Source organism: Capra hircus, chromosome 29, assembly GCF_001704415.2.
Source record: "Capra hircus breed San Clemente chromosome 29, ASM170441v1, whole genome shotgun sequence".
In the NCBI taxonomy this organism is placed as follows: Eukaryota; Metazoa; Chordata; class Mammalia; order Artiodactyla; family Bovidae; genus Capra; species Capra hircus.
In genome coordinates this window covers 32372512-32514912 of record NC_030836.1, presented here as the reverse complement: position 1 = coordinate 32514912, position 142401 = coordinate 32372512, and the positions used below count along the sequence as shown (strand labels likewise).

The window sequence follows — 142401 nt, the reverse complement described above, 5'->3', positions numbered from 1 at the left end:
GGATCTAAAAACTAAATGCAAATCTTTAAAAACTTTTGGAAGAAAATGAGAGAATATCTTTATGACCTCAGGGTAGGAAAAGACTTCTTAAGACACAAAAGCAACAGCCATAAAGAAGGCTCATATATTTCACACTAAAACTGAAAACTTACGGACATGAAAAGTTACCATATATGAACTGGAAAGACAAGCCACAAATAAGAAATAGACTTATGTAAGACATAAATCCAACAAGGGTTTATATTCAGAATATATAGAAACCAAATAAGCAAATCAATCCTATGGGGGAAAACTGGCAACTGGAATAAACAGGCAATTCATGGGGGGATAAAAGCAGAAATGTCCAACATATGAAAATATAGCCAAGTCCCTAGTATTCGTAGAAATGTAAATTACAACAGTGATATATCATTTCACATCCATCCATTGGCACCGATTAAAAAGTCTAATGATACCAAATGCTGGTGAGAAAGACCATCAATACAAGAATGAATAAACTAGAATACAATCATATGACTTAATATTTTACAGCAGTGCAAAAGAAAACATCAGACCTACAGTGAGTAACATGGATAAACCTAAAATACATAACACAAAGTGAAAAGAACGTTATAGCTTTTTTACAGAATAAAGCCAATTATTATAAAGTTTAATACCAAGTCCCCAAACCCAATACTTTATAATGTCAGCGTATAAACTGAATATGGTAAAATTATCTGATAAACAATAAATTTAGAGTAGGGGGTACCTCTGAGGGAGGTGGATAGAACTGGAGAGAAGTACAGGGAAGTCATGAAATGGAGCAAAAGAGAAAATGGTAAGATTTGGTCCATCCAGTCGGTGAGTACACAAACTTTTGCCATCACTCTTCGACTATACCTCTGAAATACTTCAGGTAAACAAGCAGAAGCAAGCAGTAGTGACTTCATCCCCAGCTTGCTCCTACGAGGAGAAGAGGTCAAGTTCCCAGTGTCTCTGAGCTCCCTTTGACGTTTGAGGAGAAAAGACATGAGGTCCCTTCACTTCCACTGAAATAAGAACTGGAGATGGGTCTCTCACTCCCTGCCTCCAGCTGGCTTTTCATCGCCACTTGTGTATCGATGTCCTCCTCTGTCTCTTCCCTATGGGCCATCTATTCTTTACATTCCTCTGGCCCCTTGGAACACCCCAGCCCAAGCCTGTAGGGTTTTCAGCTCAAATGCCTCCACTGACCAAATCCCTAAGGGAATCTGGCTGACCGCTCTGGTCAGCTGTCCTGGGATCAAGTGTCCACCTCTAATTCAACCACCCTGAACTGAGAAGAGAAGTAATACAATCAACAGGGATGTCTTTTAGGGGCTGTGGGCTGGACCGGGGCTCAAGGATGGTCTGGTGAAGCTCACAAACTCCCCTGTGCAGCCTGTCAATCCTGTTTAAGTTGGGAGGGAAGTCCAGGGAGTCAGAACAGAGCTTTCCAGAGGCAAAGTACACGGGCCTGAAGCCCTCATCCTGTCTTTCCCCACATTTCTCAAGTGACCACATCTGAAGAGCTGACAACAGAGAATTACTCACTTCATATCATTTGTGTGGACAACAGACTCATGCATGAGAGCCAGATGGAAAAGTGTCCACATGCCAAAAACGGGAGACAGAAGCTGCCCATCTACATGCAACGAGTGAGAAGTTAGACGTGACACTGAGCTGACCTCAGGGCAACCAGCCCAGACTGGATCAGTTATCTCCACCCAGGCCACTCATGAAGCTCCTCTCTGAGAACTTACTTCAGCAAAAAGCACGCTATCCATGCAGTTGTTCCAGCAAGAAACCTGGGCAGCCCTTCCCCCTTTCCTCGCAGCTAACCCCCCACAACCTCCTGGGTGCTTCTCATGCCTGCCCGCTTCTTTCCATTTGTCCACACCACCTTCAACCTGCCCTTATCTCACCTGGTCTTCTGGAAGAGTTGCCCACATGCAGGCAAACGAGCCCCTACACACTGTCACCAGGACACATGTTCATGCAGTCATCATCTACGACATTTCCACCGTGTGTCAGCCGCTGTGATGAGCGCTGGACACAGGCTGGTTGGGAAAGTCCTGACGATCCTTGCATTTTTAGTGCAAGGATTGTGCACTGAAGAATCACGTTTAGTGTTGTCATGCTGGAGCATGATAGCCGTTAAAAAGCAAATGTGAAGACTTCCCCGGCAGTCCAGTGATTGAGAATCTGCCTGTAGTGTAGGGGACAGAAGTTTGATCCTGGTCCGGGAGGATTCCACATGCTGCAGGGCAGCTAAGCCCATGAGCCACAACTGCTGAAACCCATGCACCCCAGAGCCTGTGCTCCACAACAAGAGAAGCCACTGCAACGAGAAGCCAGTGTACCACAACTAGAGTAGCCTCTGCTCTCTGCAACCAGAGAAAGCCCACACACAGCAACGAAGACTCAGCACAGGCATGATATAACATGGTAACATGAAAATCATTTTAATTATAAGCTGGGCAAGACCTCTGAAGGAAAATATCTGTTCTTTGAGACTGTTTAGCTAGGGAAGCCTCATGTACCTTTCAGGAACTCAGGGAAGGCTTCTCTTGTGATCTGAGGATGACAGGGTCACAGTCCCCTTCTTTAGGATAAAGATAACCCACAGCAAAGTCAGACATCACTCAATTTCTGCTTCTCTTCCTGCCCAACTTCATCTCCAGCCCGTCCCAGCAGCCCAACACCCCTCACATGGCTGAGGGTGTCCCCTTCTCCTGGGGTCAGGAATGGCATACACGCTACACCAGCATCTGGCTACAGATGGGCTGCCCAGCTCCACGTGCTCCACCGAGAGTCACTCTATCCAACTATGTGGTACAGAGAAGCAAGTGATTGCATGATGGAATTCCACCAGATCTGGCTGCATGTGGGCTGCCAGGCTCCTCCTGCTTCACCGAGGGTCACCCTACACTTGTCACCAACCCTGCCCTGCACAATCCTCCAGAGCATCCAAGCTCACACTGGCACACTCCATTTCCTTCCAAGAACCCGCCTCCGAGTGTCTAGCCAGCCCTTGGGTGTCTCCTCAACACTGTGATCTCTGTGACAGGGAGTCAGCAGTGAGCCGAGGGCCATCATGCTCACATGCATGTGCACACATGTATGCACACACACACGCAGAGCACAAGCTCCAGAAATGGAGTCTGTCTCATTTCCCATCTTTAGGGCAGCCTTCAGCTTTAAGTCCTCCACTCTTGGCAGCAGCCTTAGCCTTGGGAGAAAGACAAGCAACTTTAGAGTGATATGGAAATCACCCCTCAAACATTAGCAAGCCTGCGGGACTTGGAGCTGGTCCCAAACCAAATTCAATCAGCCCTTTTTTCCCCCTACGCCACTGCCTCCAGCTGAGCCCCGTCTCATACAGTGGAACCCAGTGAATGAGGTGCACCTGATAAGCCCCACGAGGGCCCAGCCCCACCGAAAGGCCCACGAGAAAGGAGGCGGGGGAGGGAAGGAAATGCGGCCAGGCCTGGGACAGCTGCCACACTCAGCCTGCTTTTGACAGAGGCCTTTCCCTGTACCGAGAAGGACTTCGGGCCAAAACACAAATTTACACGGCAAGGAAGTAATCCTGCTGGACCGCTGGGCCCAGATCCTGAGCTTTTAGGGACTGAACATGTTCAGTCTCTCCGTCAGTGTCTGGCTCAGAAAGCCTCAAATCCCCCTGGCTTGTCAGATTAATAATTGGTGTTTGCAAATGGCTGCTGAAATACCAGTGCCTCTCACCATCTCTTACCCATAGAAACCTAATTGTAAAGGGTTCGATCCTCTGATGATTCGATCCTCAGAGACAATGAAATTTCACAAGATCCACAAGGGGAGGCGAAGGAGCGCCTTCAGCACACAGCCCTGGGCCCCGAAGACAGAACAGTGCTTGTGCATAACTGTCTGCCCAGCAACAGAAGAGTCTGGGGGACGTGTGAGCTCAGGGAGGGTCAGAAGGACAGAAAACTGCCCAAATGAGTGTAAAGTAAAAGTTGAACTAAAGTTTCACAGAACAAGATTCAGTGTTTGCTCTAATCCTTCTCAAGATTGATAGCATTTCCTCCACCTGACATGTTATGAATGACAGCCTCCACCAAATCCCATTACCAAATAAGTATCAAATATTTGGAAGATCTGGATACCCTGAGTGATGTTTCTCTCCATAAAATGTCACAATCTATCAGCCCCTGACAAGAGTGAATCCAAGGGGAACTGGGAAACTGAAGGACATAAATGTCTCCCACATGCAGTGGGGAGAGCTCTCTCCTGTCCTCTAAGCAACTCAGTCATGTGTTGGATTGTATTGGGTTCTGTTGGGTTGGGTTGGGTTGACTTCTGTTGGGTTAGGGTGGATTGGCTTGACTTGGATTGGGTTGGTCTGACTTGGGCTGGCTTAGGTTGAGTTGGCTTGACTTGGGTTGGGTTAGATCAGGTTGGGTTGTATTGGGCTGGCTTGACTTGGGCTGAGTTGGGTTGGGTTGGGTTGGGTTTCTGTGGGTTTCAGTTCCATTGTTCCCGTGTTTAGAGAAATAAGGCATCAATATGGGAGCAAGGTGGTCTCGAATTTTTTTACTGCACCCCCACGATGCTATGACCTCAGAGAGAACACAACTTCTTAGAGCCTTGGTTCATGTTGCAGGAATAGGAGTGGAAATGGGAATAATATTAACTTCCTTGGTTTAGTTTTTTAGCCCAATAATTGCTGTTATCAATGACAAATGCATACTGTGAGCACTGTCACACTCATCACAAAGTCCCTGCAATGGTACAAATGTGTCTGTCAGGGAAGGCCATGCATCCCAAGGAGTAGCAAAGTTACAAGAAGGTGAAAGTTATAGTTGCTGATCCTTCCTGGTAAATGATGCAAAATCCTCATGAATCCTACAAGATGCCTCATATGTACACACAGATATCATTTAAAGCAACAAAGGTATTTCTGAACTGTACTTCAGCACTTTCAACTATGGATCCCTACTAGCTTTGACTTCTAATTTCCTAGTAAATGAAGGTCCCATCTCCCAAAAAGAGGACTGAAAACATCTCTACCACCCCCCTCCCAGCTCTGAGAGTGGCTATTGCTGCCTCAGAGCACTAGTCAGCTATGACAGCCTCCAGGGTGCATGGCCCCTCTTGGGGACCCTTCCCAAACCCAGGGCAGGTTTGAGACTCTTGCACATAGACTTCAGGCCAAACTCATTTCCTGCCTGCAGTCTGCTTGACTCCTTCCAGGCCTCTGCTCCCACAGAACCCAAGGAGGCAGCTGTGTTTGGACTAACATTCCTGCAGGGGAAGAGAACATTACTGCAAGGCAATAAGAGGGTGATAATTAAAACAAACAATAAAGTGAAACTGTCATCAAGCATTTTCAAAATATGAGTTTCAACCAACAGCACTGTACATGGAGCTGGGGCAATTCCACGCATGCAAGCATCCCCAGTGCTCAGAAGCAAGGAGACCAGCACACCCTCCCAGAAGAGAGTTGGGCAGGGGCCCGGGAGCTCCAGGAGAGGGCCTGTGTGAGTTTGCTGCATCTTCAGTGTGACTGCTGGAGCTCTGTAACGCCAAGCCTCTGAGGCGCAAGCAGGAAGGACAGGGGCCACGGGTTGGGCTGGACAGAGATGATCATCTCTGCTCTGGAAATGAGACCAACTCAAGCCAGCTGGCTCCTGGGAAGGAGGTGTGGCCAGGCTAGGTGGACAAGGCAGTAACAGAAGTGAAAGAATTCAACAGGCACCAAAGAGTAAAAGCCAGCCTCCCAATCTGGCCAGCAATCCTTCAGAAGAGCCAGTCAGGGACCAAGAGGAGAACAACCAGGATCCAGAACTGATGGTACAAAAATGAAATGCCAAAAGCACAGGAGAGTTTCAAAATTACCTATATTGCCTTTAGTCCTAGAAACAACCTGTTGGTGTCCATTATTTATTCCTTATATATTTATATACAATGACCAGACAAGTTCAAGGTCATAATGTACAATCTTCTGTATACCGAGCTTTCTCCTTCCAGAACCCCACCAACACTCTTCCACGTGACTTCTGTCTTAGTCAACTCTGGTTTACAACAAATGAAAGCCACTAAAAGTAGACACACAGAGAGCTGATCACATAAACCAGAAATCTCTGCATTCCTCAGAGAATGCAGGAAAGCACAGCTGGGACAGGAGGGACCAGCCCAGCTCCTCACTCTCCAAGGTGCAAGGCATCCTCTCCCACCACCCAGCCCTGTTCCTGTGCCCAGCAGCAACCAACAGCTGCCCCACTGGGCCTCTCTCATCCACAACACCCAACACCAGCCCACCCAACTCCCAGTCCAAGGGCCCCAGCCAGGGGAGGTAGCCAACTCAGTTTAGGTCATCTGCACACCCTTGAAGCAATCAGCTGTGGCTGGCGGGCTGGGAGGGGCAGGGCATTGATGTGCCAGTACATTAAAGAAAGGGACTTACCTACAAATGTTATTTACTGTTTCTTCAAAGGATATGTCAGGAAAACAGCCTGCACTAGTCAGGGCAAACTAAAACCCTGGAGGCTTATTCCTTGCTCACATCCCAGTTGACTGTGGCCAGCACGGATAGTGGGGGTGGGGCCAGGAGGGGCACTGCTGCTCTGAGTCCTCCCCTGGCCCTTCTGGGCCCAGTTGGCAGGACGAGGGGAAGGTCAGAGGGAACCTAGAAGGAGGGCACATCTCACCTGGCCACACCCAGCCACAGGCCAGCAAGGACGGCACCGAGTCTCAGGCCACGAGGGAGGGGGCGGCCCCTGCGGAGCCACAGGAACCATGTGGCCCAGCCGCCCTCCCGCTCCACTCTCCCGCTCCACTCTCCCGCAGCACAGCTCATAGCCAGCCCTCTCCAGAGACCCCGCAGCGGGGGAGGGGCCCCACCAGCCAGCCGGCTTCCAGGGAACACGCCAGCCGCTTCACTGAATGGAGCGGCTCCCACTCCATCCCAGCAGCCTCCCAGGGTCCTCTGGGGAAGTCCCTGACAGGAGCCACCTGGGAGTCCCAGTGATGAGCCGTAGAAATCCATTAGCATGATTAGACCCAACACGCTGTGATGTCATTACAGTCCTGCACTATCTGCTCTTCATTAATAAGCGAGCGCACAGTCAGTCAGGGTGCAACTGTCCAGCCCTGCCCTCGCTGGGCCTGAATTAGCTCCCATGCACAGAAGGGATGGGGTGGGGGTCGGTGACTTGTCGCCGTTGACCCCTTCACCCCTCCCTTGTCTCCCTGCACCTACACATCCCAGCCTGCTGGGCTCCGGCGCTCCAGAACTCCCACGTGCAGAGCCCAGGTGAATCCCAGTGGTCCAGGACAATTCATGGAAAGAGGACAAAGGGGAATCTACTCGGGCAGCACCAGGAGAAGCACTGGAGTCCGGCAAGCTCGACAGCCCACAGAATCTAGAGGCTGGAGTGACTGGGGAGGAGCAGCTCTGGCTAAACCACAGAGGGCGGCATCAGGAACAGCTGGAACCAAATGAACGTGACCCACTTCGTTTAATGAAAACTATTACGGGCTGTTATTACTCAAAACCCCTTCCAGCTTCATTTCTGTTATAGTCTTGTGATGCCCCCAAATTACCTACCAAAAGAGAAATCCCTTTATTTCATAAATAAAGAAACGAGGCAGGGGCATAATGAGGCTCAAGGACCCAGGCGTCCAGCTGGGTGGGGGTGGGATGGGACAGCACCCGGGGACTAGACCAGCTGTCAGCCAGCCCAGGGGTCTCACAGCCGTGCACAGGACTGAGTAACTGTCCATGGGGCCAGGGAGAAACAAAGGGGACTAGAATCAGTAAGACCCACCTTCCGCCTCCTCACCTACAGGGGCACCATTTCATGTTCTCTGAGATAAGGGGTCAAGCAAAGTGACAGCAGAAAAGGCAGAGAGACCCTCTTTTGTGAGCACCAGTGTCGCCAACATGGGACGCGTAAGACAAACATTTGTCAGCCCACCCACGAGTTGGGCTCCTAGGAGCGTTTCCTGTGTGTTCTGTGAGTTAATCCTCCCACAGTCCCATCACAGGTAGACTGAGATTGTCCCCATTTTCCAACAAGGAAACTAAAGAACAGAACAATGAAGTGGCTTACCTCACCTCACGTCCACCCCTGGGAAATCGCTGTGGGAACTCACCCATCTGCTTGCCCGCGACACTGGCTCTGCCACCAGGAACTTGCTCTTGACCCGTCTCCCCAGTTCCACCCGACGCCTTCAATTCATGTGTTCAACAAGCATCTAGTGATGGCAGGCGAAGTGCCCAGCGCTGCTCCAGCACTGAAAGAGTACCTTGCTGACAAAGCAGCAAAACTCTCTGCTGTCTCCACAGGGCACACACCTAGAGAGACGGACAACAAACAAGAATATTAGAAAATGGCACACTTCACCAGAAGGGGGTCAGGACAAGAGCTACAGGAAAAAGAGCAAGAAAGTGTCTGAGACCGCAAGCACGGGAGCAGCAGAATTGTAAGCTAGGAGTTCAAGGAACACTCCCCCAGGGACTGACATCTAGACAGAGAAGTGAGCAGGTTAGAGAGGGTGTGTGCAGTGCAGAGCTTGCTTGTGGATGGTGACAACGTGCATGGACCTTGAGGGCATTATGCTGAGTGAAATAAGTCAGACAGAGAAAGACAAGTGCTGTATGATCTCACTTTTGTGTGGAATCTAAAATAAAAAACAAAGAACAAAAGCCAAACTGGGTGAAATAGGTGAATGGGGTCAAAATCTACAAACTTCCAATTGTAAAAAAAGAAACCTAAGTCCCGGGGATGAGATGTGCACTGTGATAACTCTAGTTAAAATATTGCATTGTGTATTTGAAAGTTGCTAAGGGAGTACATGATTAAAAGTCCTATTACCGGGCTTCCCTGGTGGCCCAGGTTCCAAGCTCCCAGTGCAGAAGGCCTGGCCTCCATCCCTGGTCAGGGAGCCAAATATCACATGCTGCAACTAAAGATCCCAAATGCCACAACTGAGACCCACACAGCCAAGTAAATCAATAAATTTTTTATAAAGTCCTTATCATAAGAAAAAAATTTAATTAAGCATAGTGATGGATGTCGACTAGACTTCCCGTGGCGATCACTTCACAATATATACAAATATCCAATATGATACTGTACCCCCCAAACTAACATAATGTTATGTGTCAAATATACTTCAATGAAAAGCAGTAATTACGAAAACAATGCTTTGCTTGGGGAAAAGTTCTCTCCAGCAGGAATGGAAGGTTCTAATTTCACAGAATCCCCAGATTTTGTAGCTGGAAGGATATAGGGTATGCAGTGGTGCCTGGCACTCGGCAGGTATTCGGTGTGTGTTTATCTCCTTTCCTCTTGTCTTTCTAGGGAGGATGTTTGAGAAGAGTTCAGAAATTTAGGGCATCGAAGGGCTGGAATCGAAGTGAAACTGAAGGGGGCTTTTAGTAGCAGAGGCGCAATAAGAATCCTCAGTGAAGCAGAGACCAGGTTTAAGAGGCTGTGCGCTTTCTGCTGGGGGTTAAATTGTGCCCCCGAACAATTCAAAGGCTGAAGCCCTAGCCCCAGGACCTCTTATCTGGATGAGGCTAGTGAAGATGAGGTCCTAGTGAAGATGAGCAGGGAGCCCTTTCCGGTACAAGGACATCCTATGGAAAGGGGGAGTGTGGACACGGAGACAGCCTCACAGGAAGATTGCCATGTGAAGATGGAAGAAGAGGTCAGGGCGATGGAGCAGAAGCCGGGGGACATCAAAGACTGGCAACAGACCACCAGAAGCAGGGCTGGGGCAGGGACAGGCTCTCACAGCCCTAGGAGAGCCCCACACAACCCCGTACCCGCCTCTCGGACCTCCAGCCTCCAAAACCGTGAGACGAGGGCCCTTTTAAAATCATTCAGCCTGCAGTACTTTGTGATGACAGCCAAGCCTATAGCGCTGACGGCTCAGGGTGGCTTCTATGAAACTGGGGGCAGGGTAGGCATGAGGTAGGGGCAGAGAAGAAAGAATTAAGCACACTGAGAACCCAACCTCGGAAAGAACTTTGGGTGCAGTTACTAGCACTTGGAACTGACTGGAAGCACATAGTTCAGAAACCTACCATAGATTTAAGGGAATTGAATACCAGAGTGAGTGGAAAGCTTGCCCCCGAGGGGAGCAGACTGGGAGAGTGGTGCCACTCCCAGGAGGACAGTCTCCCCAGCGCCCTCCTCAGTTGTGACCAGAGGACAAAGGGCAGGGCGCGAGCTCTGAGAGCCGCAGACAGGACTTCTCTCCTGGGCAGGGTCAGACCCAGAGTGGGGCCTCTGCCCGCTGCCCACCCACTGAGATGTCACTACCTGTGTGGAGTCCTAGCGCTTGCCATTGGGTGCCATCTGAATGGGCAGGGGACCCTGGTGAGTGTCGGGGGCAAGCGTGGAGGGTGAAGAGCTCAGCTTTCAGTTCGCAGACCTTGAGAGCCAGGGAATCCTGGCATGGAAGACTGTGCGTCCTCAGAGGTCAGAGTGTGCAAGGAGTTCTGTATGGGGAGCAGGACCCCAAAAGGGGGTCACCAGAGGGTCACCTGTGGAGAGCTGGCCGGGTGTCCACCGACACTCAGACTTCGGCTCTGCCCTCCTCTTTGGGCCCACGGCCAGACTCTATTTCCCAGTCTCACACATGTGGCCACATGTGGAGTTCTCCCAAATGGAAAACGAGTGAACATGTGGTGCCTTTTCCTGGCATATAAGCCTATCTGTGCCTGCACCGTGCTTCTCCCCTCCGCCTCTAGATAAACAGGCAGCATGGCCTTCTGAAATGAAAGAACCATGGACGAAGGATCTTGAGGCCTCCACCGTCACAGGATGGACCACCATCTGCTGATGAGAAATCCCATGTTAGACCATCATGAGAGCAAGAAGCAAACTTGTGCTGCGCTGAGCTGCTGACATCTGGGAGCAGCCAGTGTCATCTGACTTAAGATATGCAGCAATACAGGCAGGGTGGGAATAGCCAGAACCCCTCTACCAAGGGACACGGTGGTGTCTGGAGATAACCTCTGGATTAAGAGAGTATCTAGAAGTGGCGCTGCATTAACCAGCCCTGTGCCCCCCAAATCCTGGGACTCCCCCTGGGTAGGGATGGCAGGTCCTCTCTGGGAAGGGGGCTCTATCCTAGGGACTAAGCGGCCAGGACTCCATCACAGACCTGTCTCACCTTTATCTGGTTGGGCCTGAGAGCTTCCAGGTTAAGAATCTGGTCTGAAGAGGCAAGATTTCAATGGTTGCGCTGACAAAAAGAGTTTGACACCCTGCTCCACCAGAACCTCTGAGCATCTTTATTTCTGCCCCGGGTACTCAAATGCTTGACCCCCTCTCCTAACCCCCTCCCGTCACACATCCCACCTGTCAGATGTCAGGATCAGAAGGCAGAGGTGGCTTCTCTGAAGATCTGCACCACCCTAGAATCCCGAGCCCCGCAGTAGGGCCCAGGGTCCTCAGGCAGGGAAAGCAGAGGTCAACCAGGGGAGGGGCCAGGAGCGCATGGACCAGAAGCCACACAGGGCCCCCCTCGCAGGACCCCCTCCACCCTCACAGTCACCCCACGAAGCAGGTGCTAGTTCCCTCTGATGCCTCGGCACACCTGAGGCTCAGAGAGATTTACAACCGGCCAGAAGTCACGCTGCTAATAAGCGACACAGCCGGAGTCCAGCCCAGGCCCACCGGGCTCCAGACGCTTCTCTTGCAGCCAGCACCACGCCCACTGTGCCCCGACTCGGTCAGCCGGAAAGGCCAGGCTGCGGCTTCCCCCTGCCTTTCATGTGTCCTTCAACTGCCCTCTCCAGGACCAAGGCACAGAGGAGCTCCCCTTCCCCTAACTACCCAGGAGCTCCTCCCGGCTTGTGGGCTGGGTGGGAACCAGGATGACCAGCCGAGTGCGGGCAGGTCACCCCTCCAGAGTTGCTTTCTCCCTCTGCAGCCTTCGGAAGGCAGGCAGACCCGCCCATCCCCAGCCCTTCCTGCCCTCTGGGGTGTGCTCTGTAGCTCTCACACTTCAGTTTCCTAAATATTCACCAGATATAAAATCAATGCGCATGCGTTCACATCGTGGTATGAAGCCATTTCAAATTACCCAAGGAATTCAGATATACCACTTTGCAGTCTGCCTGCTTGCTTTCTTCCTTTTCTTTCTTTTTCATTCTTCCTTCCTTTCTTCTTTCCCTCCTCCTCCTTTTTTTTCCCCTTTTGACAGCTTAAATTTCTCCTGATACCAGTCTAAGTGCTCAAGCAAGGAAGGCTAATTATCAAATTTCCCTGATAAAATAAAAATCATTTCAAAGCTAAGTAAAAAGCATTCCATGATCTATGATTCTAGGATGAAAGAGAACATCACCCATGCCCTGTTCTCTTCCAACGGCAATTACAAATCAAGACTTAACTGAGAAGGGGCTTGCCTGCTCTCATGGAGGGCGTCACAGCCTATAAGAGACACTCAGGCATGTGATTCTGCCTGAGCAGGACACCTATGAGATGCACGCAGGGCGCTGACATTATCCCCATTTAACTGATGAGGAAGCTGAGTCTCAAATATATTAATTTCTCAAGACATTGAGAGGGGTGGGGCAGAGAGGTGAGCTCTGCTGGGTCCCAGGCTCCCCTGGGTCCCTTCCCTAGGGCAGGGTCAGGAGTATGGGCTGCTGGAGACCCTGGCTGTCCAGCTCCTGCCCAAAGGACTATCCTTGGCACAGGAAGCTGGCCCAGGACAAATTCCTTGCTATGTTCTCTGTAGCTCTTTTTTTTTTTTTTTTTAATTCAGGTATAGGTGGTTTAATAATATTATATTAGTTTCAGGTATACAACATAGTGATTTGAAATTCTTATATATTATCCTCTATAGTTATTATAAAATATTGGCTATATTCTCTGTGCTATACAGTACACCCTTGTAGCTTATTTTATACATAACAGTTTATACATCTTAATCCTCCTTCCCTATATTGCCCCTCACACTGGCTACCGCTAGTTTGTTCTCTAAATCTGTGCGTCTGTTTCTTTTCTGCTATATTCACTCGTTTAATTTTAAGGCTTCACATATAAGAGCTAACAGGCGGTATCTGTCTTTATCCGACTCACCACCAATTTATACTCCCACCAACAGTGTGCTAGGATTCCCTTTCCTCCACATCTTTGCCAGTGTTATTTGTGTTCTTTCTGATGATAGCCATTCTGATACATGGGACGTGATATCTCATTGTGGTTTTGATTTGCATTTTCCTGACGATTAATGATGCTGAGCATCTTTTCATGTGCCTCTTGGCATATGTATGACTTCTTTGGGAAAAAAAAAATCGCAATGTAGATATTCTGCCCACTTTTTAATCAGGTTATTTGTTTTTTTTGATAGTGCATTGTATTAGCTCTCTATATATTTTGGATATTAAGCACTTTGTAATCTTTAGTTGTAGACAGTCTTTGCTGGCAGATTCCAGTCTTTATCATCTAAGGCTGTTCCGTCAATAGCTATAACTTTGGCAAGTCTGTGCAGGGAGGTGAGCTCACGTCCTCCCGCTCAACTATCTTGGGAACGCTCCTTCCTGCATCTCTTCTCAACTCCTCTCATTTTGTTGACAGAAAATGAGATCAGACATCTTCATTCTCGATAACTTCAATAAAGCCCAATTCTTGTTTGCTATCCATTTTTCAGACAGAAAAGCTGTAACACAGTACAGTGACTTTTCCCGAAAACTCTTCCAAGGGTGGAGTCATCATCTTGAGAGGATATCTGATTTGTCTCCTCGTTCCCAGGCAGAACCACCCAGCAACGTGGCGTCCAGAGCAGGACAACCCTCCGCCCCTCATCTCCTCCACGCTCTGCCCACCCATCAGCTCTCAGGTTTGCCCAAGGTCTGGGGGAAGATCAAACCGAGCACTGAAACCTCAGCACATGAATCGTGTGAATGGCAGCGGGTGACCTGAGGATGGGTTTCAGAGTTTGGAGCCAAAGAATGAACCTAGAAATGGACCAGTGTTGGAATATTAATGTCAGAGGTAGGGTTGGAGGGCACGAGGTGGAGGAAGCCAGGGAGGGAAAGAGAGCTGTCTGTTTCTGTCAGACCCGGGCTCCAGAGCAATAGAGATATACCAGGAGTTCAATTTCTGTTTGCCTGAGCCAGGGAGAAAATCTAATTAAATATGGTGTCTGAGTTTGGAGAAACCGGGATGGGGCTGGAATATAAAGCATGGCAGCTACCCATAGATCAGAGGGCAATATTAATAAACCCACAGAAAGGGACAGCAGGATCCGCTGGAGGTACTGATAAAATGCAAAGCAAAGACAAAGCCGGAGGGAATATTGCATGGTAATGCTGATAAAGGCACGAGGGGGACGCCGCCCACCTCTATGGCCTGAGCTGCCTGCTGGAGAGCAGCCTTGCCCTTGCGCGCGTCCCCGCTCTCTTCCCACCTCCTGCTCTTCACCCAACTCCGGTCTCACTCTGCTGCCCACGGGCCTGCAAGTTCAGTGTCCGTGAGCTTTCCTGGGAAGGACCAGCGCCAGAATAGGAGATGAAGAATGAGCAAGAGGAATGAATGAGTCTCCTGCCAGTAGAGACCACCAAGGCTACAGCATCCCCTCTCTGCAGTCTGAGAACCGGCCACATGCATGTTACCTCCACTGGAGGAAGGTCTTGATTGGAGGTGAGGGCTGCCTTAAAGTGACCTCTGCGGAATGTTCTTTGCCAAACTGCCCATCACGAGCTGGACACTTGTAGAATTTCCCAGCCTGCTGACACTTCCAAAGGCAAAGCAAAAGCCCCAGGGACTCCAGTTTCTTAATAAACTAAGTCACCAGGAAGGCCCCAGAGAAGAACGGGAACTCCTTAAGAGGGTTAGAGTGCAGACCAGAGAGGCTCGGGGTAGATTCCCGGATACCACTTGTGCCTCCTTCCCAACTCACCCAGTCCAGAGGGAAGCAACCCTGCCCCACATCCCTCCCCACCAGGCACCCTGATCTTCCTCAGTGGCCACTATCACGGCTAGAGTTAGGCTTTCAGATCTTAGTTGAACAACGCTGTTCTATTTTCTGCAAGTAACTGTCATCAGCTGATATGCTAGGACTTCACCTTATTTTGCTAAGCTTTCCGTGCTATAGCTAGCATCTGCTTGGAGCATTTTCAGCGGTTTTTATTGTGCATTAATCTGTGCTGTCTACAACGCTGCATTCTTTTCCAGGAACTGGGTGTGTGATCATAACAGCAGCTGTCACTCCAAGTAGCTCCACGTCTGCCCACATGCAAACGAATTTTAAATCTATACCTTGACCTCCCACCCACCTCTCCACACCCCACCTCCACAACACCTAGCCACCTCTTCTTGGGAACCAAATCTAGAACCAGACGGTGCTGGTTGAAAACCCACCCAGCACTCAGCAGCTGTGTGATAACCTCTCGGACTTCTCTGAGCTCAGTCTCCTTTCCTGTTAAAGGGGAGTACCAATCATTTCAGCCACTCTGGACAAGATACAACAAGTAAGTGAGAGAACCTGCGGGAAACATGTTCCTCAGGTTTTGAAATGGAGATGCCGCCTCTGGCTGTGGGCCTGGAGGGAGGGGACAAAACTGCAATCTGGGGGTGAGGGGGGGCTGACTTCTGGAATAGCCGCTCACATCTGTGCTGCACATCACAGCTCCAAGCATGACATTTGATCTTGACAAAAATCTTATAAGGTTCTGCAGCAGAGCAGTCACTGTCATTTAATAGATGAGAAAACTGGATCACAGAGACACTGAGAGGGCTTTAAGAGGCCAAGCTGATTGTGTCATTCTGCTGCCTTAAGCGTCTATCTGAGGAGGAGGCAGCAGAGGGGCAGTCAGAGCTAAGGCCCATTTCACTGGACCCTCCCGGGCCATCCATTCCCATTGCTCTGCACACCACTATGGGGCCTTGTCCACCCCCAGGGGAGGCTGCAGCCTCCTGTGCCCTCTACCCTTCTGCTTACACTGCTCCATCCACACAGCTGTCAATGGACAGGCCAAGCCCTCATGCGCCTCAGGGCCCCTGCCCGGACCTTCTTCCCCAGGTGTCCCAGGCTCCCTCACTTACTCATGCAGTCCGTCCTCAGCGCTCCGTCAGCAGCAAGGCTGCCAGGGGCCACGTCACTTAAAAGAACAATCTCTACTCACTCCCTCCCTCCTCTCTCTCTTTTCTTCCTGAAAAGGCGCAGAGCGCCACCAGACCAGATGTCAGCAGATGTCAGCTCCCCCCAGCCTACCTACTTACCTGTCATGCATCTATCAACTTGCTTACTGTCCAGCTCCTGCCTACTTCCTTTCACCCACCACTCTAAGTCAGATCCTGGAAGAGGGCCTGGCAGATAAAGCGTGCCCAACAGACAGGAGGAGTCAGCACTGCTCCTCTTAGCCTTCATCCTCATCACAACCTCACCCACTCAGAGGCGGGACGCTTGATGGTTACACGAGCAGGCGGGGAGCCACACGATATAAGCGAAAATCCTCATCCCTCCATGTAGAATCTTTATAACCCAGAGCCAGTGTCTCAACCTTGCCTTCCGTGAGGCGTGGGGACTGAGAGCACAACAGCACGAGGTTGTCTAGAGAAGTAAATGATACCCCCCAGCTTAAAGCAAAGGTGGAGCAGATGCTACCTGTTCCTGTTGCCAGGGTGCCTCCCGCGAACATCAGCATATGCTAACATCAGTGAGCACAACAAATACAATGATCCTTTAAAACATGGATTAAAAAAAAATGTAAAGACTCCGAGAGGTTAACAGGACAAAGTCACAAACAAGCCTGCAGCGGGACGGGACCAGAGCCCCTGAAGCTCCCCAACACCCGGCTCCTATAGCCACCCCCTCAGCCTCCCTTGGCTTCAGCGGGACACGGAGACCCGAAGGTGAGGCAGGCAGACTCGTCTCCTGGCACCACCTGATCCCACACAGAGCGGCCGCAGCCACAGCTACGCACACTGTCTTCTCGCACTCGCGAGACACTAGCTGCTGCCTACACAGCAGCCACGTCCTCTCTCCCTTCCCTGCAGCAGAACCTCATGTGGAGGCACAGCCCAGGCCCAGCGGTGACTCATCCCTGCCCTGAGCCAGTCACTGGGCAGTGAGACGTCCGGATGCTGCAGAAGCCTCAGGGGAACCAAGTCCTCCCAGAGGAAAGGGCAGAGCCGCCCCAGAGAAGGCCCTGCTGCCCCCTCTGCCCTCCACCTGGGCTGCTGTTGTGTACTGACCCACTGCCTGGGGCCTCAGCTGGCATCTTGAACCGAGGGCGTCTGCGGGCACTTGGAAGACAGGGATGACAGGGTGTACAGCCCCGATGTCGGGACTAGACAGCTAGCCTGACCCCAGAGGCCACAACCTGAGGTGAGCTAGGCGTGGCTGTCCAGCCATGTTAGTCTTGTGTCCTGCGACTCGCTCCCCGAAGCATCCCCACCCCCTGACCTGGCCCCTTGTCTCCTGGCAGCACCCCTCTGAGGCTGACCTGGTTCTCTTGTCTCTCCCTTGCAAGTCCAGCCTGCACTGGCACAGTTTAAGCAGGGACTGAGCCTGTCTTACCAATTTATGTGGCTTCCAACCACTGCTGTCTACACCAACGAGGCCCCTCAGCCAGCTGTCCTCAGCAGCTCCCAAAAAAATGGCTCCAAGCTTCCGTCCCCTCTGTCCTCACCCATCACATTCACAGCCTTGTGTCCAGCTCACACCCTCCCAGCAGCCTCCGTTCATTCATTCATGAGCACCAACCGTGCCCGGCGGGCACCACTCTGGGTGCTGGAGAGGCGGCTGTGAGCAGGGAGGCCCCCCTTCCCCTTGGGAAGGCTCTCACGTTGGGCTCCGCAGCTCAGAGCCGCAGTCTGTCACCCCACCTCGCAACTACCCTCCAAGACACAGAGGGCAGAAATCAACATTTGTGTGTGTGTGTGTGTGTGTGTGTGTGTGTGTGTGTGTGTATTTTTTTAAAGTTTTAAATGAGTCTCAGAGAAATTAAGCCACTAACCCTTGATTAGACATCTAGGAAGCAGCAGAGCTGGGGTTTCACGTTTGATGTGTTTTCTACCACAGGAAAACTTAACTTCTGAGAAATACAATTCCCTGAGGGCCTCCCAGGGTCAGAGGCCCTGCAGTGACCAAGGAGGCCGTTCCTACAAGCCACCCACTCACGTCCAGCAGCACCTGGGGTGACCGAGGGTGTGGGGACGGGAGGGAGCTGGGCTCATACTCAGAGGATCGTGACCAAGTGATCAAAGCGCACAAGACCCCTCACCGAGGCTCCTTCTTTGGGGAATTCTTCTGCCTTTTTGTCCCTAGCCCAGAAGAGCAGGGGAGGCCTTACTGCCAGCAACAGAGCAAGTATCCTAACGGGTCCCATGATGCTGACGGTAACAGGAAGGAAGGGGAGAGAAGCCCGTGAAGGGGAAGCCTACAAGAGCTGCCACATGCCCATCTGTTCTAGGCTTTACAGGTTCAGTGACAAACGTCGACGGCAACCCCAAAGGATGCTCCTGGGGGGCTGTTGGTGGCTACAAGAACCCTCCCCCGTGACCTTGGGAAGACACATCCTCCATAGGGCTCACTCAGGCCACTAGAGCTCATCATGAACTCAGCACAAAATAAAGAATGGGCATCAGAGCCAAGACCCAAGACCAGCTGGACCCCAAGGTCCTGGCCAGGCGCAGAGAGCAGGAAGGAGAGGGAGCACTGATCAGAGCGGAGCAGCCCCCCGGCTCAAGAGTGCGGCCACGGCCAGTTCTGGGGGGCCTTCAGCAGTCCCACCCCCAGAGCAGTGAGGGGAAGGGGAGTCTGTACACAGGCTGACCTGCCCGAGGACTCATGCACTTTGGAGAAGCAGAGGGTAGGGCTCTGCCTCCTCCGATGCCACCACACAAGACATAGGGGACAGCCACGACTGGAGAAGTGACGTGATGCAGTCACGGCTACACAGCCAGAGAGGGCAGAGCAGGGATGTCTCGTGTAGATGCCCCCCACCCACCTCCTCGCTGAGAGCTGGCAGCAGCAGTCCCATAAAAGGGAGCCGACACGATGCAAACTCCAAGGAAGGCAATCAGTGTTTCCTTTGTTTCATGAGGCCTCAACAGTCCCAGTGGCAGGAAACTGGGCAGAGAAATGCACACCCCAGAGAAATGCACACCCCAGGCTGGCACTGAGCACCTCCCCTTCAGGAAACAGTGCCAACCCCCTCCAGGAGGAACTCAAAAGCAGCCAGAAACCTAAGGAGCCTGAGTTAGATGGGAGTCAGAGGTGGGGAGCCAGGAAAGGCGGATGTGGAAAGGGCTAGAGCTGAAGAGGGCCCCGGAGGAGCTGCACTGGGCTTGTCTCTCACTGCCTGTCTCCCTTTCGTTAATCCTGGGACCAAAGCAGAGCAGGACACTCACAGGTGGTCACAAGGTACTAGGCCAAAGATGCACCCCAAACCCTGGGCAGAGGAGGCAGCTGACCGGGAGCTCCCAGGTCCCCTTCCGCTGAGGAAGAGCCTGAGCACAGCTGTGTCAGAGCCACCCAGGCAGGGACCCAGGCGGGGCTGGGCCGCGGGGACCAGGACGGTGGCTGCCCTCCTCCAGCCTCTGGCTGCAACCAGACAGAGCAAGCGGCCCCACCCCACAAAACTCAGGCCTGGTATTCTCTGTGCTTGTACTTAATGGCTCAGCCTCATGTCCGACTCTTTGCAACCCCATAGCTGTAGCCCACCAGGCTCCTCTATCCACAGGGATTCTCCAGGCAAGAATACTGGAGTGGGTAGCCATGCCTCCTCCAGGGGATCTTCCCAACCCAGGGACAGAACCCAGCTCTCCTGCATTGCAGGTGGATTCTTTACTGTTCGAGCCACCAAGGTGCCTGCTCCCAAAACAAGGGCCCCAAGCTGGCGAAGGAGGAACAGAGCAGGTGTGACGGAAGTGCTGCGTGTGGGATCAGAGTCACCATCTAGGGCCAACGCGGGGCAACAGCATCCTCTGCTGGTCACAGGATGCCACTACACACACACAGACACAGATACACAGACACAGACACACAGACACACACACACAGAGACACACAGACACACACACACACAGACACACACACACACAGATACACACACACAGACACACACAGACACACACACACAGACACACACACACACACAGACACACCTGGGACAGGCCATGCTGGGTGCCTCTCTCCCAGACCCCACGGGAGCTTGCAGCAAGAAGAGGTACCTTTCCTCAGCTGGCACACGGGCCCAGAGAAGCCCCCTGCCCAGGGTTTGAGGGACATCCCGGAGCCCAGCTGGTCTCCAGGCAGAGCCCGTGGAGTTGGGACTGGTTGCTCCAGGCAAACTCCAGCCACTTGAGGTGCCAACCCGAAGTGACCACCACCCATAGGTCCTGACAACATCCCCTCACACACTGGCTCCCAAACCACTGCCAACACTTTCCTTTTCACCAGATGCTTGCTTATTTTCACGGCCCCTCCCAAGACCACCTGCAAAGAGCTGCCTGAGGAGGACACCCAAAATGACAGCCCTGCAAGGGTGGAGACACCGAGGCGGGCTCTGGAAACAGAGCCACACGTGGAGGCCCAGCAGCAACCCGTCTCCTGCAGATGCGTGGAACTCCCTGGGGAGGCAGAGGAGGGGCAGTCAGCCACACGGACAGCCTCTCCCGTATCCACACCACCGCCCCGCAACTCCCCGCCCGGCTTGCCCACCCCAACCAAGCCGCTAACTAGGCCCCCTGCGTGTGGGCCCCTTGTTAGCTCCTTGCTGGGTCCCCTTCCTTGACAGAACCCAGTGCACCCCTCCGGCTGTGCTGCAGGGCCCGAGGAGGGCGAGGAGGAGGGCGAGGAGGAGGGCGAGGGAGGGGAGTGACTTGGGGGGCGGGCAGGGAGCAGGGGTGTGGGAGGGAGAGGGAGGCTCAGCCCCACCCCTGCACATGGGCACCTGCCCAGCAACTGGGCTTCCCAATCCAGGGGGCGCCGAGGGCTCCTGGTCTGCAGCTGCTCCCCGCCACCCCCGACCCCCTGCCTAGGGACTGTTCTAAAGGACCCAGGCCTGTGTCAGCGTCCGCAGGAAGGAATGTGGACACAGCGTGGCCAGCACCGCCGGGGATCCCCTGTGCCTGGTCTGGGCGCGGTCAGGCTTCCCCCTCCGCTGCAGTGCCTCTGCGCCACTCCCTGGGGTGGTCTCGGAGCTTTGCAGAACTTCCCTTCCTGCCGTCTCTGCATCTCTGCTACCCTCCTACCTGGGGCCCCGCATTCATGTTCTGGCTTGGCCAGTGTCGAACAGCCTCCTCTGAGTGTGGTCCATGCTCAGAGCCACCCCAGCTCTTGGGAGACACCCAGGGCACCGGCTGGGCCTTTGCCCTCGGGGTGCCCATGACACCGGGCCACTCACAACAGTCGGGTCCCCTCACTCTGGGAGACAGACTCACGAGGTGCCGCTCCCACATCCCTTGTGTCCCAAGCCTCCACTTTGCCGAGACCCAGTCTGTTTTCAGAGACGCCAGGGGCCAAGACTGGGTCTCCATCTTGCCTCTCCCCATTAGGATTCTGACACACACCCCACTGCCAGCACCACCTCCGGTAAGACTGCTGGGAACAGCATAAGGAGCAGCTCCTTGCCCACCTACCCACCCCTCATCCCACCTTCCCCTCCCCTCCCGGAAGGATCCATGACCCACAACGCCTTTATTAGCTCTTTCAGCTCCATTTAACTACACAAATGGCTTGGTCACAGCTGACTGGTCCCAAATTTGCCAGTGATTTTTCTTTTAATTTACCGTGGCTCAGTCCCCTGTAATACAGGTAGAGGAGGCATATTTGTTCCCAAACTCCCCTCCTGGGGTTAATCACGCACAGAACAAAACTCCATCTGAGCCACTTAATGACTTCATTTCCACCCAAAGTCTAGAGGAGCCACGGCTAAAATGCTAATGCAGGTCCTCACTCCCCACACTCCAGGTGTTTGTGAAAGCGGTCAGCTCCTTACCATTACCTCCAGGTCAGCCCAGCACATGGTCTCCCTTCCCTCCTGAGGGCACCCTGCTCCTCCAGGTGCATGAAGCTGGAGCCCATGCAAGCCACCCCTCTCCCCGTGTCCTGTGGCTAGCACACCTGGCTCCTTTCCTTGGGGTCCTCTGGCAGGCTCCACAGGGTTATATTGCACCCACCGCCTCCTCTGTCATGATCCTCACCACACCCTGCCTCCCAAACATTCAGGGCCAGGCCCAATTCCCTAAGCGTCCTCCACGTCTTCCTGTATGTGCACCCCCTCCTCCACTGCACATGTCCTCCACGTCCTTCCACGTCACCTAGAAGACCCCTCCTCATTGCCGGAGTCTGGTGAAGCCTCTGCTGAATGCCCCCTGTGCCAGGAAGCCCACTTTCTCTAAAGCAGAGAAGACCACTCCGCGTCCTCTGCTGTCCTGTCTGGTCTCCCACAAGCCTGCACTACTGAGTGCCTGCCAGCCCTCCACCACCCTGAGCTCCCAGGGACGGGACAGAACGCTTGCCTGGGCAGCCCCTCACTCCAGCTTGCACCTGCGTGGAGCACTCAGGATGTTTTATTCGAGTGAGTCGCCCCCACACAGCGCATGGAAGTGGATGTGAACTAGTCATCATTAAACCAAGATGCTCAAAGGCCTCGCATCTGCTCACGCCTCCCAAGTGGCTGTAAAATCTAAACCCTGCATCGCAGGTAGGCTCTGACTCAAAGTCGCCTTCAGGAAACATTTTCTTGCATGGAAGTGGCGCCATCTGGTGGTTTCTGGCAAAACTGGCATGCAGTTTAGACTGTGGAGCAGGTGCTGTCCCTTGGCTGAACTGTGAGCCAGCAGCCTGTGGCTAGGAGGTCTGGCCAGCCGAGTACCACCTCGCACCTTCCTCGGAGTGCGAGGAGGGTTGGGAGGGGCTGCAGAGAGCAGTCCACGTACCTCATCCCTCCCTCCATCCCCTGTTGAGGTTTGGGCTGTGGCCCTGCCTGCAAATGCCCTCTCACAGGCCACCCCTCCAGCCTGGCTCTGTCTGTCCCTCCACCTGCTGGACATCACCTGCAAGACCACATCAAGACCCAAACAACCTACCCCCCAAGACCCTGCCTGGGCAGAGCTGCCCTGTCACCAGCTGTCCCCACATGCCCTCATCTCTGCTCTGCAGGTGACACTGTCACCAGGTCGCCTCTGTCCTGTCTCAAACCCGTCCCCCCTCACCTCCCTGGAGCCCCCTCCTGGGCTCCCCGCCCCCAACCTGCCCCACGCCTGGCCGCACGTAACACTCCCACACTTCCCACCTCTGCTGGGGTGAGGCCTGGCCTCTCAGCTGCCCCCTTGTGCCCTCTCCCTCCCCTCCCGTCCAGCTGGAGCAGCCTTGCTGCACTGCCTCTATGGCCCCACACTCCTCTCGGGTCTTGGAGCCCCCCAGCCTGGCCACTCCTGCTGCAGCTCTTCTCACCCCCTCCTCCACTGCACATGCAGGTGGAGGGAGGCTGGGGGGGGACGGTGACGGGGAGATGAGGGCAGGCGTTCCTGACCGCTAGGGACAGCGGGGCAGATGGAAAGGACAGTCCTACCTCTACCCCTGCCCACTCAGCATCTGCTAGTCAAGGTCACCACCACCGTCCACTCCTCACCCCAGCGCACTGCACAGTGGTGTGGCCTGAGACGGCCTGGATCCCAATCCTAGCCTTGTATCTCATGGCTGGGTGGCACCAGGAAAGCCACTTAACCTCTTTGACCTTCCAGGTCTTCATCTGAAAAATGAAGTGATGATTTTTAAATAACTGAAAGTAAATCTCAGATCAGGGCAAGTTCTCATTGAAGGCAATACTTCTCCTTTATGGTGGCTGTGAATGTTGTGACTGATACAGTCTCAAACTCGTCTCCCCTGTCAGAATGACCGTTCCACCAGGACAGGGACAGGTGTCCTGTTTTCTTTATGTTCCCCATCATGATGATGTGATCACTAATCTAGAGCCAGACATCTTGGAATGTGAAGTCAAGTGGGCCTTAGAAAGCATCACTACGAACAAAGCTAGTGGAGGTGATGGAATTCCAGTTGAGCTGTTTCAAATCCTGAAAGATGATGCTGTGAAAGTGCTGCACTCAATATGCCAGCAAATTTGGAAAACTCAGCAGCGGCCACAGGACTGGAAAAGGTCGGTTTTCATTCCAATTCCAAAGAAAGGCAATGCCAAAGCATGCTCAAACTACTGCACAATTGCACTCATCTCACATGCTAGTACTGCTCAAAATTCTCCAGGCCAGGCTTTAGCAATACGTGAACTGTGAACTCCCTGGTGTTCAAGCTGGTTTTAGAAAAGGCAGAGGAACCAAAGATCAAATTGCCAACATCCGCTGGATCATGGAAAAAGCAAGAGAGTTCCAGAAAAAACATCTATTTCTGCTTTATTGACTATGCCAAAGCCTTTGACTATGTGGATCACAATAAACTGTGGAAAATTCTGAAAGAGATGAGAATACCAGGCCACCTAACCCGCCTCTTGAGAAATCTGTATGCAGGTCAAGAAGCAACAGTTAGAACTGGACATGGAACAACAGACTGGTTCCAAATCGGGAAAGGAGTACAGCAAGGCTGTATATTGTCACCCTGCTTATTTAACTTATATGCAGAGTACGTCATGAGAAACACTGGACTGGATGAAACACAAGCTGGAATCAAGATTGCCGGGAGAAATATCAATAACCTCAGATACGCAGATGACACCACCCTTATGGCAGAAAGTGAAGAGGAACTAAAAAGCCTCTTGATGAAAGTGAAAGAAGAGAGTGAAAAAGTTGGCTTAAAGCTCAACATTCAGAAAGCGAAGATCATGGCATCTGGTCCCATCACTTCATGGGAAATAGATGGGGAAACAGTGGAAACAGTGTCAAACTTTATGTTTTTGGGCTCCAAAATCACTGCAGATGGTGACTGCAGCCATGAAATTAAAAGACACTTACTCCTTGGAAGGAAAGTTATGACCAACCTAGATAGCATATTCAAAAGCAGAGACATTACTTTGCCGACTAAGGTCCGTCTAGTCAAGGCTATGGTTTTTGCTGTGGTCATGTATGGATGTGAGAGTTGGACTGTGAAGAAGGCTGAGCGCTGAAGAATTGATGCTTTTGAACAGTGGTGTTGGAGAAGACTCTTGAGAGTCCCTTGGACTGCAAGGAGATCCAACCAGTCCATTCTGAAGGAGATCAGCCCTGGGATTTCTTTGGAAGGAATGATGCTAAAGCTGAAACTCCAGTACTTTGGCCACCTCATGTGAAGAGTTGACTCATTGAAAAAGACTGTGATGCTGGGAGGGATTGGGGGCAGGAGGAGAAGGGGACGACTGAGGATGAGATGGCTGGATGGCATCACGGACTCGATGGACATGAGTCTGAGTGAACTCCGGGAGATGGTGATGGGCAGGGAGGCCTGGCGTGCTGCGATTCGCGGGGTTGCAAAGAGTCGGACATGCCTGAGCGACTGAACTGAACTGAACTGAACTGAAATAGAAACAAAGGACGTCTTTGATGGGCTCACCTGAAGATTACATGTGGACAAGGAAAGAGTTGGTGAGGTTTAAGAAATGTCAACAGGAGTTTTTCAAATGGAAAAACAAAGAGAAAAAAAAGAATGAAAGAGTGAAAAGAAGTGAAAGAGGATATCCAAGATCTGCAGGACAGTTACAAGAGGTGCAGCATTTGAGTAATGGGAAACCAGGAGAGAAACAAAAAGAACAGAAAAAATATTCGAAGTGATAGCTGAGATTTTTCCAAAACTAATGACAGACCCCAAACAGCAAATCCAGGAAGCTCAGAACACCAAGCAAGATAAATGGTAAAACAGCTACACCTGAGCATATCATACTCAAACTGCAGAAAATCAAACACACAAAAATCTTGACAGCCAGGTTGGAGGGACCTTACCTAGAGAGAAGTACGATAAAAATTATATCCAACTTCCCTTCAGAAACCATGCCAGCAAGAACAGAGTGGAGCAAAATATTAGAAGTGTTGATAAGAAAACCTTGACTTCTGTATCCTTCAGAATGAAGTGGAAATACTTTCTCAGACAAAGGAAACTGTTGCCAGCAGACCTGTCTGGCAAGAAATGTTAACAGTTCTTCAGAGAGAGGAAGAGGATGTAGGTCAGAAGCGTGGGTCTGTGTAAGGAAAGGACGCACTCTAGAGAAGGAGTAAAAGGACATGAAATCCTCGAGTGAAGCACACATGTCGCACCTCCCCCAGGAAGTCCTCCTGCCACAGCACAGCCTGCACCTAATACTCCAGGAGCCCCCAGCAAGCCCTGCTTCACACAGTGGTGGGGGCCTGTCACTGTCTCCCCACAAGGCAGTGAGCCTGTGTCCCCAGAGGCAAGCCCATGGCTGTTCAAGATCCGAACAGTGGACGGTAGCAAGGCACTCACACCGGAGGCTGGGGTGGTGGTTAAATAGCATGTCTCTTTATCAGCAGTTCAGCAAGATTCCAGTGCTGCCAGTATAACAAGGCAGGGCTCACCCGCTGGATCGTCACTACCCAGGTGTGGTTGCTCCTCAGGTCAAGGTAGGTGGACATCCTTCCAACACAGGCTGCTCCTTGATCCTGAAGGACACCTACCTGGAAAGAGGGAAATGACCAGGGGCACATGGAAATGTGGGAAGGGCAGTGGACAAGGCTGGCAATGCCTCCTGAGCCCACTGCGCTCCAAGTTCACAGAGCAGGATACAGGAGCGGGGAGGCCCATGGGGAGCACAGCCGTTGCGTCGGGTAGAGCTGAGACGGGAGCCTGACTCCAGAGGCCTCTGCAGGCCTTGACTCCTCGCCCCTACTGGCATTAGCAAACCACTGACCCTGCACTTGCCACGTGCAGAATGCCATGGTCCACGAGGAATGTCCTCAAGTCAGGAAACTGAGGCACTGGGCATGAAGTGCCCATACCAGAGCCAGATGAAAGCCAGTGTCTGCCCCCCAGGGCAGCTTTATCTCTGCTTCAACTATCAGTGCACCAGCACGCCCTCCCCCTACGGTCACTCGGGTCAGATGAGAAACCCAGACAGGGTGCCTTGTGCAGGAGCTGGCATAGATGAAGTGCTCAATAAATACCAACATACACCTCCATGGCCCTCCTCTAAGCATGCTGGTGGTCACCCCATCAGCCCCTGCCTGTCAGGGGTGCAACAACCTTTTCTGGACAGATGGTTCCTGGAGAGGCATCGCCAGTCAATGGCCCACCACCATCCAGAGCTGCACAAGTAACCACTGCCATGACCACTGGTACCTACCATGTGCAGGCCAAGAGCTCATGGGACCCAAAGTCATGGCCCTAATCGGTGGCTGAGCCAAAACTGGTGCACCCTTCCTCCCACTCCGGGGCTGTGTGACTTTGTGACTCAAAGTGGGGTCAGCAGACCAGCCATGGCCACGCTCAGAAGTGCCAGCAACTCAGAACTGCAGGCCCCACCTTGGCCTCGACTACAAGGCCCTGAGACCCCTGGGCCTGTGAGCAACGGAGGAGCACTGGTCTGTGACACCAGTGAAGAGTCAGAGACACAAATCTGACCTAGACTCGAAGCTCTTCCGGAAATCTGAGAGGCATGGCAGGAGCCTCAGGCAGCTGCCTTCTCCTTGACCCCACTGGCCCTGGCGCACCCCCTTGCTGGTACTCTCAAGCCCCCACCCAGCCTGGGAGCCGTCCTCTGCCCCGCCCCTCCCCGTCGGCTCTCCCACCTGGTGCTCTTAGCATTCGGAGTAGCTATTTCTGTTGTGAAGCTCCTGAGAGATCTCATCTGAAAGATGGCATATGCTGCAGGGGACAGAGGAGAGGAGAGGCAAGGGAGATGGAAGGGCAGCGGAGGCCGCCGAGCACAGACCACGGCAGCCCCCAAGCACAGACCACTGCAGCCCGAGCCTGGGCCCTGGAGCTGAGTCCTGGGAAGAGGCGCTCAGTCCAGAAGGATCCCAGGCTTAGCCAGGCCCAGGGTTGGGGCGGAGGGAGACCCACAGAGACACCATCAGGCCCCTACCCACCTGCCCCCAGTTAGGACACAAATCATCTCGTTCCTAACGCTTACCTTCGTCTCACCTGCTCTATCCGATCTCGCATGGCTTCGTTTCTTGCCTCGCTCGGCACTTGGAAGATACGGGTATGGCTGCAAAACACCGTCAAGTATTGGGGTGCCTGGGCTCCTTTTCCACTAACCAGTCACTGTGGAACTGCCAGAGGTGGAATCGCGTGGACCACAGTTCTGACTGTCCCCATGAGCTTTACAGCTGGTCCTCCACCCTCTTTGTATCAGTACCAAGAAGCATCCTTTTTACCAACCAAGTACCCCTGAGCCCCCCAGCGATCCCAGGCAGGTAGTAAATGTTCCTAAGAAGAGTCAAGGAGACAGAGAAGTTAAGCGCCTTCGCCAGAGTTACACAGTGGGTCAGAGGTCTTGAGGCTGAGGATTTGCCCCTTCTGAATTCCTCTCCCGCTCGCCTACCAGCTCTCTATGATCAGCACTGAGCATATTCACCATGGTTCAAAGATCCTGCCAGAGCATTCTTTCACAGAGAGGCTGCAGGCTCCTCTTTGCTGCTGTTTTTGTCTTATTTCACCGTCTGGATTTGCCTTCCTCTCCAGCGTCCACTTTGCGCCCTTCCCAACTCCACACTCCCACAGACCCTCACAGACCCTCCACTCCAGCAAAAGCAACTTGCCCACTGGAGCCCCATTCCTGTGCCCTTTATACTCCCCCATTCTTTTTTTTTTTTTAATTGGAGGCTAATTACTTTCGAACATTGTGGTTTTTGCCATACATTGACAGGAATCAGCCATGGGTGTACGTGTGCCCCCATCCTGAAGCCCCCTCCCTCCTCCCTCCCCATCCCATCCCTCAGGGTTGTCCCAGTGCACCGGCTTTGGTTGCCCTGCTTCATGCATCGAACTCGGACTTGTCATCTATTTCACATATGGTAATATACATGTTTCAATGCTATTCTCTCAAATCATCCCACCCTCACCCTCTCCCACAGAGTCCAAAAGTCTGTTCTTTACATCTGTGTCTCTTTTGTGGACTCCCCATTCTTGACAGTGCCTTCTGAGTCTGCTTTCTTCTAGGTTTGGGGTTTTCTGTGTGAATTCAGTGTTGATACCGCCTATGAGGAACACAACCCAAATGTGCTCTGAAATATGGCTCAGACACAATGAAGCTGGCCAGTGCCCAGGGAGAGAGAGAGAGGACAGAGGGGCTAGGGGACAGAGGGGCTAGGGGATGCCTCCAAGAAGAAGGGGCCACAGGGGCCAGACGGGGTTGGCCAAGTTGCCAGGCTCTTGCCTTTGTGGGAGGCCTCACCTGGCCCCGTGTGTCCAGTCCCTGCCCAGACACGGGTCAGCCCAGATGACCAGCCCAGCAAAGCCGAGTGGAGCAGCCCTGCACTGTACCCTCGCAGGGGATTCTGGTGGAGTCCCCAGCATGTCCTTCAGTGCTCAGAGGTTTCTCCACCCACGTCCTGTGTAGCCTTCAAATGGGGGCTTCATTTATGCTGTTTTGTCTTCCAGAAAGCCTAGCAAGCATCAGGTGGCCAATACACAACTGTCACATAAGTGCACATTCAGTGGTGCTTAATAAAGGGATATGCAACCCTGACCACGTACTTAATAAAACTGATAGGATCAGAGGGGGAACCAGGCTGTGTTTACTGGTTTAAAATCTTCACAGAATACCCAGAGTGGAAAACATCTATGTGGATAATTGACTGATTCCTGTCCCACGTCTCCAGAGCTTTAACCTACTTACGCTATGCAGCCAAGGTCTAAAAAATACCAGAGGAGGATGTTTATATTATCCAAACCAAGGAATGACAGCAGCTAGAGCTGGCAGCGCAGCCAGGCCGGGAGCAGACAAGCATCCCACGTGGAGGGCAGTGGCTGGGGGGCAGTTATCATTGGTCATGATTTGGGCCACCTTGGCAGGTTTCCCTCCCTTTCCTAGGGAGGTCTCAAATTAGACCCTTCCTCTTAATGCAGTTCTTGAGCCTCTGAATCGTCTTTTAAAATGGTAATGCCACTGGAAGGGATAAACACAGGAAAACAGCATTATGATGGATCGGACGCAAAAACCCATTTCTTGGGAACTGCATCTTTCTTGATAGGAGAGAGCAAAGCTGGCAGTGGGGGCACAGGAAGGAAGCTGAGTACAGAGATGAGAGGGGGAAGGCCAGCAGAAGGCCACAAGGATTCTCCTGGGAGAGGAGGCCCAAGCGAACGCACACCCCAGAAGGAAACAGGGAAACATGTGCCGAGGGGGTGAGCCCATTCCAGGCCCCAGGCTCCCTTGACTGGAGACTTAGCCTCTGCAGAGCAGGAAGGCGGGGACCCAGGAAGGTGGCCACTGCCTGTGCAGCTGCGTGGAGCTCAGGACTCCAGCCTCGGCCTGAGAAACCTCCTCTCACCTCTGGCCAACAGGAGGGTTTCAGCTTCTGCATTTTAAGAGCTTGTTTTCTTTTTGCTCTTTAAAGTGCAGCCACTTCTGAACAAATCAAGTGCAAAAATAACAGAAGTCTAAAATGTATTCAGAAGCAGTTAAGAGATGGTAAGCAAGCCATTTTCCAACCCCTCCAGTTATTTCAAAATTTAGGGATGAGCTGGGCTTTCAAGACAGCAAAAACAATCCCTTAAGACCCCAAAGGCAGGATGCAAAACTTCTCAGCCAAAGGTGTCAACACCTCTAGAGAAGGACAGACTTGGGTTTGTGTCAGCCAGGAATCCCGGAGAGGGGGCTCGTGCCTTCTCTGCTTCGCCCACCCTACAGTCTGGCTCCGGGAAAAGAGATGCTTTACCTCCATCTTATGAACTGGATTCTTGTTCTCTCCTCCAGGACCTCTTGACTCTGGTTTGCTAACAAACCAGACTTTGAGAGGTGGTGCTTCACCTAGGAAATTCAGTGGCATCCAGTGGTTACTGCCCAGCCAGGGTACAGCCTACCCATGGCCAGGGTACAGTCCAGCCTGGACAAGCTCCGCCCACTAGCCCAGGACCCTTGTGTTAGGCCCACCTCCCCTTCCCCACCCCCCAGTCCCCCAGGATGGGCGGCTAACAGGCTCCGTTACCACGTCTCTAGTCACATGCACATCTTGGCCTTGCATGGGAGGGAAGTTGGTGGACATCTTCTCCTTTATGTCCTGGGAAGCCTCTTCTTCAGTCTGAAAGGTGAGTGATTTCCTTCAGAGGATTATTTCCTTCACTCATCTGGTCCCCAGTGCCCCCCCTCTTCCTTTTCCTTTTTATTCTTCCCTATCATAGCATACACATGCATATCCCTACACATGCACTATTGCACAGTTCTGACACTAAGCCGTCTGCTGCTACCTTCCTGTGGAATTCCAGGGACTCGGTAAGTCATGGGCCCTAACCCAAGGTCCTCCTGAGAAATCCTGCAGTAGGGGCCACCCATCTGAGCCCCCTCCACTCCATGCTTGAGAAGCAGGGTGGGGCCGGTGGTGACACCGGAGCATCTCTGGTGAGGAGACAGACTGGGTGCTCCCAAACATGCGATGAATCAGACGCAGCTCCAGGCAGGCTGGTGGGCAATGAACTTGGGTTTCCTGGTTCTATGGAGAGAGAAGTCCAGCTCTCTACAATCTGGGCTACCCTGAGTCCCAGAGGAACCTTACCTTTTTCAACCAGTGCTGTACTACAGACACAGCCTCGCTCTCCGTAACTTCCACATCCTGCAACAAAGTTGTAAATCAATGCCCTCAGAATGTAGAGAGACCCACTCCTGCGCCACTATCCGCATCTAACATGAACTCTCCTCTCCGGAAGTTCCAGGGCTCAGAGTGGAGATGGTACCTGAGATACTCTCCACCTAGCCATCACCAGCCCCACTCACCGAGCTGACTTTGGGTGGGAAGGGGAGCCTGGCACCTTTCCGAGCGAGGATGTACACAATCCATGTTGTGATTATCATCTCTGCGCTTATGCCAGGCCTCCTACGTGGCTCCCTCCTTCCATTGAAGCAGCCTAAGAACTCCCCTCGCACAAGGAGGTCCTGGAGGGAGCTGTCACCTGATTGGCTGGCCAGTGATGATGTGACAATGACCTCCTTTAATTCCCAGGGTCAGAGTGGGGACAGAAAACAAAGGTCTGGAAGTGTCCACCTTAGAGATGGCCATGGCTCAGAGATGGAGAGGCGGGTGGGGGCACTCGGGATATGAACCTGAGGAAGGTGCAAGGGGCAGTTACCGGATCATAGACAGAAATTAGGAGGGGTGAGGAAGACTTCTGGCTGGTCACCCAGTCTTGAGCAATGCTGAAGCAGAAAGAGATTTGTGGCAAAACAACCTGGGCCCTCTAGACATTTGTTCAAACCCTGCCATAGGCATTTCTTATCCTTACTCTTACAAACTGGGGGAGAAAGGGCTTATCCACCCAGAAAATGTCAAAAGATGGAGAAGCGCACCCCTCAACAAGGACATTACCTTTATTTCTGTGTCTACTTTGTTCACACAAGTGATTCAGATCACAAAAAAATAAGCAATAAGAGAAATTGGGTATGAAAGTGCCAATTCTTGTGAAGGATATTTCCTGACTTTCCCAAGTCACCCACAGTAGACTGGCTAGGTAGAAGGTTCAGTTCAGTTCAGTTCAGTCACTCAGTCGTGTCCGACTCTTTGTGACCCCATGAATCGCAGCACGCCAGGCCTCCCTGTCCATCACCATCTTCCGGAGTTCACCCAGACTCACGTCCATCGAGTCTGTGATGCCATCCAGCCATCTCATCCTCGGTAGTCAAGTGGAAATGAAAGAGGGATCCTGTTACAACCGCAGAGCTGGGGGCAAACACTGACAGGGGCTCAGATCGCTGTGATTCCCACCAAGAACCTTTACCAGGGAAGTGAAGTTCAGAATAGTCTAAAGCAAATGTTTGCTGCTGCTGTTAAGTCACTTCAGTCATGTCCGACTCTGTGCAACCCCATAGACGGCAGCCCACCAGACTCCCCATCACTGGGATTCTCCAGGCAAGGACACTGGAGTGGGTTGCCATTTCCTTCTCCAATGCATGAAAGTGAAAAGTGAAAGTGAAGTTGCTCAGTTGTGTCCGACTCTGTTTAGCTGCTCTCAAAAGTAGTTGTAGTCTAACCCTGGGACTATTCTCAAGGCCTCAGAAATGAGGATTGTGATCCTGTCTCTACCACTAACTTGTCATGTGATCTTGACCCAATCATTAGGCCCTGTGGTCCCAGTTTCTTTGTCTTCACAATGAATACAATGTCTCTAGTTTTCTTCTAGCTCTAACAGTCTATAAGTGTTCTCATTCTTCTGAAGAATATAGAAAACCTTTATCTTACTCTCCCCAACTTCCCTAAAATAGCCACTATATCTCCTCACTCTCAAAACATCACCTTAATTTTTCATCTTCTCTATTGATCAGAATATGCTAGGCTATCCTGCAGCAACAAGTAAGTCCCCCAAATGAAAGAGGCTTATTTCGCACTCTCAAAGCACAAGTTCAGGCCAGCTGTGCTCCATGTGGCGACATAGGGATCCAGGGATAAATCTGTCCTCTGGTCCCATGCTGTAAGGATGTGACCTGTGTGACTGCAGAGAAAAGGAAGAGAGCACATGGAGGAATAAAATCACCTCTTCTGTTCTAGCCCAAAGGCTTCTTCTTAAAGCTTTTTGGCCAGTGTTAGTAATACTACCCCAAACTGAATGCCAAGGGAGATGGGAAGATGCAAAACAAAAGATGAAGTTACTCATCAACACCTCTGTTTCTGCCACTGCCTCCTAAAAACTGTTTCCATCTTTACTGATGTAATTTTACTCTTTGAATCTCTAACACATTAGTGTTACAGAAAAATTAAAACTACATGAAAGGATACACTGAGGGAAGTTCCATCTTCTTCCCTGTCTCTTCAACCTTGTTCTTCAGAAGGATTTTCATACATTTCTAGGCTGTACATCTGTGTTTATGTTTCCAAAATGAAACAGATACATAACTCTATTCTCACATTTTATTACTATGTTATGAAATGCACACAGCAAAATATATAAATACATTCACAGCTCAGAAAAAAGTTTAAGTGCGTATATATATATATGCACACACACACACATATATATATATATATATGTTTAACCACTACCCGTATCAAGATATAGAACACTTCCAGCACCCCAGCAGGCCCTCAGACCCACAAGGAGACCAGCATTTTGACATTTATCACCATAAGTGTTTTGCCTAGTATCCCACTGAATTACGACTACAACACAAATTAACAAATTTACAACTGATGGACATTGGCGTTATGTCTAGTTTGATCCTTTTTAAGCTGATGCTGCTTTGAATATTCTCATACTATGAATATTTGTTTGACATAAGCACTAGATCTTCTGCATGTATACATAACAGAGAGTGGAGCTGCTTGGCCATAGGCTTTACATTATTTAGTCCTAGTGTATAACAAAAAGTACTGCAAGGCGGTTGTACCAACTACTGCCTATAACAGTTACTTCCTGTTTCTGCCAGCACTTGTTGCTGTCACTCTTTTAAAGTTTAGACATAAGATTAGCTCAGGATGGTGGAGTAGAAGAACATGCTGCTGCTGCTGCTGCTAATTCACTTCAGTCGTGTCCGACTCTGTGCGACCCCATAGAAAGCAGCCCATCAGGCTCCCCCGTCCCTGGGATTCTCCAGGCAAGAATTCTGGAGTGGGTTGCCATTTCCTTCTCCAATGCATGAAAGTGAAAAGTGAAAGTGAAGTCGCTCAGTCATGTCCAGCTCTTAGCGACCCCATGGACTGCAGGCTGCCAGGCTCCTCCGTCATGAGCTCACCATAATCACAACTAACTGCTAAATAGCCATGGACAAAAAAATACTAGAACTTACCAAAAAAAAGATATCCTTCATCCAAAGACAAAGAAGAAGCCACAATGAGACAGTAGGAGGGGTGTCATGATAAAATCAATGTCCATACCTACCAAGTGGGCAAACCACAAACCGGAAAATGATTATACCACAGACGTTGTTCCACGGAGGGAAGATTCTGAGTTCCATGTCAAGCTTCCCAGCCTGAGGGTCCTACAAAAGGAAGAGTCCCCGGAGGGTCCGGCTTTGAACTTTCACAGGACTGAGGGAAACAGAGACTCCACTCTTGGAGGGTGCACAGCAAGTCTCATGTGTACCAGGACCCAGGGGAGAAAAACAGTGACCCCGTAAAAGACTGAGCCAGACCTGCCTGCTAGTATTGAAGGGTCTTCTGAGGAGGCAGGGGCCAGCAGTGGCTCACCCCACGGTGAGGGACACTAGCAGCAGCAGTTCTAGGAAATACCCATTGGCATGAGCCCTTGCAGAAGCCATTCAGTTCAGTTCAGTTCAGTTCAGTCGCTCAGTCGTGTCCAACTCTTTGCAATCCCATGAATCGCAGCACGCCAGGCCTCCCTGTCCATCACCAACTCCCAGAGTTCACTCAGATTCACATCCATCGAGTCAGTGATGCCATTAGCCCCACCAAATAGCCTGCAGGCCAAACAATGAACAGGGTAGGAACACAGCCCCACTCATCAGCAGACAAGCCAGTTGAAATTTTGTAGAGTGCAGCCCTGCCCACCTGAGGGACAAGACCCATCTTCAGCCACCACCAGTCCCTCCCATCAGGAAGCTTACACAAGACTCTTAGAGAGCTTCAACCACCAGAGGATGGGCAGCAGAAGCAAAGAGGAGCTACAGTTCTCCAGCTTGAGGAACAGAATCCACGATCACAGACAAGCTGGAGAAGCAATGCACAATTCAGATAAAATAGACTCTAAAATAGTGTTACAAGTGATCAGGAAGAGCACTATATAATGATCAAGGGGTCCATCCAAGAAGAAGATACAACAATTAGAGCTATGCACGTACCCAATACAGGAGCACTGAAAGCCACAGAATACACATTCTTCTCATGTGCACAGAGAACATTCTCAGAACTGACCATGTGCTGGCCACAGAGCAAGCCTCAGCAAATTTAAGAAACCTGAAATCATATCAAGCATCTTTTCCAACCACAACACTATGAGACTGGAAATAAACTACAAGAAAAAGCTAAAAAAACACAAACATGGGAAGCTAAACAATATGCTACTTAACAACCAATGGATCACCGAAGAAAACAAAGAGGAAATAAAAAATACCTAGAGACACTGCAAATGAAAATACAGTTATCTGAAACCTATGGGATGAAGTAAAATCAGTTCTAAGAGGAAAGTTTATAGCAATATAGTCTTACCTCAGAAAGTCTCAAACAATCTAACATTACACCTAAAGCGTCTGCCCTCAATGTGGAAGACCTGGGTTCAATCCCAGGGTTGGAAAGATCCCCTGGAGAAGGAAATGGCAACCCACTCCAGTATTCTTGCCTGGAAAATCCCATGGATGGAGGAGCCTGGTAGGCTACAGTCCATGGGGTTGCAGGGAATCAGACACGACTGAGCGACTTCACTTTCACACCTAAAGCCACTAGAAAAAGAAGAATAAAAAAATGCCTGAAGTTAGTAGAAGGAAAGAAATCATAAAGATCGAGCAGAAATAAATGAAATAGAGATGAAGAAAACAATAGCAAAGATCAATGAAACTAAAAGCTGACTCTGAAAAAATCAACAAAACTGACAAACTTTTAGCCAGACTCATCAAGAAAAAAAGGAAGAGGATTCAAATCAATAAAATTAGAAATGAAAAAGGAGAAGTTACAACGGACAGCACAGAAATATACAAAAGATCATAAGAGACTATTACAAGCAACTGTATGCCAATACAACAGGCAATCTGCAAGAAATGAACAAATTCTTAGAAAGATACAATCCCCCAAGACTGAACCAGGAAGAAACAGAAAATATGAACAAGCTAATCACAAGTACTAAAATTTAAATTATGATTTAAAAAATTCCCAACAAACAAAAGTCCAGGACCTGATGGTTTCACAGGCAAATTTTATCAAACATTTAGAGAAGAGCTTACACTTATCCTTCTGAAATACTTTCAAAAATTGCAGAGGAAGGAAAATTCCCAAACTCATGCTATGAAGCCACTATCTCCCTGATACCAAAACCAGACAAAGATACCACAAAAAAAGAAAATTACAGGCCAATGTCACTGACGATAGTCCATGGGGTTGCAAAAGAGTCAGATACGACTTAGCAGCAAAGTCACAATCACTGACGAACACAGACACAAAAATCCTCAACAAAATACTAGCGATTCAAACTTAACAATATATTAAAAGGATTATATACCATGATCTAATGAGATTTATCCCAAGGATGCAAGGATTTTTCAATATCTGCAAGCAATCAATGTGATATACCGCATCAACAAACTGAAGAATAAAAGCATATGATTATCTTAATAGATGCAGAAAAAGCTTTTGATGAAATTCCGCATCATTTATGATAAGAACTCTCTAGAAAGTGGCCATGCAAGGAACATACCTCAACATAATAAAGGCCATATAACAGCAAACCTGCAGCTAATATCCTACTCAATGGTGAAAAGCTGAAAGCATTTCCTCTAAGACCAGGAGCGAGACAAGGAGGTCCACTCTCACCACTTTTATTCAGTATAGTTTTAGAAGTCCTAGCTATGGCAACCAGAGAAATATAAGGAATTCAAATGGGGAAAAAGAAGGAAACTGTCACTGTTTGCAGATGATATGGTACTATAAATAGAAAATCCTAAAGATGACACCAGAAAACTCCTAGAGCTCATCAATAAATTTGGTAAAGTTGCAGGTTATAAAATCAGCACACAGAAATCTGTTTCATTTCTTTACACTAAAAACAAAAGATCAGAAAGAGAAATTCAAGAAACAATACTATTTTCCATTGCATCAAAAAGGATAAAATGCCTAGTTACAAATAAGCCTACCTAAGGAGGCAAAAGACATGTACTCTGAAAACTATAAGATGCTGATAAAAGAAATTGAAGATAACACAAACAGATAAAAAGAAATACCATGTGCTTGGATTGGGAGAATCAATATTATGGAAATGAATATACTATCCTAGGCAATCTAAAGATCCAATGCAATTCCCAGCAAATAACTAAGAGCATTTTTCAGAGAACTAGTAAAAAAAAAAAAAAAAAAAAAAAAAAAAAAAACACTTAAAATTTGTATGGAGACACAAAAGACCAGAAATAGCCAAAGGAATCTTGAAAAAGAAAAACGGAACTGGAGAAATCAGGCTCCCTGACTTCAGACTATACTACAAAACTATAGTCATTAAATAGCCTAGTACAGGCACAAAAATGGAACTATATATAGATCAATGGAATAGGATAGGAAACCCAGAAACTAACCCATGCATCTGTGATCAAGTAATCTATGTCACAGAAGGCAAGACTGTGCAACAGAGGACAGATAGTCTTCAAAAAATGGTGCTGGGAAAACTGAACAGCTACATGTAAAAAACTGAAATTAGAACATTTTTTAACACCATAGTAAGTAAATATGTTATCACTCAGTCGTGTCCAATTCTTTGTAACCCCACAGACTGTGGCTCACCAGACTCCTCTGTGCATGGGATTCTCCAGGCAAGAATACTAGAGTGGATTGCCATTCCTTTCTCCAGAAGATCTTCCTGATCCAGGGATTGAACCCCAGTCCCCTGCATTGCAGGCAGAATCTTTACCATTTGAGCTACAGGGAAGTCCTTTTAACACCACAAAAAAAAATAAAAATCAATTAAAGACCTAAATATGAGACCAGACACTGTAACACTCTTAGAGGAAAACATAGGCACAACACTCTTTGATATAAATCACAGCAAATATCTTTTTCTATCCATCTCTCAGAGTAATGGAAATAAAAACAAAAGTAAACAAATGGAATCTAATTAAACTCAAAAGTTTTTGTATAGCAAAGGAAACCAATAAACAAAATGAAAAGACAAGCCACAGAATGGGAGAAAATATTCGCAAACTGCGTGGCTCAATATCAAAAAAGACAAACAGTCCAATCAAAAAATGGGCCAGAGACCTAAATACACATTTTTTTTTCCAACGAAGACAAAGCAGTAATAAAAAGTCTGACTTACAGAGACCTATGGAGTTGGCTAGTTGCTCATAGTGTCCCTAGAAATGAAATAGATGAGCGGTTCACTAAATTCTTGCTTGATCTACTTAAGTGAGAGAACTTTAGGACAAGTAAACAGAAGTCTAACTTGAATGATAAAAACAGTCATGGCCCTTTAATCCATTCTGATTTAAGCCAGTGTATCTGGTCCAATCACTTCATGGGAAATAGATGGGGAAACAGTAGAAACAGCATCAGACTTTATTTTGGGGGGCTCCAAAATCACTGCATATGGTGATTGCAGCCATGAAATTAAAAGACGCTTACTCTTTGGAAGAAAAGTTATGACCAACCTAGATAGCATATTGAAAAGCAGAGACATTACTTTGCCAACAAAGGTCCATCTAGTCGAGGCTATGGTTTTTCCAGTGGTCATGTATGGATGTAAGAGTTGGACTGTGAAGAAAGCTGAGCACCAAAGAATTGAGGCTTTTGAACTGTGGTGTTGGAGAAGACTCTTGAGAGTCCCTTGGACTGCAAGGAGATCCAAAAAGTCCATTCTGAAGGAGACCAGCCCTGGGATTTCTTTGGAAGGAATGATGCTGAAGCTGAAACTCCAGTACTGGGGCCACCTCATGCGAAGAGTTGACTCATTGGAAGACTCTGATGCTGGGAGGGATTGGGGGCAGGAGGAGAAGGGGACAACAGAGGATGAGATGGCTGGATGGCATCACTGACTCAATGAACATGAGTCTGAGTGAATTCTGGGAGTTGGTGATGGACAGGAAGGCCTGGCGTGCTGCGATTCATGGGGTCACAAAGAGTCGAACATGACTGAGCGACTGAACTGAACTGAACTGAACCAGGAGCAGACTTTGACTCAGTTGCTGTTCCAGATGTACTTTGGGTCAACAAAGTAACACATTCCCTTGCACCCAATGTGTAGAAATGTATCTGGCAAGTACTTTCTTCTCAATGGCTGTTAGTGAAAACCACCAAAAGTAGCTTGGCCATTTGGGCCATGCAACCCAGGAGTCCAGTGGTATTCAAACTATCAGTGGTGGATAGGTATGCAATTTAGAACCTCTGGAGGTCCCTACAGGTGAATCACAGTTAGGACTATTAAGACTTGGGAGAAAAGCTCTGTGTCCCTCTATGGACAGCTACTCTTCTTTTGATATACAGCTTCTGATTTGCTAGTGGGCCCCAGGAGAGACTGAATGCTTAACCATGGACACCAGGTTACCATGTGAACCTGAGCTGGCTGTTGTCTGACCCACCAAGCCATAGAGCTGGGCATGCATAGCAGCACCCATCAGAAAACAGAAGTGATGTCATTGAGAACAGGCCCAGGCAGGCCCTGGAGGCACAAAAGAGTTACATGGCTCGTTGTCCATGGTCCCTACCCCTGGACTTTGCCTTCTCTCCCAGTCGGCTCCAACAGCCTCCCAGGGAGCTCTCTATGCTTAGCTGACAGAGGGTGAAAAGACAGACCAGATTCACAGAGTCATGGTTCTGCACGACAGGCAGGCACCGTCTGAAGGTGGGCAGCTGCAGCAATACAGCCCTCTCTGGGACGTCCCCGAAGAACCTGGTGATGGGAAATCCTCCCAGGGAGAACTGGAAGAAGCACACCAGGTCGTGCACTTTGCACGGGAGGAGGAGTGGCCAGACCTGTGGTTGTATACTCATCCATGAGCTGTGGCCAGTGGTTTGGAGGAATGCTCAGGGACTTGGAAGGAACACGATTGGAAAATTGGTGACAAGCAGGTCTGGGGGAGTGGTATAGGACAGGCCTCTCATAATGGGCAAAACACAGGAAGCCATTTGTGTACCATATGACTGATCACCAAAGGGTGACCTCCATGGAGGAAGATTTTATCAGTCTAGAGGATAAGATGATCTGCTCTGTGGCTCCCAGTCAGCCTCTTCCTCCAGCCACCCCTGTCATTGCCCAATGGACTTGTGACCAAAGAGGCATTGTCAGCAATGATGGAGGTGTCTTCACCCATCAAAGCCAACCTGGCCACAGCCACTGCTGATGCCCAGTCTATCAGACCAGAATGGGCTCACTGCCAGGGTGCCATCCCCCGGTGTGACCAGCCAGCTACCAAACAGCAGACTGACTACTTGGGCCTACTTCCGTTCCATAAGGGACAGTGTTCGTTCTTCCTGGAATAGACACTCACTCTGGATGTGGATTTGCCTTCCCTCTGCACAACACTTCTGCCACACTACCGTCAATGAGCTTACAAGATACCTTATGTACTCTCATGATGTTCTACACAGCACTGCTTCTGATCAAGGGACCTTATGGCCTATTCTCCTAGCACTCATCTCAACAACACTCCCTACCATCCTGTAGCAGCTAACTTGCTAGAAAAACAGATTGGCCTTTTGGAGACTCAACTATAGCACCAACAATGTGGAAATACCTTGCAGGGCTGGGGCAGTGTTCTTCGTCCTATACCAATACCCAATGTATTATTATTCCTCCCATAAGCAGGGTTCAGGGGTCCAGGAATCACGAATTGGACATGGCAGTGGCACCATTCACTGCTGCCCCTAGTGACTCACCAGCAAAGTCTCCTCTTCCTGGCCCCACAATAGTATGTCCTTCTGTTCTAGAGACCTTAGTTCCAAAGAGAGGGAAGCTTCTACCAGGAAACACAATGATTCCACGGGAGTAGTATCTAATACCATTGCTTGGCCACCTTGGGTTCCTCAGGTGTGTCTGAATCAACAAACCAAGAAGGGACTTAACCTACTGACTGGGGTGAGGAAGAGTATGATGGAGCAGAGCCGAGCTCAGGGTGTCTCTGAGCACCATCATGGCCTGCTGTTAAGGTCATGGAAAGCTGCAACAGCCCAGCTTGGGCAGAACTACTCAGGGCCCAGACCCTGTTAACAATTTACCAATGTCACCCTTTATATTATGTTTCTGTTTCACATTTAAGAAAATCACCCCTACCCGAAGTCATGAGGACAACCTCATGTCTTTTCCTAGAACCTTTCACATGGACACCTGTGATCCAAGTCAAATTTGTTTTCTGTGTTACGTGATGAGTTAGGATCATACAGTGTTGCTGTAGAACATGTCTACTGAAAACGAGTAGTGTGAATGGACCCACACACTTTGCAGGCTAGCTGCTCAAGATCAATTGCACCTACACACAGTGCTACGGAGCCCCCTGGAAGGTGGGGGGAGGGGGAGCACCGGGCCCGCCTGCCCAGGGCCCCACAAGGTGTTACCTTCAGCCTCCGGTACATTTGCCCTCTAGGGGCGGCTATGTCCACATGGTGGGAGCCCTCTTGCCCAGGAAGACAAGGCTCCTGCACCGTGGAGCTGGTAGCCCCTGAAGGACTCTTTCTCCTCTGATTACAGGCTTCCTGAATTGCTTAGTGGTAAAGTATCTGCCTGCAGTGTAAGAGATGCAGGAGATACAAGTTCGATCCCAGGATCGGGAAAATCCCCTGGAGGAGGAAATAAACTCCAGTTCATTCTTGCCTGAGATATCCCATGGACTGAGGAGTCTGGCGGGCTACAGTCCTTGGGGTCTCAAAGAGTCGGACATGACTCAGCACAGCACGTACATAGCCTCCTGTGGGTACGCAGGGGCAAGAGGGCGGGACCACCGGAGACAGAAGAGAGGTGACCCCTGGCGGAAACCAGGAAACCTCAGACACACTAAATATTCCAGTGCTTTTACCCCCGACATCGTGAACCTGGAGCTCCGCTGTAAACCTGGGATCCAGCTGTAAATGCCCATAGTCGTAAAGCAGGCATAGGCATGAAACTCACCCAAGCCCAGAAGCAGGCCAAGATATAAACCAGGGGTCCAGATGCAAACCATCCCCAGTCCTAACTCAGACCCAGATATAGACCAGGGGCCATCTGTAACCCCCTTGCTATTGTAAACTGGGCCCAGACGTAAACCTGAGACTCAGACAGGACCTCCCACCGCTTAACTCGGACCCCAGGCACTGGTCAAGTTCCAGTGAGCAGGTGTTGCCATCAGACACTCGAGCACCCAGCGACCCTGGATCAGGGGCGATTCCATGACCCCAGGGAGCCCCATGACCGGACACCTGACCCTCAAGTGATTGCATGACAGGACGACTGTTGCAGCCGGAGGTGAGTGTGCCTGGCCCTCAGGTGGGGTCTATGATTGGAACCCTAGCTCCTTGCGTGCGATCCCTGCCTATGAAGGTGGGAGTGGGGTGTGATCATTGTGGTTTAAATTGCATTTCTCTAATGACTAATCATATTGAGGAGAGGCTGGGAGGTGCTGATGGCAAGACTGCTGCCCCCCCTCCCACTCCCAGGCCAGTCGCTTGTCCAGGCGTGTGAGAGGCCTTGGCAGTCTGGCCTGCTCCCAGGGCTGGTCCCCAGGGCCGTAGGTTCAGGGACGGGCAGGTCCTCCCGCTCAGGGCCTCCTGCAGGTTGGCCGCACGGAAGCTCAGTGACTATTTCATGGTGTTTTGGTTTCTTTGGTCCCATAGATCTTTTATGTCTCTTGAGTTATGAAATATACATAGTAGGATGTTCTTTAATCTGAGACTACATCACATTTTATGGTTTTATTTACCTCGAACTTTGTTTCTAGACTCAAGAATATTTTGATTCAAGACATGAATCATCCAAATTTAGTATTTTTCTTGTTGGCTGTACAACAGTAGTTACCATTATCGATCGTTTCCCGCTGGTATGTCTGAGTCTCTGCTGACACTTCTTTGGGGTGTATAGTTAGCAGTGCAGCTGCTGGCTGGTTTTCTGATTCTATGTTGTACATTTTGAGGAGCTGTTTCTGCAGTTGCGGCTGTGTTATGTTCCCACCAACAGTGAATGAAGGTTCCGGTTTCTCCGCATCCTCTAGGAACACGTTATTTTACACTTATTTCCTTAGATTTGTATTTCTTCTTGTTGTTATGGATACCTTAGTGAACTGGTATATCACTGTAGCTTTGAATTGCATTTTTCTAATGACTAATTCTACCAAACATCTTTCCATGTATTATTTAGACACTTGTTTATCTTTGGATCAGTGCTTATTAAAGTCCATTTACCATATTTTAATTGGGTGGTCTCTCTTTGTTATTGAGGTGTAACATTTCCTTATGCATTCAGAATATAAATTCCTTTTACATATCTTATTTGAAAACATGTTCCCCCATTCTGTGACTGTCTTTTCAAAGCTTTTCTTGTCATGTCCTCTAAAGCACAAAGGTTTTCCATTTTAAAGTCCAACTTTCATATTTTTGCTTTTGTAACTCATGCTCTGGATGTCATATCTAAGAATTCATTGCCAAAGGTAAAAGTCTTGACAATTTACTCCTAAGTTTCTTCCAAAAGTTCTATAGTCTTAGCTCTTATATTGAGGTTATTGATCAATTTTAAGGTAATTTTTGTATGTGGTTGAGGTAAGGGGCCCACTGTCATTCTTTTGCATGTGGATATCCAGTTATGCCAACGCTGTCTATTAAAAAGACTTTATCCCCACTGACTTGTATTGCCATACTTATCAAAAACCAATTGGCCATGGATGTATGGATTTATTTTGGAAATCTCAATTTTGTATCCCTGGACTAAAATATCTATTCTTATGGCAATATCATATAATTTTTATTACTGTAGCCAGCCTTTTGTTAATTTCCAGGGTTCTGAGAGTGTTGATTATCCATTTTTTTATTGTTTTTATGGAGGTGCAAATTTTCAGAGGTCATAATACATTCATCTTTGTGGATGACCAGTTTGTGTTAGTCTACAAATATGTGCAAAATTATTCAATAGTCATTGTGTAGTTTAAGCTTCATCATTATAAAAGTATTCATTTCTCTCTCATTTCCTTTTTCTGTCCCTAAATAAAAGTTTGTCTGATACTGAAGTTGTAACTCTGGCCATTTTTTTTTTTGGTTGCAATGGTTTGTGATGTCTTTTATTATCATTTTATTTTAATTTTGAGCTTGGAAATTAACTGCAATCAGAGACACCCTATCCTATTTGTAAAAATATGTATGCATATATTTTGCAGTATAATTTACATAGAAGTACAAAGAACTTTCACAGTCTTGACACATCTGTGTAAATATTATACAGCTCAAGGAAAATAACATTACCCAAACCTCAAAAATCTGCTCACATTTCCCTTCAGCTGTTTTCACCCTGTAAGGATAAACTTTATCTTGACTTCTCATAGTGTAGGTTAGTTTTACCTGGGTTTTTTCTTTTTTTTTTTTTTTTGGTACTGCAAGTAAATTATAAACTCTGTGTGCTTTCCTTTGTGTGACTTATTTTGCTAAACTTTATGTTTGGATGTCTCCCTCATTGTTCTGTGATGCAGTGGCTCATTCATTTACATGCTGGATATTATCCTGTTACGTCAACTGTACCATGTCTTCTACTGAAGGGCATTTGAGTAGTTGACGTTTTATGTATATGAGGATACTACTGCTCAGAACATGCAGGTCTGTCTCATGGTGCATATATGTTCAGTACATATTTATTAAGTGTAATCTGAGCTTAAGATTGCTGTGTACAAGCAAGGATATGTTCAGTTTTAGTAGGCATGGACAGAGTTTTCCAGCAGTGTTTCCAGTTCATTTATATGAACTCAGTAATACTTAGCATTTTAATCATTTTATAAATCATTGCCAAGATGGTAATATTTTTCATTTGCATTCCTCTAATCAAGTTGAGCGTCTTTCATGTGCCTATCTGCCATTTGCATTTATTTTTTCAGTTGCCTTGACAAGTCTTCTGACCAGCATACAACTGAATTTTCTGTCTCCCATAGTTATTTCTAGAAAATCACTTGTGGGTGCAAATCTTTTGCTGGTTGTACGTATGTATTACAAATGTCTTCTCACACTTTGGATTTTTATTATGTCTTAATAAACAAAAGCTCCTAACTTTGAAAAAATGATTCATTTATCTTTTCCATTCAGATAATCCTTATCCACTGAATTGGAGTAGTGCCTTGTCGTAAACAGATGGCAGTGCATTGTAGAGCTACTTCTGGGTTCTCTTCTCTATTCTATTAATCTGTCTTCCTTTTTTGACATCAATAGCACTCTTCCTTAATTTTTATCATTGGTCTTGATATTTAGTTATGGAAATTCTCTAGCTTTTAAATTATTTTTCATGATCATCTTGGCAACTATAGGTCTTTCGTACTTCCATATACATATTTAGAATTGAATTGTGAATTACCAAAAAAAGAAACTTCTGGAATTCTGGTTAGTATTTTATTGATTCTGTAGCTCGACTTAGTGAGAAATGCTATTTTTAAAAAGAGATTAACATTCTTGAACATACTGTATCTTTCCATTTAAGTTTTTCATTCTACCAACAATGCTTTTGTAGTTTTCAGTGTAGAGAGTTTGCATATCTCACTGATTTATCTATTGTTGTTGTTTAGTCTCTTAAGTCATGTCTGATTCTACGACCCCAAGGACTGTAGGCCACCAGGTTCCTTGGTCCACGGGATTTCCCAGGCAAGAATACTGGATGGGTTGCTATTTCCTTCTCCAGGAGATCTCCCCAACCCAGAGATCAAACCCACATCTCCTACGTTGGCAGGAGGATTCTTCCCCTCTGAGCCACCAGGGAAGGCCAGGCTTATGTGTAGGTAGTTGTTATTTTAGTGCTACTTTCAACTGTATTTCTTTTTATTTATTTATTTGCGGCTGTGCTGGGTTTTTGTTGCTGCGCAGGCTTTCTCTTGTTGCGGCAAGCAGGGGCTACTCTAGCTGCAGTGTGTAGGCTTCTCATTGCAGTGGCTTCTCACTGCAGAACGTGGGCTCCAGAGTGTGCAGGCTTCCGTAGGAGCAGCACATGGCCTCAGTAGCTGTGGCTCCTGGGCTCTAAAACACAGGCTCAATAGTGTGGCACATGGGCTTAGTTGTCCCACAGCATGCGGGGTCTTCCCAGACCAGGGATCAAACCCAAGTCTCCTGCATTGACAGGTGGATTCTTCATCACTGAGCCACCAAGGAAGACCTCAGCTGTATTTCTTATTTCAGTTCCATTCTATTTCAACTGCTCAGTCAGTAATAAACAAATGTTTTGTATTGTCCATGTATCTAGTAACCTTTTAAATTTACTTATAATGATTATTTCTAAATTCTTTTGGATTTTCTACATATGCAATCACATCACAGGTGAATAATGATCATTTTTTCCTTTGCAATTATTAGAGTGTTTCTTATTCTTGCTCTTTTTCTTCTAGGTAGTATCTTCAGTAAAATGTTGAGTAGAAATGGTATAAACAATCTTTGCTTTGTTTCTAAACTTAGAGGAAGAGTGTTCAGTATTTCACTGTTAAATAAGTGCTAGATTTTGAGTAGCTTCCCTTAAATATAGTTTGTTCTATTTCTAGTTTGCTGGGAATTTTTGTCCAAAAAAGGTGTTGAATTTACCACTTTTCCTCTGCATCTATTGAGATGATTGAAGGGCTTTCTTTTAGTCTGTTATTATAGTGAATTATATTGACTGGTTTTCACATATTAAGTGAAAGAAGTGAAAGTTGTTCAGTTGTGTCTGACTCTAGCCAGCCAGGCTCCTCTGTCTATGGAATTCTCCAGGCAAGAATACTGGAATGGGTAGCTGTTCCCTTCTCCAGGGGGATCTTCCCAACCCAGGGATCGATCCCGGGTCTCCCACATTGCAGGCAGATTCTTCCCCATCTGAGCCACCAGGGAAGCCCAAGAATACCGAAGTAGGTAGCTGTTTCTTTCCCCAGGGGATCTTCCCAACCCAGGAATCGAACCAGGGTCTCCTGCATTGCTGGCGGATTCTTTATCAGCTGAGCTACCAGAGAAACCACTGAAATTATGTGACAAACCCACCTGTTCAGTGTTTATATAAATATATACACATTCATATAATATATATACACAAATATATATACACACACTCATATATATGTAGTCTCATTAGCTCTTTTGCATCTTTGATAATAATAAGGGATATTGGCTTATAATTTTTTTTTCCTTGTCAGATGTTAGGCTGAACACATAAAATAATTTAGAAGTGTTGACTGTTTCTATCCTCTGAAAGAATAAATTTAAGATTTATATTACTTCTTCCTTATGTGTTTTGAGAAATTCATCTGTGAATCCATTTAGTTTTCTTTATTGGATATTTTTAAAGTAGAGCTAACTTCTTAAAATACATAGAGAATTCTTCAGATTTGCTTTTCTTCTGTGTAAGTTTAAATATTATATTTATCAAGGAATGTATCCATTTTACCAAAGTAGTCAAAATTATTGGCATAGTGTTCACACCTTTTGATACCTTTCCAATGTTTGTAGAATTTTATGTGATTCTACTTATTTATTCCTGAGAATGCTAATATATGACTTCCATGTTTTTATCTTCATTAGTTTTTCTGGAAGTTTGTCAATATTATTAATCTTTTCATGTAACTATCCTTTGTTGATTGTCCCGTTATTCTTTCCTTCTATGTTCTTTGGATGTAGTTTGTTTTAATTTTTTCAGATGACATTATCACTGATTGTCAACTCTTTTCCTTTGCTCATATATACATTCAGAACTAAAAATTGTCCTCAGAACTTTGCTTTAGTTGACAGTAATGATAGTTTCAGTATCATCCAACCCAAAGCATTTTCTTACATCGCAGTTTCTTCTTTGACCTTATGTAGAACTGTATTTCTTAACTGAAAACCTTTTGGAGATATTCTAATTATTAATTTATAATTTAATTCTACTGTAGTCAGTAGAAAACTACTTGGGCTTTCTCTTTTGACATGAGCTGAGGTTGGTGTTCTTGCCCAGTGTCTAGTCTGTTTTGGCAGCATTTGAAAGAATAAGCACACAGCAGATGGTGAGTATAGAGGTCTACATATGTCAGTCAGGTCAAGTTGATTGAGCATGTTGTTCCCTGTAGGAATTTAGTAATATCTTTAGTAATTTTTCCTTATTTGTTACTGATGAAAAAATGCTAAAACCCGAAACTATGATTGTGTATTTCTCTATTTTTCTTTTAGTTCTGTCAATTTCCCCTTCATAAATTTTGGAAAGTATGCTATTAAGTACATACAAATTTAACATTGGTGTGTTGTTGTTGTTCAGTCGCTAAGCTGCCTTTGCAACCGCATGGATTGTGGCATGCCAGGCTTCCCTGTCCCTCACCAACTCCTGGAGTTTGCCCAAGTTCCTGTCCATTGAATTGGTGATGTCATCCAGCTATCTCATCTTCTGTTGCCCTCTTCTCCTTCTGCCTTCAATCTTTCCCAGCATCAAGGTCTTTTCAAATAAGTCACCTGTTCACATCAGGTGGCCAAAGTCAACTGTTATTGATCAACATTAAATAGCCCTACTGAACAAAAACAATATTTCTTACCTTAAAATTGACTCTAATTTAATATGACTATAGCAGCTCTCTTTTTTGTTAGGACTTAATGTGGTATATATTTTTAAATTTTATTATTCCCCATCTCTTTATTTGTATAATATGCTCCTCTAAAGCGTATACATCAAGGCTGTATATTGTCACCCTGCTTATTTAACTTATATGCAGAGTACATCATGAGAAACTCTGGGCTGGAAGAAGCACAAGCTGGAATCAAGATTGCCGGGAGAAATATCAATAACCTCAGATATGCAGATGACACTACCCTTATGGCAGAAAGTGAAGAGGAACTACAGAGCCCCTTGATGAAAGTGAAAGAGGAGAGTGAAAAAGTTGGCTTAAAGCTCAACATTCAGAAAACGAAGATCATGGTACATAGTCCCATCACTTCATGGGAAATAGATGGGAAACAGTGAAAACAGTGTCAGACTTTATTTTTTTGGGCTCCAAAGTCACTGCAGATGGTGATTGCAGCTATGAAATTAAAAGATGCTTACTCCTTGGAAGGAAAGTTATGACCAACCTAGATAGTATATTCAAAAGCAGAGATATTATTTTGCCAACAAAGGTCTGTCTAGTCAAGGCTATGGTTTTTCCAGTAGTCATGTATGGATGTGAGAGTTGGACTGTGAAGAAGGCTGAGTGCCGAAGAATTGATGCTTTTGAACTGTGATGTTGGAGAAGACTCTTGAGAGTCCCTTGGACTGCAAGGAAATCCAACCAGTCCATCCTAAAGGAGATCAGTCCTGGGTATGCATTGGAAGGACTGATGCTAAAGCTGAAACTCCAGTACTTTGGCCACCTCATGTGAAGAGTTGACTCATTGGAAAAGACCCTGATGCTGGGAGGGACTGAGAGCAGGAGGAGAAGGGGTCGACAGAGGATGAGATGGCTGGATGGCATCACCGACTCAATGGACATGAGTTTGAGTGAACTCTGGGAGTTGGTGATGGACAGGGAGGCCTGGCATGCTGTGATCCATAGGGTTGCAAAGAGTCGGACACAACTGAGCAACTGAACTGAACTGAAACGGTATACAGTTCTGGGTTTTAATCCAGTCTGACAATGTTTGTCTATTAACTGGATTATTTGGTCCATTTTAAATCAATGTAATTACTAATATATTTTAGATAGTTAGATCAACATTTTTTTATTTACACAATCTGTTCTTTCCTATCCTGTCCTTGTTTTATGTTAGGTCACATACTTAAATTATTTCATTGTTCACTTAGAGGCTGACTCTTCCTTTCAGCGCTTTAAAGATATCTCCACTATCTTCTGTCTTCCATCGTCATGTGGGAAAGATTGTCATAAATCTTATTGTTGCTTCTTTGAAGATAATGATTTTTTTCCCCTGAACTTTTTAAGACTTTTCTCTGTGTCTTTAGTTTTCAAGAAGCGATTGTGTGCCTGGTGTATTTTGCTTTGTATTTATCGTCCTGTGATTAACTGAGCATCTCGAATCTGTGTTCTGATGCTTTGACATCTGGAGCCTGGCTGACCCTGGAGGGACTGCCCCTCCGAGGATCAACCACTTCCCAGAGAGAGCAGATAACTTGCCCACAAGTGCACTTTTCAAACTCAGGCCAACCGATCCAGGGTCTACACCCCACCACCTCCTTTATCAGGCTGTCACACTCGAGGCCATTATTCTCCACCCTAATCACCCAAGGGCCAGGCACCAAACAGTTAGGCACCATCTGTTGGCCTTATTATTCACAAATGTCCTATACTTTAGGACACTAGGCTTCTTGAAAGTGTTGCCTATAGACTGTGTCTCTGATTGCTCACTCCCCCTGCCTCACCATACTCCAGCCTGGAGTCTGTTCCATTGTTCAGTTGATGCTGCTTATACCAAGGTTACCAATAACCTCCTCGTCTGACGATGCCAAACAGAATAGGTGTTTTCTGAGTAGTCATTCATTCTTTCATTAAGTTTTTAGTAAGTTGCACTTTTGTGACAGGCACTCGGGTTCTGACAGTGAATAGGACAGACGGGGCCCAGACCCCGAGGAGTTTACACACTAGTGAGGCAGACACAACGTGAGCAAGTGTAACAGAGTGCTAAGTGCACATAACAGGTGATACTCCTGCTGCCTTCAGGTTGGCAACTCAGGCCCCAAACTGAGGACAAACAGGAGCTGCCTGCCTCTTCTTCTCAAGAGGACTGGCTACCGCCAGCACACCCTCCCAAGGGGCACCATGTCGGCCTGAGCACCACCGCCCAGGCCTCTGCAGCTGGGGAGGGGCCTGTGCAGAAGGCCTGCCCCATGTCAGTACCCAGGCACATCCTGCTCCTCTCTGTGCTGCTGCTGCAGCTGCTAAGTTGCTTCAGTCGTGTCCAACTCTGTGCGACCCCATAGACGGAAGCCCACCAGACCCCTCCATCCCTGGGATTCTCCAGGCAAGAACACTAGAGTGGGTTGCCATTTCCTTCTCCAACGCATGAAAGTGAAAAGTGAAAGTGAAGTTGCTCAGTCATGTCCGAATCTTCGAGACCCCATGGACTGTAGCCTACCAAGCTCCTCCATCCATGGGATTTTTCCAGGCAAGAGTACCAAAGTAGGTTGCCATTGCCTTCTCCCCTCTCTATGCAGGCAGGAGGAAAGTGCTGCCCCGCAGAGCAAGGGCTCCGAGATACCTGTCTTGGCAGGAGAGAACATCATCTCTCTTCCTGGAGTGGCCAGTAGCTGAACTCCAGAGCCTGTGGCTCAACCTATACCCAAGAGGGGTCTCGGGGACCACGCAGCACCTCTGACTCCTGACGTTTGAACCTGTGTGCCTCCCCCCACCCCCAACACCCATATTTGTGAAGGAGGGAACCTGGCAGGACCAGCTCCCTCAGGAAGGTTCAACAGTTTGCTGATATTCATCAGTTACTAATGGAGAGTAAACATTGTAAACGCTGGTGGTTTATGGGCTGGGGCTGCAATGTCAAGGAGAAAAATACAGTGATAATGATCTAGGATTTCAAAGCCCTAGAGGAAGGATCCTGCCCACCGTCCCCAGCTGACAAGAGACCAAACCATCTTGAAATCCTTCTTTGACACTATGTTTGTAGACCAAGGGTCCAAGGCCCCCTGACCAGAGGGACAGATATCCTGGCACAGGGTCATGGTCCATCTGAAAGGTAGACTGAGGGAAAAGTACCAGACAAGAACTCAAGTCTGAGGCATCTTCTTTAAGGTCATTTCTTGCTGCCTTAAACCTTTGGGGAAAAAAGAGGGGTATGGAAAGAAGGGAGGGAGGGACTGAGGAATAGGAGAGGCAGTGGGCAGGGGGAGAGGGAAAGTGGGGAGGAAAGAAGGGACATTGGTTGATTCTACCAGGTCTCACAGCCCATTCCTGTCTGTAAAAAAGAGAAAACAAGCGCCTTACTTAATCCCTAAGGTCACCATGGGTACCAAATGAAATGCACATGGAAGAATGTTCTAAAGTATGGAGCACTGGGTTAGCGTGAAGTTAGGGATAATTTTAAAATAGATGAAGGGCCTTTAAATAACAGTGTAATACAGAGAGGAGGCTCCTGACTGAAACTATTTATTTCTCCTCACCAGTTAATTTTTTTTAAACTCAGCTTTGCCACAGAGCTGACAGATCTAGCCAGAAAGGTTCATTTATGTCCATATTCTCAGCCACACAAAATCCAGGGGTCCCAGTTTACAGCCTGTTGTCGGGGAGTTTGAAGGGTTGGCACTCTTATTTGTGTGAAAACAGGAGACTACAAAACACTCCAAGGACCTGCTCTTAAGAATTAAGACCAGAGTGCATGAAACATCAAAAAATATATATGTATTTTCATTAGACTCAAAAAGGATCAAGGGAACAGGAAATGGAAACTAGGAGAATGGTGAGAGTTCACTGAGGCAAAGCAAGCCAGACAGATGCTGGGAGGCATGCTGCTGGCACAACAGCCCCGCTACCTGGCTCTTAGGGCATTTTATATGGAGACTTTTATCATAAAAGATGTGTTTAAATTTATAGCTGGCCCTGTTTCTGTTTTTGTTGAGCTGGTGGTGCAGCTGCTTTCTCCACTTGGAGCCATGAGCGTACACAGAAATGCATGTTGGTATTTGCACTCCGCCTGAAGACCAAAGGAAACTAAAAGCAAGCGTAGTCTGAGCTGGTACATGAGAAGAGTATTGCTGAGGCAGACCACAAGGAGGCAAGGCTGCACAGAAGCAGGGTGCAGTGCGGCACGACCAGGGAGGAAGGCGTGCTGGTCTCAGCAGTCAGGTCCCTTGGGTCCACCCGGACAACAGCCCCTTTGGGGTTCAGCACAGAGCGGCTGCTGCACCACTGACTCGTGTGTATGAAATGTCGCCACGGGCCTGCTTTGTGAGGGCTAGGACCCACTTGGACAGATGGAGCCAAGCCCGAGAACTTGCCTTCATCACCTAACCAAAGACTCAGCGTATCTTCTCCCAGCTCTTTAAGATTTCAGGTGCTGTGAAAAGTCCACAAGTTAAAGAATTTTGTCAAGTGGCCCACTCACCTTTTGCTCAGGGGCTGACTTCTCTTCGTGAGGCCCCCAGCAGTGACTGAAATTGCAGCCAACACTGCTTCCTCACTCCACCTGCCCCCCACCCTGCCTAAGTTTCTTTCCCAAACTCCTACCATCTTACTCTATTAGGTCGGTACAAAAGTAATTGCAATTTCAGAGTGTGAATTTTACGTCATTATAACTAGGCTCAAACACATCTTCATTAATCAAAATAGGAACCATTACAATCAATACAATTGCCAACAAGAAATGTTTGTTTACTCCTATAGCATAAAAATCTGTGCTTTGGGATTCGACAAACTCTTAGAAAGCATTTTATGCATCCTGTTGGTTGTGGAAGCATTTTCCCTGCAACAAGTTTTTCAAGATGCTTGAAGAAGAGGTAGTCAGTTGGCGAGAGGTCAGTGAATACGGTAGATGAGGCAAAACCACATAGCCCAATTCAACTTTTGAAGCGTTGGTTGTACGACATGTGGTCAGGCACTGTTGTGGAGAAGGACTGGGCCTTTTCTGTTGACCAATGCTGGCTGCAGGCACTGCAGTTACCGGTGCATCTCATCAATTTGCTGAGTATACTCACCAGATATAACAGTTTTGTCGAGATTCAGAAAGCTACAGTGGATCAGACTGGCAACAGATCACCAAACAGTGACTGTGACCTTTTTTGGTAGAAGTTTGGCTTTGGGAAGTGCTTCGGAGCTTCCTTCGTACTACTGGTTGTCATATAAAACCCACTTTTTGGTGCATGTCACAATCCCATCGAGAAATGGTTGTTGCATAGAATAAGAGAAGACGACACTTCAAAATGGCTATTTTTTTAAAAATTTCAGTCAGCTCATAAGGCACCCACTAATTGAGCTTTTCCACCTTTCCAATTTGCTTCAAATGCCAAACATCTATAGAATAGTTGACGTTGAGTTCTTCAGCAACTTCTCATGTAGCTGTAAGAGGATCAGCTAAGTTGATGGCTCTCAGCTGGTTATTGTCAACTTCAGACTGCTGGCCACTACGCTCTTCATCTTTAAGGCTCTTGTCTCCTCTGAAAATGTCTTAAACCACCACTATCTTTCATTAGCAGTTCCTAGGCCAAATGGGTTGTTGATGTTGCAAGTTGTTTCCACTGCTTTAAGACCCACTGTGAACTCAAATAAGAAAATTGCTATTTGCTTTTTGTCTAACATCATTTCCATAGTATAAAACATGTATAAAATATAAACAGCAAGAAATAAGTCATTAGCAAAAAACATAAAGCGAGAAATGTGCATTAAAATGATGTATAACATAATCACATTTAAGAACGTGTTCCAATATCAAACAGCAAATTTCAATAATGCAAAACTGCAATTACTTTTGCACCAACCTAATACATCATATTTTACAGGGTGTGATTTCCTCAGCACTATCATTGCTTGCTGTCTGTCTCCTGGAAGGGCAGAGGCCTTGCCTGCTCGTTCGTGATAGATCCTGAGTGAGTGGAACGGTGATGCACATGACTGGCCCTCGGCACTTCTGCTCAGTGAATAAAGAGAACTTCCTTCATCTCTAGCCTTAAATCCTTCCACAATCTTGTTCAGCCATAAGTAAAATCTGGGGTTGATCAGGGGGACCAAAAGCCAGAGGTGAGAGTAGATACCACCAGAAATGACCTCCTAAGTATAAATAAAAGTTAGAAAAATGAACTAAAAAAGTTTATTTAGCAAATGTTTATTTCTATCAAAATACAAAACATTTCTGAAGCAGAGTAATGTTACATGAGAAGCAGTTAAACCCTAAACTTCTTGAATTTTCACTTGCAACACTCCCAGCATTCCTTCACTGGCTACACATCTCGTCTCCCTGTGTGCCCTCTCTTCTCCCATTGCTCGTTTGCCCATGTCTGTCTTTGCTTGTTTTGCTCTTTAACTCATGATATGAACATGCAGTGTTACTGGCGATGCATTGGTTAGTATCTGGCAAGCCTGGAAATGCCAGCGAGGGGAGCCCAGCATGGCAACCCAAGCCAAGGCTGGCCACATGTCCTCTCCTAACTGAGTCTGGGGTGACACTCAGCTTTCAACTGGCAGGAGCCTAAGGCCAAAAGTCACTGTCTGTGGTAGGCAGGGCAGGCTTTATTGCTTAGGCCACAGAGCAGGCATGGTCAAGCGGCACCTCCGGCTGGGTCTTTTGTGTGGATTGGGAAGAAGGGGTCAGGCAGCCTGAAGGGTGGCAGCTAGAACAGGCCAAGGCCCAGGACGGGTGGTCAGGGGACCCTGCAGGAGGAACCCCTTCTATAAGAAAGCAGCCAGAGCTGAGGGGAAGCAAGTTCCCGCCCCGTCCTGGCAGTCTGTGATTTGGTGGTTGGCGGTGCCTGCCTCTTGGACAGGCCCTTTATAAATGCTTAGACTTTGGAGATCTTGAGGAAAAAGCACCTGGTTGAGAGTGTAGCTATTTCCATAAACCTCCACTCCCTGACAGAGGGGATGGGGAAGGAGACAGGAAACGGGAGGAGGAAGTACCCTCCCCTCTCATTACAACCAGCCCACTCCAGAGCCAGCCTGGGTCTCCCCTTCAGGGCCCCAGTTGGTGCATTCACTTTGGCATTGTGCACCGGAAGCACACCCACTCACAAATGTACACACACATACCCCAGTCCCCCCGCCCCCCACATACACACACACATGCACACACACACACAAATGCCTGGTGTCTTCCCAGAGTCTACTCAGGATGCAGATGGTGTTCCATCTTCACCATTACCCTCTGCTCCAAGGGGTCTCCTTGGCCCACAGGTTCCCAAGACCCAGCCCCAGGCTTGGCACATGCTGGCATTCCCAGGCTTTTGAGAAGAGGGTGACAGAACAGGGCACTCACCAGAGACAGGTGGTACAGAGTGTAGGATTATGTTCATATAAGGCTTTGGTACAGCACCGGTTAAATGTTCTTATCATTTGACTTCTAAGTTATCTCTTAGAAGAAAAAAAAAGCTTACTGAAAAAATAGTGTTTTTATTTACTTTTGAGTTACATACCTGAAGTTCAAAAAGTAAGCCTCTAGTTGCCATTCAGATTCACACTCAAAGGTGTTCTGTGTGCAGCTGTACAATTTGTTGATTTGTCTTTAATAGTTAACCAAAGTCAGCCAACCAGTACCATGAAGTCAGCTGCCCATGATTACGGACTTTACCCAGTGCATACATACAGGAGAGAGAAAGAACACAAAAGCCACCCCTACGTCTCCCACCCCAACCCCCTAGGGGAAAAATAGAGGACAAAATACAGCAAGATTTAAGGAACCAGTGGGACGAAGGAGGTTCAGTCCAGCTGGCCTCATCAAGAACAGCACCATAAAGCACCCTAGCGCAGTTACGTGGTAGTATCGACATTCAAGAAATGGAAACGAGGTTTGAAGGGTCTTCATGAGAAGACCTGGCATGGATGGGGGAAAACCCCCAAAGAAAGTTGAAGAAGGAAGAAGTGTGCCATGAGAGCAGGCACTCCCACCAGCACGCTGAGTCATACTCAGATTCCTAGAAGAAATGAGGCGAGAGGCCCCTGGACATCCAGAGGTGCAGAGCAGTTGGGGTCTTGGGAGGTGGCCGCGGGACCCCTCCCAGCCCACCCTCTGTGTGTCTACAGCCCACTGGGTGAAAGAGGGGAAAGAAATCCACACACATTGCTTCCAGGTGTGCTATGGAAGAATCATACCCAGGGTGATAAAGTATCTCCTGGTGGAAGAGAAAAAGTCGGGGACGAGAGGAACCAGGCATCACTGACAGGAAGCTGCTATAGTCCCTTCAGGTCAGCGGCTGTGGAAAGAAGGAGCAACTGGTGGGAGCACCACCGCCGTCTTGTGCCCCTTCCTCTGGCCCCACAGATGGCAGTTCGAAAATGAAGTCTGAACGAGGTGTTAAGACCTTTGGAGATTGATGTATACAACTTGGCAAGGGGGGCTTTAAACTGCTGTTCTTCCCTAAACCAGCCATTCAGTCTGAAGTCCCAATGATCAAGACCACTGCACAGAGTGTCCCCCCAGGCCCTGGGCACAGAAGAGAACCCCACAGACCGACATCGGGGCCAGACCCTTCGGGACAGGCAATGTGCTGCGTGGGTTTCTCCTGTTCTCCCCGCTACTGCTTTGACGTTGCCCCAAGTAGCTCAGCACAAGCACCTGCATCAGACAGGAGATACAGGGCCAGAGGGCAGTGGGAACCCCACTTCCCCAAGCTACCGCTTGATGCCCATGGGGGAAGGATGCACCCACGCTGACTTTGGGTGAGGAACACCCAGTAACTCTGTCCACCCCAAACCCTGGTTCCATGATGCAGCCGGAGGTAGCAGAACTAAAACAATCCACAGACACCCTCAGCACCCACCAAAGGGGAAGAGCACCAGTGTTCGGTGAGCCTCCCACCACGCGGGCACCAAGGCGCAGGCACAGCCTACGGGGTGGCCTCAAAGACCTAGTCAGCACACTCGTCCCGCCAACCTGTCCTGTTAACAGAGGTTCAAAGGCAGATGCTGTTCCTCTACATATAATCAGATCTCCATCATCCACTGGCCTCACGTGCCTTTATGAAAGGCCGGCTCCACAGAGAAATTGCAGGTCTTGGCTGGGCTACCTACCCTTTCCCACCTTCCTGAGGCTCAGGGTAGAGATAACTTTACAACCCCTCCAAGCTCTAACGTTTCAAGGTAGGGCTATGTCACTTGTCTCCCCTTTTCTTCCTGTAACTGATTTCAGTTAGAGGTAGAGGGGTGGGATGGGAAGGCTGAGGGCAGCGACTCCTTGGTGCGAAGGACCACACCTTGGGTTTCATGTAAAAAGCAGTTTCAGAGGAACCCCAGACCTAGTGCAGTACTGTGATGCAGAATACCAGAAGTGGGACAGGGTCTGTGGAGAAAGAGAGGATCACTCCGAGAGCCAAAAGAACGGTAATGAAAGCCCTCTTGTCGTGGAGGTTTGGGCAGGCCGGACAGGAAAGAGACCGTGCTGCCTTCTTGCCTGGCCTCCCTGAAAAGTCTTACAAGGAACGCCTGGCTGCCTCCTCCCCTGGTCTCCTGAGAAGACTGCAGGAACAACTGGTCACCTGCCAAGCACGGACGTGGCCGCTGGACCCCATGCTAGAGCTCCCCCAGTGCAGACTAGACAGAGACCACAGTCCTCCAGTGTCCTTGGGAAATGGAAAGCGTCTTGAGCAGGTATGCCAGGGGCTCAAGGACAGGCCTGAGTGAATGCCAGGGCCCCTTAAAGCTACACTGAGGCATGAGATGGGTCAGGGGTCAGACTCGAGCTGCACCCTCACCACCTCTTCTCATGGTACTCCAAAAAAAGCAAAAAAGCCCCACCCATGGCTGAGGCATGCGAGCTCCTCTAATGACCAAGTTCCATAAGACAAAACCTCTTGGCCTATGTGACGCCCTGCTTGGGGAGGAGGGGTCAGTATCGGCTCTTCAGTTGACGAGCGGGATGCGAGCAGAGACTGCACCCACAGGTGTCTCCTGGCTGCCTGCACTAGCTTCAAACACATGACCCTTGGCAAGTCAGAGAAAGCGCTAGCACCCAGGGACAACTGTTGAGCCGCGAGGTGTGAGATCGTTGCAGCGTATGTGAGGTCTCGAGTTCTCAGAGAGGTATTCTTCAGGGCACACACTTTCCCACTCAAATGCTAGTGAGTACCTGTTCCCCCAGAAGCTCCAGCTCTGGGTCAGACTCTACGATACTCTGCTCTGTTCTAGAAGTCCCTGGCCAGGTGCCAGGAGGAGGCTTTGTTCAAATTAAATTTTCATATGTACACATTTCCATCAGAAAGACCCAAGCGACTCTGAACAGAGAATGTCTCAAAAAACAGATGAGGCATGGAGGAAGGATGGGGGACGCGGAGAGAGGGCACCAAGGCATGAGCTAGAACCCAGGCCACCCCAGGTGGTCGTGCTCCAAACATGTCTAAGCACGAGTACAAAAATAAAGCAAACTATGACTGCATATAGATATATAGATATATAGACAAGCTAGCTAGCTAGACTTCATATATATGTGTGTGCCGAAGGCACAACCCCGCTCCTCTCCCCGGCTGCGGTCTGCTGCCCTCCCATCTCCCACTCCCCAAAGGCCCCAGCTCCCAACCACGACTATTGCATTTTGGTCCCTGCACCCACCCACCCCCTTACATAAGCTCCCCTCTCTCCTTAAAATAGAACAAATCATATATATTTATATAATTTTATATACAATCTCCATAAAAAATACACTAAAGATGGCATATTACTAATTTCACCCTCCTACCAAATTAGGAGTTGCCTCGCAAAGAAAAGAATCAACCAAAAAGAGGGCCTGCTAGGCCTGAGGCTACTCAGGCAAATTAGTGTGTCCCTACAAAGCTTTTGTACACACACACAGCACACTCAAATGCATACCACAAACATACCACACATACACACACACACACCACACACGCACCATACATACCACCCTCACAAATACACACCACATACCACACACATAGGCACCATACATACAGAACATACCACACACACACACACACACACACACACACACACACACACACACACTCTTACTTCCTGAGCCCAGGAAAGGAACATGGACAAGATAGCCACCTGGGGCTGGAGGCCACAGAGCTAGTCCGGTGACTGCAGAGGGCCAGGTGAGACAGCCCCACCTCTCTGCTCCAGCCAGGACACTGTCTGCTCACGACAGACCCTTCAGGTTCTCAGCAGGTAATAGAGATTTCCGATGAGAGTGATAGACAGTTTCCCTTCAAAGAACTGCAAGATGGCTATAAGGACATCTGTCCCCATGCCAGAAACAAGATTTCTTAGATGCTATAAGCCAAAAGGGGCAAAAAGCCTCTCAGCCCTCATCACCAACACGAGGAGTTGGCATCAGCCCCTTCCCGCTACACGTGTGGAAACTCCACACACCATCAGAAGCACACTCACAGGGCTTCAAAGGCGGAAAATGGAAACCAACCCCCACGAGCCCAACCCTTCTCCCCTCTCAGATTCCCTTCCCTACCCAACCACCTCCCCGACGCAAACCATGCACGAGGTCATGATCCCTGGAGCCACGAAGAAGTGGGGTGGGAAGGAAACGAGGTAACTACTATGTATATGGGGCGGAAAGGAGAGCCTGGTCCTAAAATAAACCCAGAGAAGCCAGGGCCAGGGAGAGACTGGTAGGACTGGTGGGGCACATTTCTTCAAGATTCAAGAGGCCCAGCAGCTGTTTGTGTCACCATCAAGGCGGCTGGGACAGACAGACGGCAACGGACCAGGGCCAGGGGCTGAGAACTGGCAGCACTTCTCCCTACCACCCAGCCCAGCTCTCCCCACCAGCGATCTGCAGCAGACACTGTTTCCTCAGGCTGCTTCAGATCCACCAAGGAAGACTGGCCCTGTGATGTCATTAATGGCTGCTGTCTACCAAGGATTCAGCAATCCAGATGTGCCTCTCGTCTGGAAGGGACGGGCGCCAGCAGGGCTGTCTGCACATCCACCTCACTCTTCCTCGTCCTACACAGACACCCCGGGGTATGGGACTGTCTAGGGATCAGACTCAACCTATTTATTCTTCCAGCTTAGAATGGGTCATGAACACACTTCTACCCTCTCAGTAACCCAACATGCAAAATAGTACATTTGCTCATAGAAGCACTGATGAGAGCCCCAGAAGTAAATCACTGGACCAAAGTGGACTCACTGCTGGTCAGTGGGGCGGTGGTGGACACCCCAACCAAACTCCCAGTTGCTGAAAGCAACTCTTCTCAGAAGAGCAGTGCAGCCCCAGGGGGCTCCAAGCTCCAGCCTCCCTTTATTTGGAGAAGAAAGAGCTGATCAAGGATGCCCACTTCCTTGAGGGAGCCCCCAGGTGCCTACCTACCTCTGCCTCCCTGCTGCTCCCCAACAATCCCTGCCCCCCAAAGCTCCATCACATGCAAGCAAAGCAAGCCCCAGATTAGCCGCTAGCTTTTCTTTCCCTATGTTTCTCTATATGGTAATAAAATGTACTTTATGTACAATTCCTCCCCAGCCCACCCCCAATCCCCTAAAAGGCTTTTTCTAACAAAATTGGAAGTAACAGCTCCAGCTGTGCACACTTGGGCCCTGAATTCTAATCCTGGAGAGTAACAAGGTCGCCCTGTTGCTCTCTGAAGTCTGCCTCCTCCCTGAAGCTATTTTGTCAAACTTAAAAAAAAAAAAAAAAAAAAAAAGCCTAGGAAATTTCACATCTGATCCTACCAGGTTTCCTCTGCATGAAAAGGGCACAAAGAAACAGCTGAAATCAGTTTAACCCCAAATATTTTAGATATCAAATCAAAAAGAGATAGCATTGTAAAATAGTAATGGTGACTCCAGTCCACCCTTGCACTTGAGATGCCCCCATGCACAGGATCACAGGTCATGGGCCTCCTCAAAGAGGGGGCAGACCCTGCCCACCCACCATCCCCCTTTCAGACCCATATCTCTGGGAAAAGTTGAGAGAGACAGGCTGAGGGCTTGTAGACAGAGATCACCGAGTGCTGGGCTGCGTCCATACTCAACCCCACTGACGCCACCAGCAAATCGAGAAGAGGCCCCACCTTCTCCTTATTGCTTGCTTTCCCCCAAACAGCCTCAAGCTCCCTCTGGCAGCACTTCAGCCTTTCCCTGGTCTCCAAGTCACCTAACCTGAAATAGTGCAGCCTCCAGGCACGATGCAGGAGGAAGTGTAGGCTACTTCTAGGCAAGGTTACCGGATGGGCCGAGGGTCAGTCTGGAGGACACCTGATCTCCCACAGACTAGGGCCTGAAAGTCGGAGGAAGTTTCAGAGTCGTCCCTGCACTTGGTGACGGGCAGAGTGCAAAGGGCATCTGGTCCTTAGACATGGCTGCACCCCCATGCACGTAAATTCACACCTGCACACGCCCAGCACTGGAGCGTGTGCCTGTAACAGCCCTGTCTCCACCTCTTGGACAGAGTGGACTGTATTCTGCTGATTTCCATCACAGTCCTTACAGTAAGTGCTGAATCAGCTCCCCGGGGTGCAGGAAGGCCCGTGTCCACATACACTGTCACAAGAAGGAAGCCCTCTTGGGAGGAGTAATGAGTCCAAAGCTATTGAGAGACAGGTCGGCCTGGTGCCCTTCCCCAGTGCTGGGGACGCCCAGAACAGCTGACACCCAGCAGCCAGCAAAAAAGCACAACTCCAACCACTTGCTCTTCTGTGCTGAGGTACCAGGCCTGGCCGAGGGAAGGCAGGCAGGCAGGAGTCAGCACCGTTGTTACCGCTGGCGACGGTACACGGCAGGGCCCTGAATACCATCCCTTCTGTCTCCTCTCCTGTTGTAATCTCAGGGCCTACAGTCCCAGCCCAGGGCTCAGATATGGCGGCCTAGCTCACCCTGAAGATACACAGCCCTGACATTACACGCATGGTCCACCAGGACCTGCTCCACTCAAGAAACAGCCACCATGAGAGTCCAGACAAAGGCCACAACCGACCCCTGGGCCCTGCAGAGGTGCCCGCGAGCCCCCCGTCGGGCACAGCGGCAGAGGTAGTGCTGCCTCGGGGAAGAAGCAGAGTCGCTGCTTCGCTGGAGCCGCCACCTGGGTGGGGCTTGGACACGGTGCCCAGCGAAGTACACTGGCCAGAAAGGGCAGGTTCCACGGGGTCAGTGGTGGGCAGGAGACTAGGCACAGCCACAAACACTGCTCCTGACACTCCCTTCTCCATGACGGTCACGTTTGGAGAGAGTGGTTGTGTGACGTGTGAGGCAGAGCCCCAGGGGTGGACCGGGTCCCCACTCACCAGGCATGAGAAGGAAGCACTGGGCTGAGGATTCACCCCCAGGATGGACGCTCCCACACTCAGGTTAGCCTGCCAAGGTCCCCAGAATGAGAGCCAGAGAAGTGTCCAGTGCTGTGACGGGCCAATATCCAGGCAGGTAACTGGGGACAGGGGCTGTCCCCAAACCCACCAAGACAGCAGCACCAAGAAGGAGGTACTTGCAGGAGCCTGACTGCCACCGTGATTCTCAGGTGGCCAGAAGGGCAAACCCTGGCACAAGAGCAGGAGAGAGAGGCCAGATGCACCCTAGCCACACACAGGCCTTCTACCCGCCGAGGGCAGTACCACACTGCACACGCGCGAGAGAGGCCTCTCCTGTCGCTGTCAGACCACCTCGCAGAGGCTTCTGGGTGCTAAGAGTCTGAGCTAAGAAGAGAGCTCAGCAAAGAAAGGATGAAGCCCGGCTCCCACCTCCCACTCTTTCCACCTTCAACCCCAGGGCTCAGGCAGTTCTATACATACAGCCCTGGGGGAAAGGGGGGCCCAGAGCACCCCCAGAACCCAGCATCCAGGCCCCCAGCTTTATCTGATCCCATCCTGTGGGAGTTCAGGTCTGCGGGGGGGCGGCACATGGGGAGCATGGAGAGGAGTGTGGGCGGGCTCCCCACACGTGGCAATTAATCAATCTGGGGAATTAGCTCCCACAAAAGGAGAGGAGGAATCCAATCAGAGCTTTGGAACAGCGCTCTGGAGGGCATGGGATATAAATAGAGCCGCAGCGCTGGGTGCTCGGCACAGATGGCTCTGGAGCGGGAGGCCCCCGGCCACAGGGCTCCAGGCCCGGCTGGACCCAAGGGGCTAATGAGGAGCTCCAGTCTGGGCACAGGGCCACCTCCAGCCCCGCTGCTAAGCAGCTTCACTTCCGAGCCAGACCATGAAAGCAAGAGAGATGCCCGCCTGGCCGTCCACCAGCCACCCTTCTCCGCCCGGGACCAAGAAATGGAGGCGGTGTTTAGTTCCATGGTAACGGACTGTTGAGCCCCCGGAGCGGGCAGCGGGCAGCATGGCAAGCCCTCACTCTGCCCGGGAGGCGATGAGGTCAAGACAAACAGGGGACCCAGCTGAGAAGGCATGAATCCCATTTCAGGGGGACTCATTCCCGAGACAGACACCAGGGCCCCCGCCAGCTCCCACCCAGCCCACACGCCAGCTGCCCTCTCCCTCCTTCTACTGACCACAGAAGTGAGCATTTGCTCCCACGTACATATATATACATAGAGAAACCCACAAACTACACACATACACATTTGCATCTATAGCTATATATATGTGGAGTCTGGAAGACGGTGGAGTCCAGCCCTCTTTCAGGACTCGAGAAACAACAGAAGCAGGGCACAGCGCGAGCCATTGCTTCCTCTCTCACTCCACTGATATCCGAGGAGGTGGAGAAATCCACCTAGTGAAGCGGGGAAAGGGGGGGAGGAGGCAGGTCTCCCCCTGTCCCCAGTTCACTGCCCAAACTCCACCCACAGCCACGCTGGCCAGCGAGCCCTCTCTCCTCTCTCCCGGACACGAGGCCAGCAGGTCGGGAGGCGAAGGAGAGGCCCACTCAGGCCAGAGGGAGAGCAAGTGCAGCCAGGGTCTGAACAGCCCTGGAAGCCAACAGCCGGGCCACCGCTCCCCTGGCAGGGGAGGACGAAGCCCCGCACACCCATCGCCCCATGCCAGCCCTTGCCCCTCAGCCAGCAGCCTCGCTCAGGGGACACTTAAGTGGCAGCATCACAGCAGAGTGGCGTGGCCGGGGTCGTCGTGCTCCACGCTACTGAGTATTGCCTTCTGGTCTTCCGGGAGCTGGCGGTGGCACAAGTCCGACAGACGGGCGAAGGGGTCGGGCCGGGAATGTCTCTTCTTCCTCCGGAGGCAGACAGCTTCGTCGGGCCACAGGACCTGAGAGTTTGGAAGGTGCTGAGCCTGGGAGGCAGAACCATCTAGGAAGGGGAGCAGGTACACAGGACAGGAAAGGAGGAAAGTATGGTAAGAATGAGAAGCCAGTGGTGCACCCCCGCTGCCCCCTGCAGGGCATGCTGCCTGGCCCCCAGGGCCACATGCTGGAGCCACCCACCTGCCCAGAGATCAGAGCAGAAAGTGCAACAGGGAAGTCAGCGCCCCGGCCACCCCAAGTGCTGCTCTAGTGAGAGCCGGAAAGCAGGGTGGGCATGGCTGCACCTCCTGCAGACCCAGATCTAGTCAAGCAACATCTCTCATCTTATATTTAATGTTGAATATATTCAGTACCTTTTATTTAATTTTTTTCTTCTATTTTTTTAAAGAAATATTTACCCATCTTTCTCAGTGCCTCCTGGGTACCAGGCCAGCATTCTAGGCACGGGGCTGGGACTCAGCACACTTTCCCCCCACCCGGTGCCGCAAGCAGGGATGGATGTCTCAAAAGATTTTACTTGTCCACATCACAGTCAGGTCTGGCCCACCCTGGACTGCCGGGCCATCCCTCTGCTGCATGGTGCTTCTGGGGACACAGAGGTGAAGCCCTCTCGTTCTAGAAGATTATACTTCAACGTGGGGATGGGGAGGAAGAGATAATAGAGATTTAAAAACTACAACCGTAAACCTTTCAGATGCTGCAAGTACTACCGAGAAAGGTAGCACAGAACCCTGAGACAGAAAATCTGCTTCTGCCCTGAAGGAGCAACACCGAGGCGAGTCTTGCATTATGAACCTTCCACAGGCCTAGGGGAGAAGTGTTCCCACAGTGTGATGGCCCCAAGCGAGGGGCGAACGCGACACGAACTGGAGCCCAAAGGAGGGCCGCCACACTAACGCAGAGGGAGCAGAGGCGGTAAGGCAGGAGGGCAGGCAGAAGCCTGTTCTGGTTGCAGGGGGACCTTCCGGAGGTTTTAGCCAGAAGTGAGTGTGTGTACGTGTGCTGCACATGTGTGCACACGGACTCTCTAAAACGACTCTGGCCACTGTGTGTTGAATACACTGCAGGAGCCGGGACGGAGGCTGGAGGACCAGATAGGAGGCTGCTGTTCTGGTCCAGGGGAGAGACAGGAATGACTCAGAACTTAACTTTAGCATCTGAGACAGAGAAAAGTGGCCAGATATAGTGTGTGTTTTAAAAGTTGAGTCAACAGGGGACTTCCCTATTGTTAACACTTTGTCTTGCAGTGCAGGAGGGTGCAGGTTTAATCCCTGGCCGGGGAGCTAAGATCCAGTGCAGGGGGGTGCAGGTTCAATCCCTGGCCGCAGATCCGACATGGCTTGTGGGCAAAAAAACCCCAAAAACATAGAAGCAATGTCACAAATTCCATAAAGACTCGAAAAATGATCCATATCCAAAAAAAAAATCTTTAAAAAACAAAGTGGAGTCAACAGAGCTCACCAGATGGACCAGATGTGAGAAGAGGAGGGGAATCAAGGAGCCTGAGCGACCAGGCGAGGAGGAGAGCCTTTTATGAGACTGGGCAAGACGCAGACATGGAAGATTATCCACAACTATTTGAGACAGAACACCCAGAGGCATGGGCAGCAGGCACCCAGAAATATGAGACCAGCTCACAGACAAAGGCTGGGCTAAAGACAGAGCTTTGTGGAGTTGTGAACACGTGACAGCGGACAGGACCACTTACACAAAAAAAAGAGAACATAGGCAGCTCATGGGACTTTTTTTTTTTTTTTGCCAAAAAACAAAAAACAGATGATAGATATATATTATAGATAGATAGATAGATAGAATGGGCTTAAATGGGTTGAAAATTCAGCTTTGGACTCTTCTCTTCCAAAACCTAAAAAAATTTGTCTTCTTTCTCTAAACTTCAGTATCCTCAGCTATAAACTAATAGGATAATAGTACCACCCAAAGGCCGAGTGAGAACTGAGAGCTTACTGCATCCCAAGCGCGAGGGCCTCAGTGTCTCATTCTCCCATATGGAAGGCTCTCTGTGATAGATAAGACAGACCAGCAAAGAAGCCGTGCAGTGGTCTTCTCAGACAGCCTGTCACAGCACTCCAAAAACCACTGGTAGAATGAGAGCATGTGATAAATAGTAAGGAGTTTTCTAAGTCTGAAATAAGGCTGAACTATTTTTGAAGTATCTTAGAAGCTATGTACAACTGCTGGGTAAACAGCATCCATTTCAGCAGAGATGTCCTTTCTATGAAATAAGGCAGTTTCACTCTAACTCATGGAGAGAAGTCTGCCCTGCCCTCAGACACTGAGTCCATGCCACAGGGACCCCTTAACATCAACTTCAATTCAGTTGCTCAGTTGTGTCCGACTCTTTGTGACCCCACGGACTGTAACATGCCAGGCCTCCCTGTCCATCACCAACTCCCGGAGTTTACTCAAACTTATGTTCATTGAGTAGCAGGTGCTATCTAACCATCTCATCCTCTGTTGTCCCCTTCTCCCGCCTTCAATCTTTCCCAGCATCAGGGTCTTTTCAAATGAGTCAGTTCTTCGCATCAGGTGGCCACAGTATTGGAGTTTAAGCTTCACCATCAGTCCTTCCAATGAATATTCAGGACTGACTTCCTTTAAGATTAACACTGAGTAGGACCCCAGAATTCCCATGTCCATCCAGAGGCCTGATAAGGAGGAAACACATAAGGAAACAGGGATATGTCCAAGGCATATGGCAGACTGAGGGGAAAAGTACTATTTATATTGTTAAAAAAAATACACTAGGACTTCCCTGGCGGTAGAGTGGATAGGAATCCACTTGCCAGTGCAAGGAACACAGGTTCGATCTCTTGTCCAGGAAGATCCCACATGCCCTGGGGCAACTGAGCCCACATGCCACAACTACTGAGCCCGCTTGCTTCAACCACTAAAGCCCGTGAGCCCAGGGCATGTGCTCCACAACAAGAGAAGCCACCACAGCGAGAAGCCCGCACACCACAACAAAGAGCAGCCCCTGCTCACCAGAGCTAGAGAGCCCACGCAAAGCAACAAAGCCCCAGGGCAGCCAAAAATAAACATTTTTTAAAATACACTAAAACAATGCTGTGTATTTTCTAAAGGTGTACACACAAAAGGGTTCTGAACACACATGCCCCCAGGAAGGATGGTCCCTAGGTTGGATGAAACAAGATTGGGAGGACAATCAGATTTTAACCTTATTTTTCTCCTTTTTTGACATGAAAACTCTATTTGTACATCACTTGGCAATTAGCACTAGAGAGAAGCAAAGAAGAAGACACACTAGAGGAGCTGACTCTGCAGAGAACCCAGAGCTGGGATCTGTAAAGGCAGGTCGGGGTGGGGAGGGGAGGGATGGCACGCCGCTCCGCATTTACCGGATCGTTTCTTTGACTTCGAGGAGCCCTTGGATGACTTTTTGGGCTTCTTTATCCGTTGGTACTTCAGAGCCTCCAGCCTCTCAGGTGCAGCAGCATTCCCGGGTGCAGGCGGATGTGTCCTGGAAGGGACAATTGGAGAGGCACAGGTAAGCTCGCAGATGAGGGAGCTTTGGAGGAGGAGCTGGAGAAAGCCAAGCAGCTGTCCCGGAGAAGACACCTGCCTCCCTGCTGCTCCTGGAAGAAAGAGTCCCAGTGGAGAGCTCCTGCAGTGGGAGGCCATCTGCCGGGCCACCAGAGACCTGGGAGAGGGAGAGAGACAGGCTTTAATGGTGAACCCGTCAAGTGGCCCTAAGCTGGGGAAGGCAGCGTGGAGAAGAAAGCAGCTTCCGTGTCTTAAGTTCTTGGACCATCACAGTCAAGACCTTTAAGTGAAAAGTACAGGGGCAGATTAAAGGGGTTGGGGGGAGAGCAACCCCACCCCTGACTGTTCCCCCCGCCCCCCAGGAAAGATAGGCCCGGCCAGACAGGGCCCTAGTGTCCCGTGAGATCAGCCGCTCCTTTGCCGAGAGTCAGGCAGAACCCTGCAGCCAGCAGCAGCAAATGGCTGTCATCCACCCACATTTCGGCAGCAGACGGGGCTCAGACTTCATGGTCACGTGAGAGAATAGACGAGCGCAGAAGTGGATTACGACAGTCAGTGCCCAATCGGGCAGTCTGGCAAAGCCCGGGACACCTGCAGTGAGTGTCTCCACAGTTTAAGATACAGAGAAACCAAGGTTGTTGGGAGAGGAGACCTGTGTCGGAGTCTCCTCCTGCCCCAGCTGAGGAGTGGAGGTAGCAGCTCACTTAACAGAGTGCCTGTGCAATTAGGTCAAAGGCAACACCCAGAGCCCGTGCAGCCAAGATGACAGAGAGCTCAAAGAGAACCGAGAGGATGGGCTGCGACGATCTGCACGCACTGGAGAGAAGAGTTCAAGAGTCAGAAGAAAATCTAGAAGACCGTTGCCATTTCTTCTCAGAGGAAGCCAAACTTGGAGCGTGAGGAGTAAAGGGGGAAAGAGAGACATGGGTCGCTCTTTCTTTCCGGCCTGTGATGCTCTCAGCACGCCATCAGGGAATCAGGGCCACCCCAAAACCCTGCGGGCTGGCGGGGAGTCACTCTTCCCATCTCCTTCCCCACACCTCTCTCTTCCATCTCCATTCCAATCAGTGCTTGGTAAATCCTGATTGAAGGAAGAAGGATAGCCAAACCTGTGAGGGGAAAAGAAGTCCCCAGTAGTGAGCAAGTAATCTAAGGTTAAAAAAAAAAAACAGGGGTGGGAAGACCACAGCCACATCTCCCCAACCTCGGGGATCTTTGTAGGGACAAGGAAGAAAACACAGAGGCTAACTGTAGACGAGCCTCTGGTTCCTGGGGCTTCTTGATCCAGCTGACAGTAAAGCAACCTGCATCTTCTCTGATGGATGCCATCCTTCCACAGCCTGTCCACATTTACAGTGCGGGGAAGCTCCTCCCAAGTCCAGGCCAGAGAGAGCATCTCAATTTTCATCAGCCCCCTCAAAACACAGGGCTAAGAGCCCCCCTACATGCACACACGGCCTCAGAGAGAAGTAGGCCAGCTCACCATCAGAGGTCTGGTCTTCACCCCGAGACCCAGCTGCCAGCTCCCCCTTCCTTCCTCTTTCACAGACACCGCCGTCTACCCCTGGAGGCCCTATATGGCAGCAGCTGGAAGGAATTCTGGAAGCAGACCAAGAACGGAGACGGCCAGGCCACGAGGGAGCGTGACTCCCCAGAGCCAATGCAGCAGCTTCACCCCCCTCAACCTGGACTAAGGCTTCCTGGTGCTGCCTGGAAGGAAAGAGACACGAACGCATGGCTCGGGTCATCCGCTTGCTGGTGCTGGCCGGCCTTTTCCAGGGGCAGACAAGTGAGCGGCACACCATCTGAGGAGGCATATGACAAGCCAGCAGGCCAGGGGCCAGTGTGCAAACAGCACAGTGCAGGGTGACCCACTGGGCATGAGAGAAACAGGTACAGGCTGCCCCCAAAAACTGCAAGGGATTCTCCCAGGCAGCTAAGGCTTCCAGGGTCAGTATCATTATTGCTCTCATCATACAGAACTGGTTCACCACTCACCATGCCAGGCCCTGATCTATGTCCTCTGCAGTAACTCCCCTGAACCCTGACAGCATCCCTAAGGGGCAAACATGAGACGGACCCCATTTTTCAGATGGAGAAACTGAAATTAAAGCGCTTATGCCATTTGTCTCATAATCCAGTTGTCAACGCGACACAGCCAAGACTCTCAACGTGCCGTAAGCTGTGTGCGCAGCTTCTTCCTGATGGAAACAGGCACAAGCCCCACAGGAGGAGGACACTGCTCTCACCCCACAGCGCTCCCATGCCCCGAGCAGTCAGCCTGCCCTGGACGCCCACGCTGCCACCGTCTTGGACGTTCACCCCATCGGTGGCAGAGCCAGAGAAGACAGCCTGGGGAGGGAAGCTGGCTCAGGTGTGCACTCAGCAAGGATTCCCAAAAGGAAGAAATAAGCCACTGGGAGGTGGACGCAGGGGGAGCCAATTTTTCTTGTGAAGCAACCAAGCTCCAGCCCTTCCAGGACACCTGCTGTCCACCTGTTCCTGCATTTGGCTCGGTGTTCAGACTCTGATGCACACAGGAGAAGCCCCGAGGCACTGGGCTGCTTGCCAGTACAGGGGGCAGAGATAAACAGGCAGGGTCTGGAAGGACGGGGGTGTGGGGAGGGGGACATAGTGGGCCTTCATATTCCGTTAATTAGGCAGAAAAGTTACACGAAGCATCCCAGCAGGCTGGAAGCCAACTGCCCACTTCTCTGGAAAAGGGGACCCTGTCCCCTGTCCAGGCTAAGCCCCTGGGGGACTTCTGGGCAATGCACTTTGATGCCAAGGAGCTCAGACAGGGAGGTGAAGCCAGAACTCTCTTTCCATTCAGCCCCAGTCCTTCCAGAACACAAAGAGTCATCAAACTTGGACCCCTCTCTCAGAAAGTACGAGCATTACTGGAAGGTGAGGCCTCAAAGCCTGGCATCCCCAGTGAACTCCAGGTCTATGTCCCACAGTGTTTCTCTATGGTTCAGACCTACCAAAGATGGCCTGAAATATACCTTAACACTCTTTGCCTCTTCCTCATTATAAAATTCATGCAAAACCCAAATTAGTCACAGTCCCAGGGACCTCTCAGCTGCTTTCGCTGTGCCCACCTGCAGCAGTGGAGGGAAGACACAGCCCAGCTCAGAAAGGCAAGCCTCAGCGCAGGATGGCCAAAACCCTCCTGGCAACGGCAAAGCAGAAGGGAAAGAGTGTGGCCTTCCCCTCCTGAGTGCACACTCTGCCTGTCTGTCTATGGGACTGGGGAGGAGACCAAGCAAACCCACTCCCATCCACGGGGTGGCCAGGACGTGGGTGAACCCGCCTTCCATCGTAGCACAGCCACCAGGACTCTGCGGAGGGGCGCCCTCCTGCTACACCCACCGACGGCCCCTCCAGTGGGCCAAGTGTGTGGCCTCCCAACTCAGGACAGGCTTTTACCAACGGGGCCGCCTTCCCCGGGTTCACCCAGTACAAGGGTCCCCAACACACTCCGACACGCCTGCCTCATGGAGGCCACGGTCAGCATGAACAGGAAAGGGAACCTGAGAGAATGGGAGGCCCAGGCGGCTGCTGGTGTTCAGACAGGGAGCTGAGAGCCCCGGCCACTAACAGGCCGAGTCCTCCCAGAAACCACTCGACACTGCCCGCCCTAAGAAGGGAGCTGGAGGAGGAGGAAAAGGAGAGGAGGAGCGGCCCAGGACGGCTGTGGGCTGGGAGCAGGGAGGGGGGACAGAGTGAGAACGCACGTAGACGAGACGAGTCACACCTTCTCCAACAGACCCAGGGGGACACAAGCAAAGGGGGCAAGACGGCAGCGTCCATGGGGGAGCCCGGCGCCTGCGGGGGCCCCCCGGCCTCTGCCCAAGCTCCCGACAGGCAGCGCAGCGAGGGCCTGACTCTCGAGGCCGAGGAGCTGTCCGGGCCAGGCAGAAACCCAGCTCCCGCGTCACGCCCCTCGATTCTGGGTTTGTCACAACAGTGAGGGGACACTCAGCCTGCAGGTCTAGGACACCAGGGAGGGGTCACAGGGGAGAACAGGGCCCAGGCACTTTTCAAGAATGAAGGGGGAGGGTAGGACCCGGAGTCATCAACTCCTTGCGGGGGGGGGGGGGGGTTAAACTGGGGTCAGGGAGGAGAAAGGGAAGGTGGAGGGCCAGCCTGTCACTGTCACTGAGCTGGCCGCTTGCAACTGCTATCCCTGGGCTCCCAGAGCATGGCATCAGCCAGCTTCACAGGACCCTGACCTCTGGCTGCGGACACCTTCCCAGCTGCAGACCATGAGGAGCTGGCAAACAGGCTCTGGTTTACGGGAGGCCACTCTCATGACTCTAGGAGACAGGCAGCCCCCCGCCTCCCTTGCCCCCTGCTATCTCCAGGTGGGGAGGAGACGAGGCTTCCTCCTGGAAGCCAGAAGTACCCAGGGAGGCTCCGCTGCTGTCCGAGTGCCTGGTGCCCTCGCTGGCTAGTCCCCAGAAGCATCCGTGGCAAAAAGCAGCATCTTCTTAGCCACCATGAGAGTGATGGGGTTAAGCTGACCACAGAAGCCTCTTTAAGAGGCTCGGTACCCTTCTGCTGTCAAGTTGCTGAGATCCCCACCTGGAAGAGGAGGCACCCACAGGGGAGCAGAGGGAGGAAAGTGGTGTTTGGTCAGCCTCTTGCCAATCCCCTGCCCGGGGCCGGTTCTCTCCTCTAGGGGGCTCCTCCCAGAAGCTCCCAGAGCTATGGCCCAGAGAGGGCAGGAGTGGCTGCTGCAGGGGCCTTGAGAGCAGCGAGCCTCCGGGCGAGGTCTGCGCCTCAGTCCTGCGACGGCCAAGAACAGGCTGCCATGAGGGCTCAGGAGTGGTGACCTTCGCTGCCCAGGGCCCTCACAGGACGACACGGGGCCTGGACCAGAGAAAGACCCAGCTGTTGAGGAAAGGAGCAGGCCACTGCCCAGCCCCAAGCTACAGGGAGGACCGGCTATCAGTAGGATCCCCAGAGGACAGGGAGGGAACAGGGCAGGTCAAGGGGCCAGAGAGGGAGGGGGCCTCTGTGCTGGAGGCTGCAGGGAAAACCGGGCAGAAGAGAGCAAGGTGCTCACAGATACCCCGGGGCCCTGACAGGTTTCCCAAGTGCAGAGATGCAAAGCGCTCTAGGCATTCTAGGCCCTCAGGTGCATGCAGATGCCAGGGCTTCTGTGGGAAGCTCTGGACAGCAGGATGCGGGTGTCTGGATGCAGAAACCGGGGGGGGGGCTCTGGGCAGGGCTCGGAAGCTGCAGCTAGGCGGTGGCCCGGCGGGCTGTGGCAACAGCATGATGTGGGGAGCCCAGGAAGCCGCAGGGAATCGGAGCGGAGGCTGCCGCCCCACAGAGGACCAGGGGGCTATGGTTTGGATTCCCCCGTAAAGGAAGCGATGGCCCTGCCGAAGCCCGTCCGCCGGTCCGCCCCCCACCGCCCGCCCAGCCGGAGCTCCCTTACCTATTGAGCTGAAGAGAGGCTTGTCTCGACAACACTGCCCAGATAGCTGAGATCAATCAGAAACAAAGCGGTTATCAACACGGGCGCCGGGACTACCCACGCACACCCAGAGGGGAGGGGAGGAGCACGGGGATCAGAGAACCGACAAGCGAGGAGGCCAGAGAATGGGGTGAGGGGCAGGAAGGAGAGAGACAGAGACCCAGACGGCACGATGGGACGAAGCAGATGAGGGCTGCACAAAGCACAGACGACAGGGCACGGCCCCCAGCATCTCCTGCAGACAGCGCACGGCTCTCCTCCACCTCCCAAGCCTCCTCCCCAACCTGAGCCGAGGGGTGGGCGGTGAGGCTTGTGCTTCCAGGTACCAGAGTCGGGAATGAAGGGGGCAGGGCGCCGGGCACCGGGCTTCCTCCTCTCGACCACCTCCCGTCTGCCTACCATCAGGCCAGCCTCTGCTCTGGACTCTTCCCCTGCACAGGCGGCCACACCAAAGAAGAAGACCAAAGGACGGAACCAGAGGGGGCGGGGGCAGGAGATATGGGGTCTACACACGGTGCAGGCTCTTCTCAGCAAGTCGGGCCAACCCAAAGAAGATGGAGGAAGAGAGACAGACAGAGAAGGACGGACTCAGGGAGGAGGAAGGGGTAGGGAGGGAGAAGGACCCGAGAGAAAGAGCACGGGCAGGCATCCAGGCTCAGTGGTACCTGGCACACCAGCTGCTACCGTTTACAGTGGGCTCCCCCAGGCCGGCTGATCGCAGGGGCTTGTCTGTCTGTCTGTATGTCTGCAGTTTCCTGCGAGGCACACAGGTTGGGGTGGGGTGTGTGGCTTGGGCTCAGGGTTCACAGGCCTTGAGATGTTGCTTTCAGCCTCCAGGAGGACACAGCCTCTAGAGATGCTGGGGTGGGTGGTGGGGGGTTGGGGGGGGCAGTGGTGCGGCGCTCACTAGGCAGCAGGGGGCAGGAAGTTGGGGACAAGAGCCTGGAGGCCCAGGGAAGCCAGGCCCCAGGGTCCTGCTTTCAAGGAGGAGGGGTCAAGGAAGAAAAGGAGGCTGGACATGAGGTCTCCGGGCAAACCCTGGAACCACCCAAAATCAGGCTCCCCGGGAAGCACTGGCTGACCACTCAAGGGACGCACATACCCTCCCCCATCCATGTCCTCTCCCCTGGCCACCGCCCCGGGCGGGGGTCTCCTGAGAGCTCTGGGCAGGGTGGAGAAGATCCTTCATGCTCCTGGCCAGGTACCTGGGCAGGTAAGCCGCACCCCCACCCCAGTGACCACACCCTGGCGATGCCAAGACCAGCACTCCTCTCCTGAAGGATCTGCAGCATGTCCAGACAAGCCCTGTCATTCGGTGGATGGAGGGGCAGGGGCAGGGGGCGGGGGGGGAGGGGCGGAAGATGATTGGGTGCAGTGGGCACGAGAGACCAGCTCACACTCACCCTGAACTCGGTAAGGGCGGAGCGGGGGGCTCCGGCCTGAGCAGCTCCTCCCCCAACCTTCGAGGGGAAGGCGTCTGTCCAAACACATCCAAGCTGTCTGCCGGCCCCGTGGGGCCCGGCGGAGGGGAGGGGTAGGCTGTGGCCAGAGTGGTGAAGCCCACGGTGGGCCGGAAGCTGGGGCTGCCGCTGCGGCTGCTCTGGGACGGGGAGCCTGTGGACGGCGTGGACTTTCGCGAGAAGCTGACGGCGGCCGGTGGCTGCAGCGTGATCTCTGACATCTCGGCCTGCTGCAGGAGGCCGGGGCGGGGCCGGGCCCGCGCGGCCAGCTCAGGGGAGCCGGTGCGGGAACCGATGGGGCTTTGGGTCAGAGGCGAGAGCCGGGAGGGCTGTAGCACCACTTGATGTAAACTGGGCTCAGTGCGCCTGGCCTGCCGGGGGCTGGGCCGGGGCCGGGGCTGGGGCTCGTACCACCGGGTGTCCAGGCCCAGCGCGCTGGGGCCACCGTGCGCCCCCGGCTCGGCTGGCTCGGGGTAAGGCAGCACGGGTATGCCCATGCCTTGGCTGGTGTGTCTCAGCTGCCCTTGGCTCACGAGAGGCTGCACAGGCCTGTCCTGCCACTTGGCGGTGGGGGGCACTGGGGCGGGGCCTCTGCCTGGCGATTTGCCGGCCCAGCCCTTGGGCGCCTCCAAAGACAGGATGCCTGGGTAGGCTGCGGGCACCTGCAGGGAGGCGGGTGGCAGTCCTCGGGGGAGGCCGGCCGCGGGCTGCAGGCTCTCAGCCACTTCACAAGGGTGCAGCTGGTGGGGGAACATCATGGCCGGGGTCTCCAGACCCCCAAAGGGGAACTCTGGCCGGCCCCAGGGCTCCGGGGAGCGCCCACCGGTGGGCGTCTGAGTCAAGGGCAGTGTGCTGTTGGAAGCATTCTCTCCATTCTCCTCGGGGATGGTGGGGTGGCCGAAAGGCCCCTCGGCGTGCAGGGGCGGCGAGGACATGACGGAGCTCAGGGGGCTGCCCACCTCCGGCATGTAGAAGGGAGGCGGCTCCACCTCCCCCGGGCTGCTGCTGCTGAGGTACCCGTAATACTGGCCGTGCTGGAAGGGCCGGGGGGCGGGCGGTCGGGCTTGACCGGTGGCCTGCAGCCGGCTCTCCAGGCCGCTGGGGCCCTCCAGGCCACGGGGCTGGAACCGAGGGCTGTATGCTGGTGGTGGCAGGTAGGACTCCTGGCTGGATGACAGAGGGGTCAGCTGGGACTTGAGGGCAGCCACAGACGTGGGCACCAGCGGGTCCTCGTTCTCCTCGTCCGACTGGCGGAACTCGGGGTACATGTCGGTCTCCTCGGCGAAGGGGAAGCCCTCGATGCGCCGGGCCTTGGCGGAGGGCTCCACCTCAGAGGGGTCCATCACGAAGCGGCCGTCAGGGCCCCTGCTGATGAGCTCAATGGGCGTGGTGGCCTCCGCCTCGGCCTCCGCCTTGGCCACACTGTACTTCTTGCTGCTGATGGCCCTCTTGGTCTTCTTGTACAAGGACAGCTCCTTTTCGCGCGAGGGGCTCAGCATCCTCTTGGCCGCCGGCTGGCCCTGGTCATCAGAGGATTCAGACGGGGCACGGAGCGTGCGGATACTCTCAGGGCTGACCTTGCCAGAGGACAAGCTGGGGACAGGGAGAGAGCAGGCGGCATGAGGGGGGCTCAGAGGACATGACTTCTTTCTGTTCTTCCCGCCAAGTACCTGAATCACCTGGGAAGGTGACAGTGAGGAGGAACGGCAGTGGGGCCATGTGTTCTGGCATGAGATACTCTGCCTGGCTCTCAACTGCCTAGGTGGGCGCTGTCCATTTTCCAAACGGACACCGTTCCTACGCTTATTCCGTCTGCTCCTACTGTTTGCCACCTCTCTCTAGTTACACCTGCAACTTGACTCCTAGATTGCTCAAGAAATGCAAGCTCCTTTTACTATTAACTTAACCAAAACATATTAAGAAGATACATCTGTTAGGATGGGGGAAAAAAAATCAAAGAAATACATTCTAAAGCCAAAGAGAAACAGTTCATCTGCTCTCTTGAGTTGTCTGCGCTACAGCTTCCTCTGTCAGTGTGGACAACTTGAAGCTACCATGCAGATTAATTAAGGCGACACAGCTGAGCGAGCCCTCCACCCTCCACCCCGGACAGCTATGCCCTCTCCTCCTGGGGAGGCCACTTACGGAGACTCCAGGCTCTTCCTGCAGTGTGTGATGGAGAGTGGAGGGTCTGGAGGGAGAAAGGATGGAGCTGGCTGAGGCTGATGCCACAAAGCCCACCCCAGCTGTCAGCAGGGCCCAGGGCAAAGCCCTGCAGGGAAGCGGCCCCCAGGCATCAGAGACCGCTCCATCCAGGATCCTGCACCCCCACCAGGCCCACCTCCACCCTCATTCTGGTCCCAGCCACCTCTCCCACCATCAAGGCAAGTCCCACTGGTAGCTCTGCCCACGAGGTCCAGTTTCTGTTTTCAAGCCAACACCCACCTTTCTTGCGCTTGAGCTTCCGCTTGCGCTGCTTGTTGACGAAGCAGGCGGCCAGGGTGCTAAAAAGGATGGCTGCGGCCAGGAAGCAGATGGTGGCCACAATGCCAGCCAGTACCGGTCGGGCCAGCCCCTCATCGGTCAGGTCCGGCTGCGGGAAGATGTCTGGGGGGTGGGGGTGGGGGGTGGAGCACAGGTGAGACTCTTCCCTCCCCCAGGGCCCCAGGTGCCTCTCCGCCTGCATAGGATCCACAGGTCTAAGGCTCTGCCCTAACACTGAAGAGGCGGCCTGGTGGGAAGAGGTGGAACGGCACTGGGGAGCTAAGGAGTCGCCACCTACATCTCCTCCCCGTGGGGCAGCCTCTCCAGGTGATGACCAGGCCATCACTCACCTGATGACCTCACCAGGTGCCCTCACCAAGCAGCACGCTCCACCCGGAAGCCATGCCCGGTTGACCAGACGCTGTGGGAGCCTAAGTATCACATGGCCACAGGGACTCCCACCAGCCTCTCTACAGGACCAGGGCCCAAGAGGGTGACTGCAGCACTGTGGGGCTGTCACTCGAGAATGCAGGCTCCCGTTCTACCATGACAGTGCAGGCGGGCAACCCCTGCAGGGGGTCAGCTCGCCCTGACCATCACAGGCACATGCTAGTGTGGACAGGGCCATCAGACAACATCCTGTCCTATTGGCAGAAGGGCTCAGATTCACAGAGCTTGTGAGAGACAGCGGGATTGGATGGGTCCCCAGGACCACACATCACCCAACAGCTTGTTAGGAAGTGCCGACCCACAGGCTCATCAAAGGGAAGCCCACATATCTTTGATACATTTGGCCAGAATCCACTCCCATGTCGATGAGGACATAGATGAAAACAACCCAGATCATGCTGAGTAGAAAATGAAGGCTCAGCCTTTGCAACCAGGAGGCTGAAAGACAGTGAATGCTGAGGTAGGTAGAGGACGTTCACCAGGGACCCTCGCAACTACTGGGAACCAGACATAAAGCCACTGAGCAGAACAGTTCACAAGAGGTGCCCCCAAACCCTCAAATCCTCTACCCTGGCCTGGGCTGCAGCTCTCTCCCCTAGATGGATGCCAAGACAGAAGTGTGCTGGGCTACAGCAGGCACCTCCGAGGAGAAAAAAACAAGACCAGGTTTCCTAGGGGATCAGTGGTTAAGAAGCCACTGGCAAGTGCAGGGCACACGAGTTCAATGCCTGGTCAGGGAAGATTCCACATGCTGCGGAGCAACTGAACCCGTGCACCACAACTACTGAGCCTGAGCTCTAGGGCCCAGGAGCCGCAACTACTGAGCCCAGGCGCTGCAACTGCTGAAGTCTGCATGCCCTAGAGCCCACACTCCACAACAGGAGAAGTTACAGCAGTGAGAAGCCCACACCCCACAAACAGAGAGTAGCCCTGGCTTGCCACAAGCAGAAAAAGTCCATGCAGCAATACAAACCCAGCACAGCCAAAAACAAAAATAAATAAACTAAAAAAAAAAAGAAACCAGCCCCACAGTGCCCAACACACAAGACAGAAGTGTGTTAGGCCCGCCGGAAGGCTCGCTTCCCTGCCCACCCCACCGTACCAGCAACTCCAGGAATCCCAAGCGTGAGCTTGTCGGGCCCCCTCCTGCCCCCTGCCTCCAGGGGGCCCTGCGAGCACTGCCCAAGGACGTGTGCCCCAACTTGATCACTAAGCAAAAGCCTCTTCCCAAACCGAGGGAACCACTTCTGGGGGAGGGATTTGCTACTTGGCAAGGACTGTAACTGGAGAAACACGTGTAGAATTGGGCCCAGAGCCAAGAGAAAGGAAGATAAATGGAGACAGTGCTCGGGAGTTGGCTTTATTTAGCCTGAAAAAAATCTAGGGAGAGGAAGGAGCGGAGGAAAACAACACCAAACAGCAATTTTCCAAATGAAACACCCTAATTATGAAGCTGCCTTACCGAGAGGCATCGGTAAGCACCGCTGACCCGTTTCTGTCTCTTTGCTCCAATTTGCAGCCCCCACGTCACCCCACAAGTGGATAACACCAGAGGAACAGAAATTTGACAGCAAAAGGACTGAAGTTCCTTTTGACTATTCTAACGAGAAGGTTAGCTGGATTTCCTTCTGTGGCTACCGCAGAGAAATGGTCATGAATTTGGCTCTTCAGGTGGAGAAACCCTACCCACCTGAAGGTCATGAAACAAAGAGTCAGCTGGCGCCCCCTCCTCTATTCCAGCTCAGCCTCTCCCCATACAAGCTGGTGCGCCGATGCTGCCCCGACCCCAAGTACCTGTGCTGGAGACACCGGCAATGTTGCTGGGCTCGCTGATCAGATCCTGCATGACGGCCAGGACCCGGAACTCGTACCACGTGTCCTACAGCCCCAGAGGTGACACCCCATCAGCCGCGCAACTTGTGACAGCCACCAGTACCCCTCCCAGCTGACCCCCCCCAACCAACTCTGCAACTTGGGGTATCTGCCAACTTCCATGGGATAAATACTCGGACTGTGATAGATTCCAAGCTATACATGTGAGGTCACTGAAAGCAGAGCTAGAAAGAGATGCAATGTGGGCTCTTGGGACCAATCCCAGCTCTAGAGCATCCAGGGAAGGGAGAAAGGAAGACAGGATAGATAGCAGGCACATGTGCGATAAGCCGCTGCCTCTCTCCAGCTAGAGAGACGCCAAGGTATAAGGGGAGGCAGCTGGGAAAAAATACCGTGTTCTCCAGGGACTCAGAACTGCTGAAGGAGGGCTCCCACCCTGGGCTGCCCATGTCGGACTCCAGCCCGCCTCGCGCTCCCTGGCTTTTGGCGGCATGTGGAGACCCCTCAGGGCTGGCCCTGAACTTGCAGACCTTAGCTGCCGTAACCCCAAAATCCCAAACCCTGGCAGCAGCCCTGGGAAAGCAGGAGTGCGAGTGTGGCAGTACGCAGCCAGCCCGCCGACACCTGAGCTCCCAGTGATTCTAGAAGCAATTCACGGTCACTTCCAGCAAACGCCAGGCTCCACACCTGTGACAGGTCCCTGGCAAAGAAGTCCCCTTCGGTGCCAGGAATGCCATCGTCCAGCGTCTCCCAGCGCTCTCCGACGCGGAACTCCAGGACATAGCGATCGATGGGGAAGCTGTGGTTGGCAGGTGGGAGCCAGGACAGGAGCACGCCCTGCTGGGTCCGGTTGGCTGTGAGGCACCTCGGTGGGGTAACCAGCACCAGGGGTTCTGGAGTTGTGACAGGGAATGCTGCAGGGTGGGGGGAAGATGATGAGGGGGTTGCTGAGGCTGCTGCACCCCCTTGACCCACGCGTTCCTGCAGCACAGGGACCCCAAGGCGGTGAGGGTCACATCCCCTGGGAGCAGGCATCAATTTAAGGACCAGAGTCACTAGAAGAGCCCTCCTGATCCAAAGGAAGGAGGCCTGGCAGCGGGCCTGAGCTTTCTGATTCTGTCTCCAGAGCACGGCCAACAATACCGAGGGACGAGGGACAGCATCATGTCCCTCACAGGAAAAACATCAGGAACCACCGGGAAGTAAGGTGGTATCTTTAAAAAGATACTTTTGTTTCCTTCCGAAGGAGGAGGAACAGGTTCCCTCAGCACTGCCCTGTCCATACAGTCCCCTCTGGCCCAGGTGGAAAGCTGGCCCCCATCGGGGGCGCTCTGGGGCAGGATGAGCCCGCCTCCACAGCTGCCCCCTTGGTGGCAATAAAGGACCCCGGGCAACACTGGTGTGGAGCTGCCCGGTCACAGCTGCCCTCGTTGGCCGCAGAGAGGGGACAAACACAACGGCAACCAGGAGGGCACAGCCCCTCCTAGGCCCCTGGGTCAGGAAGGAGGAGACAGGTCCACGCCTGCCACCAAATGAGGCTGGGGGCCAAAGGAAGGAGCCAGCAGAGAACAGGAGGAGAAAGGACCCCCAAACCCCCTATGAGGCCACAGGAAAATGGAAACAGGTCGTCAGCCATGAAGGATGAAACCAAAGCTTTCCCACCCACCTGAAGACACATGAGGCTGCCCCATAGCGCCCAAAGTGCTCAGCCAGGGCACTGCGGTCCAGACCAACCCCGAGGGATGGTGGGACAGACCCCTGCTGCTACATCAGTGATGGTCATATAAGGCATTTAGCAAGGTGCCTGCATATAGCGGGCAAGAAACGTCTGCTCCATCCCAGCTCCTGCAGGAGCGCCCCGGCCCGGCCTCACCTAAAGTGTTCACAGTGACCACCTCACTGAAGGCGCTGGTGCCCAGCTTGTTCTGGGCCAGGACACTGAACTGGTACGCTGTCTCGGGCTCCAGGGCTTCCACCAGCAGCCAGCTGGGTCCCGGAGGCACGGGCAGGGACAGCCAGTCATGGGGCCCAAACTGTGCCCGCTTCATCCTGCCCAAAAGGGAGAGAGGATTGGGGACAAGAAGATGGGGTGGGTTACACTGGAGACAGGAGAGGGCACACAAGTGCTGGAGGTGGGGGGCACCCTGGCCTCCCCAGGTTTGAGGTCAGGAACAGGCTGCGACCCCTCAGCTATGGCTGGCCCTGTCCCCATGAGGCCAGGTCCCTAGCCACTGCTGGTGCCTCATCTGTGAAAGGGGACCCTTGGCATTGTTGACGCTCAAGAAACTAGTCAAATTATCAGCTGCATTCTGAGAGAACCTCACCCTGGGCAGAGTCTTAAGAGTGGCCCTGCCCTGAGAGCGAGGACACTGGGAACAAGGCAGGTGCTAACGTGGGAGAGTAGCTATAAGCACCAGCGGGACCTGAGGGGGGCCAGGTGCCCAGCTACCTGGCTGCTCTGGGATGGTCAAAGCGGGCCTGCCTGTGTGACCCAGAGGGCTTGCTCTGTTCAAGCAGGCTGGTGTCACTGAGGAGGAGCTGAGCACAGGACAAAAACAAAGAGCGCTTCCCCACAATGGGGACAGGATTCTAAAGCCTTCCAGGTTAGAAGTCACCAAGGACGGCTGCACTGTGGGTGCAGAATGCTGGAATTCGGTGAGAGGGTCAACCCCTGCTCTGCGGCCCGCTGCACTCCCCACCAGCCATGAAGCCGGTGTCCAGGCACACTGCCCAGTGCCACCATGGGGAGGGGATGGCTTCCCGTCGGACTGGCCGGGCAGCTCGAGGATCCCCGAGGAGGCCAGGTCCCTACACAACGACGGCTCACAGTTGCCTCTGCCCAGGAATCAGAGCCAGGGCAGCAGAAAGCACGGCAAAGAGAAGCCAGCATCAAAGGTCAGGATGGGAGAGCTGGAGGCAGGCAGAGAAAAGGGGGGAAGGAGCCCCCCAGCCCGAGACTGCCCCTCCCACCTGGCACCCCAGCAGGCAAGCAGGGTCACACAGCAAAGCAGAGCCACAGGCAGCGAGGGGACCAGCCCATGCCCAGACCTTCTGCTCAGGCCTCCCCGAAGGTGGCCACATGCCCTGCCCTGGCCACACAGCCCCCTGGCAGTACCTAGCCTGCCCCATGGGGGTGGGACCGGGTTCGCTTCAACTCTGAGGCCCCCCAAGCTCACCACCTAGATCCGGTTTGTGTCCAGAACTCAGAAAGCCCAGGTACTCAGAGTCTAGGAAACAGGCCAGGTCCCTCTCAACCTCCCTTGTGCTGCAAGTCCACGGAGGGCTCTGGCTGCGTCTCTAAGAGTCCCCAACTATGTCTCCTCCTCTCCAGGCCTGGTGAGCCTGGGGCAACACACACCCTGAGAAGACAGGTCTGGAGAGGAGGAGCTGAGGCTCACCCTCCCAGATCAACAATGTCGCCCCTGATGCAGGTGGCCGGCTCTGGGCTCGGGAAAACCCTAGGTGAGTGTGGACCTCAACCAAGGGCTCTCCTCCCAGTTTTTCCACACCTCCTGTCCTCAGCCTGACTCACACGTCACTGAGATGCTGGTCAACCCCAAGGTTTTGGCAAAGATCTCCAATCACTGCATCTCACCAAACGAATGTACAGCCAGGTACAAAGGCAATGGACACACAGTCCCAGAGAGAAAATGCACGTGTGCAGACGAGGGCAGGACGGTGAGCGCCACTTCACACTGGTTTCTGGAACCATGGGGGAAGGGTCAGGGTAAAGCTAATCCTAGGCTTGCAGCTGGGCTGTCTTACGATGCCCAAGATCAGGAGTCTCTTCCAGACTCCAGAGGACAGAGGAACCTAGAGGAGCGGGCCAAGGACACGGAAGGGCCACAAGATCAGCTAAGGACACTCAGCACAGGATGGTGGGCCATTCAGGCCCCGAGATCATCCCAGACGCCCCGCCCACAGAAGCCTCGTCACCAGGCAGCACACACCCACCATACAGAGGAAGGTCAAGCGGGCAGAGATCCACACCCTCCTCATAACCTGCCCCCCAGCCCCGGGGACTGATGGGGGAGGGATAAGCAGAGAGCGAGGCGTGCAGGGGTGACTCACAGAGGTCCGTACCAAACAGAGAATGTCTGCTCAAATCCTCCGTCGTAGCCTGGCTCCCAGGACACATTGGCAGTTGTCATGGAGACCTGGACCCGGACACTGCCCGGGGCGTGGGGGCTGGTGCCTGGAGACCAAGCAGACACCTCAGGCATGGGGAAAGTGAACCCGCGTGACCAGGGCTGTGACCCCGGGTGCCCCGCAAGCACAGCGGCCCCAGGGGAGCAGTGGGGGCCACAAAGCTCTGAGGAGCTGGGTCCAGCCCAGGGCCCTGGGGCTGGAGGAGGAAACCTGTCCTGCCAGGGAGGCTGGTTCCTCCAGCAGGAGATGGCCTGAACATCAGGGATACAGGCTGGGGGTGGGGAGTCAGCCCCTGGTCATCAGGACTGTGCTCGTCTGAAGAACCCAGAAGTGCACCTGATGGAGGTCAGCAAAGCCAAAAGCCCGTCCCACATGACTCTGGCGACCCACACACCATCGTGAGAGCAGCCCAGTCCAGCAGGCCCTCAACACCTCCAGCAGGAGTTTGAATCCAGGGCCCACCACTCAGTGTGGTGATGCCAGGCAAGGTGTCCCACCCAGGCTGGCCTCGGTCTCTGTGAGTGAGCCTGGGAGGAATATCGGCTTCCACTTTGCACCACTAGGTACTCAGCTTAAAGCCAGTGGTAAATGTTTCAATGGCTGTTGTTAGGACAGTGGCTGTCTGTCCCAGAGGGGCAGGCATAATGTCCAGGCTGGGGTCCTAGGGACAATGTCTCCAACAGCGGAAGAGCCCCAGGGAACAGGATGCCTGCGCCAGGCCCCATCCAACCCCGAGCCCGTACCGATGACGGTCAGGTGGGTGCTGGCAGTGATGCTGGTGACCACGTTGGTGGCGACGCACTCCCACTCCCCATGGTCCTCCTTGCTCAGGGCGCGGAACTGCAGGCTCCCGCTGGGCAGGACGTTGTGCTTGCTTCTGCTGGGCTTCCCTACCTTGGCCAAACACGGGGGCGGGAGCGGGCGGCCAGGACAGAAGAGAAGCCACCGACACTCAGGGCTCCAGAAGGGGGTCAGCACTGGGCTTCAGCCCACAGCCCTCCTCTGCCCCTTGGGAACAGAGCAGTCCTAGCCGTGCCCCCACTGAGCTCCTGCAGCCCCGGAGCCCAGGGGTACATTTCTCCAGGTGATGATGGGGAAAGGGCCCCCACTGTGCTCCTGCAGCCCCAGAGCCCAGGGGTACCTTTCTCCAGGTGATGATGAGGAAAGGGCCCCCACCGTGCTCCCCATGAGCCCGGGAGCCCAGGGGTACCTTTCTCCAGGTGATGATGGGGAAAGGGCCCCCAACGCACCCCCTGCAAGCCCCGGAGCCCAGGGGTACCTTTCTCCAGGTGATGACGAGGAAAGGGCCCCCACCGCACTCCCCATGAGCCCTGGAGCCTAGGGGTACCTTTCTCCAGGTGATAATGAGGAAAGGGCCCCCACCGTACCCCCTGTGAGCCCCAGAGCCCAGGGGTACCTTTCTCTAGGTGATGATGGGGAAAGGGCCCCCACCGTACCCCCTGTGAGCCCCAGAGCCCAGGGGTACCTTTCTCCAGGTGATGATGAGGAAAGGGCCCCCACCGTACCCCTTGAGAGCCCTGGAGCCCAGGGGTACCTTTCTCCAGGTGATGACAAGGAAAGGGCCCCCACCGCACTCCCCATGAGCCCTGGAGCCTAGGGGTACCTTTCTCCAGGTGATGATGAGGAAAGGGCCCCCACCGTACCCCCTGCGAGCCCCAGAGCCCAGGGGTACCTTTCTCCAGGTGATGATGAGGAAAGGGCCCCCACCGTACCCCTTGCGAGCCCTGGAGCCCAGGGGTACCTTTCTCCAGGTGATAATGAGGAAAGGGCCCCTACCGTGCTCCCCACGAGCCCTGGAGCCTAAGGGTATCTTTCTCTAGGTGATGATGGGGAAAGGGCCCCCACCGTACCCCCTGCAAGTCCCGGAGCCCAAGGGTACCTTTCTCTAGGCGATGACGAGGAAAGGGCCCCCACCACACTCCCCACGAGCCCTGGAGCCCAGGAGTACCTTTCTCCAGGTGATGACGGGGAAGGGGTCCCCAGCCGCGGCACAGGGGATGAGCAGCTCCCGGCCAGCCTCCTGCCTGTACTCCCAGCCCGGTAGCACCGTGAAGTACGGGGGGTCCTAAGAGGACAGGCCAGGCCGTGACACCAGGCATTTCAGGAGCCCGCCTGCCCACACGGAGGCACCCGCAGCCCGGTCTCACCTTCAGGACAAGCCTCGCGGGGGCAGACTGGCCCATGGTCCCCAGGGTGTTGTAAGGCACACAGGTGTAAGTGCCAAGAGCCTCCTCTGTGGCCTCCTCAATCCGGATGGAGCCGTCCTCCATCAGAGTCCAGCCCAGGTTCTGCGGGGCACAGACAGTGGAGCGGAGCTGTGGTCAGTGCTGATGTCCAGTCCAGCCCCACTGGCCAGACCCGAGCTGCCCCTCTGTGGGCAGGTACGTGGGGTGGGGCATCTCAGGTCTGGGAGGATGGCCAGACCTGCTGGACTTGGCCCCATGGGAAGCAGCTCTTTGCTCTCCCAGAACTCTGAGGGGAGTGGAAGGGTCCTGCCGGGAACCAGATCCCTGGAGGCAGCATCTCAAAGCCAGGGGCCTCCCGAGACCCACACGCGGCCCTCCAGCACCTTCTCAACCTGCAGGGGGCGGCCGTCCTTGTTCCACTTGACCACAGTGGCCGGCGGCTCTGCGTCCACGGGGCAGCGGATGTAGCCGTGAATCCCCACGGGCACGTAGATCACAGGGGGCATGTTGAGGACTCGGGCTGGGTCTGCAGGAGCGGGAGTTGGGGCAAGCAGGGGTGAGAAGGCACAGCAGGGGCCGAGCCACCCCACAGCCCAGGGCCCAGCACTCTGTGCAGCACCAGATGCGAGCCCAGTGGGGCCACGATACAACACGGCCCACCCCCAGGGCTGACCACCCAGAGGCCAGCACGGCTGTCCCGTTTGTCCAGTCCTGCATCCTTAAGAACCCCCGTCTGAATGCACCGAGGCACTGCTGCTCCTGCCCACCTGCAACTCCCCCCGAACACCTCTGTCTGCAGACTTGGTGGCCAGCAGGGACCCTCAGCACCCCAGCCCCTAGACTCCCAACCTTAAAGCCAGTGTCTGGCCACTCATAAGACCAGTAAGATGATAGCATCCCTCTCAAGTAGGCGGGACCCCAGGCCTTTCCTCTCCCCACACCCTCGGGACAAGGCTGCTTCTGTGTGCTCCCTCCCGCCTCGGTCTCCCGTGTGTGTAGCTGGGGTGCAGAGTTGGCCACGGAGCCTCTAGAAGGTTCTCAGGTGACAAGAGCAGCAGCCCTGCAATGTGGGTGAGTCATCACCCAGGGGCCACACAGGAGAACGATCCAGAACTCCCCAGGAGGCGGTGGGGATGAATGGGCGGCTCTGTCAGCGTCTGGAGCCCTTCGCCGAAGAGCATTACATAAATACCAGGCCGAGGTGTATATTTAGACATAGCTTCCTACTTTTGTATGGTGGAGGCTTTTTTTTTCTCCCCCTCCAAGGTTTTCAAAGAGTTTATGAATGGGAAATACTCTGAACACTGCTTTTTAGTAGAAATAAAGATCCTTGTCTCACCCACCTGAAAATCTCATTCCTTCCCCCTGCCCCGGATTCTCTTTGAAGGCAGGAAGGAGGTAAGAAAGGACAAGTGGGAGTGGGTGATGCGCTGGAAGGAGACGGGAAACCACGCTTCCCTGGCAGGCACGGCCGCAGCTGGAGGACAGGAGTCCTTGTCCAGGCAGGTCAGGGTCCTCTGGGACCACTCCTACCAGCTCTGTGACTCTGTCTCTGCCCCTCTGTGCCCCATGACACAGCAGATGGGATCTGCCCCACCAGGAGTCTGCAAAGGAGCCTCTTCCTCCGGCAGGTGTGGGTGGGACAGACCTGATGCCCCAGTCACACAGCTGTCCTGGGGCCTCACAGCTCTCAAGAACCTGGGACTCACAGGACAGCAGCTGAGAGTGATCCTCTGCTGTGGAAACTGGAGAGGAGGCCTCTGACCCCACCAGCAGCAACACTGCACGAGGGCATGAGGCCAGGACTCGGGCAGCCCCCCACCAGGCCTCTGCTCTGCTAGCCTCCTGGGTCACCAGCTGTTCTGCTCACATCCTCAGCGCAGACACCGCCTCCAGGCCCTCTCCAGACAGTCACACTCTCGCCTGCCTGCCCCTCCATGCTGTGGGGGAGCCTGGTTCTCCCACACGAGCCGTCAAGTGATGGAGTGCCTGTCATCTACCACATCAAGAGGGGCCCGTGTTGCCTGAGTGACAGAGCCATCAACCAATCAGGAGGGAGGGACAAGCACTCATCATACATCCTCTCCCCACCACAACCAGCAAGCTGAACGATGCTGCACAGAAGCCCTCGGCTGCTCTGGGTCTCAGGCAGCCCCGAGAGCCGCAGAGGGAAGGCCCAGAGGGGCCTGGTGCTGGCAGGAGTGGATGAGCCACTGGGAGAGGGCCTGTGCCCCTCGCTGACACAGCGGGGGAGCAGAGAGCTGGCAGGACAGTCGCCCCACCAGGTGTGAGCCACACACCCTCAGATAGTGAGAAAAAGCACCTCACTCCAGGTGCAGACAGAGGAGCTGGCTGGCACCGGCACGAGGACAGTGTCCAGAAGGCCAGCCTGGCCCTGAGCCCAGCCAGGGTGAGGCCGGCAGGATGGATCAGTGGACAGGGACAACCGCATGGCCAGAAGAAGGACCCAGAGCGGGCTCCATTCACCTGCACTAACTAACCAGCCCCGGTCGGGCCTCCTCCAGGGCTGACCCCCCTCCCTCGCCCCGGCCCCTCCTCTGCCCACCTTCCCCGAGGCAGCCCTCCCGTCCCCAGCATGGCCAGTGCGCCCACTCACACTGCACAGTGAGGTACGCCGAGGCCGAGGGCGAGCGCCCCAGGCTGTTGCTGGGCACGCAGGTGTACTTCCCCGCGTCCTCCGGCTTCACCCGGAAGATGATCAGGGTCCCATCGATGAGGATCCGCACCCGCAGCTTCAGGTCACTGCAGGGACACAGGACACATGGAGGAGAGGGTCTTCCAAGCGATGCCAGGGCAGTGTGCCCATGAGTCCTCCCCATGGCTGATGCGTGGGATAGGTGCCCCCCACACTGACACTGGTCTCAGCGCACAGAGCACAGGAAGGGGACCCCAGCCCACCCTCCCATCCCAACCAGCTCCCTGAGCCCAAAGGCAGTCTCTGCTGGGAAGCCTCACCCCCAGGAGGCCTGGCTGGGCCCTGGGCAGGGCATGCACTCACTTCTGGAAGTAGACGTTCTCATCCTGCCAGTACCAGGTGTAGGTGAGGTTGCCGGGGTAGGCCTCCGCCCGGCAGGTGAGCAGTGCATCCTGGGAGATGTTGACAGTGATGTTCTCAGGAGGGGAGACGATGAAGGGAGGCCCTGGGGGACAGGGACAAATGTGACCTCTCCTGGGGGGAAGGGACCACAGCACCAGCTGCCAGGGGGCTCTGCCCCCTCGGAAGGGGGCGCCACTAGCCCCAGGAGGGACCAGGCCGGCAGTGGTCCAGAAGCAAGCAGCACAACTGAGCAGTTGTCATGGAGACGCATCCAGCTGCTGCCTATGCTCAGGTTCTTACTCACCCTGCAGGTCCCAAGGATGCAAGGGGCCCAGAGGTGTGGCCGCGCACAGCCCGTGGCAGACACCCACCCATGCACAGCCCCTCTGCCAACCTGGCCCCCTGAATAGCCAACTAACCCCTCCATAGATACACACACACGGCAAGGAGAAAGGCCACTCTCTCGACCCACAGAAGGAACCGGCCTGCCTCTAGAGGAGTAAGAGGCTGACCACAGGTGGAGGGGCATCAGGAGAGGAGGGAGGAGAAGCAGAGGACATGGCTGCAGTTCCAGCAGCCCTGGTGCTGACTTTCCAGACACCCTGTGGATGTCACCCGCTCTCGCCCAAGTCAGGAGGCTGGGTGCAGCCACCCCCCGGCTCTCTCCAGAAGAGGTGGGGGAAGTGGAGCAGATGGACAGAGGCCACCCCTTCTGGGGGGCTCAGGGCCCCAGGCAGAGCATCGCAGGTGCTGACCCCACAGATGCCAGCCCTGACAAATGCCCTCCATGTTATTTAAGCCTCTGGGGTTGGACTCAATTCAAACCTTTACTTATTAAGGCAGTCACCAGAGGATGGAGTCTGGTGGGGGAGGGGGTAGTCCTCCCCCGGGGAAGGTGGAGACACCGCAGGACACCACCTGGACATTCAGAGAAACCAGAAACCCAGTCGGCATGGCGCCTCCTGCCACCCCGTGGGAGGGCCACTGAGGGCCACCAAGGGAGGCCACAATATGGGGATGAGACCCCACCCGGTTCCCCGCTATCCCCAGCTAAGCCACCCACACCCTGGGAAGACCCCCAGCTCAGTGGGGCCAGGACTCCCTTCAGGAGGCCTCACCTTGGACGAGTAGGTGGGTGGTGTGCACCGCCTCCCCCTGGATGCTGTACGCACGGCAGGTGTAGGCGCCTCTGTCCTCCCGACTGACCGACGTCACCGTCAGGCTGCCCTCACTCACCTGGAGCCAAGCAGATGGACTCAGCTCCCACCCTGGGCCCCACCGACACCTTCCCAGGTGGAGGGGGCCTCGGGGCCTGTGCACTGGGAAACCTCCAAGGTCACAGGTACCACCCAGTCACCCTGCTACCTCCAGCCCCACCTGCATCTCCGCAATGGTGAATTGGTAGCAGGACAGGAGGCGGGGGGCAGCCAGGAGGGGGTGCGGCGGCCCGAGACAGACCCACACTCACCTGGTACTTGTTGCTAGCACCTAGGAGTGTCCCCTCCTTCAGCCAAGTGACAATGGGCTTGGGATTCCCAAAAGCTGTGCAGGTCATGGTGACGCTACCACCCTCCTTGGCCTCAATGTACTGAGGGGGTGTTTCTGTAAAGGTAGGAGGAGCTGCAAGAGACCCAAGGCACAGGGGGCTGATTAGCTGGCTGTCCCACACACGGCACCCTGCTCCAGGGCCCGTCCCACAAGTCCAGGGCACTCCTGGAGGCAGGGGGTAAGCAGGAGACAGGCTCTGCCCACCTGCCTTCTGGAAGGGAGACCTGGAACTCAACAGTCTGGCTGGATCCCAATTCCAAACTTTCTCTGTTGTATCCACCTAATTCCAAATAAAGGACTGTTTGTCCAGCACCACAGGGTGCCTCAGAGGCGCCAGGGACACGGGGATAAACGAGCCACCCATATACCTGCAGCCCTTCACACCTCGACCATCCAGAGACCCGTCTTTCTGTAACTCCAGCCTAGCCAGGCCCACGGTTACAGGCCATATACCATCTAGGCCCCATGAGGCCTAACGTGGATCACAAACCAGGTGACATGGGATCACCTAGACCCTGAAGAAACAATCCTACATCTTCTCCCAGCCCAGCCATGGCCACTCCCTCCCAAATTGCTCCCCCAGCACCCGCTTAGGAGTCCTGACTAAAATCCCACCCTGTTGAAACAATCAGCTTTTAACATACCCCATCTTATCTGTCGAAGCTGCTTTTAGAAGCCACCTGATCATCCTCAACCCTCTGGACAATCACCTGGGGTCTTCTGGCCCAGCCTGAGGGTCCACAACACCGGGCTGGGCCGGGACTTCTGACCTTGTCTCAAGGCTCCAAGCTCATGTCCAAAAGCTACTCACCCTGTAGCCCTGGGCTCAGCTATTCTAGGCTCTACCTAAAACCCTGTCCTCCACACTGATGGGAGGAATGATCCAGGTAGAGTCTGTGAGAGGAGCTGGTAAAACGTAAAGCTACTGAATGGTGGTCATCTTGCCATACTGTCATCGCTGTTAGCTGCCCAGAGCTTCTGAGGCCCCAAGGAGAAGCTGTGAGAGGGGTCTCCTAGGAGGTAGCCTCGCCCCAGGCCCAAGCAATGTTAGGGGACATAGCTGTCCACCAGCCACCACACATCCCTCAAATCGACTCCAACACTCCAGCCTTCCTGTCTTTCTACAAGTGCCAAGAAATTCCATCCCTGGGACTGCTGCACCTGCCATCCCCCCTTCCTGGGCCATACTCACATCTCCCCCTTCTGGTGCTTCTACATCTCTGCTAAAATGCCACCTCTGCCTCACCTGGTCAGCCGGTCGAGGAAGGCACTTGCTGCAGTCCTGTCCCCTGAGACAGTTTAAAGCACTTACGACCAAGTCTCCTGAGAACAGAGATCTCCGTAAATCCCAGTATGTGCTCAGCTTTTAGCACAGCTCAGGTATGGAAGTGAGAGTTGTGCTATAAAGAAAGCTGAGCGCCGAGGAATCAATGCTTTTGAACTCTGGTGTTGGAAATGACTCTTGAGAATCCCTTGGACTGCAAGATCCAACCAGTCCATCCTAAAGGAAATCAGTCCTGAATGTTCATTGGAAGGACTGATGCTGAAGCTGAAGCTCCAATACTTTGGCCACCTGATGCGAAGAGCTGACTCACTGGAAAAGACCCTGATGCTGGGAAAGATTGAAGGCAGGAGAAGGGGACGACAGAGGATAAGACGGTTGGATGGCATCACCGACTTGATGGACATGGGCAAGCTCCGGGAGCTAGTGATGGACAGGGAAGTCTGGCAAGCTGCAGTCCATGGGGTCACAAAGAATCAGACATGACAGAGCAACCGAACAGAGCTGAAGTGGCAAGTTACAGAGTCTCAACAAATGGCTGAATGAACGGATGAATGCCATGAAATAGCTGCATGCCTGCAAGCGCACGTGCACACATACCAACACAAACGCAAACATAAAACTAAAGACAAGACGACGGTGAGATGACCTTCTTCAACAATCTCCCCAATGCTCCGCTCGGTGTGGCCACAAAGGTGGCCACGAGTGAAGGCCGGGTGACCGGGGAAGCGGTCTTCATCACGCACAACAAACATCTTTGAGAAAGTCAATCCTGCTGCTGCTGCTGCTAAGTCACTTCAGTCGTGTCTGACTCTGTGCGACCCCATAGATGGCAGCCCAGCAGGCTCCCCTGTCCCTGGGATTCTCCAGGCAAGAACACTGGAGTGGGTTGCCATTTCCTTCTCCAATCCTAACCCGACGTTAAACACACCAAAAGTGATGGTAAAACACATTCTGTGTTAGTTGCACAGTCATGTCTGACTCTTTGTGACCCCATGGACTACAGCCTGCCAGGCTCCTCTGTCCATGGAATTCTTCACAAGAATGATGGAGTGGGAAGTCATTCCCTTCTCCAGGGGATCTTCCTGACCCAGGAAACGAACCTGGGTCTCCTGCACTGCAGGCAGCTTCTTTAGCATCTGAGCCACCAGGAAAGCCCCCAAACACATTCTAAGCCCTTGCAAAGGGAACCTGGCTTCCGAACCCCATACTGCCTCCTATCATGGCCCGTGAGCCCATCCTAGCAGAGTCCTGCTGCCAAGCCTGCACTTGAACTACAGCTCACACAGCCTCAGCCTCTATTACCTCTGTGTCACGCTTAAGGAAAAGATAATACAATAAATTATGTCCTGAAGTGACAAATTAATTACTAATTAGATAATTACTTTATTATTTAGGTGCTAATCAGGAAAGCACTTTGAACAATTTCAAGTTTTCAGGAAAATAACGGTTGACTCCCGACTATTTACTGGATTAGGTGTGAGCCTGCCAGCTGCATTTCCAGCTTAATTCTTCTTTTTTCACACATGCCCTATAATTAATCATGCAGGTTAGAAATAGGCTGGCCTCTCCTCCGAGCAGTTCACTGACAGAAAGCAAGGCCTGACTCGGCCTTTTCTAGTATTTCACATGCAATGAGAAAATAATTGGATTTGCTTCCTCCCAACTGGCCTTGAAGAAAACACAGAAGGAGAAGGAGACAACTTGTGATTCTAATTCTTCATTTTCCCAGGGTGATCCCGGTCAGAAATGCCTGACAGGAAACATTCTAGGTTGGAAGAAATGCAATGTTTGTGCTCCAGACTCTTTCCTTCAATAAGGGAAGTATTTACTCTAGAAGAAACCTCAGAATGCAGGAGGAGGGAGGGAGGAAGAGAGGGTGAGGTCGCTCACCTTGGGAGCAGGGCCCTGGTAGGGAAAGCATTCCATGATGAGCTGAGCTCCGGTGCTAAAGCCTGGCCCTTCATTCCAACAACCAACCAGGCTCCTGAATGTGGTAGCTCTGCTTCCTCTGGGCCTCCAGGCATGCTGTTCCCTCTGCCCTGAAACACCCTGCCAGCCTGACCCCCCGACCCCCCTCACCTGGTCAACTCCTCTTCCCCAAAGGGTCTCTGCCCAGGGCTCATTTCCTCAGAGAAGTCCCTGTCCCTCATGCTCCCAAAGCTGTACTGCAGTCACCTGTGGACCTGACTGTCCCCTGACGATCCTTCAGAGCTCCGTCTGCACACCCCCAGAGCCTGCCGAGTGGACATTCAGGAACACATGTTGATCATGGGTCAATTCCCAAGGGCTCTTCGACCACCCAGGCCACCTCTGCCAGCCCGAGGCCCTTCCTGGGCTGCCCAACTTGGTCTTTCTCTCCCATGAGGGGGAGGGTGACCCATATCCTGCACAGCATGACCCCCGCACAGCCGACGTTCCAAACGCAGCACCAGGCATCTTCATCCACAGCCCTTCCTTTAATCTTCACTACAGCCCTGCACACAGGCACGGTTCTTGGAAACAGAATAGTGAAGCTCCCCGAGGGGAGGTGGGTGTCCTGGCTCAGACAGCGAACGAGGTGGCCTCACAACACAAGCCGAGTGTCGTCGGGCCGCGTTCCCTGCTGGTCCTCCCGCCTCCACTTCCTGGACAGGACCCAGCGGCGACGGGAGGCAGGCAGGGCTCTGACGGCATCAGCCCGCCTCGGGAGACACACGAGAAAGCAGGCAGCGTGGGGGCTCTTGGCTCCGCGCTCCATCAGTGGTGCCATCAGCAGTAGGCCTACCTTCCTAATTACACTTTGCTTGGACTAATATTAAGCTGAGTTTTCATTCCCGGCACAGACAACAGCTGGCATTGAAAGGAAGTTGACTCAAAAGCTCACCGGTAGTGGGGACACCCCACTCAAGGTTTAAAATAAGCCCACCGTTGGTCTCTGGGGACTGACCGACAGGAGTCAGTTGTGTGCAGTGAGTCAGCAGCCTGGACCACTGCCCCAAGGCCACCACTCCTAGGTCTGTTTGGTCCCAGAGGCCAGTCTCAGGCTAAAACACTATTTTCCCAGGGCCCTCGATGGGTTTTCAGGGCAGAAGGTGCACAACCTGACCCAACCTCATGAGACAAGGCCAGTGGAAACTGGGAGCTCACAAGCCAGGACACTGACAGTTCCTCTCTGCTGAGCGTGCAATTCAGGGTCACAGACATCACACCCACAAGGACCTAAGCTGTGCCTAGGCGTCCAAAGCACATGTGCCGTTGAAGCCTCGACAACCAGCTTAGTATGCATGGCACATGGCGGCTGAATACACTATGTCACAAACTGAATCAAGAGTAAAATAAAGTAAAGCAAAAACCCTGCTCCCCTCCACCATGGGGATCACTTCCTCTTCCAATTTCTCTGGGTTCCAGTGTCCCCAGCTCCTTGGGAATTTCCCCTCCCAAGGAAGGGCTCCCAGGGGCACAGGGATCCCTCGGTCCCAGGAAAGACCCTGGCCCTGTGAGAGACCATCACCCTTCACCCTAGGAAGTAAGTACCCACTAGCATCGGAAGGGTTACCCTCCATGCCGGGACCAGCAGGATTGCCACCCGGCCCTGGGTTAGTCCTGCTGCTGCCCATCAGTTGCAGCTCAGTGGCAGGCTGACACTCAACAGTTACTCAGGCAAATGGACTAAAGGAAGGCTCTAACAGGGGATCCCTGAAGAGGGTCTTCCTGCAGCTGCCCTAGAATCCACCCTGCAGATGCTCAACCCTCCCGGATTCCAGAACCCAGTTCCCACCCCCACCCATGGTGACCGCCGTCTGCCAGGAGCTGCCCAGCCTCTGGGACTCCAGGACGACCAAGGGGCCAAGGGTGCAGCTGGTATCTGACCAGTGGACCGGGCCAGGGTCTCCAGGAAGGCTGAGGAACTTGGCGTACAGCTGCACCAGGGTCTCCAGGGCAGGCTACAGCCACGGGCTGAGTCCCAGGGGCATGAGAAGAAGGCTCAAGCACACGCAGGACACACACCAAACACGCTCGCATGCAGGCACACAACCCGCACAGCGCGCACCGTGGATGGTGAGATGCACCCAGCTGCCGTTGTGGAAGGTGTCGTACTGCTGGTCGAGCAGGAGCACCTTGCACTCGTACCAGCCCTGGTCTTCGGCACGCACCTGCTCCAGCCGCAGGGATGCCTTGTCATGGAGGCTCGCACGGCCTACGGAGAGGCAACAAGAGGGTCAGGGCAGGGCGCTGCCCCCTGCAGCCCCAGCCCCGCAGGGACAGCCTCCCTCGACTCCAGCCCAGGGCAGGCAGGCCCCGCACAGGGCAGACCCAAAAGCCCTGCTCTCTCTGCCCACCAGCTGCACCAAGAAGGCTTCAGTTCCCTGCACCGTCCCATTCTCTAGGGGTGGAAGAGAGGAAGGAGCTCTGGTGAGGTGGGACAGGAGAGGATGAGTGGGCCTGGGGACCTCCGCCCAGGCTGAGCAACATCCTGTCCCAGGGGTCCCCGTGGCTGCCACGCCAGCACCCCGTCTGTGTGGCTTCCCTACAGCGGCCAGGGGAGAGGCCACCAGGCACAGGGTGCTGACATCCCCTTCCAGTCCTGCCGCTGGGGCCAGAGAGCAGAGAGCACTGGTCCAGACAGAACCCACCCCTGAGCTTGGCTAGAGTGGGGGTCGGCATGGGGGGTTGTGCGTAGCCTGAGAATGCAGAGCAGCTGGCAGATAGAGCACCGATCCATTCTGAGCCATCCTCCCTAACTCAGACCCCTTCTCCAGAGTGCCCTCCGGGTCCTCCCTCCGCCTGGCCCACTCCTCGCCCCAATGTCACGACCTCCTCTGCTTTCCTCCTTGTGTTTTTGACACTGGCAATCTGCCTACAAATCAGACAGTCCCAACCAACCAGGGCCGGAGAGACACAGACACAGGAAGACAGAGAGGGGCAGAGAGAGAGAGAGAAATAGAAGCTGACAAAAATGCAAGGCAGACCTCAGAGCCCAGAGGTAAAGATAAAACCCATGTCCTGCCAGCTTCCTCTCTTCCTTTAAACCCCAGCACACACACACCCACACACACACCCAAGCACACACTCACACTGCCCCGTGCCCTCCTCCCTGGTGGGCAGGCCCTGGCAGTGACACAGTGAGGCCCAACTGGCAAGAGTCATTGCAGGACAAGACACAGGGGGCCAGGAGGAGGCAGAGCGGGTGCCCAGACGCTCCCTCCACCCGGGACGAGAGGCCCCAACTTCAGAGCCAGAGGGAGGGAGTGGGCGAAGCCAGACAGAGCAAACCCCGTGGCTGCCTGCTGAGGCTCTGACTCAGCTGCTTCTACTGAGCCGCCCTCCAGCCAGTCTCCTCTCCCACGCGGCGGGCTCTGGGCCTCCCTTCTCCTCTGGCCTCCAGATCCGCAGGGGCCCCTGCGGATCAGTAAGGCTGTTCAGGAAGCCCTGTGTCTGCCCCACCTCCTTGTCCCTCTCCTCTCGCCACTTAATTAAAACCTACCAGAGTGCAAAGGATGGGAGGACAGAGGCAGCGACTGGAAAACAGAGATAAGAGGCCCATCGGAAAGGACAAGAGGTTACAAGACACACGCAGGGGGGACAGGGCGGGGGCCCCCCCCGGAGCCAGGCAGGAAGCTAGGGCAATGGGGTAGCCCTTACCTGCATATTCAGGGTCCACATGAGGCGGGTAGTAGCCGAACTTGATGAAGATGGGGATGGGCACCCCGAACTTGAACCACTCCACGACATAGGGCGGGGGCTGCCCCGTTACCGGGTGGACCACGTCGCATCGCAGGACCACGCTCTCGCCAGCCCTCGCGGTCACGAACTCGGGCTCCTCTCGCAGGCCGTGGGCACCTAGCAGGACAGCCACGTTGGGACGTGGGAAAGGAGAGGCCAGGAGATCCTGCCCGGCTGTCCCAGAAACCACCTCTGCCCTCCCAACCCTGAAGAGCACAGCCCAACCATGCCTTTTCCCAGTGACACGCCTACCAGCTCTGAGGAGGGTGGCCATTGGGAAGGTGGAGGGGCCTCGGCCCCTCTGTGGACACCAAGGTCCGGGCAGGTACTGCAGCCAAGGGTGAATGGGGACCTCTTCTTGCACCAGGATGCTTCCTGCTAGAGCACAGCGGGAAAACTCGGAGACGGCATCCTCCCACGCCCCACCCCCAGCTCAGCCTGATGTTCACAGCACCAAACAAGAGCGTTCCACACAGAAGTGGGGAATCCCCAACAAGCTGAGCAGAGGCTGCTCCTGGCATCGCCAGAGGGAAAACCCCACCGGCCTGAGCTGGCCTCTCTGCCCCTCCTCCCTCTGCCCAGCCCGCCAGGCCTGCCGCAGAGGAGGGAGTGGGAGGGGCCTCCATCCCTCCCGTGTACAAGCCCCAAGTCTATCAGCAGGAGAAGCCCCAGACACCACCATTCGGACCGCAAGATGCTGGGGACACAGGAGGGGGACCCTGGGGCCACTAACCTCAGCCAGCTAAGGGGATCACCCCTACCTGGCAGAGGACAAAGCATGTGGCTGGATAAGGCACTGACATCCTCCAGAAAGGGACTAGAAGGGATGGGAGATGAGACAGGGAGAGGCCCATACCCCCCAGCCCCAGCCCCAGCCCCAGCGAGAATAGGTTAACCCAGTCTCCACCCCAGGCCTGCGGCCCCACCTCCAGCCTGACTCGGGCTGCCACACCAAAAGTCACCTTGTCCACCTTTGTTCCCAGTGAAAGAGCCCGCTGGGAGGCCCCTCCCCCCGCCTTCCCGCCCAGCACCCATGCAACCCACCAGACCCCGCCCCTCCCCTCCAGAGCTGGCTGGGCCCCTCCAGGCAGCACCACGGACAGCGGCTGCTCCACTGAGGCCCTGGCCTGACTGTGAGCACACATCTGACCCCTGTGGGCTCCTGCCAGGCGCCTCTGTCTGGCTCTCCTTTGTGTCTCGGTGTATCTGGCTCTTTCTATGTATCTTTCTGTTTGGTTCTGTCTCTCTCTCTCCAGTGTCTCTCCTGTGTCCATCTCTCTCTGGTTCCTCCTCCATGTCTGTCTCTCTGTGTCTCTGTCTCTCTAGCTCCCACCCACATGAGTGATGCTGTCTACCTGCTCCCCTCCTTTGTGTGACTCTATCAGCGTGTGTTGGGGGGGGTACATGTGGGGTTCCATTCGCCTATGCTGGGGAAGGGGTTTTGCTTTTCTGCTGCCTGGCCCCTGCATGCTTGTGTGCTCTGCCTCTCCAGGTCCATGACTCTCCTTCTCTCCCTCCCGCTCCAGCTCCCTCTCCTCCTCCCGCAAATTGCGGAAGAAGGAGGAGGCAACCCTTCTGGAAGCTGATTGGCTACTGGTGACATCACTGTTTTCTAGAGAAAGAGCTAAGATCACAGAGTATTTTTGGAGCAGAGCACAGTGTTGCCCTCACCTGCCTGAGGCCCCAGCAGGTTTCCCAACCCTCCCAGACCTGCTTTAGGCAAAGGCTAAATTCCAGCCCCTCAGGGAAAGTATAGCAGGTTCCTCCCAGCCCCCACCCCACCCCCTGGGGGCACCAGGCAGGGACTGGGCCTGCCTCACAGCACCCTGGCACAAAGGCTGACCCTGGGCCCTGGAGGGGTGGGCAAACAACAGACGTGTGCACATGAGTGCATGTGTGTACACATGTACATGTGAGTGTGCAGACTTTGGAGAAAAGAAGAGGAAACACAGGAGCCAGGGCAAGAGGAGGGCATGCCTCCCAGGGGCGGCCACCTGGGGCAGGGGGCAGGGTTGCTTGCCCTCCTCTCATAGAAAAGGTTCTGGAGGCTTTGGGAGGCAAGACCTTGACTGCTTTGTTCTCCACACAGCAACTGGGCAACGAGGTGGCCTCTTCCACACCCGTCCAGGCTCAGGGCTGCGCACCCCACCTGAGACCCAGCCAGACCTGGGCCCCACCCCACAGCTCTTCCCACATTCCTCCACCAGATACAGCAGCTGGAGGAAGACATGGCGAGACCAGCAGCACAGACACAGTGAGCAAAGCCAAAATAGACGGGCTTCCAGGATGAAGGCAGTGGAGTGGGAGGCCCTGTCCCAGCCCCCGCACTCAGGCCAGTCTTCCTGGCTTTCAGAATCCTAAAATATTTATCAGCTTTCCTCATCTCAACACACACACACATACACACACACACACACACACTCTGCGTGTGCTCTCACTCCATCACCCACGAGTACTTCCCCCTCAGCCTGAGCCTTTCTGAGCCAAAGCATGTCTAATAAAACACTTTCTCCAGAAAAGCTTGCTGCAAAAAAAAAAAAAAAAAGTAAACAGGCTGGCAGCAGAGATGGAAGAGGGGTTTGATGGAGGAGAGAAATGCCTTCAAACCCAGGACACAACCCAAGTCAAGAGCAAACGAGATTCCAGGGGCAGGAATGGAGACAGACGGTCAGGGTGTGAACAGACAGGCAGAGACAGAGAGAGAGGTCAAGGGCACCCAGGATTCTGCCAGGGACACAGAGATACAGGCCTTCAGAGGATGGAGAATCAGAAGAGTCAGGAGGGGACAGAGCCAGGCCCCAGGAGCAGCAGGGAGGAGGAAGGAGGGGGGAGGGGAAAGCAGGGATGGATGGTGCCCAAAGTGGGAGGGCTGCAGGAGGGGAGGCCCCAGACCCCTCCCCACCACAGAGGCCTGCAGCAGCCTCAAGGGGACTCTGGCACCCGCAGGGTGAGCACCGCAGGGAGCAGGAGGTGTCCTGGATTCCACACGCTCTTTTCAGAGATGGCAGGACCCAGCTGTACCGGGAGGAGCACAGCAAATCTGCACTTTGGGGTTTTGCCCGGTGCTCCCCGGTAGGGAGAGCGGACACAGGAGGAGGAGGTGCCCCGCGGTCTGGCTAACCTTTCCGAAAGCCCACAGGGTGCAGACCTCCTGCTCTCTGGGCCAGGTGGTGCCCAGCAGGTTGCCGGGTCCAGGGCTGCCACTGGATCCCTGTGAGCACAGGACCACGAGCCCTCCACAGCCTGGCACAGCCCCCACCCCCACTCCCAAGCTGGAGCTCTTCCAGGGGCGGGGCTACGAGAGGAGAGGCAGCAGGACTGCAAAATCTGGTGGCAGCAGCCAAGGTCTGGGAACCAGGCAGGGAGGGCCAGCTGCCAGGCAAACCAGCTTCCTCTAGGTCACTACTACATACCAGGTCTTTGTGGGACCCCAACACCCATCTGACAAATGTACTACCATCTCTGTCTCACTAGTGAGCAGACTGGAGGGTCCCCTGGCTGGGCCAGTGGCCTTGCGGGCGGGGATGGGAGGGCAGGGGCGGGGGGCAATTAGGTAGGGGCAGGTTCCAGCTGTCCTGTCTCCCCTTTGCCCCAACTTGCTCCCCGCCACAGGCTAGGTACCAAAACACAAGGCCCCTCCCACACTGACCCAAGAAGCAGCCCCCTCCACTCTGTTCCCTGAGTTGGAGGCCAGCCCCTCCACAGCGCACTCAGGACAGGTTCTCACAGCCAGACCCTGCAGTCCTGAACCCGAGAAGGCCAGCGGGGCAGACCTGGGTCAGTAAGCAGCTGTGGGTGCAGGGCTGAGCCCACTCTGCCTGGGACCCAGGAGCTCCGGCCCCGTCTAGCTGCGACACAGGGAGGCCTCCCCACCTCGGGGAGTGAGTACACGTCCCCAGGGAGGCTCCCCCCTTCCCCCGCCCCCTCGGGCACCAGACTCCCAAACCACAGGCCTGTTGTCTAATAATACCAGCGACAGCCACCGCCACCTCCATCTGCCAGCCTAAAAATAATCCCTGCTGAGTCCAAAACAGGCACAGCCCCCAATAGTCCCCCAGTCGCTCCTCTGTGACAAGCCAGGGGGTTCCAGGAGATCCCAGGAAGCTTGAATCGGGCTCCCCTGGGACGTCCTTTCCCCCTACCCGGGAGATGCAGACCCAGAGGCTTGTATGAGGAAAGCAGAGGAGAGACTCCATACACATGTAGCCAAGTGTGAGATGGAAAAACAGCCATGTCCACATAAGACTGCACCCTGGGTGTCCTTTGCAGAAGGTGGGTGGGCCAGAGGTCACTGGGACATTCTGCCTCCAGCCAGGACCCCCACACCCTACCTAGGAGGTCCTTGGAGAAGTCCCCACTTTTTAAGGTCTCCCTGTAGCTATTCTTCTGCCCCCACTCCCCATCAACCTCTGAGGATAGAAGTCAGAGATCAGGTGAGCCCAAACTGGCCCTCCCGTCATCTAACAAGGCACTGGGGGAGGGACAGGACACCCTTCCTCTGTGGGTGCCTCTCCTCCCTAACTCTCTGGCCCAGGCAGCCCAGAAGGCAGCAGCTATTAGCCACCTTAATTTGCTCTCGGCTAGATTGTATTTCCAAGAGCCTGTTCCCCAGGAGCCACTGGCAGGAAGCAGTCAGTAATCCAACCTCCGCTCTGCTCCTGCAGCAGCTCCTCCGCAAAGAGGCCCAGCCACACCCACCCTGCCCACCGCTGGCGCGGGCCTGGTCCAAGTGCCCCCAAGCTGAGCCAGGGAGGGCCTCGGGTGAGGCGCCAGGTGGACGCAAGTAAGCAGGGGATCGAAGCCCGAGTCTACTCACAATGAAGCGTCAGCACTCCCTACTCGGAAGCCGGAAAACCAGGACAGCAGCTCCTGCATGTTACCTGGACAGCGTATTACCTGCCACGGCCCAGCTGGCCAGGGGCCTGGACCAGGAGGGAGTTCGGGGGTGAGGGCAGGCAGAGGGCACCACCCAGTCACCGCCCTTTCAGAAGGACAGGCAGGCTGGCTGGGACCTTGCTCGTAGCCTGGCCCACAAGGAACTGTTCTCCAAAACTCTTCTGGAGGCCCTGACTCTGCTCACCAGTCTCCTGCTTAATCACGCAAGAGAGAACAGAAAAGCAGGAAGATTCCTAAGAAAAATAGGTCAGCTGCCTCAGGCAGGCTGAGCTGGCTCCCTTGGGCAGTGCCCCGGCAGGACCAGGCTACAAGCTGCCTCTGCACCCAGCTCCCACCCCCCAGGGACCAAGTCCTTTCTCCATTCGGGAGTCTGGCCAAGGTCAGAGCCACCTCTTAGCAAGTCAGACCCGTCTTCTGCGTCCCCTGGCTCTGCCTGTGTGTCCCCCACTGAGGCTTTCTCTCAGAGCTCAGTCTCCCTTCAGCCCAGCCCCAGGGCCGAGCCTCCAACTTTGGGAGCTTCTGGGCTGTCCATACTCAGGTGTGGAGCAGAGGATGGGAAAAGCCGGGCGTCTGCTCCAAGTCTAGCCTCACTGCCACCCACAGCCGTCAGCAATCAGACAGGAAGGATGCCCCACCTCGCGCCTGGAGACTCTGGGTCTCCTGTCTGCCCCATTCATGTGCATACGCATACACAGAGTTGCGCACACACGCAGGCACACACACACACAGGTGTGTGCAGGCACTTCTAGCAGCTGCCACCAATGATGGCTCTTTCCACAGTTCGCATTCACTCTCTCACACAAACTGCTTTACCCATCACTGGGCACAGACAGGAGAGAGCTGCCCTGGGACCCTGGCCTAGCCCAAGGAGGCAAAGGACTGGAGGGGCTTGGGGAGCGGGGGAGGGAGTGCGGCTCTCCCTATGGGCCGGGTCCACTCCCACCCCCTCAGTGCAGCAAGGCCCTGACAGCTAGGCCTGAGGCTGAGAGATCTGAGGATGGAGAGCACAGGGCTCAGAGCCAGGAGAGACCAGCCAGAGAGAGGCTGGAGTTCAGCATCTCCCAGCCAGGCAGCCTCTGCTCCTTTGCGTAACTGGATCCTAGCTTTCTGTCTCAGAACCTCAAACCTGAAACCACCACCAGCCCTGGGACTGGCAGCTCCAGGTCAGCACACAAGACGAGCTTGGGGCCAGCAGCTGAAAGCTGACTCTTCCCACACATCCCCTCCTCAGCTTCTCCCAAACGCATGCTGCCAGACACACCCCTGCCTGCCTCCAGCCGCGGGTGCTGGGGACACAAACACGCATGCCACGTCCTGAGCCAAGTCCCGCTCAGCTGAGAGGCTGCCTGTGGGGGTATCTCTAGCAGATTCCAGACCTAAATGCCCTCCCTCGTGCCTTCACCACCAAAGGGAAGGAGCGAAGGCCAGGCTGAGAGCAGAGGGCATCAGTCCAGCTACCAGCACTGTCCGGGTTAGAACCCGCTCTATCTGGGGACAGCAGTAAGCCAGGCACAGAATCTGTGGTCCACAAGAAGAGGCAGCCTTGGCGATAGAGGCCGGGGTCCTCCGCACCAGTTTGCTCAGCGAAGGCCTCAGACGCAGACTCCACTCACCACCTTCCAGGCTCTCTGCACGCCCTCCCCAGCCTCCACACTGCCCCCAGACACACAGGATTCAAGCCCACCCCTCTCTCTGTCCCAAGCCTTTCACTCCTCTGCTGGAGCAACCCCGGCTCAGCCAGACCCTAAGACCAGCATCTCAAAGTCCCTCCCATCAAGAATCTCCTGGAAGCCACCTCTGCCAGTTAGAGAACAGCTGAGCTCTCACAGCAGCATCTGAAACGCTGGCCCGTCAGCCCATCTCCCATTCCTGGAGGCCATAGAGATGATGCCTCCTGGGTATCCTGCAGCTTCTCCACCAGGTTCCAGCCACTGACACAACTCCAGTTCAGCAGATCTTTCAAAGGATTTCTGAGCAGCCCTCCACATCTCCCTGGGCAAGGTCAGCGGGGAAGGCAAACTTGGTTCTGGACAGAGGCAACTGTCTGAACTCTCCCTGAGGACATTCCCAGCTCCCAGTGCCCTGAACCATTCAGGGGAAAGAAATGGAACCAAGATCATCATCAGTTACTTACTCATGACTTAGCAACTAAACCACCACTACCACAGAACACTCAGCCAGCCCCTCATTTCCTCATGGCACTAATGTTCACAAATACCCCACAAGCTCATACTGTTGACCCCCAATAAGGCAAGTGACAATCAGAGAAGCGAAGCAATGTCTCCAAGGTCACAGGCCAGCAAGTAGCAGTGCTGGAACTTGAGTCCAGACCCTTTACCACCACACACAAGAGCCCCTAGGCTAAAAAGACACCCCCTCCCCAAAACCCACAGGGATGGCAGGCAGGGGTTCATGTCCAGCCACCCCTGGCAGAAGGACCTCTCCATTCCCAGAAAGAAGTCAGAAGCTCCAGAACCAATAACCTTCAATGCTGGGAAGTCCTTCCTTCTGTCTGGCCCTTCTGTGTGCTGCTGTAATATAAGCACACATTTCCCTTGATTCTGTGCTGAAACTTGCAAAAAGTCCATCCTCCTCCCTGGACTTCTCAGGCTGGGATCCTATTTCAGAGCCTCCCTTCGACGTCTCTCTTATTCAAACATCCCAATACATCCTTTTGTGAGACAGTCCCATAGCAGGAATATACCACAAACTGAAGGGGAGGAGATGCTGGCATCAGAAGAGTACAAGGCAATAGAGAAGGGGCGAGCACTGAGGCTGGAGACAAGTTCTCAAGCGCAGCTCACCTCACACCCCCCACCCCACCCCACGAGCTTCTGGTCTGTTTCCCCACCTGACAATCCTGAGTTTTAAAACCACCCGGGGTCACACACCATATAATAAAATCACTCTTCTCTTGGCCTTCCTCTGCCTCTGTTTTCACACCTCCGCAAACACCAGCGAGATCGATCCCATTCCAGAAACTTTCCCGAATCACTCCCCCTCCCCCTACACAGCCCCAGACAAGGTGAGCAAAGGGTCCTCCTGCGCGAGCGCGGCCGGGCGCTGGTTCTTCCGCTGCGGGTCCTCCTACTGCTTGCTGTCCACCGGACGGTTCTCCCCGGAAGCCATCCTGGCCGGCCCTGGGGACCTGCCCGCAGCTGGGTCGTGTCTGCGCGCTGAACGTCGCGCGCTCAGAGTCCGGGCACCTCCAGCTTCCATAGCAGGGCGGAGAGCCGAGGTGCCACACAGAGGCGTGCGGGCCGCTCTGCGGTCTCCAGAGCAAGAGCCCGCGTGCTCACGCGCGCATCACCCAGCTCACTGGCTTCCCTCTACCCGCTTCCCAGCTCAGACCGGAAACACAGAAAGAGGAAAACCTCCCTCCGCCCCGAGACGAGGCAGTGGACACCCCCTCCCGTTGCTCTCGCCCACAGCAGCTGTGGCCAGCTGTAGCCGGCTGCGGCGCGCTCCCGGGGAACTTTTGCCCGGCCCAGGCCGGGCTCAGGTGCAGCAGAGCCGGACGCGGGCAGAGCCAGCCGAAGTCAGCCGCTCCTCAGAGCAAGCGAGAGACCCCGCGCGGAACCAGCTCTTCTCTCGCGGCGCTCCGTGCGCCCCGCCCTGCGAGGGGATCCGATCTCCGGCTGCCACGACGTGTGGTCCAGAGGGACTCGAGCCCAAGCCGAGCCCGCACCGGCTCCCCTGCGGACCGGTGGCACTGCGCGGGGTCCAGCGTGCCGCAGCCAACCGAGGACCCGAAAACTCCCTGGCGGCAGAGTTGAGAAAGCCGCCGCCTCCCCAGCGCTCGAGGCGGCGGCTGCGCCCGCGAAGGGCACCGGGCGCGGCATTCGCGGCAAAGCCCTGGTGCCAAGGGTGGCGGCGTGGACCCTAGCCCGAGGCGTTCTCTCCGGAGCGCCGGCAGCCCGGGTTCAGGCCCTTCCCGCCGACCGCGGATACGGCCCGCCCCCCCCCGCTCCCCGCGGTGCCCGGAGCGCGCTCGCCGGGAGGGCGCGGGCTCAGCAGGAGGACGGAGCCAAGATCCGCGGGAGGCGCAGGGGAGGGACGCTGCACTTCAACTCACCTTGAGCCGCAAGACCTCGGGCGCTGATCACACTTGCTATCAAAGTGGCCACATACCAAATCATAGTACTACCGCGCGCCAGCCAGGAGCCTCATCCTATCGCAAAGTGCCCCGCGCCGCCTACGCCCCGCGCCGGTGCTCTCGCGGCTCCTGCGGCTCCTGCAGCCCGGGCGGCCCGCTCCCCATCCCTCCGCGGATCCGCTCGGCTCGGCGCGCAGCCTCCCGCCCGGCGCAGCGGCACCTGCACTGGAGCCCGGGCGGAGCGCAGCCAGCGCCGCGGAGAAGCCCGGCCGCACCGCCCCGGGCCCGCCCCCGCTGCCCTCCCATTGGGCGCGGCCAGAGAGCCCCGGGCCCGATTGGCCAGTATGCATGCCCGTCGCGTCGAGGGGGGCGAGCCCATTCAAGGTGCGTTGACGTGTGGCAAGCCCAGAGCCGCAGAATCATGCGCATTGCTGGGGAGAAGGCGCTGCCGCGTCTCCGCTCGGCTCTGCTCCCTGCTCCCACTGCATGGCAAGTTTCTGGGGGAAGGAATGTGGCCGCCGGGCCGGCCAACGGGACCCTGGAGTCTCTGCTACACTGTAGGTCTGAGGGGTCGGTGCCCCCGCCCACCCAGGGAACCCAGCATCCGGTTTCCATCCAGCAAAAAGGCGTCCCGGGAGGACGGTGCTGATTCAGTGATGGGGAAACCCGGGAACAGCAGCCTGGGGAAGCTGAGAACGTCCTTCACTGGAGATCTTTTCAAAGGGGTCACGCGCTACCGCCACCTCCCCTCCTCCCTTCCACACTCGGCCACTGTTTCCTCTCCAGCGCACTCCCTGCCACCCAAACTTGAGATTACGTTAAGTTCCATCCAGCCTGAAGGCAGGGGGATGACTAAAATGACCTCTAAAAGTGGCTAAGATTTGGGGTGAGTCATTGGCTCAGCTGCAGGAGTGTCACGGGCCCCCCTCAGGAACACACGTGTGCACACTGCCACCCCCAGTGCGGGTCATAGTTGCTCATCGCCAGGAAGTCTCCACTTTGAGCAATGAAAGTGTTCCTTCTTCTTCTAAAAAGACTGCCTCCTCAAGCACAAGATTCCTCCCCCGTCCCCACCTGCCTGGGAGCCTGGCCCCATCTCAGCAGGAAGAAGCCAAGATAGATTTCGGGAGCAGCGTAGGGATCTGGGACAAGGGACCCAGGGAAGGGGAAGGTGGGTCTTCTTATCTTTATAGAAGAGGATAAGGAGGAACCTAGAAGGTGTTCATATTTCTCAACCTCCCCCCTCCCCCCATTATAGTTGTATTTGCAGAAGAAATAAACCAGCGTCATGGAAACATCTACAAACAGTCCCCTCACACCAGGGATCTGAGGCTGCAGTGAAGATGACCTTTCACAGAGTGAGAGCAGGGGTGAGAGGGGCTCAGTTCCCCAGGATGGGCAGCAAAGCGGGCTCAGGAAGGTCACCCTCGTCGCCATCACAAAGCACTTGTCAGCCACAAAGCACTGGCTCTAGCATATGAAGCTCAAAGGGGAAAAAAAATGAGGGAAACTTGCTTGTAAGAAACACACACATACACACACACATTCCACACATGGGGTGTGGCCTGAACATGGGAGGAACACCCTTCCCTGAAAGGTGGTGAGCCTCTTAGCTCACCACCAGCCAGGACATGGAAAGCTGGAAGGCCCCTTCCTGGCACAGCAGCAAATACACTGGGCAGTCTAGCACGTGGATGTAACCTGGAGAACCAGAACGCTTAAATGACCCTCTGCCCTGTCCAGCCACTCTAGTTATGAGATGTAACTCTGCTCGTGCAGAGATGCTTCTCCGTGAGCCCTCACTTGAGGGTCTCTTTCTCTGCCAAGATGCCTTTCTTGGGGATGTGAAGTGAGTTGGAAGCTAATTCCCAGCCAGCATGCCCAAGAACTAGAGCTCCACCCTCAACGTATACATGAACCCACAGTCCTAGGGCTTTGAGCCTCGCTAGGATCCACTTGGAGAACTGGCAATAACAGGATTCTCTTTTCAGAACCTCTAAGCATCTATCTGGTCTGAAGAGAAATGCTGGACCCCCAGGGCTGCCCATGTCCCTAGCCCTTTATAGGTATTAACATGGCCGAGTGGGAAATGTTCTTCTAGGGACCTGAAAGGTAGGGAAGGGGGTAAAGCCACTATCACCATCTTCTTGATTGTTTTTTCTTGGCCATTGACTTTTTCCCACTTTGCATGGTAGTTTCTCAGAGAAGGCGATGGCACCCCACTCCAGTACTCTTGCCTGGAGAATCCCAGGGACGGGGGAGCCTGGCGGGCTGCCATCTGTGGGGTCACACAGAGTCAGACACGACTGAAGTGACTTAGCAGCAGCATGGTAGTTTCTGCTAGGAAACTAAAATTGTCAAACTGAAAGGAAAAAGTAACACAAAGAGCTTAAGAGCATGAGTTGAGTTGGGAAGGGGTTCAAAAGAACTATCTAAAAAGAAGACTAATTTCTTCTGGATAAATCCATTGGAAATGCAGTGGAAGAAGGGGGTGAGGGCAGAGAGGAAAGGGAGGAGAGCTGAGATTCAAAAGGAAAAAGTTAGCTTCATCATCAGATGTGTCTCAGATTTGGTTTCAGATCAGCTCAAAAGAGATACAGAGTATCGGATCACAGTGAGGAATGAGACTAAAGAAGTCTTTCCCTCTTGCCACACAGCTTATCTCCAGACCCAGGAAGGATGGGACACATCCAGTAATAGTCTCAAGGCGAGTGTGGACCCCAGCATCCAAAAGGGACATGAGGGAGGGTGTGAGCCACTCCCAGGATGTACACCACTCTCAGCGTACCTGGTTAGTTATCAGCATCTCTGATAATACAGATGTGTGATAATACCTTACATCAAGTAAGGAAATAGATGTCATCTCTCCCACATTTTGGAAATGCAGTATGCTAGTCTTGTGGGTTTCTCCATGTAAAACCAGCTAGCCACCTATCTACACCTTCCCCTGGGCCCCTGGAGGATAAGTGTCTGCAAAAGCTTCAAGTCTAGGAGAAGAGGAGGCAGGGACTCCTTCTTCACATCCGTGGAGCTGTAGGAGTCAAAACCAGGAGTTCACTCACCCTGCTTGCTCAGTGGTTCCAGACCCCTTGGTGGAATCCTAGTGAGGATGTTCATCGGAGCAGGTGCACAGTTAAATACCCGAGAGGGTGTTCATATCTCTATAGTCAGGGAACCATATCAATTTTCTTGCTATACAAAAACCACCCCAGGGCTTCCCTGGTGGTCCAGTAGTTAAGAATCCACCTGCCAATGCAAGGGACACAGGTTCAATACCTGCTCTGGGAAGATCTCACGTGCCACCAGGCAACTAAGCCCTGCCCCACGACTGCTGAGCCTATGCTCTGCAACGTGAGAAGCCACTGCAATGAGAAGCCCATACATCACAACTTGAGAGTGGCCCCTGGAAAAAGTCTGCAAAAGCAGTGAAGACCCAAAACAGCCAAAAATAAATAAATAAATGTGTTTTTTTTTTAAACTCCAGAATATAATGACTTATGATAGCTCAGTTGGTAAAGAATCCACCTGCAATTCAGGAAACCCTGGTTCAATTCCTGGCTTGGGAAGATCCGCTGAAGAAAGGATAGGCTACCCACTCCAGTATTCTTGGGCTTCCGTTGTGTCTCAGCTGGTAAAGAATCCGCCCACAATGCGGGAGACCTGGGTTCGATACATGGATTGGGAAGATCCCCTGGAGAAGGGAAAGGCTAGCTACTGCAATATCCTCGCCTGGAGAATTCCATGGGCTGTATAGTCCATGGGGTAACAAAGAGTTGGACATGACTGAGCAACTTACACTCACTCACTCAAAACAAGAGTCATGTATTTGCTCACACATCTGCAGTTTGGGCAGGGCATGGTGGGGACATCTGACCAACCAGGCCGGGGAAACTGTGCTTTGTAGATGCTTACTCATATGATCAGCAAGTGATGCTGGCTGGCAGCCAGGGCTTGCAGGCAAAGAAGTGCAGTTCCCCTCCAGATGAGCTTCCCCGTGGGTGCTTGGGCTTCCTCACAGCATGGTGGCTGGGTTCCCAGAGCTGGTATTCCAGAAGAACCAGGCAGAAGATGTACTTCCCTTATGTCCTTGCCCTGGAAGAAGCATAGCATCTCTTCCACTAGCGTCCAAACCTTGCTCTGATTCCAGGGCAGAGAATGTAGATCTATCTCTCAATAGCAGTGGTGTCCATGGCTTCTGGGCTGGGAGGTCGTGCTGTATCCTCTGAGGGATGATACAGTTTGCTGTGAAAACAGTCTCCAAAGTGTAGCCAAAAATTACTCTAGAGGGAATCCCCAGAAAGAAAGGGTTTGTAGACAGACAGCATCTAGATCTTAGAATTTTCTCACTTGAATGCAAGCTGCCACACCAGTTCCAGGCACAGAGGGACAGAAGCCTAGACTGTTTGTGAAGCAAATTCTTCCACCTTGTTTTCTCTCAGTATGCCAGAGACCAGTCAGCATGTTTAAAAGAACTTGGACGGAGAGAAGAAAATAAACAAAGGAAATTGGATTTCCGAAGTATAAATATCTCATCTTAAGATCTGATGCAGGAGGAGTGGGGGTGGGGGAAGCTTTGCAGGATCCTAAACGTTCTCATCATAAGAATTTTCCATCTCTGTTCAAAATGCTCACAGTTCTTCGTAGGCACCTGCAGCCTCCGGCCACACGTTGTTTTCCTGGACTTGAATAGCTACTCTAGCAGTCCACTTTGTCCTCTCCAAAAATAAATTCCTGGAGACTTTCCTTATTAAAACTCAAACTTCACTGTGATTCAAATTTCCCAGAATAGCCAGTGTTCCCCTACTCAGTTACAATTTCCCTGAAGGCCATGTCTTGGTTAGATGCAGGTGCTGACTAGCCAGAGTCAGATCCAGTCCTTCCTGGCTTAAGACAGCTCTTCCAGCCGCATGGGATCATGTTATGATGTCTCGTCCAGATAGGTCCCCAGGCACGGGAGAGGGTCCACCAGGACCCCATCCATTACAGAGAGTGACACTGCTGCACTGTGCACATGGTGGGATTCAGGAGATGGGGAGCACCCCCCTCCCCAACCTGCCATGTATCTGCAGAGCAGACTTCTCACATGCTAAGCCTCAAGTCCGAGTCCTTAAAGATGTGTTTATAGCATCTTTCATAGAAATTACATGATAAATCAGTTCTTAGAATTTTAGCCAAACCGTATCCTTTTCTTCTCTGGCTGAAAAGCGATGAAGTTCTTGCCTTCGGAAGAAAGCAGATCCATAATTTAGGATGATTTTATCTGAAAATTAGATGATGATCCTTCTCAGCCTTAACAACCCCACTCCACTTCCTTATGGTTTCCTGGCCAATTCTGTGAACAATCTCAAGGAAGACATGTTTCGTGTTCTTGTGGCTTAATCTAAGAGTGCCAAAGAGAGGCTCTCTTCTTTGCATCAGATCTGTCTTACAGAGCTCAGGAACCCTAATGACAGCCCACCCTGTGGCATGTCCACAGAAATACGCGGCTGTCACTCTTCAGAAACCCCTCACCTTGCTAAGGGCTGTGTCACCGAAAATGTGATTCACAGGACTCCACCTGAGTCTGCCCTCACCTGCCCAGAGCTGAAGGTGGACAACTGTGGTCCCCACTTACTGCTCTGGCTTCCAGGCATCTAAAGGAGCCATCCAGCTCTGGCCCGGGCAAGCTGGAGGTCTGAGTGATCATCTCTTCATCTATAGAGGAACCAATGAAGGTATTAAGTAGAAGGGATGAGGGTCTGCAGGAGAGGAATCTGAGAGCTGCATGTGCTATCTCTCTGTCCCTGATTCTGTGCCCCAGCTGCTTACGGCCGAGGGAGACTGCGCATGGCCTCATCCCATGACTGCTGACGACCAGGGCTTCTAGTGTGTGTGGGGGCTTCTGTAGAGGCATGTGCAGTCGTGGAGGGGAGCTCCAGGCATCGCTGGAAATGGCAAAAGGCTAATGTCAGCAGAGGATCCGGAATTTATGGGGAATCCAGCAAAGAACAAGTCACAAAAGCACACAGAAGATGGACAGATCCGGGGGCTGGGCTCCAGACCATCGGAAGAAGGAACGCTGCAATGGACAGGCAGCCTCGCAGCTGGCTTATAGTCAGCACGGTGCCAGGCACCCAGGAGAAGGGCAAGGGAGTCACAAGCACCATTCCTGTCTCCCAGGAGTGTGGCATCGTCGAAGGGATGAGGTTGAGCACTCGAGCAACACTGAATACTCTGTCAGCAGTAGCCTGGGGAAAGGCTGTGGCCCAGGCCTGAACCTCCAGGAGGTGAGGATGGTGGAGACTGTGAGAGCTGAGTAGAGGGCACGAGGAAAGAGTTTAACCTTCAGTGAAGGAACTGAGGAGGCAGGATGGGGAACGGGCGCTGCTGCCTGGGGGCCCCGAGGGCAGAGCAGGTCTGCCTTGCTCCCTGCTCTGCGTGCCATGGTGCCTGCCAGGCAGCAGCGTTCAGTGGGCACGCGTGAGGATGGAGTACGGAGGGATGAAGGAAGGGAGGAGGCAGGGGCAGCAGAGACTCCATGGGGGAACTGAGGGACCAGTAGGCCAGGACAGGTAAAAAGGTGGAGGCAGATAGAAGAAAGGAGAGGAAGGTAGTGGTGAGAAGCAGGCTGAAGAGAAGCATCTCAGTACGTTTCCGAGGGGCAAATGGGCATTGGGAGATGGAGGAGGGGGATGTGCTTCTGCTTTGGACCCGCAGATGGATGGCCGGGGGTGGGTGAGCAGCCACAGCTGGAAGGCTCCAGCGGGTCTATTTCTGGCACACATTCGACCCCCAGACCTCTCTCTCAGGCCCCTCCATGCTGGGTTCTCAGCCCCCACACAAAAGAGCCTTGTGCGGGAGAGCGAGGGCTGCCCAGCGCATCTTCATTCCACACCCCCACCCTTTCCCGGAGCCTTGGCAGGAGTGTGGCTCTGCAGGTGCAGGAAGCAGGAAGAGGGGCTGCGGACCAGATGGAACCAGAGGTCAGGGTGCAAACGGCAGCCCCGCCTCCTGATCCCGGGGCTCCCCTGCTCCCGGTGCCTCCTCCCTGAGTCTGCCCTCAGGCCCCCAGCCTCACCCCTGCCCCTTTATCCCTGCACCCTCCTCCGTTCACAAGCCCTCACTTCCCAGTTTTCTCTCCTTCTCTCCCTCTCTGTTCCTCCCCTGGTTGGGTTTCCGAGTCGTATGGGGAGCCTGGAGACAGACCCGGATTTATTCTTGGAAAAAGCATCCATGACAGAGGGTACCACAGCAACAAGTTGCCATGGTGCTTGGACACAAGGTAAATACGGTGTAAAGAAAGAGTTGCTGGACTCAGAGTCGGGAGACCTGAGTCCCCTCCCTGCTTGTTTCACCAACCAGGCATCCTTAAGAAAGTTGTATGGCTTCCCTCAGCCTCACTGGGGATTCCATGAATGTCCAACCATGTAATTGGCAGCTGGCATTCACAGATGTGTACTGAGCACCTATTGTGGGCCAAACACCCCTCGAGGTGCAGGAAGAGCAAGGCAGATACATCCTTGCTGTCACAGAAAGTATAGCTAACAGCCTGTAGGACTGTTCAGAGCATCAAGAGAGCTAAGGGGTCAATGCAGTGGCCTGTCTGTGCGCAGGTGTACCGGAAGCCGCTGTGGGAGGCAGTTTGCCCTGGTGCCAGCTTAAATGAGACGATGGAGCTGAACCTGTGACCTTGCTTACAGCCTAGTGTCTATTTCTAGGTGGTTAGAAGCGAGGATACAATGTGATACACTGGAGATTCATCTGCACAGTGATAGGACTACCCACCCAGGAAGGCCCAGCTCTAGGGAGATTCTGGCGTTTGTGCTCAGAAGGGTGTGTTCCTGGGGGTGGGGAAGGAGAAAGACACAGACAGTGATGGGCACTGTTGGGGAAAAGAGAACTCATCCAGAGCCCCGACTTCTGGGGCTTCAAAGGCTAAGCTCCCTCCCCACTCCCTTTCTAGGAAACCCACTTGGAAGACTCCATGGCCTCGGTGGTGGTAGTGGGGGGTCACAGGCTGCCAGGGATGTCCAGGGCTGGAGGGCTTATGGGAAGAGACCAATTGAGGCACTGCAAGAGCCCCGGGGGCCCCAGGACAATGAGCCCATAGAAGGAGGGATGTGCAGAGGGGGGCACAGGGGCAGGCTGCGTGCCGGCTGCTCTCCTGGCAGCGTCCCAAGGTTAATTGAGGAGCACCAAGAAGGCTCTGCTCCATTCCAGCACGAGGGAGGCTGGTCTGAAAAGAGCATTTGCTGCAGGGAGAAAGGGCCTTTCTGTGCCCTGGGCTGCTGTCCTTTGTGGAGGTTCTTTGAGGCATGAACCCTGCCAAAAGGCACAGGGCGGGGGCCGAGTGCACAGGCTGCCATCTCAGCAGCAAATGGTTGGCCCTGGGTGGACGAGAAGGGGGTCAGTGGCTGGTACCACTGCTTTCAGGCCCCTGAGATGTTAGGCTAGGAGGTTTCTTCCAGTGGAATTCCAGCATCTGACTGTCCCCCGTGGATGACAGGTATTTACAGTGGGGCATGGAGGGGTGGGGTGGGGAAGGAAGCAACTGGAATTCAGCCAGCACCTTCAGAGGGCGGGGACAGGGTTCACCGCCCAGGAGGAATGTGGGCATGTCCCAGGGCCCTGGCGAGGTGGAAGGCATGAGCACACCAAAGCTGTCAGCTGGACCATGTGGCATGTTCCTGTCACTGGAGCCACATCTCTCCGCAAACACACACAGTGCACATACCTCCCAGGGACTCGCACACGGAAGTCACACACATGATACAGAACACACCTGTGCCCTCGTCCACAGGCAGGATCTCTTCCGACAACCACACACACATCGTGTCCACCTGTGTCCACGCCTGCAGAGTCCACATCCTCCTGGGCTGCCATGCAGCAGGTGGTGCCACAGCCTCTTGCCCCGCCAAGGGTCCGAGGTGCAGTGACCTTCTCAGCCAGGGACTCCAGCACTGCATCCGGTCTTCTTACCCAAGTCAGGCCCCAGGGAGTCTTGTCCAGAGACATCCACCTTCCTCAGGCTCACCCCAAACACCTTGTCTCCACAGCCCTGGGCTTCACCCCAATGCTAGTCTCGGGGATGGGCCCAACTCTGCACCCTAACCTGTGCCGACACTGGGTAGTGGCCACCAGCAGGTGGCACCAACAGGAGCCTCCTGGAACCCGGCTGGTGTTGAGGAGAACACGTCCTAGTCTTTGAAGGAAAAACCACGTTGCAGGTGCGTAACCCTCCTCTTGGTGTCGCTGAGCTGGTGAGCGAAGCTGGCCTGAGCACCGGGCCAAGGAGCACACTGCCCAGGGGCAGGAGCGGGGAGAAGGGCAGGAGCCCCGAGAAGAGGAGCTGAAGGCCAGGATGGGGAGATGCACAGCAGCGTGTGCTTACCTCTGTGTGTGCGTGTGCCCTGCACCGCTGCTGTGCGATCAGCGTCCGTGGATGTGGAAGACACAGGTGTGGACAGGACTCGGATGCAGTGTGTGTGCATCTGTGTGTGAGCTCGGGGAGTGGCAGAGACGAAGCCCAGCTCGCAGGGCTCCACACCGCACCCTGCACCGCATTCGTTCATTCCACACCACACACTCTGGGGACACACGCTCTCGCCGCCCACATGGACAGGTGCTGTGGCTCCACGTACGGACCTGCCCGCCCACGTGCTTTCACACGTTTTTGCAGCCCCGCACAGAGCCAGGGGGATACATATAGACGCCAAGACGCTCGCCGGTGCCTGGCGCCCTGTCACATGTGTGCACACTTGCACGTTCCAGGCCCCCACCCCCAGGAGAGGTAGCTCTCCCACCCCCACTGCCTCCCAGTTTCTGTGCCACCGGAGGCCCTGGTCTGAGAACTCCGGGAGAGCAGATTCAACACTGTTGCAGATAGGCCTCCACCTTTGGGACCCCTGACCTGCACCCAGGACAGCGCTGGAGTCAGAGATGTTCAAGCTCCAATCTGTGGACTTTGGGGTCTTATAAATGGGGGCTGTTGTGAGGATCAGGTGAGCTGAAGACCACAGGCCCCCAGCGCCATGCCTGGCTCAGCCCAAAGGATAGCACCCCCAGGTTCTGCCCCGTGAACCCCCAGCCCAGAGCTGACTGGTCCATGCAGTGAACATTGATTTCGCTGGTAATAGGGACTATGACAGAGAAGGGAATGGCAACCCACTGCAGTATTTTTTATCTGGAGAATCCCATGGACAGAGGAGCCTGGCAGGCTACAGTCCATGGGGTCACAAAGAGTTGGACATGACTGAGCAACTGAGCACCAGGGGCTACGAGCTGGTGATCTGGGTTTGAGCTCCAGCCTTGTGAAAGTTTTGCTCTGAAACCAGGCAGCTCACTCACCCCACTGAGTCTTGGGTTCTCCTTTTATTACCCGAAGAGTCTCACACTAACTGATCCTCCCACTCACCCGACCCCGTTCCCAGCACTTTACAAAGAGCATATCGCTGAATCCTCCTGATAGCAAGTGGAACGATCTGTTATCATCCCCGCTCTTACAGAAGAAGAAAGGAAAGCACTTCCTAAGACTCCAGCAGCAGGAGGAGCCAACACACAGTCGGAACCCAGGCAACTGCCCCTGGAGCCTGACCTGGGGCTGCAGCCTTCACAGGGTCGTGGGCACCAGCAACATCACGGGTGTAAAAGTAGTCTGTGGACAGCGCTTCCATGGGGAGGTTGTCATACCTCCCGGCCCGGCTCTTTCTGAGTAACCCCTCGGGAGGAAGAACCTGAATGGGGCAGGCAACAGCGCCCCCTGAGCCTGGCACGTCACTCCAGCAGAGAGAGGGCCTCAGCCGTGGTCATCCTTCAGTGGGGCTACACTCTTCTCAGGTCACTACAGGCCTAGCCTCAAATGACTTTGTGGAGCATTAAGATTATTTCCAAGTCTCCCTGAAATGCGCCTCTCAGCTCTATCCACAGCCTCACCAGCTTCTTTCCTGTCTGCAGCCTCAACTACTCAGGCCCCCGGGGTAGACCGTGTCGCCTGCTGTAACATGTTTGCGAATTGCTGTGATGGGATAGCCACTGTCATAGGTCAGAGCATCCCAGGAGGATCTCAGAGCAGAGCCAACTCGAATGTGGATTAAAGCAGACCCCTGCTGTCTCAGAGAGCAGGAACTCTGTGTGCAATCCACCTTGGGAAAAGGAGACCCCTGGACACACCTTGGGGGCTTCCCAGGCGACACAGTAGTAAAGAGTCTGCCTGCTCATGCTGGAGACACAGGGGATGAGGGTTCGATCCCTGGGTCGGGAAGATCCCCAGGAGAAGGAAATGGCAGCCCACTCCAAAGTTCTTGCCTGGGAAATCCCACAGACAGAGGAGCCTACAATCCATGGGGTCACAAAAAGTCGGGCACAACTGAGCCACTGAGCATGCACACAGACACTCCTGGATCCCCAGCCTGACTCATGCTAGAGAAGATGCTCTGATTCTCCGAAAAGAATTGCCCACAGAAGCCCCAGCTCCCTGTCCTTTACTTGGCTCCACTCAAGACAGACCAGTCACTGGCCAGGGCTGGAGGGGCTCTCAAACCCCTCACACCACCCCGACTCCTACTTTTCCCAACCCTCCTTTCCAGAATGTTCCCCAGCCTGGCCCCTCCCACCTTCATCTCCTGCTGATGACCTATCAGGACAGAGTTCTTTCCTTCTGCCCCTCAAGCTGGCGGCATGAACCCAGGTGCTCTCTGGGAATGACTGTGAGCCTGACACCATCAGCAGAGCCTTGAAGGTGTACAAGCCTCCCAAATAACTGTGTTTTCCCACCCCTGTCTCCTATTGTGTCTCCCTCAACTCAACCTGGATCCCACTCCCACATAAGAAAGACACAATACCTTCTCCTCAAAATGCCGAAGAACGAGGTTCTTCAGGAGCGCCCAAAAGACTGGAGAGGCTGGAAACACCATGAAGGGTTAGCATCGAACCCCAGATATCCTGGGCTCTAAAGGACTGTTGTCCCACCCCCTCTATGTGGCTGGGACCCTCCCCAACACCTTCCCTTCTCTTTCCACCTACCACGGGCACACAGGGTGCCCACCACTCATGCTTCCTGCCAGCTGTCCTCACCCTGAGCTGGAACATACTTTTCCTGATCTTCTCCTTCTCCTCCTCTCAGCCCCTAACCCTGAGTTTCCACATACAGGACTCCTAGTCCACATGAGTTAGGATCACCTGGAGCATCGTGAAAAGCTCAGATCTGAGCCCAGCCCTTCCAAGATGCAGGAAGGGCCTGAGGACTCACCCTGCAGAGTCCCCTGTGGCTCCGGCCCACATTCTGAGGACCTGCTGCCCTAACATACAAGAGCCAGCCTCCAAAGCCACTCTAACTCACAAGACTTCCCCACCAGACAGTCTGTGCACTCTGTGTCCCACTGGAGAATTGCCCCTGAAGCACTGTGCCAGCCTGGGGTGCCACCAAGCTCCACTTCGACTATCCCTGAGCACATGCCCTCTGCCTCCTCCCCTGTAAGGTGGGGGCGATGCTTGTTCTCTCACTCCATAACTATGCTCTAAGGTTCAGACGAGAAAAGTGAAACCTTGTTGAGAAGCCAGAAGCCTTGATTAATTACACGTGTTTTGTTATTATGAAAGCAATGCATGGGAGGGGGCAACAGAGCATCTGTCAAGGGACCCTACTCTGGTACCACCAGCAGCCAGGCCAAGGCCAGGAAGCGCAGCCCCGGTCCTAACCTCAAGCCCATCCCAAGCCTAGCAAGGAAGGAAAGCACATGGACACGAGGACTTGAGGGAGAACCACTGGGACCCCCATGAATGACTCGCCTTTCCCTGGTGCCCCCAGCTGCCCCCAGACGCCCGGCCCATCAAGGGCAGGGACCAGTCCTCTGCATCAGCTCCCCATCTCTAATTACTCCACACTCACTCTGGCGCCAGCCCTGCAACCAAATTACAATTGATCCTTCACTCCTCCTGAATCAATGCCATCGACTTGGAACAGGGGGACCAACCCAAAATCCCCTCCAGGAAATGGCGGACTGCAGCAAAGCCCAGCACAGGCCTGCCCACCCAAACCCTGCACGTGCACACACACACACACACTTACGTGCACTCCTGCACACACATGCACCCCTGCACACACATGTGCCCAGGAAGGCACATGGATGAGTATGTGCACACTGGCCACAGGTAGGTTTTCTCATGGAGACACAGAAATAGTCTGACCCCCACAAACACACACACACGTGAGGCCTCACACACGCTGCTGGCTAGGAGAAGAGGCACTTCAGCACCACAAGCACACTCGGGCCAAGTGGAGAGCAGACCTCCAGTTCCTCTGCAGGCCTGCTCACCCCCACCCTGAGCTACAAACTCGGGGCCTGACTCACACTCACAGTGTGGGAGACCCATGTGCTTTGACATGCCTCAGGCAGAAACCCTTGCTGTCGTGTGGGACGCAGTACCCACATCTCCGGGATGTGCCCTTCGTAACTTCTTCACCTGACAGAGCCAGTTCCAGCCCCTCCAGGTGCTCCCACACCTCCATCTACAGGGTCACATGGCCTGTGTCTGCTCCTGCACCCCAAATGATAGGAAATGGGAGCCGAACCATCCAGAAGCCAAAGCACAGTGACAGCCAGCAGGCCACTTCCACCCGGCTCAGGTATGGGGACAAAGAGAGGTCAGGTGTGGAGCAGAGAGAAGGCAAAATGGGACCCCCACTCAATATGGCCCATGCAGAAGTTCCCTGCCCTCGAGGTCAAGCCCCAATATGGCCTCAGATTGCCGGCCCGCTGCCCTTGAGGTCAAGTTCATCCACTCACCCTCACACATACACACACTCAGGCTACCAGCCTCACACCAGACCCCCTCTGGGTCAAATCACAGAAGCACAGAATATCAGTAGTAGAAAAGGCACAGGTATTATCAGGGACCCTATCCCATCCTCTGAAGACCCACCTTTCCTTGAGGACTTTCTGGACAAGTGATCTTCCATCCTGCCAGCATAGGCACTGAACACTTGGGGAATGCAGAACCCTCATCGAGACCTGGAATGAATGGCTCTCATTCCCTCCAAATAGAGTCAAAACCTTGCTGCCCATAGTGTCCACCCCTTGGCGTCAAACAGAAGGAAAGCCGTTTGAACCACAAGTGGCCAGCTCTGATACCATCTCGCAGAATCTCTGCTCACAGCTCCCACTGGCGGCGCTGTGCAGAGGCGGGCGGCCGGGACTGGAGGGCAGTCTGCCCCTCCGAAGGACGGGCAGCTGGCTCCGACCTCCCTCCTGCAAGAGTCGCCTTCTTCCCCCGTCAGCTGAGAATAGCAGGTGGAGAAGATTCCCACCAAGATGGTCACAGCAATGACTTGGTTGTGCCTGCAGGTGTTTGGGGATTAATTAGGCCCCATAAAACTGCAGGCTGTGGCTTTTATTACAAGCCACAAGCAGATCAGTTGTTTGGGTGGCAGTAAACTGTGAAAGTCGCTCAGTCGTGTCTGACTCTTTGCCACCCCATGCACTGTAGCCCGCCAGGCCCTTCCTCCATCCATGGGATTCTCCAGGCAAGAATACTGGAGTGGGTTGCCATTTCATTCTGCAGGGGATCTTCCCAACCCAGGGACTGAACCTGGGTCTCCTGCATGGCAGGTAGATTCTTTACCGCCTGAGCCACCCGGGGAGCCCCATGAAAACTATGAAATGACTCCCCGGGTGGCTTAGGCGGTAAAGAATCTACCTGCAATGCAGGAGACACAGGTTCAGTCCCTAGGTTGGGAAGATCCCCTGCAGAAGGAAATGGCAACCAACTCCAGTTTTCTTGCCTGGAGAATCCCATGGACAGAGGAGCCTGGCGGGCTACAGTCCGTGGGGTGGCAAAAAGTCGGACACGACTGAGCAACTAATACTTTCACTCTTCAAACTCTGAACAGCGCAGTGACCCGTGGCCACGAAAGGGAACAGCAGGTGGAAGAGGCCTCACGTTCCAAGGCCACCTGTCTTAGAATCTTCCCAGGAGGCAAGAGGGTATCAGGTACCCCCTCTTTCTGACCAGCCTGTAGGGAGGTCTATTCCATCCAGAAGCCGGGGATGGACAAGCAAGGGATGCACTGACCACCCTGTTAAGATACAGCAAACAGGGACCATGTGACCTGAGTCAGTCCTTTGTGTCCCCTTAGCCCAGAAAGAGGAAGAGAAGAGCTGGTCTTTCCCAGAGGGAAGATACAGCTATAGCCCAGGAGCCCACAGGGCAGCCTGGGCCCTTGGGCTTCAGGCTGGGAGGGACAGGACCAGAGCAACCTGATGTCTGGGCTTCCCCTCCGGAGGACGGACATCAGGGCCATGTGCTGCTTGCCTTGAGGAAGCTGTAAACTTGGCCTGATTAATTTTTCATCTCTAAGCCAGGAATCGTGAGTCCTCCACCCTCTCCAACAAGCTTCCAGTGGGACTAGAGTGACCAGACCAGGAAGGATCGTGCCCTGGGGACCTCTGCCTCCTCTACCCTCAGCCCTACCACCTCCCCTTCTCCATCCTCCCTCAGCGCTTTTCTTCCCAAAAGAAGCAGGTGGGTGATTCCTCTCCAAGCGAAACTGACCCCAAGGATGGTCTCTCTGGCCAAGAAGAGAAGGTGAGGGCAGCTGGTCCCAGAGAATCTGTCTGGAGACTAGATGTTGAAGCAATGATGCCCACACGAGCCCGACCAGCCCAGGTCTCCAGCAGGCGCCTGCTATGGTCCCCAAGGAGATGAGACGCACAGTGGCTCCTTGCTCCCAGGGCTACATGACACGGGCAACAACCAGGTTGGCTCTGGCTTATATGGCGGTGTGGAGCCAAGCACTGAAGATGGGGTAGCATTTTACAATAGTTAGGATCCTTCACCACGCACTGGAGAAGGAAATGGCATGCCAGACACTGAAGTATTCTTGCCTGGGAAATCCCAAGGACTAAGGAGCCTGGCAGGCTACAGTCCATGGGGTCACAAAGAGGCAGATGCGACTAAACTACCACCACCATCACGAGGTAGGAAACTGCTGGAAAAGCAGGTTTGGCCAAGAAGATGGGACTCAGGCTCCAGGGTGTTTGGGGAGGCAGGCAATGTGGGTGGGGAGGGCCATCGGAGGTCTGCCTGGTCAGCATGGCCCTGGTCGGTCTCCAGACTCGACTCTTCCCTCACTTCCTTCTGCATCCCCCTGTGCCCTTCGGCAAGCACCCACCACTCACCTCTTCAACCTCGGACGTCGCTTCTGGGGGAAACGCGACTCTGGCTCTGCTCTGGAAGTATCCCTTCTCACCCGATCCCTTGCCTTCAGCAGCAGCCAGAGCTGGAAATTTGGAAGCCTCAGGGGATGGGTGGGGTGGGGAGGCAGGGGGGATGCTGAGGTCAGTCAGAGGTCAAGCCACCCAACCCCTTCCTCCTAGACCCTGAGGCACCCTCCTGTCACCCTGCACAAGCCTGACTTAGAAAAACAACGCTCAGTCAGGGTGCGGAGCCCGTAAGCCTAAATGCTGCCCCTCCTGTCTCCATCTCAGCCCCTGGTGTTCCTTCAGGGCAGACAGCGCCAGCCTGGCATGGTCTTGAGGACTTGGCCGCAGTGCCCTGGGGAGGAGGTGACACCCAGAGATGCAGGTGTCCTTCTCTCTCCATCTACATCCACTTCACCATCGAGGACAGGGACGTCAGAGTACTTTTCCCTAAGGCCCCTGCCAGGAGCCCCCAGGAAAGGACAGGTCACCAGTGCGAGAGAAAGAATGTCCTAGGCCCTAGAGACCAGGGGAGAGGCCACACCTGCGGCACCTGGGACCCAAACCCTCTTTGCCTTGGCACACGGAAGCCCAACCCCTTCCTGCTTGTGGGTGAAATGAGCAGGTCTGAGGTCCCAGAGCTGGTGAGCCTCAGGAAGCCGGCTGCAGCTCCTGTCCTCTGGGTCCTCTTACCCTCACCTGAGCGAACAGTGTAAGAAGCCAAATTGCTGATGCCGTGGGAGGCTTCAGATGCCGTTTTCTGTGGGTACTGTTTCCAGTCCAGTGTTATATTAACAGAGCTCTGCCTGGTGATTATTGTATTATCATATTTTAATCATAGGATAATGATGATAATCTCAGTCCCTGAGGAGATGCCAGCATCCTGAGTTTCACACCTGCCCTCCCGTATCTACACCCCACCCCCACTGGGAGCTGGCTGTGGGGTCAGCACCCCTTCCTGCACGTGAGGTCAGGGGGTCATTTTCTTCTGTCCATCTTCCAGGCTAACGGTGTCCAAAGCCAGAGTGTGGAGCCCACAGATCTTTAATCTTTGCCACCCACTGGTGCCTCTTTCACACCATCGGGTGGAGAAAGGTCTAGGAGGCAAATTAAGGTCCCAAAGAGATGGAAGAAAGTTCTGGTGGTTTGCTAGGATCCAGAAGAAGGTGGGAGAGGCCAGAGCCATCCTGACGGGGCCTAGTCATCTCGTCCAGGCTGACTTGGCCGTGCTTTGTCAGGCACTTAACTCGCTCCCTTAACAAAGATCTGTTAAGCTTCCACTCGGCAGGCACTGATCCTACCCTGGAACTTCATTTCTGACAGAGGGACCACGCCAGGTCATGGGGACGCAGCGCGAGAGATCTCAGTCCTCAACCCACTCATGAGGACAGTGACTAACAACACTATACACTATGACCTCATGAGGAGGAGGACCAGGGTGGGCCGTGCAGCAAGAGACCGTTAGTAGGACCAGCCCCGCAGCTCTCCCGGGATGCCGGCCTTTCACCAAAGAGCACCCCTCAGGGGACCATCCCACACTTGTCATTGTGGGATCTGCCACTTGCCCGCTGGTGATGGAGTCAGTGACACTGGGACACTTAGAGCTCTCAGGACACAGAGCTAGCGAGGATTCAGCAGTGCAGGCAAGAAGAGACAAGGGAAGAGCCGGAGTCTATCAGCAGCAGGAAATCCATAACTGGGCCTGAGGCAGGGAAAGGGATTTGCAAAGAAAATTCTATTCATGGAGTATTTCCTTCTGATCACAGCAAAGAGTCAGCCAAAGACATCTTGCTCTGTGATAAAACCCTGCGGTCCTTTCAGAGGCACACACAGACACCCTGCATCATGTCTGCCATTGGACATAGGCGGTGAGCGGAAGGTGGGGGTCACACCCCCAACTCACAAACAGGGCCTGAGCCATCTGAGGGCCCACGCTCCAGTGATGGGTGATCCTAGGACATGTGACTCAGGATAAAGGCCACCCTTTTTCTTTTAAAGACATTTTTATCTTATCGTTATCATATAGCAGCGAACATGGCTCATTATTCCTTTGGTGAATAGTTCTGTGAATTTCTACCCACGTACAGGTCCACATAACCACCGCTGGATCAGCTCACGTGACAGCTCCATCACCACCTCCCCCCCAAAATCTCCCTCCGCCCCCTCTTTGTACTTGAGCCCTCACCCACCCCACTGCCCCAGCCATCAGCACCACGTGTGTCTGACAAGTGGAAAGGTGCCCTGCAGCCTCTGACGCTGCTTTCTCACTTGGTGTGTTTGGGCGAGGAGCCCACCAGATTCCTGTCCCAGCAGCTCCTGCTCCACCTGCTTGGCAGTGCCCCGGGGGATGGACCAGGGCTTGCTCCCCTTGCCTCTGGGTCCACTTCATCCTTCGTTCGATCCTCACATGGTGGGCGGAAGAAGAAGGGAAGACCCCTGGACTTTCCACCTCTCTCCCTGAGAGGGTGAGGGCTGGGGTCCTGTGGGTAAGCACACCCTGTGACTCGGGGCTCACACAAACTGGATAGTGACCCTGATGAACGGACAATGTGGGGCATTAGAGGGGCTGGGTGCTGTGGGGGCAGAACAGAAAGGGAAAGGAGTGGTGAGCAGTGTGGGCAGGGGCCGAGCTGAGAGATGGAGAAGGAGACATATGGGCCAAGACTTGCAGGAAGGAGAGGAGTCTCGTGATTCCTGAAGGCTGAGCAGCCTGGCGAGGAGACGAGGATCCCTGCTGGAGCAGTGCTCACGATACAGAATGGCTGGGGGGAGGGACATGCCCTCAGAGGCTGGGGTTCAGCCTCCACCAGGGGCCATGATATCTCGAGACATCCTGGGGGGCCAGTCGTGGAAGGGCACCCAAAGTCCACCGACCATGTGCTCATGGAGGGAGGAGTCTCCCCGAGTCCCACCACAGCTGCACACCGCCACCTCCCCAACAGTCCTGACCCAAGACTATTCTGCTGCCAGAGAGGTGGCCTTCTGGGCCACCTCTCTGCCAGCACACAAGCAGGATGACACTGGGGCCAGAAGCGGCCCTAGTCCTGGGGGCTCAGGCTTCACTGGGCCGAGGTCACAGAGGCCAGAGTCCACGGGCCTCTGCGAGAGCCTTGCTAAGCCCTCCGAGGGCTGGCAGAAGGGAGTTAATCCTCGCCTGTGCCGCTGGCCAGAGTTCCAGATCTCATTAGCATTTACAGAAGTTGAATTAATCCTCCCTTGATAATCTGGTGCTCATTGATTTTTATTTTTAACTCTTATTTGATGAAGACAAATTAAGTGTCTTCCAAAGTACAGATTTTCCCAGGGAAGCCAAGGAAGGGGTGATAGGGAACCCGGGCATTCAGAGGGCACCAAAGACTCCTGTGGCCAAGTTAGCAGGTCCTGGGAGAAGGACAGGACATCAAAGTGGCCAGAGTCAATTCAACTGAGACAGAGGGAAGCCCCAGAGGGGACCTAGAGGCCTAAACCCCTAAGGCCTCGGTTAGGACCTCCTGAGCTCATTGGGACAGTTCTGATGCATCTTTATTGCAAGCAAGTTAAAAACAAATGTCAGTAGCCCACAGCCTGCAGAGAGCAGGGGACCTTCTGAGAAGCAGACAAAGGGTGACATACCAAAGACTGGCAGGAGGTGCAGCTCCTTACCCAGGAGCAAGTCTGGCCCAAGACCTTGGGGGGCAGGGGTATGCCCTGTCCCCTCACCTCTCAGGACCTTCCACAGATGCAGCTGCCTGTTCTCAAGGCCAGAGCCACAGTGGCCACAGCACCCAGTGCCCCACGGTCAACAATGACACAGTGGACAGGCCTGGTGCTGGACCATGCGGCCCCAACCAGAGCTCATGCATGTCCCAGTGGCAGGAGCTGGGTGCTTTGCAGGCCATGGGGTCTCGGCTAAGGTGTGTCACGGGTACAGCAGGCTTCCCTGGTGGCTCAGCTGGTAACGAATCCACCTGCAAGGCAGGAGACCTGGGTTCGATCCCTGGGTTGGGAAGATCCCCTGGCGAAGGGAAAGGCTACCCACTCCAGTATTCTGGCCTGGAGAATTCCATGGACTGTATAGTCCACGGGGTCGAAAGAGTTGGACACGACTGAGCAACTTTCAGGTACAGTAGGAGGTGAGGACCTGCACAGGTTAGGTCTCAGCTGTTCAGCCACCATCATCTTCTTCCTTCTTTCCTTCATCATCTGCTTCCCTCAGAAGATAAGATTCACTGGGTAGAGAAATTGGTTTAAATTATGATAGTTCAAACTGTTGATTGGACATCTCGTCTAAAGTATTAAAATGTTAGTGGCTCAAAAGTGTCTGACTCTTTGCGACCCCATCAACTATATAGCCTACCAGGATCCTCTGTCCATGAGATTCTTCAGGCAAGAGTACTGGAGTGGGTTGCCATTTCCTTCTCTAGGGGACCTTCCTGACCCAGGGATTGAACCCAGGTGTCCTGCATTACAGGTAGATTCTATACTGTCTGAGCCACCAGGGAATCCCCATCTCATCTAAATCAGGTGCCCTTATTCTGCAGAAATATTTGGGGTCCTTGGAATATATATTAAATTCCCAACTCTTACCCACACAGAGCTTGAAAACCAAGGAGGGCTGTTACAGACACTGAGGAAGCAGAAGACGGACTCTCATCCACGTGCATGGCCCAGACTCAATCCTTCCAGGAGCAGAGGCCAGATGGGAGGATGAAGTCTGCCATCCTGCGTCTTCTGCCCACGACACCACATTCAGTCCTCACTGGTTTGCGGATGAGGAAACCGGAACTCAGTTGAGCCAGATGTCTTGGCCCTGCCTGGACCCGGCTAGGGTTCTAAGCATGCCCATTGCTATTGGCCCAGGGCCCTGGTGGCTGCTCCTCAGCCCAGACATGCAGCGGGAAGACCTCAGTCCAACAAAGAGGCTGGACCAGAGGCCTCATTGAGTCACCCAGGGGCTGAGCTCGAGACCACACTCTTGGTTCCAGCTTCTCTGAGTCCACCGACTTGTTTATTAGCACAGACTCCACCTATTCCTCACCTGTGCCCCTCAGCCTTCAGCCCCAGGCCAGGCAGGCTCCAAGGAGGACAAGACTTTTCTCCACGAGAAAATCATTACCTCTTACTCCTGATGAAGGGACCAGCGGATGGGGAAGGCTGCTTCAACCCCCCAGTCAAAACAGCTCTGTAAAACGAGCTGTGACAAAATTGTCACATTAGATGTATCTGAATAAAGCCAGCCAGGCAGCTGGCAGAACACAATTTTACATCATTTTGACAGCCTGCATTAAGAAGCTGCAGGCGCCACTGGGAAATTACCTCCAAACTCAGCCCAAATTATAGCCACTGCAGTACGCTCAGCCTTCGAGGGGCGAGAGGCTGCCCAGGACAGGGACAGCAGAGGACAGACGTCCTCCTCTCCTGTCCCCATACACGGCTGGGCGTGGATGGAGCCATGCTGCCTGGTGGGGAGAAAAATGGGAAAAGAGCCCTTAGTGCAGTTTGGGGCATTTAAAACACAAAATACAACTCGGGGAATGTCGAAGCTCTTATTGGCTTGATTCAAAGATTCATGAATCAGCTGCATCCATCTAGTAGACAGAAAGGGGCTCTGAGAAGCAAAATGAAGGACTTCTGCAGGCAGGAGGCAGGGAAGACAATCACCAGGATGCATGTTGGCTGGGGCAAGATCACCCTCCTTTGGGGGTGAGGCGCAAGGGTCCGCCCAGCAGACCACCTCCCTAGTGCTCACCAGGTCACTCCAGACGCACTGGGTCAAGAGTCCACTCCCAGAGAGGGTGAAACTTTTAGTGAGGTATGAAGGCTTGGTTTGGTGATGGGGCATAAGCACAGGAGACTCCACTCCAGGCCTGTTGTCCAGTTTCTGGCAGGGGAGACCAGTTCCTTCCATCTCACCAGAGGCCTCTGGGCTTGTACATGTGTCTGGTCTCCCAGGTGAGCTGCCCAGGAAACACACTAGATAAGGGAGGGAAAGAAAGAAGCAAGGAAGGAAGGAGGGAAGAGAGGGAGGGAGGGAGGGTGGGTGGGAGTCACCAACATCCAGGAGCAACCAGGTTTGTTAATTGCTCCAACAGCCTGTGCTTCACGGTCCAGGATTGCCTTCTCCAGAAGTAACCATTCTTACAAGCTTAAAGACAAGTAAGGGAATCTGTGTGTTTTGTATTTTCCCAAGGGGGAACTCTGATGGCCAGAGCCTTCTGGCTGGAAGGGGGAGGAAGTGACAGCTAGGACCTCAGACTTCTTGTGGATGCCCACCCTTGAAACAAGGCAGCACGGTGGTGGGGGAGGGGGGGTGTGGTAGGAGAGGCAGGCTGGGCCTGGAGAGACTAGGGGAGGGGGGCTGAAGGGTGTGTGGCTCTGAATATTCATGGCACTAATTAAGCAACAGCTAATTGGAAACTGCTGGATTTTATTAAGACCTCAGACTTATATCATTGGAACAGTCACCGACATTGTAACAATCATCTAATGGGCACTTTGGGTTCTTTCCAGAGTTTCTTCCCTCTCTCCCCGGCTGTTAATGTGCAGGAGAGAGCTCGGCTGTGAGCAGACTAGGCAGAGGGAGCCGGCTTTATGGCTGGAGAGAAGGCTGGTCCTTCCCCCTCCCCCACCCCAGAGTCCTGAGGTGTAGGAGACAGGGAGATACACTGAAGGAAGAGGCTGAGGGGAGGAGTCCAGACCCAGCGAAACAATTTGCACTCAGCAGTCTAAATAAAGACTGGTGCCAATGGTCATACAAAATGGCCTTGGGGTGGAGTCACACTGGGCCCAGCCACCTCCCTGCCCCTGGGAGGGAGCTTCTCACAGCCAGTGTCAAGCCAAAGCCCAGAAAACAGCTCGGTATTTGGGGCAAACTCCTGTCTACTAGTTTAATTGCCCTACTCTGCGGACAGAAAGAGATGCCGGCTCAGAGTGAAAGTGTAAAAACCAGGAGGAGTGCCCGTAGCCTCTGGGTGATGCTACATTAGGGATAATGCATAGTTGCACCTGCTCTCAGTGACACTCGCAACTGGGCCGCGGAGGGAGCATCCCAGAGGGCACGGTCCCACAAGCCCCTTCCTGGTCGTTTAGAGGGTGTCAGAGCTCAAACTCGTTCTGAGGTCACATCACAGGGAGGGAAGTGTAACGAATGTCTAGTTAGAAAACCAAAAATGGACATCGGAGTCAGGGAAAACACCTTGAACACCCTGCAGAGCAGAACAGCCTTGGTCCCCAGCAGCCCTGGCCCCTAATACATAGTGAGCAGCTGAAGGACCCTGAGATGTGAGGGGGCGTGGGGCTGCTCCAAGGACCTTCCCTTTGCCTGCGTGCCGCCAGGGCCCTCATCCACAGCCCCGCCGGCCAGCCCTGGGCCGGCCCAGCCCAGCACAGTCCATGGGCCCTTCACACTCGGCCTGCAGGTGAGTCCTCTCAGGGTGGGAGGTCTCCCCTGGCAGGCAGGAAGGCCCTGTGAGGATGAGATGGACCCCAGCTCCCCTCTCAGGCAAGGCACTCCCAACCAGGGGACAAAAGTCAGGCAGGACAGCAAACATCTCAAGAAGGACTCTGTGTTTTGTTTTGTTTTTGATCATTTGCTCAGTCATGCCCGACTCTCTGCCACCCTTTGGACTATATCCTGCCAAGCTCCTCTGTCTTTCAGGCAAGAATACTGGAGAGGGTAAGGGGACTTTTTCACGGGTAAAGGAACACGTGAGGCCTGAATTCTGATAATACCCCATTGGTTTGCTTTAAAAAAAAAAAAAACTGTTAAGAAAAGATTTCTTTTTATTGACAAGGGGAAATGTTTGTTTTATTTAGTCAGAAAAGGCACATTAGAGAGCTGCATTTTCTGTGTGTGTGTGCAGATTAAAAGTAAATAATACATTCATTTAAGCTTTCTCCCATCGATTTGCTCTTAGGAAACTCTTAATTCTCGCTCAGGAGAAAACTTTTATGTTCGCCCTGTAGAATCTAGATTCGGAGCACTGTCATCTCTGGCTCTCTGCCCAGGGTGCCTTCACCCTCTAGAACCAAAGAGAGCTTGCTGGTGAGGACATGGAGCAAAGGGAACCCTTGTGCACTGTGGGTGGGGATGCAAGTTGGTGCAGCCACTGTGGAAAACAGAATGGAGATTCTTCAGAGAACTGAAAATAAAATCGCTATACGATCCAGCAGTTCCACTTCTGGGTATTTACCCAAAGAAAACAAAAACACTAACAGGCTTCCCCTGGTGGCTCAGCTGGTAAAGAATCCGCCTGCAGTGAGGGAGACCTGGGTTGGATCCCTGGGTTGGGAAGATTCCCTGGAGAAGGGAAAGGTTACCCACACTCCAGTATTTTGGCCTGGAGAATTCCATGAACTATATAGTCCGTGGGGTCACAAAGAGTCGTACACGACTGAGTGACTTTCACTTCAATTTGAAAAAATCAAAATCTGCGTGTCTATGTCTGTTGCAGCACTATTTACAATAGCCAAGACATGGAAGCAACCTAAATATTCATCTATGGGTGAAAAAATAAAGAAGTGGCATACACACACACACACACACACACACACACACACACTGGAATATTACGCAGCAATAAAAAGCAGTAAATTTCCCATTTGCAATGACATAGATGGTCCCTGAGGTCATTACGCTCAGTGAAATGTCAGAGAAAGATAATACTGTGTGATCTCATTTATATATAGAATTAAAAAAAACAAAAAACGAGTTCATACATTCAGAGAACAGACTGGTGATTATTAGAGTCGGGGGGGGGTGGAAAGGGAGGGGGAGAAGAGTTGTGAAACAGGTGAAGAACATCAAAAGATACAAACTTCCAGTTATAAGATAAGTCATGGAGATGTGCAGAATGGCACCTATAGTTAATAACACTATTTTCCATATTTGAAAGTTGCTAAAAGAGTAAATATTTTTAAAGTTCTCATCATAAGAAAAAGGTTTTTTGTAGTGATGCATGGTGGCAGAGGTTAACTAGGCTGGCTGTGTAAATATTTTGTGATGTGCACAAATATCAAATCATTATGCTGTACACCTGAAACTAATATAATGTTATACATCAATTATAATTAACTTTGCAAAGGATAACAAGCAATGGCTAGATGGGATGATGGATGGATGGGTGTAGAGACCATCGTGAATAGGGGTGATGGATGCAGAGACACAGTGCGAGGTGGAGCCTGTGAGGAGCAGCGCTGAGCTGATGGACAGCCCTGAACTGACAGGAAAGTCCGGCCTCGCTGCAGTAAGGACTCAGGCTGTAGGTCCAGCAGCAGGTCAGTGACACTGGCCGGGAAATGAGGGGCTTCGGTGCCCCTGAGCCCAGTGCCAGAAAGATAGTTGGGGAGGGGCCCCAGCAGAGACGCCGGCCACCTGGACTGTGCACAGAGTGGCAGAGCAGCCGTGGCACCTGGCATGGCCGGTGCAGGTCCAGCTCCGGGGCATACCCAGGCCCACATCCACGCCATCCTCACTTCAGGCCTCCACCCAGAGCCAGTGCCCCCGGCCACCAGGCTGCCTCTGAGAGCCCTGTGCAGAGAAAGTCCATTGTTTTCCAAACTTCTTCCTCCGTCCTGCATGTGACCTCACTTCCCTGAAAGGAGGTGGCTTTATGGGTGCAGGACCGCTAGGAGACCAGCCTCCCTGCAGCCTCGCTCCTGGCCTCCCACCCAGGCTCTGCCGTGGCCATGAACCTGCTCCCAGACAGCCTTGCCCATAGAGGGGCTCGCTATGACTCCTGAGCAGCAAAGACCTCTGAGTCAGCCGTCCTCCCCTATGCAGCGAGGAGAGCCCCAAGGACAGGCCCCCACCCAGCTCCTAACCACCCCTCACCCCACTCCCTGCAGTAGGCAGGCATCAGGGTACCCCAAGTACCATGCAGGGGTCCGACATGACACGATGCCCAAAAGGTACTGGGGTGGAGTGGGGTGGGCATGAGGCCATAGCTGGCCCACTTCTCTGTGCATTGACCATCAACACTGAAAGGCCTGGGAAGCCTCCTCCAGACTCCCTGAGTTGCAGCAACCCACCCAGAGGGAGAACAGGGTGGGCAGCAGCCCAAGCACATCCCCAGAAGGGGACTGTGAGACACAGCTGCCCGAGTCCCCTGTCCACCCCCTGCACTATCCTCCATCTCCCTGGTCTCTTCCTCTGAGGTTTCACGTGGCAGGTTTTGTCTGCTCACCTCGCTGTCTGGCCACCTCCCCACCAGCCTGAGTCACTGTGACCCCGCTGCCCCCTCCAGCAGGCTCTGTCCCCACAGCCACCTCTCTCTGAAAGTGACAGCTCTGCTGCATCACCGTATGCAGCTCAGGCAGCACTGGCGTCCTTGAGAACTTCTCTTGCTGCAGTGCACGCGTGGCTGTTCCCCGCCCTCTGCAGCTCCCTCCAGGCACTGTGGCCACCCAGCTTATCCGCTCACGTCCCCAGCATCGGTGGGGGGGAACCCTGTGTCACCCCAGCCGTGGTGCACCATGCGTACAATCTTGGCAAACTTCTGACCCTCCCTGAGGCTGCCTTCTCATCTGTAAAACAGCAGTGATAGTGCATCCTTTTTGGCTAGCCTCATGAGGCTACCAGAAGTGAAATGAGCTCATGTGTGGATTTGCTAAGCATCATTGAAAAATGGTTCTTACTGTATGACAATGCACCCAACATCTGATCACCACCAGGTGGAGCGGGGGCAGTTTTATGCCTCAGGACTGTCACCTCCCACTTTCCCCATGACTTACCCCAACAGACTCAGCTCCAACCTGACTTACCCAACAAGCTCAGCTCCATGTGGGTCCCGACCCAGGGGAAGAATATCAGGACCCTACATGACTGTGATGCTTAAATCTGTGTCAACTTCACTGGGCACAGGATGCCCAGGTATTTGGGCAACATTATTTTGGGTGTGTTTCCATGATGTTTTCAGATAAGATAAACATGTGAATCTGCAGACTGAGTAAAGCAGATTGCCCTTCCCCTAGGAGTGGGCCTCACCCAATCGAAACCGACTGATGTCATTACAGGGGCTCCAAAGAGCTCCAGTACCCAACCTTTATGTCTCAGTGCACAGAAGAATTCAGTGAGAGTAGCGTGGTTGATGAGAATTGGTTTATTAGAATAGGACACTTTTGAGGCTTACAAGTGGATGGGCAAGAAATGCTACCTGTTGAGAACTTACTGAGCTATAGTTTTATAATCCAAGGAAAAGTGGGGAGGGGAGAAGACTTTCTTTGTCTTTCTGGAGTAGACGGCATGCTTCCATCATCAACTTCTCCTCCAAGTTGGGCAGGGGAGTTTTCTTATCTCTACATGGCTAAGCTAGGTCCACAAATTATTATTATTATTATTATTATTTATGTATGCAGAGAGCATGTCCTAGGGATCATTAACTTACTGAGCTCATTGGGCAGGATGTAGGTCTCATCTCACCATTGATTTTATTGTTTGGGGGCATGTCCTATGCTTCTGTTGCATGGTTTTGTTGTTGAGTAAGCCTGCTTTTTCGAGTAATCATTAACTTACAGGAGTCTCCTGTATTTTCCTACTTACACATCCCTAGTGGGATTAACTATTTAATCACCTATTTTGTCTCTTCATTCTGTCTCTATCATTCCTCCCTCTAGGTGTTTACCCTTTTATGCTTAGAAGGGGATAAGGGGTAAAATTCTTTCAGTCATTAGCAGCTTCCAGCTGAGACGGGGCATAGACTGCCTGGGGAAGGAGTGAACATCTGGCTGATTACCCCTTCTCTACTGGGAGAAACTCCAATACTTTGTCCACCTGATGCGAAGAGCCGACTCATTGGAAAAGACCCTGATTCTGGGATAGACTGAAAGCAGGAGGAGAAGGGGTCAACAGAGGAAGAGAAGGTTGGGTGGCATCACCAACTAAGTGGATATGAGTTTGAGCAAACTCTCAGAGATGGTGAAGGACAGGGAAGCCTGGGGTGCTGCAGTCCATGGGGTCGCAAACAGTCAGACATGACTGAGCAACGGAACAACAGCAACTATTGGAAGAATTTTAGTCCATGTCATTCTGGCTAGCATCATCCTTTTAGCTCTCTTAGGTGTTGAGCATTGGAGGATGAGTCTACAAAGCATTAAAATTAAAAGAAATAAAATAGTAAGCCTCAGAAAAGTCATTAGAAGAGATTATAACCAAAATGTTGAAGATCCAAATCATTTTTTTCCCCAAACAGTTTCCAAGTGCGGAAGAGGATCACTTAAGGCCTCAATCTGTTTGTGTTTAGTTAGGCCCAGAAACTCGGTGTTTTATATTTTAGGGTCTATTGAGTCCTTCATCTCAGTTATAGATTTAATCTGTTCCTTTATTCTTCTGTTAATATCATTTGGTGATGAGAGTGGCTTCCTTGTCCCTTGAAACACAGAGAGAGAGAGAGGTCGCTTAGTCGTGTCTGACTCTTTTAGACCCCATGGACTGTGTAGCCTACCAGGCTCCTCTGTCCATGGGATTTTCCAGGCAATAGTCCTGGAGTGGATTGCCATTTCCTTCTCCAGGGGATCTTCCCAACCCAGGGATCGAACCCGGGTCTCCCGCATTGTAGACAGACGCTTTACCGTCTAAGCCACCAGGGAAGTCCAGAGTGGCCTCTAGTTAATAAGTCCCTTTCCTTAAAGAACTAGGACAATCAGGCACAAAGAGAGAGCAATGTAGAAACAACCAGCTGTTGATGTTGCAGAAAAGGGGTCTCAGGAAAGTGTGTCCCGGTCTCTTTCCTGACACTCCCGTAACTTACAACTGTTAAAGTTTTCTTAACTTTATTAAGTATAAATATTCTTTAAATATTTCTTACAGTTGTTAAAGTTTTCAATCCTTTGGGTTAAAACCAAGAAGGTTGAACCAGTGTATATGAGAAATTCTCTCAATTTGCCCACCATTTCAATGACCACCCGAGGCTCGGCCTTCCTTATATAGATGCCATCTCTACACGGGGCCACTTCTGGCCTTGGGCCCTGTCAGTCTTCTGATTGTGAAACCATCAATGGCCAAGGGGCCCCCATCACTCACTGGCATCTGGGGCATTCCCTCTGCCAATGGCTTGGCTGTTTGCAAAGGACACATCAATCAGTCTTTCCTCCAGTGTCCCTTCTCTCCACACAGGGCACACTGATTTTGTCCGGGTACCCATGAGCGTTGTGGTGCACCATGGCAAGATTAGGCCAGAAAGCCTGGGCTCTCCTTTGATGGTCTCTGAGTGGACAAAGTCATTGCAGTCATTTGAGCCTTTTGTTTACCTCTCTGAGTGCATTCAGCCTTTTTGGCCATGCCCTTATTATTGAAAATCAAATAAGCCAGTTGGAACAAATCGCTCATTGGGATCTGAGGACCAGCAGTTGTTTTTTGAATTTTGTGCCTGATGTCTGGGGCAGACTGGGCTATGAAATGTATAACCAAAAGGGCTTATCTCATGGGGAAGAAGGGGTCCACATTTGTATACTTTTTAAAAACTTCTGTTAATCTCCTTTGGAAAACTACAGGATTTTCATCCTGCCCTTCATGGACTTCTTTCATTTTTTCCATAATTAACAGGCTTTATTGTGAGCTTTTTTACACCCTCTATTAATCAATCATATGGTCCCATCTACCTCTATCAATAACATTATCTGGTGATTCCACTGTGGATCTGTGTCAGGAACAGTGTCGCTCCCCACCCGGCGCCCCATATGGTCTTCTTGGGCTGGGCTGCCATTTGGTCTGCACGGGCCCTGGCTGTGACAGCCTCGACTGGAGACTTGGCTTCTGCCTGTGAGATAGCTTTGTTGGGGCAGCCATTCTCAAGGATATAGTAGATTTCACTGGGGTAAGAGCGGTCCAAGAGTTTTCTTCCCGTGTCAAAACCTTCCATGTAATTAAGATTTGTACTTACAACTTCAGATGTTATCCCTTCTAAAGCAGTCTCCCAACCAGGTGTTAAAGTCCAAGAAACTGCCACAAAGGGGTCCCCAACACTGTTGACAGTGAGCAAGGGCTGGTCTGTCTGCAAGTTGGAAGTGATCAGCATTTTTAAGGGTTGGAGTAAGGGAAAGACTGACATCAAGGCTCAGGACATCCTCTGTTGGGCACTTTTAGCAATTAGGGGAAAAGTACCTTAAGTCTTGGAAGTCCATTCCCTTCAGTTTTGGGGGGCATAGTGTACTTAAGAATACCTGATAAGAGGTTATTTATCTAGGTGGGACACAGTCCTTCAAATGATTTTTTAAACGTATATGCCCTCATTGTAGATTATAAGCATTTGGTCTTTATCCAAAGAGAGATTACAGTGATCAGCTTCAGAAACAAGCTCATAATACCTTCTTAATAACTCAATTAAGTTTTACAATAATATAACATCAAACAGCTATTTTGACAAGTGTTTTAAACAGTAAATATGGGCCTCAAGTAACAAAACTAAAATTTCATATTTACTAAAATAATTTTCTCACTGAATTACCCTCACTTTTCCCAAATAGAGCCAAATTAAGTTTGATTTGTTTGCCAAATAAGTCTGGTTAATTGATCACATAGGCTTTTATATTTTGTCCAGTAAAGAAGATGCCTTGGTCACTAAAAGCTGTAAAAGTCTACTCCAAACGAAAAACACATTTTTAACCATTCTTTTTTGTCTGAGGGCATTAGTTTTATAGTCAAGAAAGCTTTAATCCAGTAAATTTAAAAATGGGGTTTATTGGGGAGCCGAGAAGAGCCAAGCGGCTGTCTTGGACTTCCCTGACTGTTTAATTTACAGATTAATTTTTTTAATTTAGGACTGAAACCATAAAACCCAGATTAGGGCTTGAACCCAGCGTCTTTTAATTGAGACTGCACACCTGGGTTCAGGACTTGATGAAGTTCAGGTTTTTGGTGTCTCATCACAGAAAAAAATCAGCAAGAAACCAAGTGAAGTATATTTGTTTAGAGAGAAACACATTTCATAGTCAGAGTTGTGGGCCATCTTGAGAGGCAAGAGGGCTTGTGAGAAACACATAGTCTTTTGAGTTTTAATCAGGGATAGAAGAGAAGTCTCAGAATTAAGCTGTTTTCTTGTCAAATAAACTGAGAAGAGAGAATGAATTGTTCTAGCGAATGCAGTAAAAATCTTCTGGAGTTAAAAAGAGAAGAAACAGAACAGAAGCAGATGTACAGCATAGAAGGAGAACCGCAGAGTGAAAGAGTATGGATTGCGAAATCCTGTAACATTCTACAGCAGCTTGTTTTATCCCTGGCTTGCTGTTGGATGCGCACAGCAAAGTCTTTCTATAACCTTTTTACATTTCTCTGCAGCCAGGACTTGAACCTGGCCAAAGTCACCAGACAGTGAAATTCTTCCTTTTCCCATACCATTTCGCTTGTCTCCTGCACCAGCAATAAGATCCCTTCCGCATCTCCATGCATGTGCGTGCTCACTTGCTTCAGTCCTGCCCAACTCTTTCTGACCCCATGGGATTCTCCAGGCAAGAATACTGGAGTGGGTTGCCATGCCCTCCTCCAGGAGATCTTCCTGACCCAGGGATGGAATCTGTGTCTCCTGCCTCTCCTGCATTGCAGGCGAATTCTTTACTGCTGAGCCACCAGGGAAACCCCCCTCATCTCCATACCAGCTTTCTGTAGCAACCCATGCCAACTGTCAACGTTCTTCCAATTCCCTGTCTTTAAGCATTCATATCTTTGTTCCCCTGGCCTTTTCTAGGCACCCGATCAGAGCTCGAAGGCATTCAGTGTTAATCAGCCTGACTGAAACGGGCTGTCACTGGTGGAGTGTCCTCCATGAACTCCTGGCCCACGGCACCCCACAGCCCTGCTAGGACCCGTCCCCAGATGTTCTTATCTTACCACTGTCTTGCCGTAGTCACCGGCTAAAACCGACTGGTGTCATTTCAGGGGGGCTCCAAAGAGCTCCGGTATCACAGTCTTTTATGTCTCAGCATGGAGAAGAATTCAGCAAGAGCAACGTGGTAGATAAGAAGTGATTTATTAGAATAGGACACTTGTGAGGTTTACAAGTGGGTGAGTGAGAAATGCCACACCCCAAGAACTTACTGGGCTACAGTTTTATAATCAAAGGAGGAGTAGGGAGGGAGAGAAGACCTTCTTTGCCTTTCTTGAGTAGATGTCATGTTTCCATCATCAGCTCCTCCTCCAGGATGAGCAGGGGAGTTATCTTGTTCCTGCATGGTCAAGCTGGGTTCACAATTTACTGCTTTTTGTGTGTGCTGAGAGCATGTCCTAGGGATTGCTAATTTACTGAGCCCACTGGGCAGGATGTGGGTCTCATGCCACGTTGCTTTATTGTTTGGGGGCATGTCTCATGTTTCCGTGGCATGGTTTTGTTTTTAAGCAGGCCTACTTGGTTTTGTAGTTAAACAAATCCGCTTTCTCGAGTAATCATTAACTTCACAGGGTCTCCCATATTTTTCTGCTTACAGTCCCCTAGTGCAATTAACTATTAATCACCTACTTTGTCTCTTCATTCTGTCCCTCTCACAATGAGTTGAAGGGCTGAGCAGAACAAAAGGGATGATCTTCCCGCAAGTTTAAGGCATCTCCTTCTGCCTGACAGCCTTGAGCTGGGACAGTGGTCTTTTCCTCTCTTTGGACTCAAACTAAAACATCAGTTCGTCCTGGGCCTTGAACCTGCTGGCCTTCAAACTGGACCTCACACCCATCAGCTCTCCTGGGTCCAACTGTCTGACTGCAGATCTTGGGACTTGTCAACCTCCATAATTGCATGAGCCAGTTCCATATGATAAATATTCTCCTATGCACACACCCTGCTGGTGCTGTTTCTCTGAGAACCCTGACGAACACACTTACATTACCTGATAGGCAGCATGTGGCAGTGGAAATGCACTGGGGGATTTTCAGTTGTCAGAATGACCCGGGAGATGAGTCACTACTAACAGAGGGCCGGAGATGCCCAATGCCATCTAACAACATGCTCACCTCACCCCAAATGCCAACAGTACTGCTTTAAGAAGGAGCCATGGTGGATCCATGCCCGCCAACCTCTCCAAGCTCGTCAGCTCCGCCAAAGCCACTCTGGCCTCTTTTCTGCTTCTCAAACTGGGCCAGCTTGCTGCTGTCCAGGAATTTTGCCCTGGCTACCTCCTGTGCCTGGAGCCACCTCCCCCACCCCACCCAACTCCACCCCACCCCCAGATGGTTGCCTGGCTCTTCTTTCTTGTCCTTCATGTATCACCACCAGATCCCACGTGGTCCCTCTGTTACCAAAAAAGTGTGGTATGGCTGCTCGCTGATCAAAACCCAATAAACAGGCCAGGTTGGTGGAGAGGAAAGTTTGCTTTATTTCAGATGCTGGCAACTGGGGGAGGGGGGTCAGACATCTGTCCAAAGGCTGACTGCCCCCACTCCCCGCCCACTGGCAACCAGTAGGACAAGAGCTTTTATAGACAGAAGTGAAGGGGCTACATGCAGAAAAACAGCACAGTCAGCTAACAGTTATCTGGTCAGACTGGTGGTCTGACCAGAGTCCTCTTGGTTGTTTTAGGTACAGTTAAGCTTCAGTTCCAGGCTCGGTTTGTTTCCATTTCCTTGAGGCCAGTTTTCAGAATTGTGGCAGCTTATGCCGTGGATGCAGTCTGCTCATCATGTAGTTAACTTCTTCCACCTAGTGTTTCAGTATCTATAAGACAGCTCACAGGACATGGCTCAGAATATTATCTATAGTCCTTGAGAATGAGCTACAGGTCCTTGACTATGTTTAATGGCTACATAATTATTATTTGGTCTCCTCTGACTACTTTCCTTTGCCTTTATATGTTCTCATTTCCCTGATTAAACTTATTCTTTGACTAAAGGCAAAGAGCAGGTAGAAGACACGCGGGGAAGGGCCAAAGGGTCTTACTCCATCTCACCTCCACCTGGATGTGCTCTAGTTCTCTGTTCTACTCACCAGAGCCCTCGGAAACCATCGTGTCCGTCATGTCCTTCTTCACCGCTGTCCACCCACTTGTGTGGGGGCAGGATTGTCATGTCACTCTCCCCCATATTCCCAGAACACAGTGGGAGCTCAGTAAGTACTGATTAGACCCAGAATAGGCATTTATAATGAGCCAGACTCTGTGCTTGGCATGTACAATTCAAAGTAGAAAAGGCCTCCCACCCATGGGGGAAGGGATGGGCAGGCTCTGGCTCTCTTTCAGCACAAACAGTCATGCCCTGGGGGTCCTGGGTGAAGGCCCAGCACCCACATGTTCACTAAGGTGTTCACATAGCCAGGTTTTGGCCTCAGCCCACAGGAGTGCAGGTGCCCCTTCACCTCCAAGCTGCTTGACTGCAGACATCCCTTGATCTCCTTCTGCTCCACCAGCTCTGCCCCCAGAGCCCTCCAGACCAAAACTGCCTCCAGATGTCAGACCCCACCTGCCCCAGGCCCCCCGCACCTCCCCAGTCCAGCGCCGCCCTCTAGGGCTAGTTGTGGGCGCAGTGTGGGCAGCGCTTTGCCCAGCCCCGTACTGTCTAGACCGGGTTTCCCTTGGTCCTCCTCCA

At 52.9% G+C, this 142401-nt stretch overlaps 2 protein-coding genes across 6 annotated transcripts; both read right to left on the bottom strand.

Annotated features, from left to right (window-relative positions):
• Nucleotides 26397-31966, bottom strand: SPATA19 (spermatogenesis associated 19). Its single transcript, XM_005699631.3, has 7 exons — nt 31832-31966; nt 31614-31670; nt 31050-31142; nt 30780-30871; nt 28028-28105; nt 27684-27759; nt 26397-26569 (listed from the first exon to the last, which is right to left on the bottom strand). The coding sequence occupies exons 1-6, from the start codon at nt 31907-31909 to the stop codon at nt 27693-27695; spliced, it is 465 nt and encodes a 154-aa protein (XP_005699688.1). The 5' UTR covers nt 31910-31966; the 3' UTR covers nt 26397-26569; nt 27684-27692.
• IGSF9B (immunoglobulin superfamily member 9B) lies at nt 60013-107964 on the bottom strand. 5 transcript variants are annotated; one of them, XM_018043352.1, is made up of 20 exons: nt 107731-107964; nt 98679-98876; nt 97087-97233; nt 91692-91843; nt 91342-91459; nt 90185-90326; nt 89783-89928; nt 87549-87691; nt 87127-87267; nt 86928-87044; nt 85702-85852; nt 84881-85004; nt 82683-82858; nt 81497-81723; nt 80771-80855; nt 78488-78649; nt 78188-78233; nt 75986-77635; nt 68950-69071; nt 60013-65618 (listed from the first exon to the last, which is right to left on the bottom strand). In XM_018043352.1, exons 1-20 carry the CDS (start codon nt 107792-107794, stop codon nt 65410-65412), a joined length of 4320 nt encoding a protein of 1439 aa, XP_017898841.1. In that variant the 5' UTR covers nt 107795-107964; the 3' UTR covers nt 60013-65409. The 5 variants fall into 5 exon arrangements, with proteins under 5 accessions (XP_017898841.1, XP_017898842.1, XP_017898839.1 ...); XM_018043353.1 differs by having other exon boundaries at nt 84893-85004; XM_018043350.1 differs by lacking the exon at nt 107731-107964 and having other exon boundaries at nt 98679-99602.

Excerpts from the sequence above, each read along its gene's own strand:
- IGSF9B (XM_018043350.1), bottom strand. The coding sequence starts at position 99,033 with ATGGCCACCCTCCTCAGAGCTGGTAGGCGTGTCACTGGGAAAAGGCAT. Across the intron at positions 90,327-91,341 it reads CACCCACCTACTCGTCCAAG|GGCCTCCCTTCATCGTCTCC; the intron begins GTGAGGCCTCCT and ends CCTGTCCCCCAG. Across the intron at positions 78,650-80,770 it reads TGCCGGTGTCTCCAGCACAG|ACATCTTCCCGCAGCCGGAC; the intron begins GTACTTGGGGTC and ends CCCACCCCCCAG.
- SPATA19 (XM_005699631.3), bottom strand. The coding sequence starts at position 31,909 with ATGATAATCACAACATGGATTGTGTACATCCTCGCTCGGAAAGGTGCC. Across the intron at positions 28,106-30,779 it reads ATCCAGTTCATAAGATGGAG|CCATACCCGTATCTTCCAAG; the intron begins GTAAAGCATCTC and ends GGTGTTTTGCAG. Across the intron at positions 27,760-28,027 it reads ATAGAGCAGGTGAGACGAAG|CATATGCCATCTTTCAGATG; the intron begins GTAAGCGTTAGG and ends TGTCCCCTGCAG.